The sequence below is a fragment of the Phyllobates terribilis genome, unplaced genomic scaffold (assembly GCF_046119375.1).
Source record: "Phyllobates terribilis strain yellow unplaced genomic scaffold, ASM4611937v1 Scaffold_2__4_contigs__length_985480577, whole genome shotgun sequence".
Classification (NCBI taxonomy): Eukaryota; Metazoa; Chordata; class Amphibia; order Anura; family Dendrobatidae; genus Phyllobates; species Phyllobates terribilis.
Window position 1 is genome coordinate 642565493 of NW_027362762.1, and position 144179 is coordinate 642709671.

Below are 144179 nucleotides of genomic sequence, written 5' to 3' on the forward strand. Positions count from 1 at the left end.
CCGGTCAGTCTGTCTATGGACCAGCTTGCCCGCTCACCTGGGAGCGCTTCTCCGTTACCTGCCTGCTTGCCAGCCCGGAGGCTCCGCTGTCACGTGCTGTGACCATCAGCTACTTCAGACTCTTGTCCGCTCACCTGGGAGCGCTTCTCCGTTACCTGCCTGCTTGCCAGCCCGGAGGCTCCGTTGTCACGTGCTGTGACCATCAGCTACTTCAGAGACTCTTGCCCGCTCACCTGGCAGCGCTTCTCCGTTACCTGCCTGCTTGCCAGCCCGGAGGTTCCGCCGTCACGTGCCGTGACCACCTGTTATTCCAGAGACTCTCGCTTGCTCACCTGGGAGCACACATCTACCATCTGCCTGCTAGCCTACCCGGAGGCTCTGCCATCACAGGTCGTACCTACCCTTTACCCAGAGACTGCCCTGATCACTTGCCGTATCTCCCTGTCCGTTCATCCAGAGACTGCCACCCGCTCCCTTACAAGGGCTGCCCCCTTGTATAGTAGCTCAGAGGTTCCGCCTCCCAGACCCGTTACAGTTTGCTCGGGCCATGGAACCCGGTGGTACCCAAGCTCCCTCGCTCTCGGACCTCTGTCTTGAACTGTCCCGTCAGAGGTCCCAACAGGAGGCCATCCTGGGTCACCTGCGGAATGTTAATACTCGCCTGAACACTCTGTCTGCTCCACCAACAACCTCCGCCAGTGCCATATCTTGCAATCCGGCAGCTCCGCTGCCCACTAATACCATGGTATCCTACCCCGGACCCCGGCTTTCTGCACCTCCTCGCTTCGGAGGCGACTCCGTCCAGGCTCGGGGCTTCTTAAATCAGTGCACCCTGCATTTTGAACTTTTGTCCTACCAGTTTAACTCCGACCGGGCCAAAATTGCCTTCATCATGTCCCATCTCACCGGGGAGGCCCTGGCCTGGCTAAATCCTCTATGGGAGAGAGGAGACCCCCTGGTGTCCAACTTGCCTGCTTTTCTCACGGCTTTCCGGAAAGTCTTCGACGAACCCGGACGGAAGACCTCATCTGCATCATCGTTGCTACGCCTCCGTCAGGGGAGTCTCACCGTGGGCCAATATGCCATACGGTTCCGTACCCTTGCCTCGGAGCTGACCTGGGATAACGACGCTCTGGTTTCCGTCTTCTGGGAGGGTCTGTCCGGCCGTATTAAAGATGAACTTGCCGGTCGGGACACTCCTACCACTCTCGATGACTTAATAACTCTTGCCACCCGGATTGACCTACGGTTCCAGGAGCGTGCCAGAGAGGTCACCCGTGAGAGGAGGTTACCACGTCTAGCTCCTACTTTTCAGAAACCCGTCACTCCTTCTGTCTCTAACCAGGTACACCCTCCTGAGCCTATGCAGGTCGACCAGACCAAGATGGTCAAGACCCGTCAGGACTTACGCCGTGCCGAGGGGACCTGCTTCTACTGTGGCAGTAAGGAGCACCAGATCCGTGCCTGCCCGGAAAGGTCGGGAAACGCCTGTGTCTAGGTTCGCTCAGAGAGGTCCACCTAGACAAGAATAAATCCTCTCCATCCCTGCTGTTGTCAGTTTCAATCGTCTACGGGGAGAACCGTTATTTCGAACTAGCCCAACTGGACTCTGGAGCAGCCGGGAATCTTATTTCACAGTCCCTGGCAGAGAAATACCGCATCCCCACCAAACCACTGGCTGTACCCTTGTCTGTGGCTGCCGTGGATGGGGGGCTCTTACCACGCCCCATCCAACTCATCACCGAATCCATTACTCTGCAGGTGGGAATGCTGCATTCTGAGAGTATCTCCTTTCATGTTCTGCCTGGACTCTCTCACGCCCTCTTGCTAGGTCTGCCTTGGCTCCAGAGACATGCACCCGTGCTTGACTGGCAAACCGGAGAAGTCCTTCGCTGGGGACAAGACTGTCATAAGACCTGCCTGGTTCCCGTCCATCCCGTCCGTCCCTGTCCTACCCCAGCTAGTCTACCTGGACTTCCAATTCCTTATTGGTCTTATGCTGATGTCTTTAATAAAAAGGAGGCAGAGACATTACCCCCTCATAGACCATACGACTGTCCCATCGACCTGTTACCCGGTACTACTCCTCCCCGTGGGCGTATTTATCCTTTATCCGCTGCTGAGACCCGGTCGATGTCCGAATATATTGAGGAGAATCTGGCCAGGGGATTCATCCGGAAATCTACCTCCCCGGCGGGAGCAGGCTTCTTTTTCGTTAAAAAGAAGGACGGCTCTCTCCGTCCCTGTATAGACTATAGAGGCCTAAACCAGATCACGGTGAAGAATAAGTACCCCCTTCCGCTCATTCCAGAATTATTTGATCGTCTGAGGGGGGCTAGAATCTTCACCAAACTAGACCTCCGTGGGGCGTACAACCTGGTTCGTATCCGTCAAGGGGATGAATGGAAGACGGCATTCAACACCCGGGACGGCCACTATGAATACCTGGTAATGCCCTTTGGTCTCTGTAACGCTCCTGCCGTTTTTCAAGAGTTGGTCAATGACATCTTCCGGGACCTTCTCTACTTCTGCGTAGTGGTGTACCTGGACGACATCTTGGTCTTCTCTCCGGATCTCCAGACTCACCGGAGGGACGTTCGTCAGGTCCTGCTCAGGCTCAGGCAGAATCACCTCTTCGCTAAATACGAGAAGTGCCTCTTTGAGCAGACCTCGCTTCCGTTTTTGGGCTACATTATTTCTCAGACCGGCCTACGAATGGATCCAGAGAAACTGTCTGCCATCGAGAAATGGCCTCGACCGGAGGGGCTGAAGGCCATTCAGCGGTTCCTGGGCTTCGCCAACTACTACCGCCTCTTCATACCACACTTCTCTTCCCGGACTGCCCCAATTTCCGCGCTCACCCGTAAGGGTACTAATCCCAAAGAGTGGCCGCCCGAAGCAGAAGAAGCCTTTCTTTCCTTAAAACAGGCCTTCTCTTCCGCCCCGGTGCTGCATCGCCCGGACGGCAACAAGCAGTTCTTCCTGGAAGTGGACGCCTCCTCCTCTGGAGCTGGAGCGGTACTTACTCAAAAATCTTCTTCCGGGAGGATGGTAACTTGCGGCTTCTTCTCTAAACTCTTCTCCTCCTCAGAGCGCAATTATTCCATAGGAGATCGAGAGTTATTGGCCATCAAACTGGCATTGGAGGAGTGGCGTTACCTGCTTGAGGGGGCTCTTCACCCGGTAATAATTTACACTGACCACAAGAACTTGGCTTATCTCCAGCATGCCCAGAGACTTAACCCGCGCCAAGCCCGGTGGTCCTTGTTTTTTGCTCGTTTTGATTTTGTCCTTCATTTTCGCCCGGCTGACAAAAACGTCAAGGCGGACGCCTTGTCTCGATCCTTTCTGGTATCTGATCTCGAGGAAGATCCGAAACACATCATCGATCCCGCCAGAGTAATGCAGGTGGCTCCCGTGAGTCTAAATCGTCTTCCTCCCGGAAAGACGTTCGTATCAGTACCTGATCGGGAGAAGATCCTTCACTGGGGTCACTCGTCCAAACTGGCTGGCCACGCTGGTCAGAAGAAGACCCTCCAGCTTATTTCCCGGCACTACTGGTGGCCTACCCTGCACAAGGATGTAATAGACTTTGTTTCTGCCTGTGTGTCCTGCGCCCGCAACAAGGTTCCGAGACATCTGCCAGCCGGTCGCCTCCTTCCGCTCCCAGTACCTGCTGCCCCCTGGCAGCATATTGCAATGGACTTCATAACCGACCTCCCACTCTCTGCCGGTTGTACGGTCATTTGGGTGGTCGCTGACCGCTTCTCCAAGATGGCTCATTTCGTTCCCCTGCCAGGCCTCCCGTCTGCACCCGAGCTAGCTAGAGACTTTATTCGTCACATCTTCCGTTTTCATGGCCTGCCCCTCCACATCGTGTCGGATCGTGGGGTACAGTTCACCTCACGCTTCTGGAGAGCCACTTGTAAACTACTAGACGTCTCCCTGGACTTCTCTTCCGCTTACCACCCACAGTCCAATGGTCAAGTGGAGCGGATCAATCAGAACCTGACCAGTTACCTCCGGCACTTCGTTAATGCCCACCATTCTGACTGGGTGGATCTCCTACCATGGGCCGAGTTCTCTTACAATAATCACGAGAGCGAATCCTCCTCCAAATCCCCGTTTTTTGTAGTCTTTGGTCAGCATCCTCGGATTCCTTTTCCTGTCTCCACCTCGGTGGACAACCCGGCTGCGGAATCTCTCGTTAGCAAATTTTCCTCCATTTGGGAGAGTACCCGATCCGCACTCCTTCAGTCTTCCGAGCGTATGAAAAGACACGCTGACAAAAAACGTCTGGACCCTCCTCAATTCCGTCCTGGGGATAAAGTCTGGCTCTCGTCCAAATATGTCCGGCTCAAGATCCCTTCCTATAAGTTAGGGCCTCGGTTCATCGGCCCACTGGAGGTCATCAGTCAGATCAACCCGGTGGCCTATAAATTGAAACTCCCGGCCAACTTACGGATCCCTAACTCCTTCCATGTATCTCTCCTCAAACCTGTGGTACTTAACTCTTTTTCCAAGTCTACAGGTACGCCTCCTGCTCCGGTTTCTGCTGTGGACGAGTTTGAGGTAGAGAACATTCTTGCCACCAAAAGGGTAAGAGGAAAGACCTTTTTTCTGGTAGATTGGAAGGGGTTTGGTCCTGAGGAGAGAACGTGGGAGCCCCGGGAGAACATCCATGCCCCTCTCATCCTAGCTAAATTTCTGTCTGGCCTAAAAAAGGGGGGGCCTAAAGGGGGGGGTACTGTAGCGCTGGCGTCCCTGCCCTCTGCTAGGCAGGGACGCTGCTCCCCTCACCGCTCTGCTCCGTGCCCGGCGTCCTCTCCCCGCTCTGCTGTCAGCGCGCGCTCCTTCCCGGCGTCCTCCTCCCGCTCTGCTCTCAGCGCGCGCTCCTTCCCGGCCCCTGTGCTTAGGGCGCGCGCGCGCGCGCTCCCCTCCTCTTAAAGGGGCCGCGCGCGCCGTCCTAAGGAGTCCCCGGCCAATGGCCGGAGGACTTCATCATATATAAGGCACCTCCTCCAAAATGGAGGTGCCCGAGCAATGTTGTTTGCACCTGTGTCTCACCTGTGCTTCAGCCCTCAGGTCCCGTTGCCAGTTTCCTGTCAGTTACCTGCCAGTTTCCTGCCAGTTACCTGCCTGATTCCTGCCTGAATACTTGTTACCTGTCTGCCAGTCTGAGGTCCGACGGTCTGCCTTACTACTCCTGTCAGTCTGTCTAAAGGACCAGCCTGCCCGCTCACCTGGGAGCGCACATCAGCTACCTGCCTACTTTCCTGAGGTCCGACGGTCTGCCTTACAACTCCGGTCAGTCTGTCTATGGACCAGCTTGCCCGCTCACCTGGGAGCGCTTCTCCGTTACCTGCCTGCTTGCCAGCCCGGAGGCTCCGCTGTCACGTGCTGTGACCATCAGCTACTTCAGACTCTTGTCTGCTCACCTGGGAGCGCTTCTCCGTTACCTGCCTGCTTGCCAGCCCGGAGGCTCCGTTGTCACGTGCTGTGACCATCAGCTACTTCAGAGACTCTTGCCCGCTCACCTGGGAGCGCTTCTCCGTTACCTGCCTGCTTGCCAGCCCGGAGGTTCCGCCGTCACGTGCTGTGACCACCTGTTATTCCAGAGACTCTCGCTTGCTCACCTGGGAGCACACATCTACCATCTGCCTGCTAGCCTACCCGGAGGCTCTGCCATCACAGGTCATACCTACCCTTTACCCAGAGACTGCCCTGATCACTTGCCGTATCTCCCTGTCCGTTCATCCAGAGACTGCCACCCGCTCCCTTACAAGGGCTGCCTCCTTGTATAGTAGCTCAGAGGTTCCGCCTCCCAGACCCGTTACAACTATATACAGAGCTCCTGTGTGTAATGTTACTGATGATCCCTGTATTACCTGTACACTGTACACAGAGCTCCTGTGTATTATGTTACTGATGATCCCTGTATTACCTGTACACTGTATACAGAGCTCCTGTGTGTAATGTCACTGATGATCCCTGTATTACCTGTACACTGTATACAGAGCTCCTGTGTATAATGTTACTGATGATCCCTGTATTATCTGTACACTGTACACAGAGCTCCTGTGTGTAATGTAACTGGTGATCCCTGTATTACCTGTACACTGTACACAGAGCTCCTGTGTGTAATGTTACTGGTGATCCCTGTATTACCTGTACACTGTATACAGAGCTCCTGTGTATAATGTTACTGGTGATCCCTGTATTACCTGTACACTGTATACAGAGCTCCTGTGTGTAATGTTACTGATGATCCCTGTATTACCTGTACACTGTATACAGAGCTCCTGTGTGTAATGTTACTGATGATCCCTGTATTACCTGTACACTATATACAGAGCTCCTGTGTATAATGTTACTGATGATCCCTGTATTACCTGTACACTGTGCTCCTGTGTGTAATGTCACTGGTGAGCATTATATTACCTGTACACTGACACTATATACAGAGCTCCTGTGTATAATGTCATTGATGATCCCTGTATTACCTGTACACTGTATACAGAGCTCCTGTGTATAATGTTACTGATGATCCCTGTATTACCTGTACACTGTATACAGAGCTCCTGTGTATAATGTTACTGATGATCCCTGTATTATCTGTACACTGAATACAGAGCTCCTGTCTGTAATGTTACTGATGATCCCTGTATTACCTGTACACTGTATACAGAGCTCCCGTGTGTAATGTTACTGATGATCCCTGTATTATCTGTACGCTGAATACAGAGCTCCTGTGTGTAATGTTATTGATGATCCCTGTATTACCTGTACACTGCATACAGAGCTCCTGTGTGTAATGTTACTGATGATCCCTGTATTACCTGTACACTGTATACAGAGCTCCTGTGTGTAATGTTACTGATGATCCCTGTATTACCTGTACACTGTATACAGAGCTCCCGTGTGTAATGTTACTGATGATCCCTGTATTATCTGTACACTGAATACAGAGCTCCTGTGTGTAATGTTATTGATGATCCCTGTATTATCTGTACACTGAATACAGAGCTCCTGTGTGCAATGTTACTGATGATCCCTGTATTACCTGTACACTGTATACAGAGCTCCCGTGTGTAATGTTACTGATGATCCCTGTATTACCTGTACACTGCATACAGAGCTCCTGTGTGTAATGTTACTGATGATCCCTGTATTACCTGTACACTGTATACAGAGCTCCCGTGTGTAATGTTACTGATGATCCCTGTATTATCTGTACACTAAATACAGAGCTCCTGTGTGTAATGTTATTGATGATCCCTGTATTATCTGTACACTGAATACAGAGCTCCTGTGTGTAATGTCACTGGTGATCCCTGTATTACCTGTTCACTGTATACAGAGCTCCTGTGTATAATGTTACTGGTGATCCCTGTATTACCTGTACTGTTATGATAGGCTACAAGCACTAAGGAAAGACAGGAGATCTCTCCCTACAATAGAACTAAGCTAGATCCCTACGATGTAACGGGGAACCTGATCCTGCGATCAAACCCGCTAAAGTCCTCAGCTAGTCTGAACGAAGACCTATAGATGTGAGGGAGGGATCCCTACTAGAACTAGGGACTGGGAGATGGATGGACACCTCCTAGCAGAAATTTTAGCAGTAAAAAGACAAACACACAACATAGAACATAAAGGTCAAAAGACCTAGCTAAACTGACTGAGAAAGGTTACAAAGCACCTGGCTAGCTTAAGAGTAGAAATTACAATGAAGTCCAGCATGGCCAGAAGGGCGGAGCAGGATTAAATAGGCAAAAAGGTCATGTGACCAGCAAAATAGAAAAAACCTAACAGGAGAGTTCTAACAGTACCCCCTCTTCTATGAGGATCCTCCGGATCCCCTAGGCCCAGGCTTATCAGGAAACCTCTTGTGAAACGCTCTGACAAGTCTGGAAGCAGAAACATCATCCGCCCTCACCCATGAGTTATCCTCGGGTCCGAAACCCTTCCAAGCGACGAGAAACTGCAAACTCCCTCTATACCGTATAGAATTTAGGATGCGGGAAATTTCATATTCCCCGTCCACCACCACCAGAGGAACAGTGGCAGTGGCGTCTCTATCTGATACATCAGCTTTTTTCAATAGAGAAACATGAAACACTGGATTAATCTTCCAGGAGGTAGGAACCTCCAACCTAACAGTAGATTGGTTAACTACCTGAAGCACCTTAAAGGGCCCTACAAACTTGGGACCCAATTTTTTAGAAGGAATCCTCAACCGCAGATTCTTAGAGGACAACCAAACCATGTCACCAACCGTAAACAAAACCTCTTGACGTTTCCTGTCAAAGTACCTCTTAGATTTTTTGTTAGCCTCCTGAAGATTACCAAACACATCCGTCCAAACTCTCTCCAAATCACCGGAAAAACTCACCTCCTCAGGCACAGCCGATACCAATTTGGAGAATGACCCAAAAGACGGATGTCTCCCAGAACAACAAAAAAAAGGCGAACACCCAGCAGAAGAGGATGTATGGTTGTTAAGAGCAAATTCAGCAAGCGGCAGAAACTCAGACCACCCCTCTTGATTGTCTGCCACAAAACAACGCAAGAACTGCTCAACATCCTGATTCTTCCTTTCTGTCTGGCCATTAGACTCAGGATGATATCCAGATGAAAACGACAAATGAACTCCCAACCTGTCACAAAAGGCACGCCAAAAACGAGCCACGAACTGAGGTCCCCTATCAGAAACAATGTCAGTAGGAACACCATGGAGTCTGACAATTTCCTTGACAAAGGCCTTAGCGAGTGTCTTAGCGCAGGGCAGTTTGATGAAGGGAACCAAGTGACACATCTTGCTAAAACGGTCCACGACCACCCAGATGACCGTGAAACCCTCAGTGCGGTGCAGGTCAGTAATAAAATCCATAGCCAGATGTGTCCAAGGTGCACTAGGAACCTCCAGAGGGCAAAGCAACCCCGCAGCAGGAGTATGAGAAGACTTAGATCTAGCACACACAGTACATTGACGCACCCACTTAATGACTTCCTTCTGCCATCCAGGCCACCAAAAACTGCGACCCACAAGTCTCTTGGTCTCAGAAATTCCTGGATGACCTGACAACCGAGACTCATGACACTCAACAAACAAATCTCTCCTAAAGGTCCTAGGCACAAACAACCTCCCATGGGGAGTGTTAGATGGGGCATTCTCCTGTGCTTTAAGAATCTCATCTTCCAAAACGGAGCCCAATGCAGCAATCACAACACCTTCTTGTAAAATGCTCTCCTCCTCCTCAGCACCGACCATGGGAGAAAAGCTGCAAGACAACGCATCAGCCTTAACATTCTTGGTGCCCGGGATGTAAGTAACGGAAAAATTAAACCGCGAAAAAAAAAGTGCCCACCTAGCCTGACGGGCATTCAAGCGCTTGGCAGCATCAAGATAGATCAGATTTTTATGATCAGTGAAAACCTGAATGGGAAATTCAGCACCTTCCAAGAGATGACGCCAGTGTTCAAATGCGAGTTTAATAGCCAGCAATTCCCGATTACCAATATCGTAATTAAGTTCAGTCTCAGAAAAATTTTTTGAAAAAAAGACACAGGGATGTACTCCATCCTTGTTTTCCTGAGACAACACCGCACCGACCCCCACCGAAGAAGCATCAACCTCAACCAAAAACGGCTTAGTCACATCAGGCTGCATAAGGATGGGGGCAGAGCTGAACCTCTCCTTTAGAAACACAAACGCTTCAATGGCCTCAGTAGTCCACTGAACCGTATTAGCACCTTTCCTGGTGAGATCGGTCAGTGGTTTAACAATAATAGAAACATTTTTAATGAATTTTCTGTAATAATTGGCGAAACCCCAAAACCTCTGTATCGATTTCAAACCAATAGGCCTAGGCCATTCCTGCACAGCTTGAACCTTCACCGGGTCCATCTCAAAGCCCTCGCTGGAGATAATGTAGCCCAAAAAACTAATTCTCTGTACAGTGAACTCAGATTTCTCTAGCTTAGCAAAAAGCGAATTGTCAATTAATAACTGTAATACCTCACGTACGCTCCGCCACTGAGACTCCAGATCCGGCGAATAAATCAAAATGTCATCCAAATACACAACCACATTTTTGTCGATCAAAGGTCTAAGGATGTCATTAATAAGATTCTGAAAAAATGCTGGTGCATTGGTAAGACCAAAAGGCATAACCAGATTCTCAAAATGACCCACAGGAGTGTTAAAAGCAGTCTTCCATTCATCACCCTCCTTCATGCACAACAAATTGTATGCCCCCCGGAGATCAATTTTAGAGAACCACTTGGCCCCCACTAACTGGTTAAGCAAATCAGTAATCAATGGCAGTGGGTAGGGATTACGTACAGTAATTTTATTAATCTCGCGAAAGTCCAGACAAGGACGTAAACCGCCGTCCTTTTTTTCAACAAAAAAAAATCCAACAGCCACAGGTGACTTAGAGGGTCTGATATGACCGGCAGCCAAGCTCGTCTGTATGTATTCCTCCAAAGCCTTTCTCTCAGGAATAGTAAGATTAAATAAACGACTTTTAGGAAGAGTCGCTCCAGGGACAAATTCAATGGTACAATCATAGTCTCTATGGGGAGGCAAAATTTGCGACTCCTCCTCAGAAAAAACTTTCCAAAAATCCTGAATAGGTACAGGTAATTCCCCTTTATCCACAGCAGCAATGCGCCCGTTACAACACTTGTCATAACACTTAGGGCTCCAGGACTTAATTTCATTAGTAGACCAATCCAGTACAGGATTGTGCAATTTTAACCAGGGTAACCCCAAAATTACTGGAGAAGGCAAATTATTTAATACTACCAAATCCAAATTTTCTTGGTGAATACCATTAATAGTGAGGGGAAATTCAAAAACCTTGTGAGTAACACATTTCAAGGGAGAGCCATTGACAGAAACCACGGCAATAGGGGATGACAAAGGTTTGGGTTTTAATTTAAGTTTTTCCAAGAATCCCCCATCAATCACATTCAGAGTAGAACCACAATCCACAAATACCCGAAATTCAATTAATTCTTCCTGAGCTGCAGTAGTAGCAGAAAGAAATACCCCCATAGTGTTTAAACAGGCTATGCGGGCGTAACTGACCTTTTTTTTTTTTCTTTGTTCATACGAAGCACACAGTTCTTAATGAAATGGTCAGATTTTCCGCAATAAAAGCACAAACCTTCAGAAAACCTGCGGTCTTTTTCCTGAGAGCGGGGTGACATCGCCCCAATCTCCATCGGCTCTCCAATGTCAGTACAGACCCTCTCAAGACTAGGAGCTGACATGGCAAAGGATTTACTCTCATTAACCCTTGCACGCAGTCTCCTGTCCACCCGTATAGCTAATTGCATTGCCTCCTGCAAGTTTCCAGGTGTAGGATAAGCAATAAGCAGATCCTTAACCCTTTCACCTAGCCCAGCAAGAAACAAACTTTTCAGAGCTGAATCGTTCCACCCCACCTGAGCAGACCACCGACGGAAGTGAGTACAATAATTTTCCACATTACCTGATCCCTGCCTCAAAAGTCTTAATTCCGTCTCAGCTGATGAGACATGATCAGGATCATCATACAACAACCCCAAAGCAGAAAAAAAACTATCCACTGATCTAAAGCACGGATCACTAGGTTGGAGAGAAAAGGCCCATCCCTGAGGTTCTTTGCGCAAAAGTGACATTATGAACCCTATGCGCTGTGATTCATCACCAGAGGATCTGGGTCTCAAACGAAAATACAATAAACAAGCATTTTTAAAGGAAAAAAAATCTTGTTGTTCACCAAAAAATAAATCAGGCAATCGTACCTTTGGCTCCACAAAATGCACTCCAGAACAGCTACTCACGTGTTGGTGGAGCTCGGCCACCTCCAGAGAGAGTCCCTGCAGGCGTTGAGCTAAATCCTGAACCGACACCATGATGGAAACTGGAGGTCTTTCCTAAGAGATTTTTTTTTAGGCTGGACTTACTGTTATGATAGGCTACAAGCACTAAGGAAAGACAGGAGATGTGTCCCTACAATAGAACTAAGCTAGATCCCTACGATGTAACGGGGAACCTGATCCTGCGATCAGACCCGCTAAAGTCCTCAGCTAGTCTGAACGAAGACCTATAGATATGAGGGAGGGATCCCTACAAGAACTAGGGACTGGGAGAAAGATGGACACCTCCTAGCAGAAATTGTAGCAGTAAAAAGACAAACACACAACATAGACAATAAAGGTCAAAAGACCTAGCTAAACTGACTGAGAAAGGTTACAAAGCACCTGGCTAGCTTAAGAGTAGAAATTACAATGAAGTCCAGCATGGCCAGAAGGGCGGAGCAGGATTAAATAGGCAAAAAAGTCATGTGACCAGCAAAATAGAAAAAAACTAACAGGAGAGTTCTAACATGTACACTGTATACAGAGCTCCTGTGTATAATGTTAGTGGTGATCCCTGTATTACCTGTACACTGTACACAGAGCTCCTGTGTATAATGTTACTGATGATCCCTGGATAACCTGTACACTGTATACAGAGCTCCTGTGTGTAATGTCACTGGTGATCCCTGTATTACCTGTTCACTGTATAGAGAGCTCCTGTGTATAATGTTACTGGTGATCCCTATATTACCTGTACACTGTATACAGAGCTCCTGTGTATAATGTTACTGATGATCCCTGGATAACCTGTACACTGTATACAGAGCTCCTGTGTGTAATGTCACTGGTGATCACTGTATTGCCTGTACACTTAAGTTACAGTGCCTTGAAAAAGTATTCCTACCCCATGAACTTTTCCACAATTTTTCATGTTAGACCCACAAACCTAAATGTATTTTATTGGGATTTTATGTGATATACCAACACAACGTAGCAAGTATTTGTAAAGTGTAAAGGAAATAATACATGGTAATCTAAATATTTTAAAAATATGAATCTGAAAATTGTGATGTGCATTTGTATTCAGCCCTCCTGAGTCACCTTTCGCTGCAATTACTGCTATACGTCTTTTGGGTATGTCTCTACCAGCTTTGCACATCTACAGGCTGAAATTTTGCGCATTTGTATTCAGCCCCTTGTAGTCTGATACCTCTAAATAGAATCCCAAGTGACTAATTGCCTCCAGAAGTCACATAATTAGTAAGTTGAGTCTAGCTGTGTGTAATTTATTAACAGTATAACTACAGCTGTATACCCTGTAGTAAATAAATAAGTAAATAGTAATAGTACATATAAGTAACAGAGTACTTAGTTAACACTATTTTGATAAAAAAAAGAGTAAAAGTCATCCTATCGCGACAATGTATAATCAATCGGTACAGTCCTATCTCTAGTATTAAAACCCCACCTTGTGTCAGCCGACCTCAATATAGATGGGGGGCGGAATCAAACCCAGGCCTGACTTTTCAGACACCTGCCCATGGGAAACCATATAGATTAAATGCCTATCTCAAAAAGGGGGAACCACGCCCTTATTTGAACAAAGTACAAGTAATTACATCAAAACCAAAGAAATGAGCCAGAGCATAAGTTGGTATACGTGCAATGTGTAGGAGCGCATTCACACTGTGGCCATTTAACAGACAAAACCCAAGAAAAAAACAAAATGGGCATGTACCCTGTAGTAAGTAAATAAGTAAATAGTAATAGTTCGTGTAAGTACTTAGTTAACACTATTTTGATCATAAAAACGTAAAAGCCATCCCACCGCAACAAGGTGTTACCCAAACGGGACGGTCCTATCTATAGTATTAAAACCTCACCTTGTGTCAGCCAACCTCAATATAGATAGGGGCAGAGCAGAACCCAGGTCCGACTGTTCAGATACCTGCCCATGGGAAGTGATATAGATAAAATGTCTAGCTCAAAAAGGGAGAGCCATCCCTCTGTTTGTATACAATACAAGAAACTACAGCAAAACCAAAGAAATTAGCTGGAACATAAGTTGGTACACGTGTAATGTGTAGGAGCACATTCACACTGTGGCCATTTGGACAAAACACAAGAAAAAAAAAACAAACAGCAAAAAACGAAATGAGCATATACTGTGTAGTAAGTAAATGGTACATGAAAGTCCCAATCGGGACTACCCTGTCTCTAAAATCTCACCTTGTGTCAGCTGACCTCAATATAGAGGGAGCAGAGCAGGACCCAGGCCTGACTGTTCAGACCCCTGCCCATGGAAAGCAATATAGATGAAATGCCTACCTCAAAAAGGGGGAACCACGCCCCTGTTCATTCAAAGTATGAAACTACAGCAAAGAAGCACTTTAGACTGATAGGAGGAGTGATCAGTCAGAAAAGGGGACAGTGGTTTTTGTAACAGACATATTATCGTCACGCGCAGTGTAGGAAAGACAAAGTGCAACACGAAGGGATGAGGGGAAGGGAGCCCAGACACTTAGGACCGAGGGGGTGGAGACCTCCTAGGCTGATCTGATATCACCCTGTCCTTTTCTACCATCACTATACACTATATTGGTTGCTCACCAATCGCAGAGCAGGAACCTAAAACTCTGTCTCTCCCTAGAGCTAGGGTCTGGCTAGGGAAGGGGGGATGAGCGCTAGTCAGGCCCCACTAACACTAAAGACAGCAAGGGGAGACAGACACGGGGGAAGTAGCTTAGCTTAAGTTGACTTCAGAGAGATAGCACACACGTCCTCTTAGCACCAGAGAGGAAGTAAGAACTGCACTTGCTCCAAGCCTTCACAAGGGGTCATGTGAATATCACCGGAGCCTCACTATTGCAAAGTGAAGGTATTTATACACCCAGGCCAGGGTGTTAATTAGCAAGAGGAAAGTAGCCGCTGGGTCCTAGAGTGAGACAGATCTAAGAAGTTGTCTGTAATGCCAAACGAAGAGATCTCCTCCAACCAACTGCAGGGTGACTGCCTGTCACATCTGACACACCCGTGACAATTATTGGGCTGCAAAGGGCCCATATACCGTTCTTGCACAGGGGCCCTCTTCTGCCTGTTCCCGCCCATCTGCATTCTTTTTGCCATCACTAAGCTGGGAATCTGCTCTATTACCAAGGGTCACTGTATCCTATATACATCTATTTGCCTAAAGCAAAAGGTTTGTTGAAGTTGAAGGTGGTGGTGGTACCAACAGCAGCAGTGACTAACCCAGCGTTTTTTTGGAAGGTATGTCGAAGATAGAGACAGTAATTCCTCTTTCTGAATTAAGTTTGCGTTCAATTGCAAGTCAAAGTTCACGTCTGTGAAGTTACATTTGTACTGCAGGCATACTGCTGTTAGTTATTGAGAAGTCCTTAGAGACAGTACCTTTTCAAAAAGGACTGTATTGGCTACTCTGTGGCCTAGGACCGCTCTCCTGTTGTGCAGAATATTGTGCAACATGCATTCTTGCAGATTTAGGTGGTTTGATTTCTTACCAGCCACGATGATCCACGAAGGCACAAAGCAGCATTTATCTATTGATGATTAAAGGGACTTTCTGGGATCTATAAAATTCTGACTAATGGCAGTAAATGTTATTAGGATAAATTAATTTCCTATTTGCTGCAGCATCTTTCATCCAGTGCTTTCCACTTATTGCCTTTTAACTTTCTGTAGAGTTTACATGCTGTCTAACCAAATGACCGCTGCAGCCAGTCACTACCTTCTGCAGTCTCATGTTGACCACTTTACCATCACCTCTTTGGTTCTTGACCACTTCAGAGACCGATGGGAAGTGACGGCACTAGAAAGACAGGAAATGTATCAGTTAACCCCTTGTTATTCCGCTATCTTATGCCTTTGGCCAACTTTTTGCCCGTCCCCCTTTTGGTTTATTCATATTGATAAATATTTAGGTTCAGGCAAAACAAGTGATTTTTTTATACAGTGGTGGCCAAAAGTATTGGCACCCCTGCAATTCTGTCAGATAATACTCAGTTTCTTCCTGAAAATGATTGCAATCACAAATTCTTTGGTATTATTATCTTCATTTAATTTGCTTGCAAGGAAAAAACACAAAAGAGAATGAAGCAAAAATCAAATCATTGATCATTTCACACAAAACACCAAAAATGGGCCAGACAAAAGTATTGGCACCCTCAGCCTAATACTTGGTTGCACACCCTTTAGCCAAAATAACTGCGAACAACCGCTTCCGGTAACCATCAATGAGTTTCTTACAATGTTCTGCTGGAATTGTAGACCATTCTTCTTTGGCAAAATGCTCCAGGTCCCTGATATATGAAAGGTGCCTTCTCCAAACTGCCATTTTGAGATCTCTCCACAGGTGTTCTATGGGATTCAGGTCTGGACTCATTGCTGGCCACCTTAGAAGTCTCCAGTGCTTTCTCTCAAACCATTTTATAGTGCTTTTGGAAGTGTGTTTTGGGTCATTGTCCTGCTGGAAGACCCATGACCTCTGAGGGAGACCCAGCTTTCTCACACTGGGCCCTACATTATGCTGCAAAATTTGTTGGTAGTCTTCAGACTTCATAATTCCATGCACACGGTCAAGCAGTCCAGTGCCAGAGGCAGCAAAGCAACCCCAAAACATCAGGGAACCTCCGCCATGTTTGACTGTAGGGACCGTATTCTTTTCTTTGAATGCCTCTTTTTTTTTCCTGTACACTCTATGTTGATGCTTTTTCCCAAAAAGCTCTACTTTTGTCTCATCTGACCAGAGAACATTCTTCCAAAACGTTTTAGGCTTTCTCAGGTAAGTTTTGGCAAACTCCAGCCTGGCTTTTTTATGTCTCGGGGTAAGAAGTGGGGTCTTCCTGGGTATCCTACCATACAGTCCCTTTTCATTCAGACGCCGACGGATAGTACGGGTTGACACTGTTGTACCCTTGGACTGCAGGGCAGCTTGAACTTGTTTGGATGTTAGTCAAGGTTCTTTATCCACCATCCGCACAATCTTGTGTTGAAATCTCTCGTCAATTTTTCTTTTCCGTCCACATCTAGGGAGGTTAGCCACAGTGCCATGGGCTTTAAACTTCTTGATGACACTGCGCACGGAAGACACAGGATCATTCAGGTCTTTGAAGATGGACTTGTAGCCTTGAGATTGCTCATGCTTCCTCACAATTTGGTTTCTCAAGTCCTCAGACAGTTCTTTGGTCTTCTTTCTTTTCTCCATGCTCAATGTGGTACACACAAGGACACAGGACAGAGGTTGAGTCAACTTTAATCCATGTTAACTGACTGCAAGTGTGATTTAGTTATTGCCAACACCTGTTAGGTGCCACAGGTAAGTTACAGGTGCTGTTAATTACACGAATTAGAGAAGCATCACATGATTTTTCAAAGGGTGCCAATACTTTTGTCCACCCCCTTTTTTAGGTTTGGTGTGGAATTATATCCAATTTGGCTTTAGGACAATTCATTTTGTGTTTTTTCATTGAAGACAAATTAAATGAAGACTGGGCAACATAATGTAGGGCCCAGTGTGAGAAAGCTGGGTCTCCCTCAGAGGTCATGGGTCTTCCAGCAGGACAATGACCCAAAACACACTTCCAAAAGCACTATAAAATGGTTTGAGAGAAAGCACTGGAGACTTCTAAGGTGGCCAGCAATGAGTCCAGACCTGAATCCCATAGAACACCTGTGGAGATATCTCAAAATGGCAGTTTGGAGCAGGCTCCCTTCAAATATCAGGGACCTGGAGCAGTTTGCCAAAGAAGAATGGTCTACAATTCCAGCAGAGCATTGTAAGAAACTCATTGATGGTTACCGGAAGCGGTTGTTCGCAGTTATTTTGGCTAAAGGTTGTGCAACCAAGTATTAGGCTGAGGGTGCCAATACTTTTGTCTGGCCCATTTTTGGAGTTTTGTGTGAAATGATCAATGATTTGATTTTTGCTTCATTCTTTTTTGTGTTTTTTCCTTGCAAGCAAATTAAATGAAGATAATAAGACCAAAGAATTTGTGATTGCAATCATTTTCAGGAAGAAACTGAGTATTATCTGACAGAATTGCAGGGGTGCCAATACTTTTGGCCACCACTGTACCTGCGTACCATACATTTTCATTGTGTGAAGACGCCATGTAGAGACTAACATTTACAAAATTTGGTTAGCCTTTGGCTTATGCCATATGTGCCAGAGCAGAAGTCATTATGACCTTGTGACAACACCTGTCTTCCTCACAGTATAGTGATAGGGCTATATATACACTTATATATGCACACATACTCCTCCCATCGCATACCAAGTTATACAAGAAGGATACGAAAGAGTTGTCAAACATTCTGACATGAACACATTACGCACAGCTCTTTACAAACACGGTGACGAGTAATTTCTCTGACCTAAACAACCCTGAAGCCACAGAACTTCATTTACACGTAGCTTTTAATTGCTTGAGTGCTCTTATTGTCCTTCAAGCGGCTGGTTGTGACTCTTCCTCTGGATCAGTGTGGTGAGTGTGTGCACAATTCACCCACATTGTTACCATACTAAATCAAAACTTCATGCACAGTTCTTCATGTTAATATAGTTGCATGCGGTACATTATGTCGTTGTTCTAACTTCTGCATCTATTTAGTATGTATCTGTCTCCATAATGTGCGATCAGTAACTTTACTGTTGAGAAAAGCTGCTGTAATGGTCTTGTCACATAGCTTGGACCCTCCTATGGCACCTTGTCTTACAAAACACTGCAGCAGATACGTATCCATATAGGTGCTGCACTTATAGGCTGGGCAGAAAATAGGCTTTTACAGGTTTTTCTAGATTTGTATTAATTGCTAAGGAACTATTTAGGGTATTGCTTAAGACTGGATTCATATGCAATCGTGTTGCTAATAGTCAGTATGAAAATACAAATTCCTTGACGCACTTTGTTTCACTGTTTTTTTCTCCAGAACTCAACATCTAATAGGGTCATTATTTTGCAGAGGTTTTTTTTGCCCCACACATGATATGGAATTTATCAAGACTTTTTCAACAGTTTTTTGTTTGCAAAATGTTTCAATACTTTTGTCTATTGCAATTTTACTCTGCTCTTTTAAAAAATAGACATGATTAACTATGCAAGAGCTATTTAAGACTTGTAACTTTTGTAAAAAGATGCCCCAAAAAATGGCAAACTGGGGGGATGGCATAAAAAATTGAGGAACAGATACATTCTCCCCACAGACGTCACATTTAAGAAAAACTGAACCAAAAATGTCAGTTACCTGTGTGAGTTGTGTTTTTGTGTTTGGGGGATCATTTTTATGTATTATTCCACAAAAGAAATTGTGTGCAGGAGAATGTGTAGTAAGTAAAGTTTACAGGACAAATTTCAATGTTTCTGCTTTCTGTCTGTGAAAGGAAATATTCTTTTATACTTTAAGGTAAAACATGTAAAACAAATGTGACAAAAGGTACGACCCATAAGAGTGAACTGACGCATAGTGTAAAATTGTACCACAATATCAGCCTTTTTAGCTGCAGATAGACCTATGTGGATTTTGTGGCATTTTGGCTTCTTTTAGACATCCATGATTTTTCTCACATGTAAAAACATAGATCATTGTTTGTCACAGAGAAAAATTTAAATCCATAAGACATCTCAACGGAGGGGCATGTCCCCCTCACATTAAACATATGGGGAAGAGGGACTAATTAAAACAGGGGAAATAAGAGCTAACACTTCAATCTCCATTGAAGTAGCGGCCCCTGCAGGGACCAGGTAATTACAGCAGGGAAATTTACTAATAAGGGGACACCAAGGCTAAGATTAGTTTACACAGAGGAGGAAAGCTGCCTTCCCAGGCATAAACTTTCTCTGATCAAAGCATCATTCATAGACCTTTCGTCTCCGGTGTCCAGATATGAATATTGGGGTTCGCATCAATCCAATATTTCTGGAAGATATATTTTCAGCGTCGTAGCGAAGAACGCATTCATTCACTTAAACATAAGGCCGGCAGAAGTTCTGCAACTTAATAACGGGTCCATTGGATGGTGCTATTTATGTAATGTTTCATCTCTATAAAAAGATAAAATCCCAATCGGAAACATAATGATAATATTTACCGCCTGGGACCTCCAGCGACGAAGATATCCTGTAAGTTGGGGGATCTCATAAAATTCTAACAGACCTAGCGCATCCCACAATCAGCTCCCACATGAGCTCATCAAGGGGAGGTATGTGGACATAACCATTGAGCTAATAAAAAGCAGTATTTGGGTTTGGGTCATTTGTCAGTCCTTGGAAGTTACAGTTTGCTGTCCATTTTTCTAAGGAGTACCTCCTTCCGCTAAGGTCTGAGTCATTTCCGTGATATCAGGTTTAGTAATTCTCTTTTGCTATTCCTTTTTATTTTATGCACTTGAATATATCATATTGTTTTGTTCCCATTTTGTAACATCTTTGTATTTTTTTTTTATAAACACTGCTTACCTTTCTGGATTAAATATATAAAATTGAATAGCTCTGTTCTTCTTGCTCTTGCTCTGTAAACCGTACCCCTGAAGCCATACACTATCTAAAATGGGTGTCCAATCTGTCTGTATAAATGATTGATGGTGGAAGGTAGTGTAATATCCACACAAAAAGCTATCTAAATTGCAGAGGGTGTAGATTGTGACTGGGTCATCGGCTGAGAGAGGCCTATCGGGGCCAGCGTTATTTTCAACTGAACATGTGCCCTTGAACACACCTCCACTTGTAAACCATTGGCCCCCTGCTCCAAATTTACTCTACAGCTGCAGGCCTATCAGGTACCCATAGTTGCAGAGCCCCCTGGCATAATGTCAACGTTGCAAGGGCTTGCAATCTGGCACCGGTCTGACTTCATTACACTGGCAGATAACGTAACGCTGGCATGCTTTGCAACTGTGAGCCTCTGATAGGCCCATGGCTGTGGAATAGAAGCGGGACGAGGAGTCAGCCAGGAGAAGAAGGAAGACTACTGAGTCGCTCGTTGTAGGAACGGGACAAGTGAGAAATTAGAGTTTTTTTCATCTAGTAGTGGAACACTGTGGGGGCACAATGGCGTACCATAGAGGGTGCAGTAGTACTATACATGGGCTAGAATTGGAGGATATTAAGTTATTGGGCCCAAAATTGGAGTACATTATTAACATAAGGGGATCAGAAATAGAGGATATCATTATTACATGAGGGCCAGAACTGGAGAACATTATTATTACATGGGGGCCAGAATTGGAGCACATTTATTAACTTATGGGGGCCAGAATTTGAGAACATTATAAACTTGTGTGTGCCAGAATTGAAGGACATTATTTCTATATGGGGACCAGAGTTGGAGGACATTATTACTAGATAGGGGCCAGAATTGGAGGATATTATTATAGGAGGGCTACATAAAGGTACATTATTAATGTATGGGGGACACATAGGGGGACATTATAACAATATGAGTTGCACATAGGGGGACTTTATTACTATATAGGGGTCATATAATGGGACATTATTAATATACAGGCCACAAAGTAAAATATTACTACATATCACTACTGTAATATCAGCACCACAAAGATTGACATTACACCTTTATGGAGGCGTAATAGGTGGATAATACTTGTATGGTAGCCATGGTGAGGGGAATTCTACTATATTTGGGCACAAAGGGGAAATAAGCATTAATACTCCAAGGTGGACACATAGGGAACATCACTACTGTATTTAATTTTTATGGATACTGTGGGACAAAACAGCACTCTTACTATAGAATTAGTGGAAAAGTGAAGAAGGTGATCTAGAGCAATCAGCCATATATATCTGTGTTAGATTTTGCAGAGACGAGTCCTGACTGGAAAAGTAGTGTGAGCCGGATAAAGAAGAAAAGCTAAAATGAATTAATTCAATTGGAAAAGTCACCGGTGAGTCTCTGAAGTTTCCTGTACTGTATATACAGGTATCTTCACTAAACATTAGTGTTAATATTGTGATTTTGTTTTATTAATAATCAGTATAATGGTATTATTTGGTCACTATGTGGTGGTAATATGTGGTGTGGTCATGGTGTTTTGGTATTTATTCCTTGTATGTGACATTATTGGTAATATTGGCTTTGATATAGTGGGTTTTCTCACTAACACATTGGTAGTTATATTCAGACCCTATGTGATAATAATATATGGCCATGGTGTAGGAGTATTTTGTTCTTATATGTGGCATTATTGGTTTTGGCATAGTGGACTTTGTTCAGTAACAGTATGGGGATAATATATGTTATTTGTAACTGTATGACTGTATTATTTAGATTTATTGCTTAGAAAATTATCGTATTGCCATGTTTTTCTGTCGTATTTCTAAATGGTATTTGAATTATTATTATTTTTTTATTGGGGGGCTAACATAGACTATCAACGCTACTGGGACCCACACAGCTGAGCAACAGCAACATGCTAATGGGGGAATAGGATGTGGGTTGAGGGGGCAGGTTAAAATTTTGCCGTGGGGCCCATAGGACTCCAGTTACGCAACTGGTTGAAAGATTTGCCCTCCCAGAGAAAAACAAATGGCAACAAATTCACAATCCATCAGCTTCTCAAAGGACGTTTTGGTGATACAAATGAATGCATACCCCTGCCATTCTTATGGAAGATCTAGAAAATAATTATAATAGCAAATTGAATGCCATTCAGTATCTTTTAATAATCAAATGAAACCTCATTGGAATAAATGAAATATATTGTACAGATTTTACCTACATTTATCTTTTAAGTATATACATAGTTAAGTAGAGCACAATCATTCAAAGTTGTATCTTTAAAACATACGTAGTCAACTATTAGTGCCCTAGGATTGTATCTACATGAATGTGTTATGTGCCAGACATACAGTGGCACAATTAAAAATTAGAAAAAGGATAATGGGCCGATGCAAACGTTTCGGAACGCTTGGAGATTTATGTGCTCAGAAAACTTTGGCCAAGGTTTCAGACCTTAATTAGCCTGTTAGAGTTATGGCTTATTCACGATCATTGTTAGGAAAGGCCAGGTGATGCAAATTTCCCAACTTTATAAAAAAAAACAGCCTCCTCTAACTTTGTGCCAAAAAATAGCAGACATGGGTTTTTCTAAGCAGCTGTGAAAATGATAATGGTGGAGGCCCACAAAGCAGGAGAAGGATATAAGAAGTTTTCAAGTTTCCCTTTCGTCAGTTTGAAATGTAATTAAGTAATGGCAGTTAACAGGAACAGTGAAAGTCAAGATAAGGTCTGGAAGACCAAGCAAAATGTCAGTGAGAGCTGCTCGTAGGATTGCTACAGGTGCAAATCAGAACCCCCGCTTGACTGCAAAAGACCTTCAAAAATATTTAGGAGACTCTGGAGTGCTAGAGTGGAGTGGATCGGTACAATGGTCTACTTTTCAGAAACACCTGCACAAATATGGCCTTCATGGAAGAGTCATCAGAAGAAAAGCTCTCCTGCATCTTCACCATAAAATTCAGCATCAAAAGTATGCAAAAGAACATCTAAACAAGCCTGATGCATTTTGGAAACAAGTCCTGTGGACCGATGAAGTTAAATTAGAACTATTTGGCCACAATGATCAAAAGGTATGAGTGGAGAAAAAGGGCACAGAATTTCAGGAAAAGAACATCTCGCCAACCATTAAGCATGGAGGTGGATGAATCATTCTTTGGGGTTGTGTTGCAGCCAATGGCACAGGGAACATTTCGTGGGTAGAGGAAGAATGGATTCAATGAAATTTCAACAAATTCTTGATGCAAACATAACACCATCTGTAAAAAAGCTGAAGTTGAAAAGGGGATGGCTTCTACAAATGGATAATGATCCTAAACACACATCAAAATCCACAATAAACTACCTTAAAAGGTACAAGCTGAAGGTTTAATAATGGCCCTTATAGTCTTCTGATCTGAACATCATTGAAAATCTGTGGCTAGATCTCAAAATAGCAGTGCATGCAAGACGACCCAGGAATCTCACAGAACTGGAAGAATTTTTCAAGGAAGGATGAATATCCCTCAAACAAGAATTGAAATATTCTTGGCTGGTGACAAAAAGCTTTTACAAGCTGTGATACTTTCAAAAGGGGATGCTACTAGGTATTAACCATGCATGGTGCCCAAACTTTTTTGCCTAAAATACAAAGGAAATGTTTCATCTTTAACTTTAGGCCTTTTAGAGATCATTTCTTCTTCAACTTGTTTAACTGATCACAATAACAGTCATTTTGACCAGAGGTGCCCAAACTTTTACATGCCAATGTTTGTAGAAATCTTTTATATTAGCATTTACTGGTGTTAATGATGTGTGTTGTTTGACAGAAGGGAAGGTAAGTGTTAATAGATGGGACTAGCCCAGAGTGGGAGGGACTAATCTGAAGGGACAAGAGACAGTTCCTGTCAGAATGTCAAAAAGGGCTGAGAGTGCGTGGAAAGAAAACTGAAGGTCTAGTATGAGCAGTGCTGCATGACATGGGTGTCCCTATCCGAGAGAGGAGACAGAGGATAGTGATATCCTAGCGTAGAGTAAGGGGGAAGTGACTAAAAGAACAGAGTGACCAATCGGAGACAAGTCCTGGGTCAGGACACCTATCAGTACGGCCCAGAGTTTATAATTCACAGAAGTAATGGGCGTAGATTGGACTGAGTATGTAAGACGAAGAGAGTGCCCCGGGCGGGAGTTCCAGAGCGTCAGGGATACAGAAGATAAGTATTGGCCATACTGGCAATATAGTTCCCTAGAGGAGAAAGAAGACACAGAACCGCGGATTGAGAATAGGACTCTTGCTAACTGGACTGTATTACTGAGCTTGGTGGTTGTGAAAGGAAAGTTGAAGATAGAGGGTAAGCGAGTAAAGAGGAAGCAATTGGACCTGTGTATGGAAAATGCTCCATATTGTAAAGGAAACGTTCATCAAGTTATGTATCCACTAGCTCCTGTATATAATCCCCCCTAATTATTGTTGAGTAAAAAGTTTATTTTTGATTGGTGGTCTCATTGAACTGTCAAACATCTGGTCCTGGCCAACCAACGTCATTGGTTACATGCAGCCTTCAAGGGTGTGGCCCCCTATTCACAGCACAAGTCCATATACCCAGCCAGGGTCTCCACCTTCATGTAACGTTCTGGGGAGCAAGAGACGAGTACTTCGCCCAAAACACCACCCCATGTTACACTTGTGTGGCGCCCCTGAGGGTTCGACCGCCACAGGAATGCTGCACTTCTTTAATGGAGTGTGGAGTTCCTCCTGTGAGGTAAGGCCGGTGTGATGGTAGTGACCTAACCTTTTGCATCCAACACCACATTTCCACCAGAGGGAGCTAGTATGCACTAGGTGAGGCTCCCCTGGTTACAGGGATACTGGGGAACACAAAGTAGTAGGAACCAGTTAGTGGGTGTGGGTGGAGGAACAGTTAGTTAGTTACACTTCTAATTTCATATTTAATAGAATGCCATCTTTGATCTTGGTCGTCTTCTGGTGGTTCCTGTCTGCCTAGTGCAGAGTCCAGTCCTTCAGACCTGTGTGGTCTCTGGCAGTCTTTCTGTCAAGTGGTCGTACTGTGCTGTCAAAATACTGTGTGTAAAGTGACTTCCCTCCGGGAGCGCAGATCCTGTGTGGGCCTGCACCGGCATGGGACACAGCCCTCGTACCCCGATCTATGGGACGAGAGGAAGGTTTCAGACAAGGAATGTCTGAACCCGGCCAAGGACCAGGATCAAGAAGGCCCGGGAGCTTTAGAGTGTGGCTCCCTAGCAAATGGGTCCCGGGGAGGATGCAGACGGAGCAGAGCACCTGTCCTCGCCTACCTGATCTATTCAGAGGGATTCCGGCTGCAAGAGGGGTACCGGCCACCGACACCCGATCTCGTACTCTATGTCCAGGACGGGAAAGCCCGGTTAGGCCCTGAGGATCCCGCCGGGCTTCGGATGGAGAGGAATTGCCACCCGAGCCCTACACCTGAGAGGAGCTCAGAGGGAGACCCGGCCTATCTACACACGCACAGACGGGAAAGGGTAAAGTCTGTAGTGCAGGAACACTCTGGTGTAGGGACGCTACCTCACATTGGACTTCCTTGGAGGTAGGTGGACCCCCGTCCCTGGTGGCCGCAGGACTCCGCGAGGAGCAGGGAGAAGCCTTGCGCTGCTTGAGAGAACTGTGAGTAAAGCCTTGGAAGTTCATCCCTATGGCCTCCGGACTGTTCACTACGCGCCATACCACGCAACGCGGTGCCTGTACTCCCCGCACTACTAACCTCCCCCTCTATCCTGCCTTGCCTGCCCTGAGGCCGCGCTCCACCTGTGGGGAGCAGCGAGAACTTTAGCCGCCATGACACCGGGCCTCAGCGGACTGTAGTGGCGCTGGTGGCTCATCACAAGACACCACAGGTGGCGTAGTCGACAATTACCACTCAACCCGGAAAGCCCTAACATCATTTTTAATGTGACGGCCCTGGGCACGGAACGGGTCCAGGCCACAGCAGCATCCCCTCAACATCTGACCCGGCTCCGAGTATCCCCCAGGGCAGGGCTGAGAGCGTCACACTTGCATTCTAAGTTTTCAACTCCATAGTGTTGTCATCAAGATGATTTAGGGCTTGTTAAAAAAAAAAACAACAACATTATTTAGTATTAAATGTTTAATGTTTTGATATTTTTTTTAACTTTTTACTAAGCTTTAGTTTCTTTCTATTCATAAATCAAATTCCTGAGTTAGTTGGTTTTTTATCTTTAGAAATCAGCTAACCAACATGTTGCCTCATGGCCTGTGAATATCTTGAGGGGGATTCCTAAACACAACTCAAGTTCTACCGGTTTTACTATTTGTCTGCAGTGATAAGTAGCTATACCATTTCTTCTTCTTACCAAACTATATGCCTTTTAGATATGCTGCGGATAATTCTCTTGAGACGAAATCATTTTCTCTAGCGGTGTTAGCAGACAGATCTTTACAGCACTTGAAACTGATTCATGCAATTAGTCAGTGTATAGCAGCACATGAAATACTATTAAAGGGAATCTGCCAGACGGTTTTGATAAGTAATCCGAGAGTAGCATGATATAGGGGCAGAGAACCTGATTCCAGCGATGTATCACTTAGTTTACTGGATGCAGCAGGTGTGATAGAATTACAGTTTTCTCTCCTACAGATGTAGCAGTGCTCAGAATGTTGAGCCCTGTGCAATCCCACCCATACCACTAATTGGCAGTTTTCTGTGTACAATGTACAGAATTCTGCTAATCTGTGCTGGGGACGTGGTTGGACAGGTAGGCAAGAGACACCTAGTCCTGTAGTGATAATCTCCGGCTTATAAAACAGATTTTATTGAAACAGCAAAACAAAGACCAGTAAGTGACACATTACTGGAACTAGTGTCTCTGTCCCTACATCATATTGCTGTCAGATTACATAGCAAAAACCTGGTGCCAGATTCCCTTTAACCCTTTTACCCCCGAAGGTGGTTTGCACGTTAATGACCAGGCCAATTTTTACAATTCTGACCACTGTCACTTAATGAAGTAATTACTCTGGAACGCTTCAACGGATCCCCCTGATTCTGAGACTGTTTTTTTTGTGACATATTGTACTTCATGATAGTGGTAAAATTTCTTCGATATGACTTGCGTTTATTTGTGAAAAAATGGAAATTTGGCGAAAATTTTGAAAATTTTGCAATTTTCAAACTTTGAATTTCCATGCCCTTAAATCAGAGAGATATGTCACACAAAATAGTTAATAAATAACATTTCCCACATGTCTACTTTACATCAGCACAATTTTGGAACCAAAAATTTTTTGTTAGGGAGCTATAAGGGTTAAAATTTGACCAGCGATTTCCCATTTTTACAACAAAATTTACAAAACCATTTTTTTAGGGACCACATCACATTTGAAGTGACTTTGAGGGACATTTATGATAGAAAATACCCAAAAGTGACAGCATTCTAAAAACTGCACCCCTAAAGGTGCTCAAAACCACATTCAAGAAGTTTATTAACCCCTCAGGTGCTTCACAGCAATTTAGCAATTTTTGGAATGTGGAAGAAAAAAATTAACAATTATTTTTTTTCACAAAAATGTTAATTTAGACACTAATTTTTTTATTTTCGCAAGGGTATCATTAAAATATTAACCCCAAAATTTGTTCTGCAATTCCTCCTGAGCACGCTGATACCCTATATGTAGGGGAAAAACACTGTTTGGGCGCACGGCAGGGTTCGGAAGGGAAGGAGCGCCATTTGACTTTTTGAATGAAAAATTTGCTTGAATAATTAGCGGACTCCATGTTGCGTTTGGGGAGCCCCTGATGTGCCTAAACAGTGGAAACCCCCCACAAGTGACCCCATTTTGGAAACTAGATCCCCCCAGGGAACTTACCTAGATGTGTGGTGAGCACCCTGAACCCCCTGGTGCTTCACAGAAGTTTTTAACATTGAGCTGTAAAAATAAAAATTTCAAATTTTTCCAACAAAAATGTTTTTCAGCCCCCAATTTTGCATTTTCATAAGGGTAGCAAGACAAATTTGCACCAGAAAATATAATGATGCAGAATATTATGCCAATTTTCTGATATTTATTAAGAGAAAAGTTAACAACAATTCAAATAACTAAAACATGTTTAATCCCTTTACAACCCAAGGTGGTTTGCACGTTAATGACCAGGCCAATTTTTACAATTCTGACCACTGTCACTTTATGAGGTAATTACTCTGGAACGCTTCAACGGATCCCCCTGATTCTGAGATTGTTTTTTCGTGACATATTGTACTTCATGATTGTGGTAAAATTTCTTTGATATCACTTGCGTTTATTTGTGAAAAAAACGGAAATTTGGCGAAAATTTAGAAAATGTAGCAATTTTCAAAATTTGAATTTTTATGCCCTTAAATCAGAGAGATATGTCACACAAAATAGTTAATAAATAACATTTCCCACATGTTTACTTTACATCAGCATAATTTTGGAACCAACATTTTTTTTTTTTTATGGAGCTATAAGGGTTAAAAGTTGACCAGTTATTTCTCATTTTTCCAACAAAATTTACAAAACCATTTTTCTAGGGACCACATCACATTTCAAGTCACTTTGAGAGGTCTTTATTAGTGTTGAGCGAGCACTAAAATGCTCGGGTGCTCGAAGCTCGGGCCGAGCTCGCCGTGATACTCGGGTGCTCGACCCAAGCAACGAGCCCAATGTTAGTCTATGGGAGACTCGAGCATTTTTGCGGTGGCACCCCCGGCAGTCTTTTAAAAGCCTAACAAGTGCCCAAAACGATAGTGACAGTGCTCAAATGACATGGGGACAGCATGGGGATCGCCCCAGGAAGCATTTCTGACCCCCAGGTCACTGCTGTCAACAACGTGGTCAGAGGTATTAAGCCACTTTTACAGGCTCACAATAAAACGTTCAAAAACAAAACTGAAACTTTTTTCCTGTGAACTATGTTAAGGAACATCCTTTCCAGGGAAAAGACTTGTGTATAAGTTAAAATAAATGACCAAAAACAAAAATACTCCTCCACACCTTCGGCTATGTTCACAAGTAGCATTTTTTATGCGTTTTTGCACTTTTGTATTGCTTTCAACTATGACAAATGCATTCACCGGGAAATGTCATTTTAACATTTTACAACCTTATCTGGCCATGTGCTGTGTGACACATGCATAAAGTGCTGAAAAGACATGGAAACAGCATGGGGAAGACCCCTGGAAGCATTTCTGACTCCCAGGTCACTGTCTAAAAGTGTGCCCATCATAAGTGATCCTTGCCACATCAGAAGATGCAGACTTGCAACTATCCCCATGCAAGTTCTAGTCCCAGGGCAGTGTTCAATTGTACCTCCCCCATTCCTTGCAATGCAAGCTCAAGTATGCAGCCTGCCACCCACCCACCCCCAGGCTGCAATACCATACTGCTTGCTTGCTTGAACTTGAAATTGGGCCTTTTAGGCATGTGGAGTCGGAATCTGGCCACCACGTCATGGCTGTGTTGGTGGCCTGGAATCCATACTCAGTCCCCAGCTGCCCGGCGGCCGGGTGTCCATACTCGGTCCCCAGCCGCCCCGCGGCCGGGTGTCCACACACGGTCCCCAGCCGCCTGGGGGCAGCCGGGTGTCCATAAACGGTCCCCAGCCGCCCCTATTTCTCCATGGAACATCCCCCCACACACTTTTCTTAGCCCGGCCTGCTTTAGGCAGCATTGGACGAGCCCACCAGAGAACCAGACTCCTCCGGTGGGCCCTGACTTCTCCATCGGTGGAGTTGAGAGTGCCAAGGTGAGGAGCATGATGATGATGACAGAAGTTAGCATCTGCTATGTTTTCTTTTAATGCAAGTGTAAGTGTGCAGCCTGCCACCCACCCACCCCCAGACTGCAATTCCATACTGCTAGCTTGCACTTGAAATGGGGCCTTTTAGTTTGGAGGAGGCCGAAGCTGGCCACTACCTCATGGCTGCTTCGGCAGCGAGGTATCCATACTCAGTCCCCAGCCGCCCCTATTTGTCCTGGTGTGCCTTATACATAAGATTAAGCGCGTATACCAAAACATTACCTGTGCCCTCCCTAGTGCATTTAGTGGGAAGGAGAGCCTATTCCGCTGTAGTGTGTGCATGCCAAACCCCTGTTCATGGTACATTCGAAGATGCCTCCCACCTTGCACCTGTCGTTGCAGACTTGCAACTATCCCCATTCAAGTCCTTGTCCCAGGGCAGTGTTCAATTGTACCTCTCCCATTCCTTGCAATGCAAGCGCAAGTATGCAGCCTGCCACCCACCCACCCCCAGGCTGCAATACCATACTGCTTGCTTGCTTGCACTTTAAATTGGGCCTTTTAGGCATGTGGAGGCGGAATCTGGCCACCACGCCATGGCTGTGTCGGCGGCCTGGTATCCATACTCAGTCCCCAGCCGCCTGGTGGCCGGGTGTCCCCGCTTGCTCCCCAGCCTCCAGGGGGTGGCCGGGTGTCCATACTCGGTCCCCAGCCACCACTATTTGTCCCGGTAACCTTTCCCACACTTTTCTTAGCCTGGCCTGCTTTAGGGCAGCATTGGCCGAGCCCACCGGACTATCAGACTCCTCCGGTGGGCCCTGGCTTCTCCATCAGGGGAGTTGAGAGTGCCAAGGTGAGGAGCATGATTAGGATGATAGAAGTTAGCATCTGCTTTGTTTTGTTGTAATGCAAGCGCATGTATGTAGTAGCGGCTAGGCCTGAGGTGGTCAGCGTTTTGGCGCATATCCTACCTCCTCCGAGGATTGCTGGATGTTTTCCTGCTACTATCCAAGTTCTATGACTCCCGTTAAAACAAAGCTTCAGGTGATAAATGATGGATGAGGTAGTGGCAAAGGAGAAAAAGCAGGAGGAACAGGGACTATTCACATCAATATCAGGCCAGTCAACCAGATATGTCTTGTAGGATATGTTTCTGTAACAAAAGGAGCGGTTCGGCTACACAGTTATAGGGCATACAGTGAGTGCAATGCCTAACAAAAATTTCGAGGCACTCCAATGCCCCTTGGAAATGACATGGAGGTCAGAGGGCGTTAACTAAACCTTTTTTTCCATTTATAGCAACTGGGTCTCCTGTGCACTGTTGGCCTAAGCAGTGAATGGAAGGCTTTCCAAAAATTATGAGGAACTGCAATGCCCCTTACAAGAGCCATGTGTGGCACCCCAGGGGTCTGGTCACCACAGTAATAGAGATATTATGTCGGAGAGCAAGTGGGAGGTTTCCTGGTCAGGATCCCTTAAACATGCAACATCCTCCTGCCCCAGTCCTGGGAGGGGAGAATTCTGCCCTTATAAACTGGATCTGGGGCGGGGTTGAGTGAGTCAGAGAACAGAGAACAGTCAGAGTCAGAGTGAGAGCAAGGGAAAGTAACAGCAAGGAGCTCTGTAGGAGCTAGGAGCTAAAGACCAGGGGCTGGAAGCTGAGCAGAGCTCGCCCTGGCAGAAGACAATAGGAACCGGACACAGGAGTCCGAGGCTGTGAGGACTTATATATCCAGCAGCAGAAACTAGCCGGCAGGGGATTTCAGGTCCTCTGGCCATAGAAGCCCGGAGGCTCAGTCACAAGCAAGGGACCAGCACCGCCGTCGTGGAGCGGAGGCTAACAGAAGGCCCCAAGTCACCAGCCATACGGGTGAGCACTACACGGTACACTCAGGGACGTGGGCTACTTCTACCCGCTTACAGCAAGGTAGCCAGGAAGAGTGCAGACAGACGGGGAGGCCTACAACTCCACCTGGCCAGGGGAACTCCTGCTTGCTCACAGACTGACCAGGCCTCTTATGTTAGCCAGTACTCACGGGAGGGTCTACCTTATAATCATCAGTAAAGACCCTGAACTGCACTGCAAAGACTCTGAGTCGTTTCTGCTGCGCTCGTGCACCATCACCCCCATCATCCACACTCACTGCCGTGAGGCTATACTCCTCCCGTGGGGAGTTATCCCATTCTCTGCTGCGCACACAACACCAGCCTCAGCGGTCTGCCTCGCAGCGGTGGTACTCCCTGACCGCAATCCACGGGTGACGCAGTCGGACAATTAACCTCAAAACCTAAGAAAGACTGCCACTGGTTTGACCAGCCTGAGCCACGGGACCGGGTCACCGCCACGGAGACTACAGACCCCAGAGACCCGGCACCGGGTATCCCACACACGTGTACACACGGCCCAGGGGGCGCGTCACATGCAGTACAGCATATTACAAACATAAGTCCCATTATTTGGGAGTGGGTGTCCCTTAGTATTTGCTTATGCCTTGCAAGCAAAAGCTGCCAAAAATTAGGACGGAGCAACTTGCAATGCCCCTTACAAGAGCCATGCAGTACAGCATATTACAAACATAAGTCCCATTATTGGAGAGTGGGTGTCCCATAGTATTTGCTTATGCCTTGCAAGCAAAAGCTGCCAAAAATTAGGACGGAGCAACTTGCAATGCCTCTTACAAGAGCCATGCAGTACAGCATATTACAAACATAAGTCCCATTATTGGGGAGTGGGTGTCCCATAGTATTTGCTTATGCCTTGCAAGCAAAAGCTGCCAAAAATAAGGACGGAGGAACTTGCAATGCTGGCACCCTGGTGGTATAGTGGTGGTGGAGGCTGAGGATAAGGAGAAGAAGATAAAACAGCCGAAACGAGGAAGCATATACCCATGTGTGGGTGTGAAGCGGTGCATGTGAATACACCTCCCGAAATAACACAGTGGATTTGACTTTATGTTACTCTGCTGTCATTTGGTGGTGATGAGAAGTCTGGCCCAATCCAGCCCTTGTTCATTTTGATAAGGGTCAGCGTGTCAGCATTGTCAGTTGACAGGCGAGTGTGATTATCAGTTATAATTCCCCCAGCGGCACTAAAAACACGCTCCGATAACACGCTAGCGGCAGGGCAGACCAGGACCTCCAAGGCGTACAGAGCGAGTTCATTCCAAGTGTCCAGCTTGGATACCCAATAATTAAAAGGCACAGAGGAATCACGGAGGACGCTGGTACGGTCGGCAAGGTACTCCCTCACCATCTTTTGAAACTTTCCACTCCTTGTGAGAGTACCCCGCGCCTCAGGGCCTGTAAGTTGGGCGGGTGTCAGAAAACTGTCCCAGAACATTGACAGTGTTCCCCTGCCTCTGCTGGATTGGAGTTGCATCTCTCTCGCCTGTACGCCTTGGTTGGGCAACGAACTGTGACCTCTGCCGCTAGCGTGTTCAGATGGGAATTTTTTTAAGAGTTCTGCAGCAAGGGCCTTCTGGTACTGCCCCATTTTTGTAGACCTCTCCACCTCAGGAATAAGAGAGTGAAAGTTCTCCTTGTAGCGGGGGTCTATAAGTGTCACCAACCAGTAATGACTGTCACCCAACATTTTGACAACGCGAGGGTCACGGTTAAGGCAGCGTAACATAAAGTCAGCCATGCGTGCCAGACTGGTAACGGGCAAGATTTCCGTGTCCTCACCAAGATGACGACTGACCATGCTCTCCTCCTCCTCCTCCTCTTCCTCCCCCCCCCCTGTCCTCAGGCCACCCACGCTGAACCGACGGTATGACACTTGTACAGGTACTACCGTCTACAACGCATGATAGCAGCTCCTGTTCTTCCTCCTCCTCCTCCTCCTCCTCTCCCTCATTGTCCCCCAATGCACGTTGGGATGAGATGCGGCTGGGCTGTGTGTAATCGCCCGCTACGGCTTCTTGATCCATCTCATCATACTCTGGCTGCAATTCCTCCTCTTTAATTCTCTGCAGAGAGCGTTGCAAAAGACAGACAAGTGGGATGCTGACACTAATGATGGCGTCATCGCCACTCACCATCTTGGTGGCCTCCTCAAAGTTTGTCAGGATGGTACATATGTCAGACATCCAGGTCCACTCCTGAGGTCTTATGTGTGGAATCTGACCTGAATATCGACGGCCTTGTTGCAGCTGGTACTCCACAACTGCTCTCTTCTGCTCACAAATAATTGCAACATGTGGGGGGTAGAGTTCCAACGTGTGGGGACATCACACACCAGTCTTTGTGCCGGAAGCTGCAAACGCTGCTGCAACACAGCAAGGGCGGCGGAAGCTGTAGCCGACTTGCGAAAATGAGCTGACAGGCGGCATACTTTCACGAGCAGATCTAGCAACTCGGGGTACGATTTAAGAAACCACTGAACCACGAGGTTAAGCACATGAACCAGGCATGGTACGTGTGTGATCTCATCTCGCCGCAGAGCCGCCACCAGGTTACGGCCATTGTCTAACACGACCATGCCGGGATGTAGGTTCAGCGGTCTCAGCCACAGATCTGCCTGCTCTTTCACAGCTGTCCACAACTCACAAGCAGTGTGAGGTTTATCACCTAAGCTTATGAGTTTCAGCACAGCCTGTTGCCGCTTGGCGGAGGCAGTACTGCAATGCTTCCAGCTTGTAACTGATGTGGTGATATCGGAGATGGAGGCTGAACATGAGGAGGAGGAGGAGGATGCGCAGGAGCTGTACACTGTGGGGGCAACTCTGACTGACATAGGGCCCGCAATCCTCGGTGTGGGGAGGATGTGTTCCGTCCCAAGGTCCGACTGGGTCCCGGCTTCCACTATGTTTACCCAGTGTGCCGTCAGAGAGATGTACCGTCCCTGGCCACAAGCACTTGTCCACGTGTCCGTTGTCAGGTTGACTCTCCCAGTAACTGCGTTGTTGAGGGCACGGCAGATGCTTTGGGACACGTGCTTGTGTAGTGCGGGGATGGCACACCGGGCAAAATAGTGTCGGCTATGGACCAAGTACCGAGGGACGGCCACCGCCATAAGATTGCGGAAGGATTCCGTCTCCACCAGCCTAAAAGGCAGCATTTCCAACGCAAGCAGTCGTGAAATGTGCGAATTTAGGACTGTGGCCTGTGGGGCGTTAGCTGCGAATTTCCGCTTTCGTTCAAAGGTCTGGGATATGGACAATTGAACGCTGCGGTGGGACGTGGACGTTGATGCTGTTTCTTGAGAAACTGCCATAACAAGTGAAGACTGAGAGGAGGGGGCATCTTTACATGCAGTATGGACAGGGGATTGCCTTGCACACACAACAGGGGGTTCTATTGCACGCACAACAGTGGAAGAAGCAGTGGTGACACCCGCTGACACTGGTCGTGGACCCTGGGTTTCGCCCCACAAAGTCGGGTGCTTTGCTGCCATGTGCCTGATCATGCTGGTGGTGGTCAGGCTGGTAGTTTTGTCACCCCTGCTGATGCTGGCATGGCAGGTGTAACATATGGCCTTTTTGGGGTTATCAGCAGAGTCTTTAAAAAAATTCCAGACTCTGGAAGACCTACCGCTTGTACTGGCAACGTCCCTCGTGTTGGTGTTACGGGGAACGGTTGTCTGCCTTCTGTCTGCGACCACCACACTGCTTCTTCCTGCCTGTTGGGGTACTCTGCCTCCCTCTCCCTGTGTGCTGATGGCCTCACTCTGCATGTCCTCCTTCCACGTTGGGTCAGTTACTAGATCATCCACCACCTCCTCCTCTTCCACTTGCGCACCACGATCCTCCTCCTCACTTCATGGCAATTGTGTCTCGTCATCGTCCACCTCTTGTGACAGATTGCCAACGTCGACTTCCTGTGGCCGTGGCTGTTCAAATATTTGGGCATCGCAACATGGGATCTCCTCTTCCACCACTTCAAGCGTATCAGGCGAGGGGCCCAAATATGGAAATGGACCAGTGAACAGCTCTTCAGAGTGTCCAAGTGTGGGATCACTTGCTGTCTGACGACACTCGGCATGGTGGGAGGAAGGAGCATCAGGGTGAGGAGGAGTATGCGGTCGAGACTCATGGCTACTAAGAGTTGACGGTGTGGAAGACTGACCGGAGGTGGTGGTGCCCAGGTAACTGGAAGTATTATCTGCTATCCAATTAATAACTTGTTCACACTGATCAGTTCTCAATACTGGTGTTGTTCTGTGCTTCCCTAGTAATTCGGTCAAGAAGTGGGAGCGAGAAGATGTGGCTGTTGGTTGTGGCACATTTTCACCTTGGTCACGGCCCCGACCTCTGCACGAACCATCACCTGAACGTCCACTTCCACGTCCCTTGCCACGCGCCTTGCCCATTGTAAATGAAGTAAAATAGCTTACACTTGCACTATCAATGGAAAAAGGGTAATAAAGAGTAGATTAGAACCGTGGAAGAGGAAAACCACAGTTATTGTTTACTGGGGTATACCACACTTTTTTAAATAGAGATATTTGCGGCTGAACAGTGAGCGACACACTCAAACTGCTTTTTTTTAGATACCAAAGGCCCAAAACTGGATAGTACAGCGATTTGACCCGTGGAACTGCGAAACCACACTGGGATGTCAGGCCTACACAAGACTATTTTCAACAGATATATTTTTGTGTCACAACAGTCAGGAGACACTACTGTTTTTCTTTACGGAAAAAACTACCAAAAGCTGAATAATAGAGATTTTTTACCATGGGATGGCAAAACCACAGTTATTGTTTACTGGGGTATACCACACTTTTTTAAATAGAGATATTTGCGGCTGAACAGTAAGCGACACACTCAAACTGCTTTTTTTTTTAGATACCAAAGGCCCAAAACTGGATAGTACAGCGATTTGACCCGTGGAACTGCGAAACCACACTGGGATGTCGGGCCTACACAAGACTATTTTCAACAGATATATTTTGTCACAACAGTCAGGAGACACTACTGTTTTTCTTTACGGAAAAAACTACCAAAAGCTGAATAATAGAGATTTTTTACCGTGGGATGGTAAAACCACAGTTATTGTTTACTGGGGTATACCACACTTTTTTAAATAGAGATATTTGCGGCTGAACAGTGAGCGACACACTCAAACTGCTTTTTTTTTAGATACCAAAGGCCCAAAACTGGATAGTACAGTGATTTGACCCGTGGAACTGCGAAACCACACTGGGATGTCGGGCCTACACAAGAATATTTTCAACAGATATATTTTTGTGTCACAACAGTCAGGAGACACTACTGTTTTTCTTTACGGAAAAAACTACCAAAAGCTGAATAATAGAGATTTTTTACCGTGGGATGGCAAAACCACAGTTATTGTTTACTGGGGTATACCACACTTTTTTAAATAGAGATATTTGCGGCTGAACAGTGAGCGACACACTCAAACTGCTTTTTTTTTAGATACCAAAGGCCCAAAACTGGATAGTACAGTGATTTGACCCGTGGAACTGCGAAACCACACTGGGATGTCGGGCCTACACAAGAATATTTTCAACAGATATATTTTTGTGTCACAACAGTCAGGAGACACTACTGTTTTTCTTTACGGAAAAAACTACCAAAAGCTGAATAATAGAGATTTTTTACCGTGGGATTGCAAAACCACAGTTATTGTTTACTGGGGTATACCACACTTTTTTAAATAGAGATATTTGCGGCTGAACAGTGAGCGACACACTCAAACTGTTTTTTTTTTTAGATACAAATGGCCCAAAATGGATAATACAGAGGTTTGAACCGTGGAAGTGCAAAACAACACTTCTGTTTCTCTAGCCTACACCAGACTATTTTCAACAGTTATATTTGTGTCTGAAAAATCAGAGACACGCTTTTTTTTGGGGGGGGGGACACACCAAAAGGTTAATAAGACGGGTATTTGTACAGTGTGAAGGAGGAAAAAAAAGGAGGATTTAGATGAAAAAAAAAGGATTTTTCCTGGCCCCCGATACCTGGTGCTAAGTCCAGCAATTTCAGCAACAGGAGCACACAGGACTTTAATGCAGCGTTTGCTGGTATAACCACTGTGTCTCCTATACAGCCTGCCTGCCTGGTATCTGGGATGGATATTAGTCCTGAAAAGGACTGTTTGTTTGTTCTGGCAGCCTTTACAGACCCTACACTAACTATTTTGCAGTTTATATCTCTCCCTAAATCAGCAGCGCTGTCCCTACACTGTCTAATCCGGAGCGACTGTGTCCAAGATGGCAGTGCCCGGTTTTAAATACTCGAGGTGACGCTGTGCGGCCAGCCAATCACTGTAATGCCCACAACCAACATGGCTGCAGCATTACAGTGACTGGCTGGCAATCCCTGCATGTTCATTGGCTCTGTAAAGAGCGCCAAACATGCAGGGCGGAGACCCGAGCTCCCGCCCGAGTAACCCGGAAATGCTCGGTGCTCGCCGAACATCCCGAGTAGCGTGATGCTCGGGCGAGTACCGAGCAGTGTCGAGCATGTTCGCTCAACACTAGTCTTTAAGACAGAAAATACCCAAAAGTGACACCATTCTAAAAACTGCACCCCTCAAGGTGCTCAAAACCACATTCAAGAACTTTATTAACCCTTCAGGTGCTTCACAGGAATCTTTGGAATGTGGAAGAAAAAAATGAACATTTAACTTTTTTCACAAAAATGTTACTTTAGACCCAATTTTTTTTATTTTCACAGGGGTAACGGGAAAAAATGGACCCCAAAATTTGTTGTGCAATTTCCCCTGGGCACGCAGATACCCCATATGGGGCTCTCCAAACGCGACATGGTGTCCGCTAACAAATTGAATGGAAAATCGGCTCAAATTGTTAGCGGACACCATGCTGCGTTTGGAGAGCCCCTGTGTGCCTAAACATTGGAGCTCCCCCACAAGTGACCCCATTTTGGAAACTAGACCCCCCAAGGCACCTATCTAGATGCATAGTGAGCACTTGGAACCCCCAGGTGCTTCACAAATTGATTTGTAAAAATCACCCGGTACTATGTGTAAAAATGCACATAGTACCGGGTGTCAGCTGTGACAATCAGCTGACACCCGGCGGCGATCGCGCCCGCACAGCCTGTGTGCGCGCGCAATCGCCATGACGTACTAATACGGGTCAGGCTCTTAAGTCCCAGGGCACAGACGCGTATTAATACGTCATGGGCTGTAAAGGGGTTAAACACTATTGCGAATTATACACAGTTACAGAAATTGCACTGCAAACTTTGGTCCTCATTCAGTGACAACTCTTTTTTGCTTGTCTCTTGTACTCCTGCATCGGATCATCTGTTATAATTTTCCAACAGTAATCTGCAAGCATTGATGGATTCCATTTTCCTTGATATCTTTTGTACATAGCAACAATATCTTGGTGAAATCTCTCACCATGCTCGTTGTTTAGTGCTCTGCAGTCTTGTGGAAGAAAAGTCTAGATGCAAATGTAAGAAATGAATCTTTAAGGACATGTTGCAGCCAAGATCCTTATATGTTTTGAGGAGATTTCCTATCAACTCTTAATAATTAGCTGGTCCTGAGTTTCCCAAAATATTAGTTACCACTAATGTGAATGCTACCCATGCAGCCTTTTCCTTACCCTACAACAAATAGAGAAACTCCTTATCTTGAAGAAGCTTACAAATCTGAGGTACAATGAACACTCTGTCTTTTATATTTGCTTCACTCAACCTTTGAAATTTATCGAAGAGATACAATGAGATCAAGGAGACAAAATTTTGCACTTTATGCATTGCCTTTACAAAGTTCTTCATTTGACCCAACTTGATATGCAATGGCGGTAACAAAATCTTATGTGGGTCAACAAGGGCTGGATGCAGGACAGTTTTACTCCCTGGCTGAAATGAATGTCGGAAAGGCCAGTCTTTAATTTTAGTGATATCCTCTTGCACGACTATCTCACACGAAAAGCATCAGTAGTTTCTGTATCAACCCTGGTGATCAAGTAAGAGGGCAACCATCTTTAAAGGAATTTTCCCACAAACAAAAGTACATTTTAGTCAATAGATCTTTGAATAATAATAACTTCCACAATTGGATGTGTTTGAATAAAATGTTCCTGTGCTGAGATAATCTTATAAATGTGCCCCTGCTGTGTACTGCGTAATGGCTGTGTCTGACCATGTATGGAATATGGTCTGATCATCTCTCAGCTCCTGGGCAGAGGGGGGAGAGAAAGAAACTATACAGACATTACAGCAAGGGATCGCAAATGATTCTTTCTTTGAAGTAAAACATTGTTTAAAAACAGATAGGGAAATGTTTTGCCTCACAAAAAGAATCAGCTGTGATCCCTTGCTGTAATGTCTGTATACTCTTCTGCTTCCTCCCCTGCCCAGGAGATGTGCTATGATCAGACCATGTTCCTGTATGGTCAGACACAGCCATTACACAGTACACAGCAGAGGCACATTTATAAGATTATTATTCCAAGATCTGTTGATTAAAGTTAACTTTTGTTCATGGGAAAACCCCTTTAATTCACAAATATAGCGATGAAGAGCCTCTATTCCTCTGAATTATGACTTATCTTCAGAACTTCCATTAAACTGTTGATGTTGCTGCATGCCACAAGATCACCCTCCATGAAGAAGTATTGGACAAGATCTTTATCACAATTGCAGAACAAAGAAATCAGAAAAGCGCTGCTAGGAGATTCCACTGCTGTAGCCTGGAACCTAAGAGCTCAGCCTTACTCTTGGGCAGATCCAAATCCCTCACAAGATCGTTCAGTTCATTTTGTGTTATAAGGTGTGTCTCAGTTGAGGTTGCTGACAGAAAGTCTGGGTTGTGATAGGAAGATGGGAAGATGCTTCATGACACCAAGCACCCTCTTCTTCCTCACTTGACTTGACCGAAAATGTTTGAGGTGCTTTTGGAACCGTCAGTTCTTCTGTATGTCGCACTGGGTTTTTTGCAGATGGAATGTTTGGATACTGTAAGGTCCACTTCTTCCTTGAAATTCCTTTCCTAATGGGGGGCACCATGCAGAAATAGCAATTAATAGTGTGGTCAGTTGGCTCTCACTAGATCATTGGGACTGCAAAAGGCATAGATTGCCTCTTCCCATGCAGCCACTGGGTAAGATGTGATGCACATCTATTGCCGCATAGGTGTGGAGCACAACTCAAATCCTGATCTCTTAATCTGCAGCCAAAATACAGGTTGTAGGTTTCCTTCCATGGTAGTCAAGTTTCACCTTTGTGACGCAAAAGTGACTACTCCGCATATGTAGCAAAAAGTATCCGCTTTGTTAATGCAAGAACGAGGCATATCTGAAAAAAACATATAGAAACATGTCAATATGCTAAGAGACTAAGCTAAGAAATCCTAAAACTGTATTCCTTACACAGAGAGCATTTATAAAAGTAGGTGATGCAACTGTAATTAGTATTACGTCATTGGAGCTGAGTTGGCGTTTTTTGTTTGGTCACCCTAAGATGATAGACTACTGAAGGCTCAATAGACTAAATAGATGATGTAATAGACTAGCTACTATACAATACAATAATGATGATGAAATAATAAAGATGCAAGTTTTCTATAATTTTTCTGCATAAAAGGTGTCATAATTAATTACAACCGCATCACTCCACTGAAACTGCCCTGACTAAAGTCATCAACGACCTACTAACCGCCAAATCCAAGCGACACTACTTGGTCCTCCTCCTCCTAGACCTGTCATCTGCTTTTGACACAGTGGACCATTCCCTCTTACTACAGAATCTCTCATCTCTTGGCATCACGGACTTGGCCCAGTCTTGGATCTCTTCATACCTAACAGACCAGACATTCAGCGACTCCCACTCACACACCACCTCCTCATCTCACCCCCTATCTATCAGTGTTCCCCAAGGTTCAGTTCTAGGGCCCCTACTCTTCTCCATCTACACCTTCGGCCTGGGACAGCTAAAAGAGTCTCACGGCTTTCAGTGCCACCTCTATGCTTATGACACACAGATCTACCTCTCTGGACCCGATATCAACTCCTTACTAACCAGAATCCCACAATGTCTATCCGTTATTTCATCTTTCTTCTCTGCTAGATTTCTAAAACTTAACATTGAAAAAACTGAATTCATCATCTTTCCCCCATCTCACTCATCTGACCTATCCATCACAATTAATGGCTGCCCGCTCTTCCCAGTCCCACAAGCTTGCTGCCTCGGGGTAACTCTGGACTCTGATCTCTCCTTCAAACCACATATCCGAAATCTCTGCACATTCCTCAGTAAAGACTCTGCAAAAACACTAGTGCATGCCATCATCGTCTCCCGCCTCGACTACTGCAACCTCCTGCTCTGTGGCCTCCCTTCTAACACTCTCGCACCCCTCCAATCTATCCTAAACTCTGCGGCCCGACTAATCCACCTGTCCCCCCGCTATTCCCCGGCCTCTCCCTTCTGTCATTCCCTTCACTGGCTCCCCATTACCCAGAGACTCAAGTTCAAGAACCTGGCATTCAAAGCCATCCACAACCTGTCTCCCCCATAAATCTGTGACCTAGTCTCCCGGTACTTACCTGCATGCAACCTCCGATCCTCACAAGATCTCCTTCTCTACTTCCCTCTTATCTCCTCTTCCCGCAAGATTTCTCCCATGCATCCCCCCTACTCTGGGACTCTCTACCCCAACACGTCAGACTGTGGCCTAAAATGTAAACCTTCAAGAGAAACCTGAAGACCCACCTATTCCGACAAGCGTACAACCTGCAGTAACCCTCGCTCCACCATACCGCTGGACGACCAGCTCTACCCTAACCTACTGTATCCTCAGCCATCCCTTGTAGATTGTGAGCCCTCGCGGGCAGGGTCCTCTCTCCTCCTGTACTAGTCGCTGACTCATTTTGTTAAGATTATTGTGTTTTTGCTATGTATACCCCTTTTTCACATGTAAAAAGCCATGGAATAAATGGCGCTATAATAATTAATAATAAAATAATAATAATCTGGATCTTGAAAATTAGAGCCAATCTGCAAGTTTAAGCATCATATTCACTTTCAGCACCACAAAATTAGTTATGGTCAACTGTGTTCATCTCTGAATCAATGTGGCTGTAGAACAGTGTGATTTAAAAAGTTTTTATATTTTCCACTTTTAAACAGAAGGGGAATGAAAACATAATTCAATGCGAACTTCCATTAAGATTTCTGTAATTATAGGCAGGATCTGATGTAATCTACAGTGTAGGATTACAGTGCAATGACATTTGTTGGTGACTGCAATGTGATACTAATCCGTGGCCAGTGTTGAAAGAAAATTTTCAACAAATATTGAAGATTTTGAAGAAAAAAAAGCTTTGAAAATTTGGTTTGTGGCACCATTTTTCATTTAATTTTTAGATCAATAGAGATGTGTTAGGTGACGTTCACACGTTCAGTATTAGGTCAGTATTTCTCATCAGTACTTGTAAGCCAAAACCAGGAGTGGGTGATAAATACAGAAGTGGTGACGGGTTTCCATTATACTTTTCCTCTGATTGTTCCTGGTTTTGGCTTACTTTTTTTTTTTTTTTCTTCTCTACCCCCATTCCCCCCCATTCTCCTACACTTCCATTTACTCCCTCATCCTACCCCCGTTTTATAAAAAAATTATCAATAAAAATTATTGGAAAACAAATACTGAGGTAAAATACTGACCAAATACTGATCAAATAGTTTGAACGTAGCAGTAGGGTTTGTTTTTTGCAATAGGATTTAAAATTTTTATTGGTACCATTTTAGGGTACATACAATATTTTGATTGCTTTTTATTGCATTTTTTAGGGTGGTGAGGTCAGAAAAAGCACAAATCTGTCGTTTTGATTAGTTTTCTGTTTATGGCATTTACTCTAGGGGTTAATTAATTTTATATTTTGATAGACTGCACTTCTACTGATGTATCAACACCAACTTGGTTTCTTTTTTAAAAAAAAGTTTCAGGCTGAGTTCACACGATGCGTTTTTCATGCGTTTCCGCGGCGTTTTTGCAGTTGCGGAAACGCATGAAAAACGCATGGTAGAAGGGCAGCAATGTTCCCCAATGGAAATCCGCATGTGCTGTGCCCATGATGCGGATTTTTCCGCAGCGTAAACGCTGCGGTCAAAAATCCGCAGCATGTCAATTAATTTTGCGGAAACGCTGCTCTTTTGCCACCATTGACTTGCATTAGACCGCATGGAATCCGCATCACTGTATATGTTGATGCGCTTTTCATGCGGTCTAATGTGCGGATGGTACCCGGGTGTGGATGAGAGGACTCTCATCCAGACCCAGGTACCAAAAGAATAAAATAAAAAATATATATATTCTCACCTTCTGACGGCCCGCGCTGCGTCCTGCCGGCTTCCCGCGCACTTCGGGGTTGAATGAAGGACCTTCGCTGACGTCAGAGTCATGTGACGGGTCATGTGACGCTGACGTCGGAAGGTCCTACAGTCTTCACTGCCGGCAGCCGGGACCGATGAAGCAAGACACCGGGGGCCATCAGAGGGTAAAGTATATATTTATTTTTTATTTTTTGACATCACACACTATATAAATCCATGCCGGTTGCATGGATTTATATAGTGTGAAATTGACAAGCACTTTCCAAGTGATGCTAAAATCGCTTGGGAAGCGCTTGTCAACCCGCATGCGGAAATGAAAGTGAAGACCGCTTCATTTCCGCATGTCCCTGGCAGGAAAACGCATGTACAATCCGCATGCGTTTTTTCCTGCCAGAGAGATGCAGAAACGCTCAGGAAAAAATCCTGAGCATTTCTGCATCGTGTGCACATACCCTCAGGCTGAATTCTGACATCCATGTATAAGGCCCCGTGCACACGCTGAGTATTTGGTGAGATTTTTACCTCAGTACTTGTAAGCCAAATCAGTGTCGTCATTTCATCAGTGATTTTCACGTGTGGAAAAAAAAATTACAGCGCTTCTGTTATTTATTACAATATTAATCATGGACAGCGCATGGATTGCACATGAATGGTATCCGTGGGGTTCTTGATCTCCACGGACTAATAGGCTTGTATGGGTAGTTATGATCCATGATGCAGATACGAAATGGACATGTCTGACATGTGAACAGCTCCATAGGTTATAATGGGTACGTGTTCTATCCACGAATAACACAAATAGAACATGATCGTGAAAAATGGACGTCTGAATGAGGCCTTCCAAAATTTGTCATAAATATAGGGTATGCATCAGAAAATATTTCTGCAGCATTACAAAAATGGATTTGTGAAAAGGCCGACAGACTCTAATGGGTATGTGTAATATCCACGCAAACAATAACACACCGACAGAAATCGAGAGTGTAGGACAGGTGCCTGAGAACATGTACAGTAGGAAGTTACTGGAGATAGCTTGACAATACATGGTGCAGTTTATCTCTAGCTCACAGCAGTCATTCAACAGCAGTGTGAGCGGCCTCTTCTTACCCCAGTACCCCTGGTATCTCCAGTATTAGGTCAGAAAGACAGGGTGGACAGCAGTGTGAGCAGCCTCTTCTTACCTCAGTACCCGTTATCTCTGGTATTAGATCAGAAATACAGGGTGAGCAGCAGTGTGAGCAGCGTTTTCTTATCTCAGTACCCCTGGTATCTCCGGTATTAGATCAGAAAGAAAGGGTGGGCAGCAGTGAGAGCAGCCTCTTATTACCTTAGTACCCCTGGTGTTTCCAGTATTAGGTCAGGAAGACCGGGTGGACAGCAGTGTGAGCAGCCTCTTCTTACCTCATCATGTTTGGTTTCTCCAGTATTACATCAACTTGGAGCACATCTTCCTAAACACGAAGGGCACAAGTTCACAAGCCCCTGTCCTATTCGTGTTCTAGAACAGAATTTGGGAAGTAAGAAGATGGCGGACATTTTAATAGTGATTAGTTAAAAACAAACAAAAACTGAAGGCGACTGTCTAATCTATTCATGACATTTGCTTTTTTTTTCTATTTCCCAGGAAACTCATTTAAAGAGATCCTGTCACCAGTGTTTTCTTTTATTTTATTCCAGGTGCTCTCCCGAGATTCTTTTTTAAATCTCCTACACGATTCCATAGATAAGGGCCTTTTAATTTAGTTATTTTTATGGTATTTATGCAGAACAGCCTAAATACACACCCCCTTCATAAAGTCAATAACATTAGCACTAAATAAAAAGTACCCATATCTCTGAAACCGTATGGCGGATTTAAACAAAAACAAAAAACCTCTGGCCTAATAGGAATAAAATAAGAGCACAAATTGGCTACTTTTGACCTGGTGAGAACACTTGCAAACTCTGACAAATTAAGTGGTATATGTGTATAAAAGGTGGCTGGGAGAAATATTTGCCAGCCAACATCTATTGAGGGTGTGTGGATATCCGCTTACATAATGTGTGCTCAGTAACTTTGCTACGGATAGAGGCTGCCGTAAAGGTCTTATCACATGGCTTAGACACTCCTATGGCAACTTATCTAACAAAACACGGCAGCAGATACACTTACAATACATCTTCATATTGATGCGACAGAATTTAGAGTAGACAGAAAATACAGTGGCTTGCGAAAGTATCCGCCCCCTTGGCATTTTTTGTGTTTTGCTACCTCACAACCTGGAATTTCACTGTTTTTTGTGGGTCTGCATCAGTTCATGTAAAGATCATGCCTACAACTGTGAACATTTTGTTTTCTTTTTATTGTGAAGCAAACAACAAATAGGACAAAATAAATGAAAACTTCAGTGTTCATAACTATTCACCCCCACCCCTAAAGTCAGGACTTTGTAGAGCCTCCTTTTACTTCATTTACAACTGCAGGTCGCTTTGGATAAGTTTCTATGAGGTTTCCACATCTTGCCCATTCCTTAAGGCAAAAATACTCCAGCTCCTTGAAGTTAGATGGTTTCTTCTGGTGAACATCAATCTTCAAGTCTGACCACAGATTCTCAATTGGATTAAGGTCTGGGCTTTGACTATGCCCCTCCAAAACATTTACACATTTCCCCTTAAACCACTCAAATTTTGCTTTAGAAGTATGCTTTGAGTCATTGTTTGTCGGAAGGTGAACCAAAGTCCCAGTCTCAAATCACTGACAGATTGAAACAGGTTTTGCTCAATAATATCCCTGTACTTCGCACCATTTATCTTCCCCTCAACTTAAACCATTTTCCCTGTCCCTGCTGCCGAAAACCATCCCCACAGCATGATTCTGCCACCACGTTTCACTGTGGGGATGGTGTTCTTGGCGTGATGAGCTGTGTTGGTTTGGTGCCAGATATAGTGTTTATCTTGGTGGTCAAAAAGTTCAATTATGTACTCATCTGGCCACAGCACCTTCCTCCATACATTTGGGGAGTCTCCCACGTTTTTTGGCAAACTCAAAACGAGCCTTACAATTTTTGTAAATAAAGGCTTTTTTCTGCGCACTCAAGTGGTGCCTCTTGCTTAATGGTGGTGCAGCCTCTGTGTCCTTTCAGAAAAAGTGACAGACCATGTGACACTTAGATTGCACACAGGTGGACTTCCTGTCACTAAGCACGTGACTTAAGAAGGTAATTGCTAGCACCAGAAATTTTTAGGCGCTTCATAGCAAAAGGGGTGAATACATATGCACATGCCAATTTTTAGTCATTTGATCCCATAAATTTAATCTATGCCTATATTTTTCTCACTTCACAAACTTAGACTATTTAGTGCTGATGCATCACACACAAATCTGATTACAAAAATATTTAAACACAGGTTGTAATGTAACAAAATAGGTAAAAAGCCAAGAGAGTGAATATTTTCGCAAGCCACTGTAGATACTCACCTCTATTTTATATGTTCATTTATATCTAAGGAATAAGGAAATTTATATAGGATAGTTTTACATATTTAGATTAGTTTTTGTGGTGTATTTTACTGACTTTTTTTGACTTTCAGATGCTGTTTCTTCTATTAATATGAAAATATTAATTTCTCAACACAATACAATTTATGTTTAACAAAACTGCACAGAAGTAAGGGAAGTGAGGTAAATAAAACTTTCAATATCTTTTCTGTCTGAATGGAAATATTCTTTTATACTTGAAGGTAAAACACTGTCCTGAAAGACGTGATGCTACAGCAGGTACATGGCTCCTGAGCGTAAATCTACACATAGTGGAAAAAATTCCCTAAAATCTACATACTGTAATAACTATAGACTGGCCTTTGCAGATGTTGTGGCATATTTATTGTGGATTTATGCCGTTTTCAATGCAAAGTTTACAATAACATTAACATCCAAGAAGAAGTCTAAGGCCATGGCCCCACTATCAGTATTTGGTCAGTGTTTTTTTCTCAGGAGTGGGAGCCAAAACCAGGAGTGGGTGATAAATGCAGATTTGGTGACTTCTTTCCATTATACTTTTTCTCTGATTGTTCCTCACCTGGTTTTGGCTCCCACTCCTGAGAAAAATACCGACCGAAAACTGACCAAATACTGAGGTGGGGCCATCCAAAATCTGCAAAAAGTAAAGAACATGTAGCCAAAAATTCCACAGTGGAAAAAATTATGCACAAAGAATTTACAGATGACTTTTCCTTAATTTTAAAAGTAGGTTATTTCCTACCACTGTACTGCACGTACTTAGGCAACGACTGAGATGACAAAGCTCACATTATACTAAAGTTCTTTGTCATCTTGGTCCCTATCAAAACAGAGTGCAGAAGACAATTACTACCTACATCCATTATGGTGCTCTGTATAGCAGCGCCGGAAGGGAACTCTTTGCAATATTCTAAGAATCAGTGCTTACCAGCACCACTCTCAGGGTGGTTTGTATGTTCTCCCCGTGTTTGCGTAGGTTTCCACTGAGTACTCCAGTTTCCTCCCACACTCCAAAGATTTACAGACATGACATTTAGATTGAGTCCCATTGGGGACAGTAATGGTAATGTCGGAGGAATATTATATAAGTAAAAAACCGGGCAGTGTGTCAAAATTTTGCACCCTATTGAATTTGGCGGCTGCAGTAACGCCGGTCCCCTTTCCCAAGCTATGCCACTGGATAGTTGATAAATGTATTTAGTGAGACAAATAAAAGAACTTGTTTTAACAAACTATTTTGGGAAAATTGTTTAATTGGTTTCCAAACCTGGGGAAATTACACACTTAAAAGAAATGCAATTAAGTCACTTTCCTTTTTTGTCTTATGGTTTTAGGTGCCAAAGTCTTCAAAATGGTGTTTTTTTTACTCTGTTCAACTGTTTTTAGAAGTTTTTTTGACGCAAAAGTTGCACATTTTACAAAATGGTGTCGAATTTGCAGAAAAATACTTGCGCACTCAAAAATACACTGGGGAGGTAGGGAGGGATCGGAGCAACATTGAACCAAATTTTTCAACTTTTTAAAAAGTCACAATTGATTAGTCACATGAATTTTATTGATCTGAAATGAATAAGACTCCGCCTACTAAGTGGAGAAACAAACAAAACAAAAAAAACAGGCGAGCACACATAAAATAGTTAAAAAAAAGACGCAAACAGAATAATGAAAAATAGAATAATGAATTGGGTGCAAACAACAAAAGTGCAAAACACATAAAACCAGACAAAAAACAGGTGAAAATGTAATAATGAACCAGGCCCTCAACCTCAAGGCATATAATAGGTCTTCTCATAAATGCAGTATTAACGCATCTTTCCAGTAAGAGGATGATGTGGAAGATTAGTGATAAAATGAAAGTGGAAAAGGTCATATTCCTGATTGCATACTCCACTTTAAGAGGATTTAGCGATTGCTAATGATCATGTTGGTGTAATGTAGCACAGACCCAATTGTTTTGGCCTTTCAGTAGAATAGCTGGCGTTTGACATCACCATATGTGTTGTAACTTGGTGCTGAAGTAACTTCTTATCCATAATCTGCCGGTCAGCTCACGAATAAATGAAATCTAGTGAGGAAATGAAACCAGGTACTGGCATGGGCGCAGCATTAGAGCCATCTACCCTAACGATATCTTTCTGTGCCAGATACGTAGATATGCCAACATGGCTGTCAGTAAAATTCGAGCTTATAGTCTTATGTTACAATGAGATCTGTGAATATACTCCGAGAAGAGATCCGGCCACAGTACTGTGTTTTTTCTCTCATCTCCCAGCTTGTTTAACCTACATTTTTTCCTGTCCTCTTGCTCCCCTCTGGCCGTATTAAACAACCATTGGTCTGATCTCTTCTGACAGCTGTTCTTATTGGGAGGGGTTCTGGTGATGTTCTTATAATGAAGGGAGGGGTCTTAAATATCAGATAAACTGGAGAGCAGCCTCTCGTCATTTGTAGCCATACAGCAAACGGCACCGCTCTGCGTGATCCAGGTGAAATGGAAACCTGCTTTTGTAGGTATGAAGGCTAAGTTCATGCTGGTTCTGGAGTGATGTGCGGAAATGGATTTTAAAAACAAATATCGGATTAAACTGGGTTTAGTGTCACACAATAGCAGGATGGACCAAAGGAAGACAAGGCGAGATGACACCGAGCTAGAAATGGCAGTCATTCCAAGAAATATAAGCTAAGGACCTTCTCAACCATTTCATTGTTTTTGTAGGTGCCCAATACTCTTAAGAGCTAAAACCCTTCCTTTGGTAGCAGGAAATGAATAGGATGAACATTACACTTTTTTACTGTGTGTTTAAAATATGTACTATTATTCCACAGATTGATTTATCACAAACCCGATTGAGTTGGAAATACAGATTATCAGATTCTAAAGGCAAAATGTTAATCCGCCTTGGACGTCTCACCCCTGGATACTTCCGACTGCTGCAGGTAACCTTATATACGCTTAAACTGTGTGCTTTATTATCCGCAGCGACATCGTACAAAGCTTTTTGATTGTTCACCAAGATTCAGTGTATTGACAGCAGAAATGAACAAGTAACGTGCCCTCATCTAGTTAAGCCTAGTTTATTCCATTTCAGATGCAGGTTTCTGGAGAATTGGCAGCGGAGCCCAAAGACAGACTAGTAAATCACTTGGCTTTACTCTTTGCCCTAATGGGCCTCGGACTGTCCTATTACAGTGCCCGTCAGATGATGCAGGAGTCAAACCTTCCACCTTCACAATGAGGACACTCGGTAGAAAGGCTGGAAGGCTCTTCAATATAAATGACGTGTACATAGATGATCACTGTAAAGTCATCTTCATTTCCGTAATGATCTAAAAAAAATGTTAACTGGCAAGTGAATGGGGAGAAAATAATGTATTTTGAAGACTGCGAACGTTCAAGAAATTGCAGCAGTCCTCTAGAAGGCTATTCATTCGAAGGTGTTGTGTATTTATAAGTAAAAGGCTGAAGTTCTGGAAAGGAATCTGACAAGATCTCATCTGTGTTATATAGAATCTGCCTTTATAATTGGTGATCTTGCTTTTATGCTTTTTAACCAATATACCATGTTATCAGTTTGTTGGCAGGCTTGAGCCCTTTATTAGAATGTCTTTACATTATATATTCAGTGTGGTTGGGGAATCTCACGTAGACATGTGTCCGTCTTCACCAGGATTCAGTGACTTGTCTATTCTTCATTTACCAATTGTAGTAGTCAGGCTGTAATTATGGCGCACATATGTAGTCTGCAAAAGTCACAACTTTACAATCTTTTACGCATAATGAACATATTGTTCGTATTCCGTCAATAAATCTGAGACAGACAAAGCTTCTTGCATTTTTTTCATTTGTGATTTTTTATTTTGGTCAAATACTTTTATTTAGATGCTGAATCCTAAGTGTTTTATTTCCATAGAGCCTGGGCTAATTCTCTTAAGAGATACAAACCCTACTTCTACGAAACTAACCCCTGGCTGCGTTCTGTGTTCACAGCAATGCAGAGGTTAAATGCCAGAGCGCCAATTGTGCATCCGTGCGAGATAAGTGAGCAGACGTGATTGGAAGTGACAAGCGGACGTGTTTATGGATGCCTGAGTAAGCCACACATTCATTCCCACCCTTAAAAAGAGGTCATCATATTATGCAACACATGAATTAATATGATTCATAGCAGTGCCTTTCAGATAATTCACACGTACAACAGCAGCTGAAAGGCAAAAGTCATGTAAACAAGGCCAAAAAAACCCAAAACACACAAGAATTTGAAAATATAGTTTTTATCGTCATATCACTTGTAGCTGAAGAACAGATGTTGGGGACAATTTCCAGGTTGACAGTAAGTCATTACAGCCCCGCGATCATCTAGAACAGAATACTTGTTCAGGCGATTAGGCCACAGCATCCTCTGCACCACAGTTGCTGTTAGAGAGGTCGATCACAGGACTGGACGTAAATGTCACCAGCTGCAGCCGGAATAAAGTCTGTTGGTAACACGTGCTATTCCATTGGCATCTCCTGTGTCTGGACCTCAATGTGCTTGGGCGGTTTGTAGGAGCCCATCCCTGCTGCTCTTTCTGCCTCTTCCTGGGTGTACGGCTCCTCTTTCAGCTGCTTCAGTCTGTAACAGACAGATCACATCCACTGTGTCACTGTCGCTTCCGAACCCAGTATGGTATTCCCACCACACTTCACTCAACCTCCCAAATCAGAACGCACTCATCCGGACAAGCTTACACAAGTCACCATTCGCCTCTCATGTATAAATGGTAACATCTTTACCTGCGCTTGTGAACTTTGGTTTTAAAATGCTCCTTCAACGTCTTCAGATCCACAAAGTATCTCCTTAAAAATAAGAAAAACTTCAAGTGAGGACACACAACAGGCTTGGATGAATAGATTACAAAGCTGTACAATTTTACATGTCTGTTACATGGGTGTACTGTTTGGACATGCCCAATCAGCCCCCGCCCCTCCTCCCACCACCATCTGTTCTCCTATTACCCACATAGAGCGCGGCTGTCTACTGATTGGAGACGCAGCTATGCAGTGCACACATTACATGCTTGCTCATTTCCTACCTCTGGTGACAATAGAGGTGTGAATGCTCGGGACGTGTGCAGAGCAGAGCTGCATTTGCTATGTGTAGCCGGCAGAGCTGTGCGCGCGTGTAAGGCTGGAATTGTGTAAGTTACATAAGGTAACTATGCGGCACATAAAACCGTTTTTAATCAAAGCACTCTGGAAAGTAAACGACACATCGCTGCGCAGTTGAGAGGAAGCAAAAACAGATGGCCTTCAACCCTTTCACGACGCAGCAAATTTCCATTTCTACAATTTCGTTTTTTCCTCCAAGAGCCATAACTTTTTTATTTTTCTGTCCACAGATATATGGGGGCTTGGATTTTGTGGGACGAGTTGTACTTTTGAATGACACCATTCATTTTAGCACATAGTGTACTGGAAAAAGGGAAAATATTTCCAAGTGGGGAGAAATTGTGAAAAAAACCCTCAATTCTGACATGTTTTTTTTCCTGGAACGGTTTGTACGATGAACATTGTGTGGTAAAAATGACCTCGCAATATGATTCTCTTCATCAGTACGATTACAGCGATACCAAACACGTCCAGTTTTTGTATTTTAGTGGTGGAAAAAAAATTAGATGTTTAGCAAAATAAAAAGAAAAATTGGGGGTTTTGTCGCCATTTTCTGAGACCCGTAATATTTTTCGGTCAATGGAGCTGTGTGACCCCAATGTAAAACTTGCCACTCAAAATTGAAAATTCCAGAATATTTTTATTCAAGGTAGTACAATCCAGATTAATTAATTTTGAATGCATCAAGGGATAACACCACCATCATCAGAAATGCTGTGATTTTCTATAATTTAATTTGGAGTTCTGTAATGGCTTATTTTTTGCAGGGAGGTACATAGTTTTTATTTTTGATTGCTTGTTACTAAAAACAAAACAAAAAAAACAACTTAATTTTGGCGTTCTTGAATTATTTTTGTTTACCAGGGTTTCAAAGTAGCTCAGTATTGATAAGCACAGAGGTCTTCAGCAGACCCCTGACTGTAATAGCAGCCCATAGGTGACCTGCGATCAAGTCACGGGTGCACAAATGGGCGTTTTGAATGATGCGCCCCCCCATGCTGGCGTCTGTTAAATAAGAGGTTGACAGCAGCATTTAATAGGTTAGCAATTATGGGCGGAGCGCCACTCAACCCACGATTTTAAGAGGCAGGTCCTGGCTGTAATACACAGCCATCACCGCCGAGAGTTGGCTACTCTTGCAATTCATGTTAACACGCCCACAGTGGTGAGTGAGTGGGATGACTAGTCTAGGGAAACAAATGCGCCATCGACTAGTCAAAAAGTTAACTTGCTTATTAAAAATGGACTTCAGAAAAAGTATTTCTGAACCTCTGTTAATCTGTCAAACAGTATGAAGGGACTGTTAGGCAGGAAATTTATACAGGAATATACATATGCTGGTGGTATAAGTGGCATGGGGGACCTGTCAGGTTCCCTTTAAAATAGTCAAATGATCAATTTAGCAATGTATATAGAAGATCAACTTCCACAAATGAAATAATATATGTAAATAGAGATGATGAGAACATGTGGTCAGGTATTGCTATATTTCTCCAAGATTCCTCCTGTATCCATAGTAGGCTAAAGGAAGTATCCCATTCAGAGACTATATATATTATACACACGTATATACACAAACACAAACTGCTCAGTAAATTATGTTTGGGGCTGAAGTTAAAAAAAAAAAGGTTCAGACTGGTAAACCTGTCTCCTTAACCCCATAATGCTCAATGACGGGCACAGCACGTCATGAGCCGGTGTAAGTTCCTGCTACTTGCCATGCTATGCCCGTCATGACTTCTGTCTCTGCATATAAACAGTAGACAGCTGTTCAGTGACAGTTGAGCGGCACGGGAAGAGGTGATGGGACCCATGCCATCGGTCCCTGCACCCAGATCGCTGTGATCGGCCGGTCAGTCAATCTGATCGACCGATCACAGCATGATCATCCAGGAGATGCTGAAATATCAGCATCTCCTGCCCGATCAGAGCAGGAGCTCAGCGCTGCCAGTGGCTGAGCTCCTGCACTAGCAACCAGGAGCGGTGCCAGCACCGCCCCTGGTTGTTAACCCTCTAAATGCAGTCATAAGAGGGAAATCGCAACATTCAGGAGGCAGGCAGAGGGACGGGAGCCCAAAATAAAATTCATGAATTGCTGGTTTTGTTCATTCCGCCTCCACAAAAATCGTGATAGAAAGCGATCACAACCGGTCATGTGCCCGAAAACGGTACCAACAAAAACATCAGCTCACCCCGCAAAAACAAGCCCTCACATGACTCTGTTGGCAGAAATATGGTGATGCAAAAACTTGTTTTTGCAATAAAAAGCGTCTTTTAGTGTGTGACAGCAGCCAAACATAAAAACCCGATATAAATCTGGTATCGCTGTAATCACACCGACCCGAGGAATAAAGTCATCTAATGAATTATGCCGCATAAGGAACGGTGTAAAAAATAAAGCCAATTCTTCAAATGCTGATTTTTTTCATTCTGCCTCCCAAAGACTGAAGTATGGCTCGGCTCGCATTTATCCTGCGCTCTACGCTGAGCACTTACACAGGAGTTTGTGTAAATCTCTGAAATATGTGATTCAGATGAAAACCCCCGGCGGAAGATTCCCTGTAATGAGGTAGATGGAGGCACCGTGGACGCTGTCTGGCCTGAGATCCGGCGGTGTTCATCTTTTTAGGTGTGCATAAAGGCATCGTCGGCCAAAGTTTTGTGCACTTCTGAAAAGAAGGACACTGGTGAACAGAGGCCAGAGTAATGCCTCATTATAGTGAATGGATCCCTCTGGGTTTTCTCTCAATCGCGTCATGCAGCGATTTAGATGGAAACCCCGATGTAAGTGCTCAGCGTAGAGCGCTAGATAAATGTGATGCAAAACGTTATGTAAAATGTTTGCAATAAAAAGCTTCAACTCAATCCACAAAAAAAAACACAAGTTCCCACTCAGGTCCATCATCTGTTAACAGAAATATAGGGGGTTACACGTTACTGGTAGGACAAAGCCTTTGGAAAAGCAAAATGGCCCTTGCCCTCAAAAGAAATTCAGCGCATTCTGTACTCCCAAATCCAAATGCCCCAGTCCCTTCGTCACATTTAATGTCCACAAGTTTGCCAGGGGTATATTTTCCAAAATTGGGACACTTGAAGGGGGATTATGCTCTTCTAGCATGTAGGGGCTCTGTATATGAAGTCCGCAAACTATTCTAGGAATATAGCGCTTAACCTATCCAGAGTCTCGCTGTGTGGCTAAGCACTACTGTACAGGACAAATTTTAGTGCCATGTTTACCCATTTACCCTTCTGAAAATGTAAAAATCTGGGGCCAAAACAAAATCTGTGTGGTAAAAATGTAATTATTTTTTCTTCACTGCACAATGGTATAAAATTCTGTAACCCACCCATGTCAATATGATCATTGAACCCTAGATGAATTCTTTGAGAGGTTTAGTTTGTAAAATTATGTCACTTACGAGGGGAGTCTCCTGTTCTGACACCGAAGGGTAGGTCCCTCTCTCTTGGGTATAAAGTGCTGTGTGCAGGAACCCAAGAGAGAGGGACCGCCTCTTGGGTTCCTGCACACAGCACTTTATACCCAGTGCCCTACCCTTCGGTAAGGTCCTTTCTTCATCTCTTGACTGGGGGTAATAAGTGGATGGTTTTCTGTCCCACTCATGATGTTACAATGCACTTTCCCTGGTTTCCTTACTTATATTGTTGTAAGTTCCTTACCTTAGGAGCCCCCACTCTACACTTATACACATGTCATGGACGTGTGGGGGAGGTCACAAGTGTTTTAGTGCTGTTTTTCCCCTGATCCCCTCTTTCCTCTATCTTTTAAATGCTATGTATTTTGGAATATATATATATATACACTTGATGATTATTGTGTATTAAATAAAGATTTTGCTTTTGATAAAATCACTCCATTTTTTCTCCTGGATTCTGAGCTGTTTTTGGAGTGGAGCTCATGCTGACCGTATGTGTGTACATATGGTTTAACAGCTATGTTGGCTCTTGTGCATTTAAATAAGGCTATTGTATGTTTTCTAATTATAAACTTCTGTGAAGCACCTGGGAATTCAAGGTGCTCACCACACATCTAGATATATTCCTTGAGGGGTTCAAAAAGTCAACTGATGCTCCTTTTCCGGGCCCTGCCATGAGCCAAAACAGTGGTTTTCCGCCACACATGGGGCATCGGTGTACTCAGGAGAAATTGCACAACAATTTTTTGGGGTCCATTTTCTCCTGATACCCTTGTGAAAAAAAAAAAAAATTGGGTCTTAGGTAAAAGTGTGAAAAAAAGTAAAATATTAATTTTTTCCTTCCACATTGCTTCAGCTCCTGAGAAGCACCTGAAGGGTTAATAAACTTCTTGAATGTGGTTTTGAGCATCTTGAGGAGTTCAGTTTTTAGAATGGTGTCACTTTCAGGTATTTTCTGTCATACAGACCCCTCAAAGTCACTTCAAATGTGATGTGATCCCTTAAAAAAAAAAGGTTTTGTAAATTTTGTTGGAAAAATGAGAAATCGCTGGTCAACTTTTAACTCATAACTTACTAACAAAAAAAAAATCATGTTTCAAAAATTGTTCTGATGTAAAGTAGACATGTGGGAAATGTTTTTTTTAATTAACTATTGTGTGTGACATAACTGATTTTAGGGCATAAGAATTTAAACTTTGAAAATTGTGAAATTTTTTTTTTTTTTTTTCCAAATTTCCGATTTTTTCACAAATAAACGCAAGTCAAATAGAAGAAATATTACCACTACCGTGAAGTACAATATGTCCCCAAAAAAACAATCTCAGAATCAGCTGGAAGGCTCCAATGGATCCAGAGTTATTACCTCAAAAAGTGACACTGGTCAGAATTCAAAAAATTGACCTGGTCATTAACCTACAAAGTGGCTCGGTCCTTAAGGGATTAAATACCACTTTATAAAAATTAGCCAAAAGAGATCAGACATGGATGTCGAACAAGTTTACCATGTACAAGTAATGACCATTTTGAATATGACGCGTGATGGATGTTGTGGAGCATGTTATGGACATTTCTATCAGGACGGTCCTCGCTACCAGCAGGTAGGAATCTCGTTTTTGTCTAGGCAAGAGACGTCATCATAGTTAACTAGGGATGGCTCTCAACTAGAGCCCTCAACACTATGGAAGACATTACAGATAGTGCCGGCAGGAATAATTTTTGCTGCAGCGCAATCCATGAAGAGCAACAATAAATAAAATTTAGCACCTATTTCTGAATGCCTGAAAGACCAATTATGGTTATTCTTAAAGGGAATCTGTCGGCAGGATTTCACACCCCAAACAATTTATATATGTATGTCGCCCTTTCAAAGACAAGTCCACTAATATCTTCACATGGCCAGTTGTTTCCTCTCTCACTGAGAACTCTTTGTTTAAATTAATATGCAAATGAGGCAGAAGAGCTACTATAGATCTGAGGAGCCCGTCACTCCGGCTCTATTGTAGACAAAAAGTGGAATATTTTTCAGCTTACCCCTGTTGAGAGACTTCAATTGTAGTCCAGTATTGGAGCATGGAGTCCTGTTCCTGCCAAATGTGGATTGAACTTGCACAGAAAAAAAAGTTGATCCAGCTCCAGTTTAAAATGTAGAAAAAAATATTTATTTGATCATTTAAAAAATATATAACGTGTTAATACATCCTATAAAAATGGAGTTGAACAGGAGTTTAAGACCGAGTTTAGAACACAGTGTTCAAAACGCATTTGGTTTTCTTTACCTATGGTTTTTCCTCCTGTCAAACTCCATTTTTATTGGATGTACTAACATGTTATTTATTTTTTTTTTTTAAATGATCAAATAAAATTTTTTTCTACATTTTAAACTGGATCAACTTTTTTTCCTGTGCAACTCCAGCTCTATTTCCAACCCAGTACCACCTCCTCCTGCTTGACAGACAGCCTCTATACTAAGTAACTTCAGAGCTGTTAGTTGGTTGTGTTGGGCAGGAAATAGAGCTGGAGTGACAGAGGTTTCAGGTCTTCCATAGTTCTTCAGCCTCATTTGCATCTCAATTCAAATACTGCTCTCTCAGTAACAGAGGAACGAACTGGCCATGTAAAGTTATTGGTCGACTTTTCTGTGAAAGAGATACGTGCAGATATAAATCAATAGTAAGGGGGGGGGGGTGAAAGCATTTTCTCTTAAAGAGTCCTTTTAAAGGCAAAATTAGAGAATCATGACAATAGTAGTCTGTTGCAAGAAGGCTTTTAAGCTGCACTGGTCACCAGATGTATCTCTGCTATGTACACTACTATATACAGTACTTTTGTAGAACAATAGAAATCTAACGTTATAAATTACTTCTACACTATTGCGCCCCCGAATGCATATGAAGAAATTATTTCCTTTCAGACCAACACACAAAACTAAACGTTGTGGTATGTTTCTGACTCTGCTTCGTTATGCTTCTCACTGCTGGGTCCAGTTACTTGTGGTCATGTGATAACCAAGTTCGAGATATCCTACATGTCATACCAATATGTATATTCTGTATTCGCCAACTCGCTGTGCAAAACACCTACACATCATACATAGCACGATACGGAATACTATTACTCACGCGCAGTGTATGCAGTAATGTTGTGCGTTGCCGGGAAGACTGTAGTCTATTTCCTGATTTAGTAAACGGTGAGCATTTTCAAGTAGGAGATCTTCATGAATCTGGTCTATGTCTTTAACTCTCCTTTTGGTTTTCCAGAGTTTTGAAATATTTTTCTTTTTGTCACTTTTGTGATTTCCAATCTGCTTTGAGCGAGTCATCGTGGTCTAAAAGAAAAGGTCAAAACAAAATTTTGATGAAAAAGTAATAGGCTAGCATCAAAATTAAGAGAATCTGTCAATATGTATTTGCTGATCTGATATTGTTACAGGCCTCAGCGTACATTCACTAAATTAGAAAAAGGGACAGCCTCACTTAAAGGGGTATTCCCATCTCCAAGATCCTATGCCCAATATGTAGTAAGTGTAATAATAATAATAATAATTTAGCAAATATCTTCAATTAGAAATGCAATATAGTATTTTTGATTCGCTATGTCTCTTTTCTCATGTGCAGGCATTGCAGGACCTTAGATATCCATGGTTACGTCCACTGATATAGTGACAGTTATCTAGCTGCCAGTGGTCGTATACCTAACTAACTGTCACTATATCAGTGGACGTAACCATGGATATCTAAGGTCCTGCAATGCCTGCACATGAGGAAAGAGACGTAGCGAATCAGAAAAACTATACTACATTTCTAATTGGAGGTATTTGCTAATATTCTTATTACACCTACTACATAATGGGATGGGATCTTGGAGATGGGAATACCCATTTAACATTAGAAATACAGTGGTGTGAAAAAGTGTTTGACCCCTTTGTGCTTTCTTATTCTTTTGCATGTTTATCACACAAATGTTTCAGATCACAAAACAAATGTAAATATTAGACAAAGATAACACAAAAAAACATGAAATACAGTTTTTAAATGAAGGTCTTTATTATTAAGGGAAAAAGAAATCTAAACCTACAGGATCCTGTGTGAAAAAGGGATTGCCCCTTAAGCCTAATAACTGGTTGGGCACACTTAGGCTATGTGCCCACTATGCGTTTTTCAAGCGTTTTTGCTCCGGAATCTCCGCAGCGAAAAAAGCTTAAAAAACGCTTGGTAATACGTGCCCCATAGTCCCCAATGATAATCCGCATGTGCTGTGCACATGCTGCGGAAATTTCCGCTGCGGATTATCATTGCGGAAAAATACGCAGCATGTCCATTAATTTTGCGGACACGCAGCGTAATCACCGCCATTGACTTGCATTGAAACGCATAATATCCGTGTCAGTACATTTGTACACACGGATATTATGCGTTTCTATTTGCGGATGGTACCCGGGTTTGGAGAAGATGAGACTCTCCTCCATACCCAGGTACCATAGTACTTGTTAAAAAAGAATTTAAAATAAAAAATAAAGCTTATACTCACCTTCCGATGTCCTCCCGATGTTTTCTCCCCTCCGTCTGGTCTGCTCTATGGGTCGCAGTGTTGTGAAGGACCTGCCATGACGTAATTGAGTCATGTGATCTGACACATGACTGAATGACGTCACTGCAGGTCCTTCACACCACCGCGAGCCGTGCAAGAGACCGGACGCGGCGGAGAAAACACCGGGAGGACATCGGAAGGTGAGTATAAGCTTTATTTTTTACCATTCGTATTCTTTTTTTTTTTTAACTAACTTGGTCACACTACTATAAATTCATGCCGGTTGCATGGTTTTATATAGTGTGAACAAGTTGTCAAGCACTTTTCCAAGTGATGCTAAAATCGCTTGATAACCCGCATGCAGAAATGCATGCAAAAACGCTTGACAAACGCTTCTACCTGGTGGGAAAAACGCATGTACAATCCGCATGCGTTTTTCCTGCCAGGAAGAAGCGGAAAAAATATGCAGCATTTCTGCATCGTGGGCACTTAGCCTTAGCAGCAATAACTGCAATCAAGCGTTTGCGATAACTGGCTATGAGTCTTTTACAACACACTGAAGGAATTTTGACCCACTAATCTTTGCAAAATTGTTGTAAATCAGCCACATTGGAGGGTTTCCCAGCATGAACCGCCTTTTTAAGGTTATGCTACAGCATCTCAGATTAAGGTCAAGACTTTGACTAGGCAACTTCAAAGTCTTAATTTTTGTTTTTCAAGAGGTGGACTTGCTGGTGGGTTTTGGATCATTGTCCTGCTGCATAACCCAAGGGTGCTTCAGCTTTTGGTCAAAACGGATGGCTGGACATTCTCCTTCAGGATTTTTTTAGTAGACAACAGAATTTGTGATTCCATTTACCACAGCAAATCAGCCCCAGACCATCACACTACCACCATTATATTTTACTGTTTGTATGATGTTACTTTTCTAAAATGCTGTGTTGCTTCTACGCTAGATGTAATGGGACATGTACCTTCCAGAAAGTTCAACTTGTGTCTTGTCAGTCCAGAGTATTCTCCCAAAAGTCTTGATAATCATCAAGATGTTTTATGGCAAAACGGAGACTAGGCTTTATGGTCTTTTTGCTCAGCAGTGGTTTTCATCTTGGAACTCTGCCATGCATGCCATTTTGCCCAGTCTCTCTCTTATGGTGGAGTCATGAACACTGACCTTAACTGCGGCAAGTGAGGCCGGCAGTTCTTTGGATGTTGTTGTGGGGTCTTTAGTGACCTCTTGGATGAGTCATCGCTGCGCTCGTGGTAATTTTGGTTGGCAGGCCACTCCTGGAAAAGTTCACCACTGTTCCATGTTTTCGCCATTTGTGGACAATGGCTCTCACTGTGGTTCACTTGAAACCCAAAGCTTTAGAAATGGCTTTATAAACTTTCATAGAATCCTAAATCTCAATTACTTTGTTTCTCATTTGTTTCTGAATTTCTTTGGATCGCAGCATAATGTCTAGCTTTTGAGGATCTCTTGATCTACTTCACTTTGTCAGGCAGGTCCTATTGTATTGATTTCTTGATTGAGAACAGGTGTGGCAGTAATCAAGCCTGTGTGTGGCAAGGGAAATTTAACTCAGCTTCCCAAAGATGTGATAAACCACAGGTAATTTATGTTTTAAGGGGGATGGAGCAATCACTTTTTCACACAGGGCTCTGTAGGTTTGATTTTCTTTTTCCTTTAATAATAAAAACTTTCATTTAACAACTGCATTTTGTGTTTACTTGTGTTATCTTTGTCTAATATTTTGTCTAATAATATTTAAATTTGTTTTGTGATCTGAAACATTTAAGTGTGACAAACATGCAAAAGATAAAGGAATCAGGAAGGGGGCAAACACTTTTTCACACCACTGCAGCTACAAGGACTCAAAAAAAGGCCTGGACTGTCACCCTTGTGCTGGAAGGAATGCGCGAAAAAAGGAGACATCAAGCATATCTTTTGGGAATGCACCTCGATTAAAGAAGCATGGAAAAAAAAGTGGAACAACTGATACAACAGATTACACACAATAATCTAACACTCCACAATTACCAATTCTAGCAATAGGGATAAATGATATACAAAAAGAAAATATCTATATAGTCTCACATATAATAATGGTAACAAATCATTTAATTGCATCCCATTGGAAAAGGCAAGATCCCACACAAATAGAAGACATCATAGGAATAATAGCTACACATAATGTGTATGAATTAAATCACGCCATAAGACATAATAGATTTCCCAAATATTAAAAAAAAATTGGGCCCCCTGGAATAAAGAATTCTCAACGCCATTCATCTAGTCCCCTCTAATCACAAGAAGGAAAGAGAAGGATGAAAGGGGGGGGAGAAAAGTCAGTATGAGAAATCTACAGGTGGCTGAAGGGGATCCCTCCTTCGCAATAGGAGAATTAACAATTGCAAAACAAAAGAAAAGAGGGAAGAAGGGAAGAAAAAGGAAAAGAAGTGAGAAGGATAAAAAAAAAAAAGGAAATGTAGGCTTGGAATACAATACAAGCGTTTGCTTTAATAAATGTAGAATTTTTAGAAACGTTATTAGAAGTTAATATATTGTGTATTATTGGTGGACAAAGTTGGTATAAATGTATTTTCTTTAGTTAATAGGTATTTTAATTTTTTACCTGTTTAAACAGATCATTTTTTTTGGGAGAAAATGGACTACACGGCATTTACTCAGGTTTTTATTCTAGATTTGGATATACCCATTTACACTTCTAATCCTCCTTAGTAAAATTTGCTGTTGTCCTTCTTGCCCTTCCCCTGCCTATTTCTCCCATTACAATAAATAATGTCTTAAGTATAGTAAAATATTGAGAAGATATACTTAAAAGATAGAAGTGATAAGCCACATGCACAGTTTGCTATAGTTAAAAAATAAAAAAAATTGTCCATGTTTTTTTTCTTTTTTTTGAAAAATAAATAAAAATCTATAGAAAGAAACTGTGAAAAAAAGGCCTGGACTGTATAAGAGTAGTCTTACACACTCTGGGCCTTTTTTGAGCCTGTTTCCAATGTAGGTGAGGCTGTCCTCATTCTCATTCAGTGGATGTACACTGAGGCCTGTAAAATAATATCAATATTTGCTATCTACATCTATAATATAACGCTACAAGCGTCCCTCTGTCTGAAGCCTTTATAGACTGCGCAAGCGCGACACGCCTGAGCAGTCTGGCTCCAGACAGAAGAAAGAATGAAGCCGTTACAGGTAAGAGGAGTGTATGGCGCCGGAGATCACGGTATGCATAGACACTGAACACATATCGCGATCTCCGGCGCCATACTTACCTGACCGGAGGAGCTTTGCCATGGCGCCTCTCTTCTCGCCGGAGATCGGGGCAGGAGTGAGGCGTCGGAAACGGCGCATGCGCATAGCGCTATCCGACGCTATTCTACTGAAGACACATTTGCAGTGTGTCTTCAGCAAAATGGCGCCGGACACTGCGGTATGGGCATGCGCGTACTCCGGCGCCACTCTCCTCCCCCGGCCTCCAGCAGAACGTGACACAGAGCTGGAGCACAGGGAAGAAAGGCGAGTATAAGTGTTTATTTTTTGTATGTATGCAGTGTGATAGGGATGAGCGGTGCCATACATACCAGGATTGGGGGGGTGAGGGGGTGCCATGCATACCAGGATTGGGGGGTGAGGGGAGCACAAATACCAGCATGGGAGACCATATACCAATAAAAATGCTCGCCACCCGGGCGTAGAACAGGTTCAATAGCTAGAGATAGATCTATCTATCCATCTATACACACACACACACACACACACAGTTGTGCTCAAAAGTTTACATACCCCGTCAGAATTTTTCCTTTCTTGGCCTTGTTTCAGAGAATATGAATAATAACAAAAAAAAACCTTTTCCTCCACTCTTGGTTATTGGTTGGGTGAAACCATTTAATGTCAAACTAATATGTTTTCTCTTTTTAAATCTTAATGACAACCAAAAACAAGCAAATGACCCTGGTCAAAAGTTCATATACCCTGGTGATTTTGGCCTGATGCACAGAATTTGACACAAATGGGTTTGAATAGCTACTAACGGTAACATCCTCACATGTGACCTTGTTTGCTTGTTCTCAGTGTATGTGCATAAAAGCTGAGTGAGTTTCTGAGATCCAGACAAACTGTTGCATCTTTCATCCAGCTACTGACATTTCTGGATTGTGAGAATTGTCAACGGATCTACGGGAAAAGGTGGTTGAACTGTATAACACAGGAAAGGGATACAAAAAGATATCCAAGGAATTGATAATGCCAGTCAGCAGCATTCAAACTGTGATTAACAAATGGAAAATCAGGGGCTCTGTAAAAACCAAACCACGATCAGGTAGACCAATAAATATTTCAGCCACAACTGCCAGGAAAATTGTTTGAGATGCAAAGAAAAACCCACAAATAACATCAGCTGAAATTCAGGACTCTCTGAAAACTAGCGGTGTGGCTTTTTCAAGATGCACAATAAGGAGGCACTTGAAGAAAAATGGGCTGCATGGTCGAGTCGCCAGAAGAAAGCCATTACTGCACAAATGCCACAAAGTATCTCTCTTACAATACGCCAAACAGCACAGAGACAAGCCTCAAAACTTCTGGAACAAGGTAATTTGGAGTGATGAGACCAAAATTGAACTTTTTGGCCACAACCATAAACATTACAGTTGGAGAGAGGTCAACAAGCCCTATGATGAAAGGAACACCATTCCTACTGTAAAGCACTGAGGTGGATTGCTGATGTTTTGGGGATGTGTGAGCTGCAAAGGCACAGGAAACTTGGTGAAAGATGAATGCCGCACGTTATCAGCAAATACTGGAGGCAAATTTGGACTCATCAGCCCGGAAGCTCCACATGGGAAGTACTTGGACGTTCCAACATGACAAAGATCCAAAACACAAGGCCAAGTCGACCTGTCATTGGCTACAGCAGAAGAAAGTGAAGGTTCTGGAGTGGCCATCTCAGTCTCCTGACCTTAATATCATTGAGCCACTCTTTACAGGAACTGGAGGCCTTTAGCCAAGAAGAATGGGCAGCTTCACCATCTGAGAAAAGAACCTCATCCACAACTACCACAAAAGACTTCAAGCTGTCACTGATGTTAGAGGGGGCAATACACAGTATTAAGAACTGGGGTATGTGAACTTTTGATCAGGGTCATTTGGATGTATTTGGTTGTCATTAAGATCTAAAAAGAGAAAACACAGGAGTTTGACAATAAATGGCTACACCCAACCAATAACCATGAGTGGAGAAAAAGGTTTTTTTGTCATCATTCATATTCTCTGAAACAAGGCCAAGAAATATATATATATATATATATATATATATATACACACACACACACACACACACACATATATATGCGATTATATATAAATCACAATACTTATTTACTGTCACTAACAGCTGCTATATGTATTTTAGATTATTATATGTCCCATTCTTTGAGCTACCTTGCTGTATTATGTTCATATTTCATGTTTGCTTAATAATAGTCTTTTTAACTAATATTGGGATTATCTTTGTCTCACTCTTATAACCTGGATTTGATGACCCAGGATTTTGGTTCATATCATGGTATCCGATTAGGCAGCAAAAACCAGGTGACAGACTCCCTTTAAAGGGAATCTGTCGATAGGATCAACCATCCTTAAACATCTAAATGTATACATGCGGATGTTATGCGGTTCAATGCAGGTCAATGGCGGCGATTTTGCCGTGATTACGCACAATTAATGGTTGTGCTGCGGATTTTTCCGCAATGATAATCTGCAGCGGAAATTTCCGCAGCATGTGCACAGCACATGTGCATTATCATTGGGAAACATGGCAGACAACTGAACAAGCATTTTTAATGCGTTTTCGCGGCGGAAAGGCATTAAATCCGCATCGTGGGCACACAGCCTTAAGGTACCATCGACAAAAATAAATAAATGCATATTTACTTTCAAACCAACATTTTATCACCTGTTTTCTACGTTCTACCCAAAATCCACAAAAGATTACAAACCACCAGAGGATGCCCAAAAGTGGTCGCCATTGACCATCTTATCTCCTCTCTCCATTTTCCTTGAAAAAATTCTTACATTACTGTGACAATACAGCTTATAATCTTAGTCAGACAGACGATTAGATTTGTTAAGCCAAGAGAAATACACTATTGTGTTTCTGTTGACTTGTGAATATATGTGTATTTCTATGGCTCAAGAAGGACATACGATTATTTATATAACCCTGAATGTTGTCTCCTCTTGGGTCTGTGAAACAATGTTTGTTACTATGCTAGTTGCATATTATACTAAGTCAGCTGAATGTTAATTTAAAGAGCCCCTTCTAGACCAGCTATGTAAATTGATTAGCTCAAACAATGAGACCTGAGTGAGCCCTGCACCTTTTCCTCTGACTAATGACATTTGACCTGTGGACGTGTACTTAAAAAGGACATATGGTTCTGTAGCAAAGAGATTGGAAACAGAAGATAAAAAGATACTTGACAAGGAGAATAAAAGATCAGAGACTCTGTCACACCATCAGCTTGGTAGCATGCTTTACCTAAAAGAGACACAGATTTGGATTCTACATGATTCCGGCCGAAGGGTACGAGGCCCTGACTGTAAAAATATGGATCTGCTCCATTGACCATCAGAGAGCTAATGGGGAGACCAGGTTGGGACGATGAAGTCACCTGGCCCCATGGATAGGTTGTTTGTGGGTTGCCAGGTGGGACCCTCCGGTCGCCTGGAACACATGGAGACATTCGGAGAAGTCAGATTGGGACCAGCCGGTCATCTGGCCCCATGGAAACTCTCGGAGAGGCCAGGGTTGGACCCTCTGGTCTCCTGACCTTGTACCTCGATGGCCTGCTAGCTTCCTAAGCTTGCCGCTACCTTCTCTCTGTGGGGGTTCGCCAGAAGCGGGGGGCCACTGGTTGATATAGTTGGCCCTGGAAGTCCCAAAGTCGCAGCTGTTATATCCCAGGCGGGCCAGCGGAAGGGTGAGGACTGTGTAATGTTGTAACACCTTGGGTATTTGCTGGGACTGTTCTATGTGTTTGCTGTCCGCTTGGTGGTGTAATAAAGTATCGCTGTTTTACCCTCACCCTATGTTGTCTGAGTAGTATTACGCCCATGAAGACACAATCTTCACAATCACTAACCAAACAAGCTAAATCATTCCTTCTATATACTAAACATTTCTTGGACAACATTCAACATCTGAAAATAGCCCCTACTAACAGCATGTTAGTTACCCTGGATGTTACAAGCCTATATACTGTACATGTAGCCAACATAGTGAAGGCTATCTGGCAGTTCACAATCTCTTGCAGACAACAGAATATTCTGACGATACCATTAACTTCTCGCATTTGATTTTAAATGAAAAAAGTTTCTCTCTTTGGAGACACCTACTACACGCACATGTGGCACAGCTATAGGCTCTAATGTAGCGCCGCATTACGATAACAGCTATATGAAACATTTTAAAGAAGAACATGTTTACACTAACCAACTGTTCAAAAAACATGCCATCCCTAGGCACAGATTTATAGATGATATCTTCTGCATTTTAGATAGTCCAGTTGATTCTCTGTTATCTGTTACATTCTTCTTGAATCAAATCAAAGCCAGTTTATAATTTATTCTCAATTACAATTTCCAGAATCTTAGTTTCCTTGACACCCTGGTCATCAAGAATGAACAGGGTATCCTTAGTACCAACCTCTATTCCAAACCCATCGACAGGAATAGTCTGCTACATTATTCCAGCTGTCAGCCTAAAATGATAAAGACTTCCTCCCTTGTTCACAACTCAAGAGGGTCAATAGAACTGTCTCAGACTAAACCCTTACACACACTAGATTGAGGGGGATGAGAAACAAATTCCAGACAAGGGACTATCCATCAAGGATATTGGATAAATGCAAAAGTAATCTCAACACCTACAGACCATCACCTAACAATCAAACCAAAAAACCCTTTGTACATACATACCACCCCATCCAATCAACATGCCATACAGAAAACACAGGCCTTTACTCAGTAGAGCATGCCCCAGATCCCACAGTTCAAACTTCAACCTCTGATGTGCCATAAAAGACCACAAAACCTTTCTGACCATCTTGTCAGGGTCGACATTGGTAGTCTAACATGCGAACCTACCCAACAATTCCTACAGTCAGAAAATGGGTACTTTTCCTGCTACACTGCTTGAGTTGCTCCCATGTGATCAAATTTGAATATTTTATACACCCCCATACAGGTAAGGCATATGGAATTAAATGACTGAACAGGCGAGTCGAATTTTGTAGTTTATCTGATCAAATGCCTATTATACATAGGTGAGAACGCAAAGCAGATCAGGGATAGAATTTGATAGTCATAAATCTACCATATGCTTATTAAAGATAAGCTCTGGAGGCAGATTCTCATGCAGATCAGTGTCCCGCCCATAGCCCTGAACAGCTCATTTACATATAAGAAAAACATGGAAATCTCTGGAATAAGAATCACACATCTCATTGGATCAAAGATCTCAAGGTGTCATTTTATGCAACTTTCTACAACCTGCATGCCCATATAGCCGTCTTATAAGGGTTGATCCTACTGACAGATTCCCTTTACCAATTTATCAATTAAATGGCTTGCCTTGAATTTCTGCTGCACATTTTTTTTTCTAATCTGACTCTGATATTTTAGCCTCCCTTATCTTGTAAATATATCCCAGCTGCAGGGCTGGGGAGCTGCAGTCACTATCTTCTCTGTAGCCATAGACCAGGATTCAAAGAGACAGAAACCGCATGTATCCGAAACTACGCCTGCACATAATGCTTAACTTTTAAAAAAAATAAAATTGTGTGCCCGGTGGCTACCATATGAGGGCGGCGTGGTTTTGGTCACCACAGAATGAAAGTCTGAATTGTGCACTTCTTGCACCTTAGAAAATGATTGCCCAGTGACATTTACACTTCCCAGAACATATAGTCAATGTCAGCCTATGCACACTGCACATATCTTATTTTGAAGTAAAAAAACAATACAGGAACAAATACAACATTTAAAATGAAGAACAAGTAAAGGTAAATAAACCGGTATTTCAATAGGCAGCATAAGTCCCCAATAGGCAGCATAGGTCCCCAATAGGCAGGTAAATGTCCCCAATAGGCAGGTAAATGTCCCCAATAGGCAGGTAAATGTCCCCAATAGGCAGCATAGGTCCTCAATGGGCAGGTAAATGTCTCCAATAGGCAGCATAGGTCCCCAATGGGCAGGTAAATGTCCCCAATAGGCAGGTAAATGTCCCCAATAGGCAGGTAAATGTCCCCAATAGGCAGGTAAATGTCCCCAATAGGCAGCATAGGTCCTCAATGGGCAGGTAAATGTCCCCAATAGGCAGCATAGGTCCCCAATGGGCAGGTAAATGTCCCCAATAGGCAGGTAAATGTCCCCAATAGGCAGCATAGGTCCTCAATGGGGAGGTAAATGTCCCCAATAGGCAGCATAGGTCCTCAATGGGCAGGTAAACGTCCCCAATAGGCAGGCTGTTTCCCCCATATAATGCCCCATGCAGGATGTCCCCCCTTATAATGCCCCATGCAGGATGTCCCCCCTTATAATGCCCCATGCAGGATGTCCCTTTCTCCTACCATATAATGCCCCATGCAAGATATCACTCCCCTGTCTTTATAATGCCCCATGCAGGATGTCACCCCCCCAATATAATGCACCATGCAGGATATCACCCCCCTCTCTTTATAATGCCCCATGCCTCCATACATTTAAAAAAAAATATTATATATATATATATATATATATATATATATATATATAACCGTCTTATCCCGTCTGTCTAAGAAATCAGCGACGCGGGATTTCACAAAAAGATGGCGGCCGTTAGCGGCTCATCTGCCGCACGGAGGTCAGCGGCGATGCAGCCGGGAGATGACGGGCGCCAGCCGGTCATCTCCCGGCTGCTAGCAGCAGAAGGACCCCGACCGGCGGTACCGCTGCCCTTCATGCGGCTACAGTCGGGAGATCAGAGCCTAGGGCCGCTGATCTACCGACGGCAAGCAGGAAGGGAGGACCGGGAAGAGGCGCCGCCGGTCGGGATGCTTCTGCTGCGAGCAGCCGCTCATCTCCCGGCTGCTCGCAGCGGAAGTACCCGCACAGGCAGCGCCGCTCCCTGGTTCTCACTAATAAGATTCGCTGATTGGTCGCGACCGCGACCAATCAGTGATTTTGGCACCAAATTTAAACTCCGCTCTGCTGATCGGATGCGACCGCCGACCGTGACCAATCAGCATTATTGGCGCCAAATTTAAACACCGCTCTGCTGATTGTGCCCGGTCGGCCGCATACATATTCTAGAATACCCGATGCGTTAGAATCGGGCCACCATCTAGAGTGTAATATTATATATATATATATATATATATATATATATATATATATATATATATATATATATATATATATATATATATATATATACATACATACACACACCAAAAGTTTGGACACACCTTCTCATTTAAAGATTTTTCTGTATTTTCATGACTATGAAAATTGTACATTGACACTGAAGGCATCAAAACTATGAATTAACACATGTGGAATTATATACTTAACAAAAAAGTGTGAAGCAACTGAAAATATGTCTTATATTCTAGGTTCTTCAAAGTAGCCACCTTTTGCTTTGATGACTGCTTTGCACACTCTGGAAAGACGTCACCGCACCCTCTGACCTGAGACGTCACAGGGAGCGCACAGCAGGAAGACAGCGGATCTACAAAGGCACGGGGAGAGGCAAGTATCCGGCTGCCGGGGCCCTGAGCAAGCAGGAGGGAGAGGGCGCTGACACCGCTCTCCTACACCCACAGCCCAGCGGGCCGGATAAAAATCCTCCGCGGGCCGTAGTTTGAGGGCCCCTGCTGTACACCATACTAATTTAATTAAATGTCCTAATCCAAACTGCCATCTCAGGTGACCAAGACAAGGTGGTAAAATCACAAAAATAAATGAGTTTTACATACTGCTCTACTTGCTTTTTTTCACTAAAAAAGCAGAAAAACCTGATAGCTATGTGCACACTAGGCGTTTTTCTTCTACTACCCATTACTTTCAATGGGTGAAAAACGCAGAAAAAAAAAAACCGCTGAAAGTAGTGACAAAATACGGATGATAAAAAAAACAATGTGTGTGCATGAGATTTCTGAAATCTCAAAGACTTTGCTGGTACTATAAAATGCAGCTGAAAATCTGCACAAAAAAAAAAGCATTAAAAAATGCTGAAAAAATGCCTAGTGTGAACATGGCCTAAAGGTGACTTTGGGATTTCCAGTAGATTGATAATAAATAATGTCTCAGGCTATACTACCAGATTGTGAATGCTTCAACCCCAGAGTCTCCCATAAAAATCACCCGTTTCAAAAGTTGCCATCAGCTGCTCATTTTCCCTGTAGCAATCACTATAGATACAATGTATTTCATGGACTGAAGCAGGTGTGTCAAGTGGGGGGGGGGGGGTCTCAGTCCGACATTCCTAAAAGGGTACATGTAAATGGGTTGACAGAATAACAGATAACACTTTGTTAAAAGGGGTTATCAACACTTGTCTAAAAATAACAATATCAGCACACCCACTAGCGTTGCTGCAAATCAATTAACACGACACAATAGAAATCTGTAGCCTTTGGACGGGGGGTCCTGAGATCAGCCTCCTACCTAATGGCATCCACAGCTGTTTTGATTACCAGCATGAAAATGCGATATGACACGTGATATTGCATCAAGCCGGCTACTCTAAAGAAAAGCCACAGATGCAGTGAGGTAAGAATTGGTTTTCAGGGCTCCTGTCCAGTGGCCACATATGGTTATGGTGGCTAGAATGGGTCATGGGAATGTATTCACACCAACTGTAAGGGTATGTGCACACAATCAGGAGCCGCTGTGGGTTTGAAGATGCGTGTTAAGCAGCATCAAACTCGCAGCGTCCAGATGTTACAGCATAGTGGATGGATTTCTAGAAATGTCCACTATGCCTCTGTGCTACTGCTGATCACCTGCGGAAACTGACATGCGGCGTGTCTTTCAGATCCACAGCACACAAATTTCTCTTGCAGGTCCATATGTGGACTTTCCCCATAGACCTAGCCTCAATGAGGAAAGTCCGCAGGTGGAAAAAAAAACAAAACCTCCCTGCACAGCAGCTCTCTCTCGCCGCCCCCTCTCCACACCCTCCACACACAGTCGCCCCCTCTCCACACACAGCCGCCCCCCCTCCACACCCTCCACACACAGCCGCCCCCCCTCCACACCCTCCACACACAGCCGCCCCCTCTCCACACCCTCCACACACAGCCGCCCCCCCTCCACACACGGCCGCCCCCCCTCCACACCCTCCACACACAGCCGCCCCCTCTCCACACCCTCCACACACAGCCGCCCCCTCTCCACACCCTCCACACACAGCCGCCCCCTCTCCACACACAGCCGCCCCCTCTCCACACACAGCCGCCCCCTCTCCACACCCTCCACACACAGCCGCCCCCCCTCCACACCCTCCACACACAGCCGCCCCCCCTCCACACCCTCCACACACAGCCGCCCCCTCTCCACACCCTCCACACACAGCCGCCCCCTCTCCACACCCTCCACACACAGCCGCCCCCTCTCCACACCCTCCACACACAGCCGCCCCCTCTCCACACCCTCCACACACAGCCGCCCCCTCTCCACACACAGCCGCCCCCCCTCCACACACAGCCGCCCCCTCTCCACACCCTCCACACACAGCCGCCCCCTCTCCACACCCTCCACACACAGCCGCCCCCTCTCCACACCCTCCACACACAGCCGCCCCCCCTCCACACACAGCCGCCCCCTCTCCACACACAGCCGCCCCCTCTCCACACACAGCCGCCCCCTCTCCACACACAGCCGCCCCCTCTCCACACACAGCCGCCCCCTCTCCACACCCTCCACACACAGCCGCCCCCTCTCCACACCCTCCACACACAGCCGCCCCCTCTCCACACCCTCCACACACAGCCGCCCCTCTCCACAACCTCCACACACAGCCGCCCCCTCTCCACACCCTCCACACACAGCCGCCCCCTCTCCACACCCTCCACACACAGCCGCCCCCTCTCCACACCCTCCACACACAGCCGCCCCCTCTCCACACCCTCCACACACAGCCGCCCCCTCTCCACACACGGCCGCCCCCTCTCCACACACGGCCGCCCCCTCTCCACACACGGCCGCCCCCCTCTCCACACCCTCCACACACAGCCGCCCCCTCTCCACACCCTCCACACACAGCCGCCCCCTCTCCACACCCTCCACACACAGCCGCCCCCTCTCCACACCCTCCACACACAGCCGCCCCCTCTCCACACACAGCCGCCCCCTCTCCACACCCTCCACACACAGCCGCCCCCTCTCCACACCCTCCACACACAGCCGCCCCCTCTCCACACACAGCCGCCCCCTCTCCACACCCTCCACACACAGCCGCCCCCTCTCTACACCCTCCACACACAGCCGCCCTCGCTGCCCCCTCTCTACACCCTCCACACACAGCCGCCCCCTCTCCACACCCTCCACACACAGCCGCCCTCGCTGCCCCCTCTCCACACCCTCCACACACAGCCGCCCCCTCTCCACACCCTCCACACACAGCCGCCCCCTCTCCACACCCTCCACACACAGCCGCCCCCTCTCCACACCCTCCACACACAGCCGCCCCCTCTCCACACCCTCCACACACAGCCGCCCCCTCTCCACACCCTCCACACACAGCCGCCCCCTCTCCACACCCTCCACACACAGCCGCCCCCTCTCCACACACGGCCGCCCCCTCTCCACACACGGCCGCCCCCCCTCCACACACAGCCGCCCCCTCTCCACACCCTCCACACACAGCCGCCCCCTCTCCACACCCTCCACACACAGCCGCCCCCTCTCCACACCCTCCACACACAGCCGCCCCCTCTCCACACCCTCCACACACAGCCGCCCCCTCTCCACACCCTCCACACACAGCCGCCCCCTCTCCACACCCTCCACACACAGCCGCCCCCTCTCCACACCCTCCACACACAGCCGCCCCCTCTCCACACCCTCCACACACAGCCGCCCCCTCTCCACACCCTCCACACACAGCCGCCCCCTCTCCACACCCTCCACACACAGCCGCCCCCTCTCCACACACAGCCGCCCCCTCTCCACACCCTCCACACACAGCCGCCCCCTCTCCACACCCTCCACACACAGCCGCCCCCTCTCCACACCCTCCACACACAGCCGCCCCCTCTCTACACCCTCCACACACAGCCGCCCTCGCTGCCCCCTCTCTACACCCTCCACACACAGCCGCCCTCGCTGCCCCCTCTCTACACCCTCCATACAGAGAAGCCCTCGCTGCCCCCTCTCTACACCCTCCACACACAGCCACCCTCGTTGCCCCCTCTCTACACCCTCCACACACAGCCGCACTCGCTGCCCCCTCTCTACACCCTCCACACACAGCCGCTCTCGCTGCCCCCTCGCTACACCCTCCACACACAGCCGCTCTCGCTGCCCCCTCGCTACACCCTCCACACACAGCCGCTCTCGCTGCCCCCTCTCTACACCCTCCACACACAGCCGCTCTCGCTGCCCCCTCTCTACACCCTCCACACACAGCCGCTCTCGCTGCCGCCTCTCTACACCCTGCACACACAGCCGCTCTCGCTGCCCCTCGCTACACCCTCCACACACAGCCGCTCTCGCTGCCCCCTCTCTCTACACCCGCCACACACAGCCGCCCTCGCTGCAGCCTCTCTACACCCTCCACACACAGCCGCTCTCGCTGCCCCCTCTCTACACCCTCCACACACAGCCGCTCTCGCCGCCTCCTCTCTACACCCTCCACACACAGCCGCTCTCGCCGCCCCCTCTCTACACCCTCCACACACAGCCGCTCTCGCCGCCCCCTCTCTACACCCTCCACACACAGCCGCTCTCGCCGCCCCCTCTCTACACCCTCCACACACAGCCGCTCTCGCCGCCCCCTCTCTACACCCTCCACACACAGCCGCTCTCGCCGCCCCCTCGCTACACCCTCCACACACAGCCGCTCTCGCTGCCCCCTCTCTACACCCTCCACACACAGCTGCCCCCTCTCTACACCCTCCACACACAGCCGCTCTCGCCGCCCCCTCTCTACACCCTCCACACACAGCCGCTCTCGCCGCCCCCTCTCTACACCCTCCACACACAGCCGCTCTTGCTGCCCCCTCTCTCTACACCCTCCACACACAGCCGCTCTCGCCACCCCCTCTCTACACCCTCCACACACAGCCGCTCTTGCTGCCCCCTCTCTCTACACCCTCCCTGCACAGCTGCTACCTAGTGGACATTTGTCATTTTGATTCTATCAATGATACATTATGGGATTACAAGTTGAGCAATTGTGGGTTGTTGCTCTATCACCATACCATTCGGGCACTCACAATGCCTAACACTGGGTGGCTCACGATGTACTAAGCCAATGTCTGGGTAAAGATGGCCCAGGGTCAAACCAAGAACAGCTGGCACTGATGTCGCGGAATTGTCGCTCTCTCGCTGAGACAGACACCCGTACAGGACTCACCCAACGTACACTCCGGTTCTGCTGCGCTACCATGCCGCACAGAAAAGGGCTTCACCACAAGAGGACGAACTACAAATTGTCTCCCTGACGGCCAAAAATCACATAGCTCAACGGCCATTTTACCGTAGTCTGTGTCTGATACGACATTGTTTCACTACAATAAAATGGCTTCTTCAATAGAGGACTGAATCCGCTCACCTCAGAGAGTGACTCATGCCGGCGTCATACAGAGCAGGAAAGAGGAGCCGCCAAGCGGAACATTGCTGCAGGGCTGAGCTCATTCTCTACAGCGACCTCGCAAGGCTGCTGTGTGGAATTACAGCTGAGAGCCATTCCATCTGTTTGCTGTATAAGCTGCTGCGTGTGGAGAGTGCAGTGGCCTTGTAGACACGTAACTGAGCAGCTGCCAACACAGGAGCTGGGGACCGCCAGAAAGCTGTCTCACAGCAACAAGCCGGCCCACGGCAACAAGCCGGCTCACGGCGACAAGCGGCTCATGGCGACAAGCTCTTGGTAGTTAATGACTGGGCTTCTGAACAGAGGCTGTGTCCACTTGTCAGATGTACACTGCTCAAAAAAATAAAGGGAACACTTAAACAACACAATGTAACTCCAAGTCAATAACACTTCTGTGAAATCTACCTATCCAGTTATGAAGCAACACTGATTGTGAATCAATTTCTCCTGCTGTTGTGCAAATGGAACAGACACCTGGTAGAAATGATAGGCAATTAGCAAGATACCCCCTATAAAGAAGTGGTTCTGCAGGTGGTGACCACAGACCATTTCTCTGTTCTCATCCTTTTTGACTGTTGTTTTGGTCACTTTTTCATTTTGCCATTGCTCTCACCCCTAGAGGTACAGTAGCATGAGGCGGTGTCTACAGTACAACCCACAGAAGTTGCTCAGGTAGTGCAGCTCATCCAGTATGGCACATCAGTGCGAGCTGTGGCAAGAAGCGTAGCTGTGTCTGTCAGCACAGTGTCCAAAGCATGGAGCAGATACCAGGAGATGTGGATGGAGCCATAGGAGGGCAACAACCCAGCAGCAAGACCGTTACCTCCTCCTTTGTGCAAGCAGGAACAGGAGGAGCACTGCCAGAGCCCTGCAAAATGACCTCCAGCAGGCCACAAATGTGCATGTGTCTGTACAAACGGTTAGAAACCGACACCATGAGGGTGGTATGAGGGCCCGATGTCCACAGATGGGGGTTGTGCTTGTAAAGGACATATTGATACTCATGCTAGAGCAACTCCATTTTGTCTGCTTGATTAAAATCATGTTATCACTCCTTGCATAACATACATTCTTTCTTTCTCTTCCCATGCAACTTTCTCACACTAACTTTTTATATCAAGAACATTTTGCCAGACACTCTGCTCCTGTTATCTAACTAGTCTAGGCCAGGATTGACCTTGTAAATTTCCAGCGTGCTTCGAACTAACGATAATATGACCATATATGTGTTTCCGTAATAATTGTACTAACATTGGTTCAAGCCTGTAGTACGGCAGTAGATGATTGGACATTAATAAACTCAAAACAATATAAAATGCTAAGCAAAATAAACGGGATCAGAGATTCTTTGAATCCTCCCAATACAGAGCACGCATTGCCTCCGTTTGGTTTTCTGTGGATTGCGCAATCAACATAATAATTTGACACTCACTTGGTCAACCGTGAAGGCTTATTGCCACCAGGATTGGCAAAGTTGCCACTGGCACCCTGTGCTCTTCACAGATGAAAGCAGGTTCACACTGAACACATGTGACAGACGTGACAGAGTCTGGAGATGCCGTGGAGAGCGATCTGCCTGCAACATCCTTCAGCATGACCGGTTTGGCAGTGGGTCAGTAATGGTGTGGGGTGGCATTTCTTTGGAGGGCCGCACAGCCCTCCATGTGCTCGCCAGAGGTAGCCTGACTGCCATTAGGTACCGAGATGAGATCCTCAGACCCCTTGTGAGACCATATGCTGGTGCGGTTGGCCCTGGGTTCCTCCTAATGCAGGACAAAGCTAGACATCATGTGGCTGGAGTGTGTCAGCAGTTCCTGCAAGATGAAGGCATTGAAATTATGGACTGGCCCGCCCGTTCCCCAGACCTGAATCCGATTGAGCACATCCGGGACATCATGTCTCGCTACATCCACCAACATCACGTTGCACCACAGACTGTCCAGGAGTTGGCGGATGCTTTAGTCCAGGTCTGGGAGGAGATCCCACAGGAGACCACTCGCAACCTCATCAGGAGCATACCCAGGCGTTGTAGGGAGTTCATACAGGCACGTGGAGGCCACACACAATACTGAGCCTCATTTTGATTTAAGGACATTACATCAAAGTTGAATCAGTCTGTAATGTGTTTTTCCACTTTAATTTTGGGGGTGACTCCAAATCCAGGCCTCCATTGGTTAATAAATTTGATTTCCAATGATGATTTTTGTGTGATTTTGTTGTCAGCACATTAAACATTGTACAGAACAAAGTATTCAATGAGAATATTTCATTCATTCAGATCTAGGATGTCTTATTTGAGTGTTCCCTTTATTTTTTTGAGCAGTGTATATTCTTTTACGGACCAGGCATAAAGTGCCCTGTATTTACGGACTGTCCTGGAATTTCTGGTCGGTTGGCGACCCTACTCTTGACTAGTGATTACCGTGCCAGCAATGTACTTGCCAGGGCTGGTGAAGGTACGCTGGCAGACAGGTGGCATATTCTGTGATCCTGCCAGTGGACACGACGGACCAGAGGACACCTTGGGTTGTAGTAGACAAGACATGGGTGAAACTAGGCTGTAGGAAATATGTCATCTACGTTGCCAACGGCTGTCATTATGCTAAGTTCACACAAGCATATAAAAAAATAAATTTTTACCTACAAAAAACATGAGTATCATGTATTGTCATGCATATGTCTGTTTTATACATTCGTATGGCATCTATTATAAGACCTCAACAATTAATAACAGTTTCAAGATCAAATACAGTTTCCTATGTTAATAATGGCGACGTATCCATAAAAGTCGATGCTATTCAGTTCCTCCTTGTGGGATCCGATTTTCTGGTGCACCTATGGACTTGAATGGGCAAGTTGAATCCTAAATATGAAAGAGAATAGTGAATGCTGCATTTTTTTTTTCACACAGACTTTTGATGTGTTTGAAAAACTCAACAGTCCATTGGAATAATATTACTCTGAATAATGTCCGTGTGATGTCAAAGCAAGTCAAAGCAAGCGAAGTCAAAGCAAGTTTTGAGCAGGGAAAGTCCACTCAATAAAGAATAAGGTTAGGACAATATATAACCAACAAATAAAGTAGCACTCTGTAGAACTATAGTATGCAAACATGAAATACAGCGGGGAAAATAAGTATTTGATACACTGCCAGTTTTGCACATTTTCCCACCTACAAAGAATGGAGAGGTCTGTAATTTTTATCGTAGGTACACTTCAACTGTGAGAGACAGAATCTAAAAATAAAAAACAGAAAATCACATTCACATTGTATAATTTTAAAATAATTAAATTGCATTTTATTGCACAAAATAAGTACTTGATCACCTACCAACCAGCAAGAATTCTTGCTCTCACAGACCTGTTAGTTTTTCTTTAAGAAGCCCTCTTACTCTGCACTCATTACCTGTATTAATTGCACCTGTTTGAACTCGTTACCTGTATAAAAGACGTCCGCACACTCCATCAATCACAGTGCAACCTCTCCACCATGGGCAAGACCTAAGATCTAAGGTCACCAGGGACAAAACTGTAGACCTGCACAAGGCTGGTATGGGCTAGAAGACAATAGACAAGCAGCTTGGTGAGAAGGCAGCAACTATTGGCACAATTATTAGAAAATGGAAGAAACACAAGATGACTGTCAGTCTTCCTCGGTCTGGGGCTCCATGCAGGATCTTGCCTTGTGGCGTAAGGATGATTCGGAGAAAGGTCAGGAATCAGCCCAGAACTACATGGGAGGACCGGGTCAATGACCTAAAGAGAGCTGGGACCACAGTCTCAAACATTACCGCTAGTAACACACTATGCCGTCTTGGATTAAAATCCTTCAGGACACTCAAGGTCCCCCTGCTCACCCCAGCATATATCCAGGCCCGTTTGAAGTTTGCCAATGACTATCTGTATGATCCATAGGAGGCATGGGAGAAGGTTATGTGATCAGATGAGACCAAAATAGAACTTTTTGGTATCAGCTCCATTTGCCATGTTTGGAGGAAGAAGAAAGATGACAACCTCAAGAACACCGTCCCAACCGTGAAGCATGGTGGAAGAAATATACTTTGGGGGTGCTTTCCTGCAAAGGGGACAGGACAACTGAATCTTATTGAAGTGAGGATAGATGGAGTCATGTATCGCAAGATTTTGGCCAAAAACCTCCTTCCCTCAGGAAAAGCATTAAAGATGGGTTGTGGCTGGGTCTTCCAGCATGACAATGACCCGAAACACACAGCCAGGGCAACTAAGGAGTGGCTCCGTAAGAAGCATTTCAAGGTCCTGGAGTGGCATAGCTAGTCTCCAGACCTGAACCCAATAGAAAATATTTGGAGGGAGCTGAAACTCAATGTTGCACAGTGACAGCCCCGAAACCTGAAAGATCTGGAGAAGATCTGTATGGAGGAGTGGGTCAAAATCCCTGCTGCAGTGTATTTATACATGGTCAAGAAGTACAGGAAACGTCTGAACCTCTGTAATTGCAAACAAAGGTTTCTCTACCAAATATTAAGTTCTGTTTTTCTATTGTATCAAATACTTATTTCATGCAAGAAAATGCAAATTAATTATGTAAAAATGTTTTTCTGTTTTTTATTTTTAGATTCTGTATCTCACAGTTTTAGTGTACCTACGATAAAAATTACAGACCTCTCTATTCTTTGTAGGTGGGAAATCTTGCTAAATTGGCAGTGGATCAAATACTTATTTTCCCCACTATATTGTTATGTTCACGCCGCTAGGTTTAGATAGGGGCAAGACAGGTCTCATGAATTCTTGGAATCCCGGGGGAACTGTTACTCAGGGCGACCATACATTGCAGCTTTCCCAGGCATAAGATGTATTCACGTGCTGGAACAGACACACTTAACAGAGTCCTCATGAACAGGTGATCAGTAGAATTTAATGTAGGAGCATGGCCAGTACAAATCAAGTCCTTTACAGCAACAGGCTTTCCCTTATTCAACATCAAACAGTTTCTTCACAAAGGCATAGTAGTACACAGCAATCTTTAGAGCACTGTGAGATGGAGAAGGGGGGAGGGTTTACTGAGAGAGATGATCCCTGTGACACAATTCCTTCCAGTCCTTATCTTCCTGCCCGATGATACACTTTCTCAACTAGGGGTTTCTGACCTTTGCCCAGCTTCACTCCTTACTGGATTTGTGTTCCACTATGGTTCACTTGCCTGAACTTCTTTGTGATACAGATCACGCACACCACTCATCCCTTCGGCTGCTGCCAGAATAGTAAACAACTTCCCCACATCCCCCTGGGGCTCTGCTAACCACTCCTTGTCTCCTGTGATTGTGTTAACTCTTCTAGTTGCTGGATGCTTTTGAAGCAACAGCACTATTTCTGCATGTCACAGTATATGAAATTTGAACTGCATTACTGCTTTAGAAAATAGGAATAACTGAGAATACTTAACGCATAAATTGGCCAATTCATGTGTACTCGGCAGCCACAGTAAGCCTACTCTCATTGATGGGAACCTATCTAGTGTGAATCCTTTCTTAGCCTGAAGCCTACATGTATATGGGAAGGTAGGATCCTGACTGAGCACTTTCAAAACGAGCTGTCTAGTAGTGGACAACCCTTCTAATCTGCATCTTTCTTTATTTCTCACCCCTTCCTTCTCCATTATTCCTTAGAGCCTGATCCCTCCTGTCAGCACTATCCCCACATCCCATGTTCTTGCCAGATCATTGGAGCGCTCAAGCCAGCTTTAGTGTCCCTGTGCTTCTCCAATGCTGCTGCAGTATTGGGGAACGCACAATTTGGATCATTGGCACATCTTCCTGAAGATGACAAGTGAGAACAACCCATTAATATGGAGCACATGAACTCAGTAATTTATATCTAACATTTAGATATATATTGTTACATCTAAGTAAATGTGGTTTGCTTAAAGGGGTTATCCAATATATTAAAAATCCCGCACAGAGGCAACAAGATATGTAAAACAGTGAAATTATATATATTCAGCCTTTTATTCCCAGCTTTTCCAGTGCCATGTCACTGATGCTTATGTTTACATTGGCAGCAATTGTCACAGTAGGATGCAGCTCAAGACCACTGAGGCCGGTGATTGGCTGCAGACGTCATGGGACATACAGCCTATGACAACTGTAGCCAATGCAAACAGAAGCATCATGGAAGCATTGTCAGAACTGCCAGGAGTTAAAGGTTGTGTGTCTACTATTTCATTCATTTATGTGTATTGCTGCTTGTGTAAAGCTTTTTCAGTATCTGGGAAATCCCTTTAAAGGGAATCTGTCACCAGGTTTTTGCTATCCCATCTGAGAGCAGCATGATGTAGAGGTTTATTATTAGAAATCATTATTTAACGGCCTTCTGCTCGATCTCGAGCCATGGCCACTTGTTGGATGAATGATCTATAGAAAGATTGATCTTGTGCAAGCCTATATAGGTCCACCAGGGTCTTCTCCATGATTATCTTTCTAGTATCAAGCCATCGGGTTGCTGGTCTTCCTCTTCGCCTTATGCATTGTATTCTTCTGACCATGATGTCCTTCTCCGGTGATTTCTCTCTTTGTATGATGTGTCTAAAGTAGGCAAATCGTAGCTTGGTGATCCTTGCTTCGAGTGATATGCTTGGCTTGATTTGTTCCAAAATTGATTGTGCATCTTGCCATGAATGGTATTGATAACATCCTGATATAGCACCATATTTCGAAGACATTGATTCTTAGAAATCTTGTTTATTTATCTCTCAGGATTTGCATCCGCATGTTGCTTCAGAAAAGATCAAACTATGTATTATATGCATGTCTTTGTCTCCAGTGAAATGCTCCTCAATTTGAAGACTTTGTCCAGTAACTTCATTGTTGATTTGCCCATAGTTATTCTCCTATTCACTTTCGGTGACATCACTGCTTCTTGAGTTATCTTTGATCCGAGTAGGTTGAAGTCCTTTACAACTTCTAGTTCGTTGCGGTCCATCTCAAATGTGTCAAAACTGGCAGTAGTCAATACCTTTGTCTACTTTGTATTGAGTAGCAGTTAGTGATGAGCGAGCATGCTTGTTACTCGAGATTTACGAGCATGCTCGGGTGTTTTCCGAGTATCTTCAGCGTGCTCGGGTGTTATGTTATGTGTGCCTGTTTATTAGGCATTCCTCACATGTATTAAAGCTGTCAAACAGTCGCAAATCATGTGCACAAAATGTCTAAAACATAACGGCCGAGCACGCTGAAGATACTCGTTGAGCACCCGAGCATGCTCGTCGAATGGGTTAACAGAACCTACTTGCTCATCACTAGTAGCAGTCCCATGGTCGAGCTTTCAATCTTGATACTCCGTAATAAGTCCTTCAAAACTTATGCTACTGCAATGCCCTGCACATGGGGTAAGTGATGTAGCGAATCAGAAGAACTACACTACATTTATAATTGTAGCTATTTACTTACATTATTATTATTATTACACCTACAATGTATTGGGATAGGATCTTGGAGATAGGAATACCCCTTTAAGGTTTCATTGCAGATGGCAACAGAATAAGTAATATTCATCTCCATAGTGACACACAATGGAGCCACAAGGCTCTTATTGTACTGGGGTAAGCTGATCAGCCTCACCCTTTCTGAAGAACCTTATGAAAAAGTAATTCTCTATAGGATACCTAGAACTAGAGCAATCTTGTGCTATACCTTGAAGACTTTACATAAGAAAAAAATAAAATTGTTTGCTTATTATTGTGGAGCTCCTGCTCGGACACAGACATTCTAACAGAAAAAAAATGGAAACTTTCTTTTTATTCATCTATTACAAACCTCTCTATATTTAAAGGTGTTTTCCAGGATTTATTTGTGTACTTTTTTCACTCCCTGGCTTGCCCACTATAAAAATGACAAAATGGGTATTACTCATTCAGCATAGCTCCAAGCAGCTTCTCCTCTGCTGCCCCCAATCTTTATTAACAATTTGTACAATCTGTAAAGGTTAATGTACGAGAAAAACAATCATTTTCATCAGAGTTTTATCAGATTTTCATCAGAGTTTAGTTAGTTTTTTTCACTGATGAGAAAAAAAAGTTGCTCTACCTTCTCCTAACAATCTGCCAGGGAAAATTGGACAGCACATGTATGAGATCCAAATGCTGTCAGATCTTTTCACAGACACACAGACTTTCATTGCCAAGTTTGATCCAAAACTTGCATCAATATCGGTCATGTCTCCGTGATTTTTCATGGACCACTTTGGTCCACAAAAAATGACTGACATGTAAACAGCCCCATAGACTATCGCAGGTATGAGTGCTAACTATGAAAAACACAGACAGCAGTCGTATGTAAAAAACTGACACTTGAATGAACTCATAAGGGTAATTTGGTCAAGTAAGAAGGATCTGAAAAACATATCTAACAGTGTTATGCATCTGGGTTCGAACCCTTGAGCCTGTGCTATGTGGTCAGCTTCTCTATCCGCCGAACCTCAGCAAATACACCTTTTCACCGGGTGTTTAGTTTCTGTTATTCTTGCTTCAGTCTTTTTAGGGTAACAGGTATTTTAATTTACTTATTTGTCTGCCCTATCACCTTTCAGGTGCGGCTTTATATACTTTCCCCTTGCTGGTATTTCCAGCTGGTAATATGCAAATTGTCTCTTCAGAGAGGAAGAGTACTAGAACTCTAGTGCCACCTATAGGAAGTAGCAGTTCTAAAAGTCAATATTAACCCTTTAACGAGCCTTATCACATGACTTATTATAAAAGCCAGAACCAAAAACTCAATTTGCAGATACTGTGTTTCGGGGTACTGTCCTTTGTCAGTGCAAAGTGTGAGTTCTGGTTTGGCTGGGTGAGAGGCATCAGACCGGTATCTAAGGGGTAACTTTTCTCCTTGCGGAGAGTGACATGTTAAGCATGTCAAGGTGAGGAGACTTTTTAAGCCCCAATGCTGTTCTGGGAAATATGCAAATTGTCTCTTCAGAGAGAAAAAGAACTAAAAGACACAGTTTGCATATTCCCTGGAGGAGCATTGCGGCTTAAAAAGTCTCCTCACCTTGACATGCTTATCATGTCACTCTCCCTGCATCTATCTTCTGTTTCTTTTTAGGAAGTAAGCAGAATATTTTCTAACATAACATATTTAATCGTTTATTTTGTATTTCGTGGTTTGCTTTACTCACTCTGGGATCTCTTTCTATTTCAGCACACTTTCCCTTCTGTAGCTAATTTGTACTCTGCTCTGCCCTCCGGTTCTTTAGTAGGAACGTGAAGCGCTCGACGTCTTTTCTGGGTGCATAGGTCCGAATTGCCATTGTCTAGTCTGTAGTTAGGGCTATCTCAGCTCACGCAGGAACCACTAGGGACTGTGGGGTCAGGATCTCTAGTCTGTACACAAACTGGCAAGGTCAGTTGCAGTTTTTAGTGTGTTATCTATTTTCCTGAGTGAGTTGCTACACTATCATAAAAAGTAGAGATTGTAATTCTTGACACTGGTTTTGCATGTAATATAAAAAGAAATAAGGCTGTATAGCTTTGTTTCCCTTTGCTCATTAAACTGGTCAGTTGCTACTCCGCAGACACAACCTCTAGGGCCTTTGCGGCGAAGGCAGATTCTTTTATAGGTTTTAAAGGGTGAAAACCAGGGAGTTAACCCCTTTACCCCTCAGGGTGGTTTGCACGTTAATGACCAGGCCAATTTTTACAATTCTGACCACTGTCACTTTATGAAGTAATTACTCTGGAACGCTTCAACGGATCCCCCTGATTCTGAGACTGTTTTTTTGTGACATATTGTACTTCATGATAGTGGTAAAATTTCTTCAATATCGCTTGCGTTTATTTGTGAAAAAATCTGAAATTTGGCGAAAATTTTGAAAATTTGGCAATTTTCAAAATTTAAATTTTTATGCCCTTAAATAAGAGCGATATGTCACACAAAATAGTTAATAAATAACATTTCCCATATGTCTACTTTCCATCAGCACAATTTTGGAACCAACATTTTTTTTTATTAGGGAGCTATAAGGGTTAAAAGTTGACCAGCGATTTCTCATTTTTACAACAAAATTTACAAAACCACATTCAAGAAGTATATTAACCCTTCAGGTGCTTCACAAGAATTTTTGGAAAGTGAAAGAAAAAAATGAACATTTAACTTTTTTCACAAAAATGTTACTTTAGACCCCAATGTTTTTATTTTTGCAAGGGTAACAGGAAAAATTGGACCCCAAAATTTGTTGTGCAATTTCTTCTGAGCACGCCGATACCCAATATGTGGGGGAAACGACTGTTTGAGCATATGGTTGGATTCGGAAGGGAAGGACTTTTTGAATGTAAAATTTGCTTGAATAATTAGCGGACGCCATGTTGCGTTTGGAGAGCCCCTGATGTACCTAAATAGTGGAAACCCCCCACAAGTGACACCATTTTGGAAACTAGACCCCTCAGGGAACTTATCTAGATGTGTGGTGAATACCCTGAACCCCCAGGTGCTTCACAGAAGTTTATAACATGGAGCCGTGAAAATAAAAAAATTAAACTTTTTCCACAAAAATTATGTTTTAGCACCATTTTTTTATTTTCACAATGGTAAGAAGAGGAAATGGACCCCAAAAACTTTTCTGAAATTTCTCCTGAGTACGCCGATACCCCATATGTGAGGAAAATACACTGTTTTGGCGCACGGCAGGGTTCACAAGGGAAGGAGCACTATGTGACTTTTTGAATGCAAAATTGGCTGGAATTGAGAGCAGATGTCATGTCGCGTTTTGAGAGCCCCTGATGCGCCTAAACAGTGGAAACCCCCCACAAGTGACCCCATTTTGGAAACTAGACCGCTCAAGGATTTTATCAAGGGGTATAGTGAACATTTTGAACCCAGAGGTACGACACAGAAATTGATAACATTAGGTCATCATATTGAATAAGTTGTCATTAGTCTTGAACGCAAGTGCTCGCTACTTCAGTTTGCATCGGGTACTCAGGTATGCACCATGTATCGCGGGTGCTCGAGTGACATGCTCGAGTCCCCGCCCGCATGTTTCACTGTTGTTAGACACCCAAGAAAAAACATGCGGGGATCGCTCGTGCATGTCAGGCAATCCCCGCAAGGTTTTTTTGGTCGCAAAGCATATGGGGCGGAGACTCGAGCATGTTGTGGCGCCCCTGAGGGTTCGGTCGCCACAAGGGGGGATACTGCAGTCTGTCAGCAGGTGTAGTGTCTCCTCACCCAGGTAAGGAAGGTGCACTGGTCAGGACCCTGAATCTACATTCAACACTACACACTCCTGACCTATGGGAGGCAAGTATGCACCATAGTGCTGCCTCAGCAGGATCACAAGTGAGGGGAACCAAAAGTTAGGGGAACCATGTAGTGGGTGAAGGGTAGAACACAGTTTTAGTTTGCACACATAGTTTCATATATAATAGCCAGCCATCTTAAGAACAAGGTTCTTTGATTGTGGTCTTTGCAGCTGACAGTGGCCTTGTGTAGGAGCCTGCAGTGTGCTGAAGATGCACGGTCCTCGTGCTCTGACCTTGACATGAGGAGCGGGTATGAGTTAACAGTGTCTCTATCCCGGTCAAGTTCCCTTGCTTAAGAAGGTCGGGAGCTATAGTGACAGTGTAGCACCCTGAGGATTCGGCTGCTACAGGGGTATTGCACCTCAACCCAGAGGTGTGATATTCCACTCCCGGGTAAGGATGGAGTGTGGAACTGAGCTAGTAGGCTGCATGCACTACACACATCCCATTTCCGGGGAACAGACCGATGGTACTCCCACTAGAGAAATGTGCAGGTACGACAGTGTCTGTTCCTGGCTGGAGTGGGAGGGGGGTGGAACATCCCAGTAGTGTAGGGGCAGATAGGGGGAGCAGCCTGGGTAAAGTTAGGAGCTCATTGGGTGCTGGTCACCTGAGCTCACACATAGAGGGAGTATATAAGGTGGGCACCATCTTAGATCAGGGTCAGTCAGTCAGTCAGTTGTCAGTCTGTGAGACGTCAGTCTGTCAGAGTGTAACCTGAGAAGCAGAGCAGAGGAGAAGAGAGAGAGACCCAGAGGCGCAGAGGGGACCCCAAGAGCTCATAAGAGAGCTAATAGGGTGAAGGGTCGGCAACAGGGTACCGGATCCCAAGCTGGCAGAGGCTACAGCACACCTTAGCCAGGAACCGGAGGTCGTGGGCAGGATCTGCCACGATCACCCACTAAATCCACCCGGAAGGCAGACCAAGAATAGGGTCAGGGAGCCCAGAGGAGGCTTGACCAACAAGAGGCCCGAGGGAGCCGGACTTAGGTGGATCCCTGGTGGGAACGGCCAGAAGAAGGGAGAGACAGAAAGGAGCTCAGGACCACACTCCGGAGTTGCCTGGGAGTTGACCGAGTCCAGGACCTGGTGGACGCAGCACGGCTTGGGTGGTCACTGCTGTACACAGTGACCCGAGCAACACCAGTAAGTAAAACCCTGGAACTGCATTTTATGCCTCTGAGTCTCCTTGCTGCACCTTCACAACCACCATCCTCCACGGCTGACCCCCTGAGGCTATACCCCTCCCGTTGGGGGTTATACTACCTAAGCTGCACTCACATCATCAGCCTCAGTGGACTCTGCTGCAGCGGCGGCCGTATTGACCGCAAATCAACGGGTGGCGTAGTCGACACAAAAGAACATCTAGTAACATCATAAGGACTGCCACACACTGAGCTTGACACCCTGGGCACGGACCGGGTCACCGCCACTCGGAGACTACAACCCCCATCTGATCCGGCTCCGGGTATCCCTAACAGCACTGGCCCAGGGGGCGCGTCAACTTTGGCGTAGTCGGCAGGATAACGTGCCCGCAACAACCGGGTACTGCGTGCCTGAAGAAAAGTTCACCGTTACCTCAAAAAGAAGTCTCCTGCCGGTTCCGGAGGGTCCCCGCCAACGGACCCCATCACAGGTCGTTTCCCGCCGGTTGTCCGCCATTTGCAGCTTCTTCCCGCCATCCATGGAGTTTCCCGCCACTGGGAGACGATTCCCGCCATTTCCAAGGATTTCCCGCCTTGGGGGAGCGGACGCCATTATGGGCGTGCCAGAGGGTGGCAAAAGGCCACCTCCCATCGTGGGCCAGGTCGAAGAATGGCGCCAAAAGCGGAAACCGCGCCCACCAACAGAGACTGTGATGCTGGAAGTGTCCATCAGCGTAAGAGAACTGCCCCTGGAACTGAAGTTGCCCCGGGACCACCCTCGATGTGGGCGGAGACAGAACAAGAGAACAAAGATGGGTGTCGCCTGGAGCAGTCTGGAGAGAGCGCACCCGGAGACAAGACGTCTGGAAGAGAGTCCAGAGAAAGCCTACCCGGAGATGGAGGGAGAGTCAGGCAGCACCGACCCAGTGGTCAGGAGCCTGTTGCAGGTCGCCACTCCAGAAGGCCTGCTGGAGATCCTAGCACAGCTCCCCCGAGACCGGGAGTGTGCACAGACCGCGCTGGAGGGCCTCGCACGGAGGATGGCCCGGGTGCAGCGGGAGACGTTGGCGGAGTGGAGCCGAGAGATGGCCCAGCAGACCGAAACCCGTCAGCGGAGCACGCCACCCGAGACGAGGAGACAGACCGCCTCTGAGGATGGCGCAGGAGGAATGAAGGCAGGAGACGGCGCCGAGAAGGGAGCTGAACGGACGGAGGCAGGTAAAGGGGACGTCTCTACCCCGAGCCGAGAAACCGCGTGCCTGCCCCAGCTCCCCGTCGCAGAGCCCGAAATTCCCCCTGCCGTGCCCGTCGCTGCATCGTCACCGCCGCCGACTAGGCCTCAACCGGAAACCGCGGCCGCGACCCCTGTGACGTCACACGCCTCGACCTCGAGCGTGGCCAAGCAGGAAATACCACCGGCCTGGTCGCAAGGCCTAGTACCCCCGGGCGCCGCCATTCCAACAGCGCCCCCTACCTCCGCGGAGCCACCGGCCTGGCCGCAGAGCCGAGTAACCACGGGCGCCGCCGTTCTTACGGTGCCCTTTTACTTTAGCGTGCCCCAAGCCTGGTCGCAAGGCCTGGTCAACCCGGGCGCCGCTACCACCACAGCGCCCATAACACCTAAAGTACCGCACCTGGGTGAGGATCTATTCGCCCAGCATACATGCCCGGATGGGCAGCCCTTCATATGGCCACCGGAGTTTCACCATCCCCGACTCCGGAAAGAGAGACCCCTAGATGAACCCCTGATTCCGGTTCCGAAGCCCGCAAGGAGGACCTCGCCCCCGCTGGAGGAGGCACAGTTCGAGTGGGACCCCACTGGAGAAGACCTCATGGGGTTCACTCAGGAGACTCGGGCGGCCGCAGCAGAGCGTGCAGAGTGCTGCCGCCAGCAGCTCGAGGTCTTCGAGAGGGAGCGGAGAGAGAGGCGGGTCCGGGAACAGCAAGCGCAGATAAGGAGCGTGGAGCAGAAGAGCCGGACCAGGAGGAATCCCCGTGCAGCACATGGTCCCCCTTCCACCGGGACTGTGATAAAATTCAACATGCAGCACGGATGGGGCTTCATTAGAGACCATCAGACCCCCGGCGACGTCTTTGTAACTCGCAGAGACGTAGAAAGCCATCTGCCGGAGGGACACAGAGGTCGTGACCTGTATGTAGGGGACGAGGTCACCTTCACCCGGCACAAGTGTGCCAAAGGACCCTACGCCCTCCATGTGCATCGCCTGACGGAGGAGGAGCTGCGGTGTGAGGAGGAGCAAGAGGACCCGGACGGGTCTGAAACTGAAACCAACCAACAAGAAAGAGCAGGAGGACGCCGTCGTTGAAGTACGGTAGAGAGAGACTGTACATAGTTACCCGTCAGGGTATAAGAACTGTTCTAGTTAAAATATAGTCCCCGTTGGGACCAGCCAATTGAACTGATGCCCGCGTGTCCCTAGTTCCTAATACCTGGCCGAGGACTGAGAGTGGCCATATCCCCTTGTATATAGTTGCGCTTCCTAAAGCGCCCCCTACCGGTTTTATAGGGAACTGTTTTATTCCAAGAGAGACTGTCGCACTTTACCCGGTCACAAGTTGCACCGTGACCGGAGGAACCAGAAACAAGAATGTTATTTATATGAAAAGTTTATTGCTGATATATCTATATGATGTTTTCTATGTTTATGTTTATGAAAAAAAAAAAAAAATTGTATGTTTTGGATGTTTATATTTTACAGCCCGAGGACGTGCTGTGATTTACCAGGGGGGAATGTAGCACCCTGAGGATTCGGCTGCTACAGGGGTATTGCACCTCAACCCAGAGGTGTGATATTCCACTCCCGGGTAAGGATGGAGTGTGGAACTGAGCTAGTAGGCTGCATGCACTACACACATCCCATTTCCGGGGAACAGACCGATGGTACTCCCACTAGAGAAATGTGCAGGTACGACAGTGTCTGTTCCTGGCTGGAGTGGGAGGGGGGTGGAACATCCCAGTAGTGTAGGGGCAGATAGGGGGAGCAGCCTGGGTAAAGTTAGGAGCTCATTGGGTGCTGGTCACCTGAGCTCACACATAGAGGGAGTATATAAGGTGGGCACCATCTTAGATCAGGGTCAGTCAGTCAGTCAGTTGTCAGTCTGTGAGACGTCAGTCTGTCAGAGTGTAACCTGAGAAGCAGAGCAGAGGAGAAGAGAGAGAGACCCAGAGGCGCAGAGGGGACCCCAAGAGCCCATAAGAGAGCTAATAGGGTGAAGGGTCGGCAACAGGGTACCGGATCCCAAGCTGGCAGAGGCTACAGCACACCTTAGCCAGGAACCGGAGGTCGTGGGCAGGATCTGCCACAATCACCCACTAAATCCACCCGGAAGGCAGACCAAGAATAGGGTCAGGGAGCCCAGAGGAGGCTTGACCAACAAGAGGCCCGAGGGAGCCGGACTTAGGTGGATCCCTGGTGGGAACGGCCAGAAGAAGGGAGAGACAGAAAGGAGCTCAGGACCACACTCCGGAGTTGCCTGGGAGTTGACCGAGTCCAGGACCTGGTGGACGCAGCACGGCTTGGGTGGTCACTGCTGTACACAGTGACCCGAGCAACACCAGTAAGTAAAACCCTGGAACTGCATTTTATGCCTCTGAGTCTCCTTGCTGCACCTTCACAACCACCATCCTCCATGGCTGACCCCCTGAGGCTATACCCCTCCCGTTGGGGGTTATACTACCTAGCTGCACTCACATCATCAGCCTCAGTGGACTCTGCTGCAGCGGCGGCCGTATTGACCGCAAATCAACGGGTGGCGTAGTCGACACAAAAGAACATCTAGTAACATCATAAGGACTGCCACACACTGAGCTTGACACCCTGGGCACGGACCGGGTCACCGCCACTCGGAGACTACAACCCCCATCTGATCCGGCTCCGGGTATCCCTAACAGCACTGGCCCAGGGGGCGCGTCAACAGCTCCACAAGCAAAAGGATCCCAGGGAGCACGGACGGAGCGGCGTACGCCACCTGTACTCTCCATTCTGGCCCTGCCAGAGGGACTCCTGCTGCAAGAGGGGTACCGGCCCCCGACATCTGACTTTGCTACTTCACATCTCTGTCAGAGAAGCCCGGTAGGCTGCAGTGGATCCCGTCGGGTGACAGGTGGTATGGAATTGCCGTCTTACCCTACATCTGTGCATAGTCCAGAGGGAGACCCAGCCTTTGCATACACATGGACAGGAGAGATTCAAAGGGGACTGTTAGGAACACTCGGAGGGTCCTGATCGAGGTACTTGAATACCTTGGGTGCGCTGAGCCCTCATCCCTGGTGGCCGCAGTGATCCGTGAGGAGCTGGGAGAAGCCTTGCCGCTGCTTAAAACAACTGTGAGTAAAAGACCTGGAAGACTATCCCTATGGCCTCTGGTTCCTTCATTTCTGCACTGCACAACACAGCACCTGAGTGACCCAGGACTACTCTCCCCATCCTCCTGTCACATCTGCCCTGAGGCCCTTCTCCGCCTGTGGGGAGTTATAACATCGCCTGCTACCACTACATCCAGCCTCAGAGGACTGCTAGCAGCGCTGGTGGCGCATCACCAGACACCACAGGTGGCGTAGTCGATAAATACCACTCAACCCTGAAAGCCCATTACTTTTTAATGTGACGGCCCTGGGCACGGAACGGGTCCAGGCCACGACTGCCTCCCCAACATCTGACCCGGCTCCGAGTACCCCATTTCCCAGGGAAGGCTGTGAGCGTCACAATGTCACTCGAGCACCCGCTATACTTGGTGCATACCCAAGCAGTCGATGCAAACTCAAGTAGATAGCACTTGCGCTCAACACTAGTCACCATTTTGTCACTTTTTTTTTCTTTACTTTTGAAAAAATCCCAACCCCAACACAACCCTAACCGTAGCACAACCCTAACCCCAACCCTAATCCTAGCACAACCCTAGCACAACCCTAACCCTAGCACAACCCTAACTCAACCCTAACCCTAGCACAACCCTAACCCTAACACAACCGTAACTCTAGCACAACCCTAACCCTAGCACAACCCTAACCCTAGAGTGTATTTTTTACTCCTTTCCTCGTGCCGTATAAGTGATTAAATGACTTTATTTTTCGGGTCGGTGCGATTACAGCGATACCAGATTTATACCAGGTTTTTATAATTGACAGCTGTCACACACTAAAAGACGCTTTTTTTTGCAACGATTCGTGTTTGCATCGCCATATTGTGAGAGCTATAATTTTTCCATATTTCGTGCAACAGAGTCATGTGACAGTGTGACAGCTTGTTTTTTTAGGGACGAGTTGGTGTTTTTAATGGTAACATTTTCAGGCACGTGACATTTTTTGATTGCTTTCTATACCGATTTTTGGGAGGCAGAATAAACAAAAACCAATAATTCAGGAATAGTTTTTTTTTTTTTTTTTATGCAGTTCTGGTAAAATTGATAAGGCAGTTTTATTCTTTGGGTCAGTACATTTACAGCGGTACCACATTTATATAGTTTTTTTATGTTTTGGCGCTTTTACACAATAAAAACTTTTATAGAAAAAAGAATATTTTTTGCATCGCTTTATTCTGAGAGCTATAACTTTTTTATTTTTCAGCTTATGGATCTGTATGGCAGCTTCTTTTTTGTGGGACAAGATGACGTTTTCAGAGGTACTATTTCGTCTTTTTGATCGTGTTTTATTCCATTTTTTGTTTGGTGGTATGATGATAAAGCATCGTTTTTTTTTGTTTTTTTTTACCATCTTCATTAAAGGGGTTAACTAGTGAGACAGTTTTATAGGTCAAGTTGTTCCGGACGAGGTGATACCAAATATGTGTACTTTTATTGTTTTTTGTTTTTTTTCATAATACTATTTATTGATGGGTACAATATATTTTTATTTTTGGGGATTATTTTTTTCATTTTTATTTTTACAATTTTTAAAAAAAAATTTTTTTCACTTTATGATTCTTTTTTAACTTTTACACGTTGTCCCACTGTGGGACTTTCACTTTTTAGATTCTGATCTCCTGTATAGCGCAGGAATGCAACAGCATCCCTGTACTATACAGGCTGTCAGCGCTGGAGAAGGAGAAGATACTGTGATCGTGCACTGCACATGATCAAAGTATCTTCCTGGTGTCAGGTGACCCGGATGTCGTCATGACCACATCTGGTTCACATGACAACCACAGGACTCGGCCACAGACACCGCAGGACGCCAGAGAAGAGTTGAGTACCGGCGTTTACTTCCTCTTGCCACCGGAATGCTGTGATCGACTTTGATCGCAGCATTTCAGGGGTTAATGTGCTGGGAGCGGTGCGGGACCGCTCCCAGCACATAGCACCTGGTGTCATTTGTGACAATCAGCTGACACCCGGTGGCGATTCCGCCCGCACAGCCTGTGTGCGGGCGGAATCAACAATGCGTACTAATACATATCAGGTCCATAAGGCCCATGGCGCAGATTCATATTAGTAGTACTAGTGATGAGCGAGTAAGTTCTGTTAACCCTTTCGCCGAGTATGCTCGGGCCGAGCTCCGAGTATTTACAGCTGCTCGGTGATATGGTTGAATTGCTCCCGTGTGCATGATTTGCAACTGTTTGACAGTTTTATTACATGTGAGGAATGTCTATTTCTTACACATTCCTCACATGTATTAAAGTTGTCAAACAGTCGCAAATCATGCACACGGGAGCGATTCAACCTTATCACCGAGCAGCTATAAATACTCGGAGCTCGGCCCGAGCATACTTGCCGAAAGGGTTAACAGAACATACTCGCTCATCACTAATTAGTACGTATCATGTTGGAAAGGGGTTAAAAGATCTTTGAGAAAAGGAGCAGAAATCTGTTTGAATGTTAACAGTATCTACTTCACTATTTCCTCATATTTCCTCATGTGTGGTACAAACACGTGGTTACTGAGCATGATGGTTCCACATTTATGAGTGCACTGTGTTTTTGCTCTATGTATGTATTTCCTGGATAACTATAGGAAGAAGTTCAGCTTTAGGGAGATGTGACAAATTATTTATTTGCTGATACTATTTCCACACACAGAGTGAGCTCCTATTCATGTGTATCAGTTACACATGAAACCAGAACTCCTACAAGAAGGCAGTGAGGGAGGGTGTTGCATGTAGAGATACCACAGAGATAACCAGAAAACAAGGTCCAGATCTAGTAGCATAAGGAGTTCAATGCATCATTACAAAGGAAAAACATGACAAGTGATGTCCATTACGGGTACCACCCTGACCAATAATAAAACTGGACCCAAGCGAAAATGATGGGGGAAAAAAAGAAGGGGACTTCCTTGGTGTTATATGTTATTATAAAGTATTGTTACATAAAGCGGGCTCACTCGGTGAGGTGGATCCTATAAGCTCAAGGTCCTGGTGGGCACAGGTAGCAGAGTTACTGGAAGTTGCAGGCAGACCGGAGACCACAGATCGGTAGCAGAGGTACTGGAAGCCGCAGGTAGATGGGAGAGGCCCTGGGGACTACAGACAGGTAGCTGAATTACTGGAAGCCGCAGGTGGACTTATAGCAGAGGCAAACTAAAAGTCTTAATGATGTCCCTGAAGCTACAAGCGGATAGGAGATGTCCTGAAAGCTGCAGGCAGACATATAGCAAAGGTAAGCAAAAGGTCTTAATGAGGTCCTGCGAACCACAAGCGGACAGAAGATGTCCTGGAACCCGCAGGCGGACACGTAGCAAAGACAAACTAAAACACATGAGCACGCCAAGCCACTTGCAAAGCCCGACGTGGATCACAAGAAAGTCTATTGGACTGAGGTGAGTGATGTATAGTACAAATCTGGGACAGGTGCATAACAGTACCCTCCTCAAAGGGCCCCTCCCCAAAAAAGTCTATAACCCACGGCAACGATGTTGCTGCTACTCCTTTGGAACCATGGTCTTAGTATTCTCTTACATAAGTCACTAAGTGAGATGGATCCTCTAAGCGCAAGGTCCGGGTGCGCCTTGGGCAGCATGCGGGTGTTGCACACTGTAATCAGGTAGCAGAGCTACTGTAAGCTGCAGGCAGCCCGGAGACGTTCAGGAGACCACGGACAGATAGCGGAGTTACTGGAAGCCACAGGCGGACACATAGCAGAGGCCAACTAAAAGTCTTAATGAGATCCTGGAAGTCGCAAGCGGACAGGAGACATCCTGGAAGCCTCTGACGGACCCGTCGCAAAGGCAAATTAAAAGTCTTAAAGGGGTTTTCCCACTAGCAAAGTTAATTTTAATCAACATTTTAATCAATAAATCTTTGAATAATAATAAGTTCCAGAATTGGATGTGTTAAAAAAATGTTTTTCCTATGCTGAGATAATCTTATAAATGTGCCCCTGCTATGTACTGTGTAATGACTGTCTGACCAGGCAGGAAAATGGTTTGATCATACCACATCTCCTGGGGAGGAAGCAAAAGAGAATATACAGGCATTACAGCACTGGATCACAGAGGATTCATTCTTTGAGGTAAAACATTGCTTAAAAACAGGCAGTAAAAAGTTTTACCTCACAAAAACAATCAGCTGTGACCCCCATGTTGTAATGACAGTATATTGTTTTGCTTCATTCCCTGCCTGGAAGATGTGTGTACGTTCAGGTCAGACACAGCCATTACTCAGTACATAGAAGGGCATATATAGAACATGATTATCTTAGCATGGGAACATTTTTTTTACCACATCCTATTGTGGAACTTATTATTATTCTAAGATCTATTAATTGAGTACTTTGCTTGTGGGAAAACTCCTTTAAAGACGTCCTGGAAGCCACAAGTGGACAGGAGACGTCCTGGAAGCTGCTTGTCGACACATAGCAAAGACAAACTAAAAGTGTTAATGAGGTCCTGGAAGCTGCAAGCAGTCAGGAGACATCCTGGAAGCCGCAGGCAGACACGTAGCAAAGGCAAGCTAGAAGTTTTAATAAAGTCCTGGAAACCACAAGCAGACACGTAGCAAGGGTTACTGGAAGCCGCAGGCAGACAGCTGAAGTCCTGGAGAATACTGACAGGTAGCAGGGTTACTGAAAGGTGCAGACAACCATTTAAGTTCTGGAGACCACTGACAGGTAGCAGGGTTACTGGAAGATGCTGACAAACAGGTGAAGTCCTGGAGACCACTGACAAGTAGCAGGGTTACTTGAAGCCACATAAAAACAGGTGAAGTCCTGGAGACAACTGACAGGTAGCAGGGTTACTGGAATCCACGGACAAACAGGTGAAGTCCTGGAGTCCACTGACAGGAGATAGCAAAATTACTGAAAACCGCAGATAAACCGGTGAAGTCCTGGAGACCACTGTTGCTGGAAGCCACAGACAAATTGGTGAAGTCCTGGAGACCAGTGACAGGTAGCAAGATTACTGGAATTTGAAGTTTTGGGTCCACTGACAGGTTGCAGGGTTATAGAAAGCTGCAGACAAACAGGTGAAGTCCTGGTGGACCGTTGACCAGTAGCAGAGTTAGTAGAAAATGCAGAAAAGTACCTCAGGGACTGGAAATTACAGGCAGCCAGGAGACATCCTGAAGCCTGTAAAAAGGAAATGTGGACAGACCAAGTAAAAGAGTTATTAGGAAGTCTTAATACAATACCACGGCACAGGTGTGTGTCTTGGGAGGCCTTATATAGGCCTTGGAAGTTCAACATATGTGAGCACGCTGGACCACTTACAAAGCCCAACGTAGAGCACAAGAAAGTCTAATGGACCGAGGTGAGGGAAGCAAATACAGATACGGGACAGCTGCGTAACAAATATGTTGCAATTAGAACAATTACAAGTCATAGGTAAAACTGTACCAATAACTTGTAGTCACTAAACTAAAATCTGAGGCGTCTGAGCCTCAATTACATTTCTAGCATCAGAAACTCCTGTAGAAGTATTTATAGGGGAAATAAAAAAATGGCAACTTCACTTGGTGATGTTTGTAGAACCCAAAATGACGCAAGAATAGAAAAAATTCTACCAGCTATAGTTATTATTGCACAATACCTGTATAAAATACTTACCGATTGTTGTCTTCTTCTGTTTGCTGCTCCATTTTGATCCTCTTCTACACCACATGACCATTTTTTTTGACTAACTCAGTCCAAAGATAGAGTCATATGCACCATCGGTAGACTTGTGCTCGGCTGGGCCTCCCACCAGGTCCAAAAGCAATACCAAAGTTCAGGAAAGCCGAGGCACCAAAACAGTAGGTTCTTGATAAAAACTTGTTGTTGTTTATTCCATGTCAGCTAAAAACATCAAGAACCTGCTGTTTTGGTTCCTTGGCTTTCCTGAAATTTTGCATATTTTTGACTAGCCAGATCACACAGCATCTTCTGTGTGGAAGTCACTTTCTCAATGCATTTCTACGACTCATATCAGGTCTCTCATAGACTTACTCATAATAGCATGGGTAAGAGGGTAGCTAATAAAAATAATGCAGGAGTCCTACTATTAAAAAGGTGAGCATTGCCAGAAGTATTGCAGTGTATTGTGCTAGAAATTGAATGAGCACAGGCTGAAGTTGTATGTAACGCGCCCCCTGGGACATATTCCTTTTTGAGGGGAATACCCGGCACCGGATCAGATGGGGGGTTGTAGTCTCCGAGCGGCTGTGACCCGGCCCCGTGCCCAGGGCGTCAAGCTCAGTGTTATGTGGCAGTCCTACAGATGTTATTAAGAGTTCTTTTGTGTCGACTACGCCACCCGTTGTGATGCGGTCACTGTGGCCGCCGCTGCAGCAGGGTCCGCTGAGGCTGATGGTGCAGGTGCAGCTTGTGATGATAACCCCCAACGGGAGGGGTATAGCCTCAGGGGGAACAGGTGCAGAGGATGGGGGTTGTGGTGGTGCAGTGCAGACGGCAGTGAAGACAGAGTCGGGTTATGCAGTTAAGGGTGTTTACTTACTGCAGATGTTGTACTGGTCACTCCAGCTCCGAGTGACCACCCGAGCCGTGCTGCGTCCACCAGGTCCTGGATCCAGCCAACCCCCAAACAAGTCCGGAGCGTGGCCCTGAGCTCTCCTTCTGTCCCGTTCTCTGGCCGTCCCCACCAGTGATCCACCTAGGTCCAGCTCCCTCGGGCCTTCTGTTGGGACACCCTTGGCCTTGGGTTCCCTGACCCTTCATGTGGTGTGCCTTCGGGGTGGATGTAGTGGGTGACCGTGGCAAACGCTGCCCACGGTCTCCGGTCTCTGGCTGGGGAATGTTTTTACCCCCACCAGCTTGGGTTCCGGTACCCTGATGCCGACTCTTCACCCGGGGTTTTAATTTGGGATCTTAGAGTCCTGTTCTTCTGTGCCTCTGGGTCTCTCTCTCTCCTCTCTCACTCTGGGTCTTTCCTTCTCCTCTGCTCCTGACTTGTTCTCTGCATCTGACCCTGTTCTTAGTTGGTGCCCACCTTATATACACCCTCTATGTGTGAGCTCAGGTGACCAGCACCCAATGAGCTCCTAACTTTACCCAGGCTGCTCCCCCTATCTGCCCCTACACTACTTGGGATGTACCACCCCCCTCCCACTCCAGCCAGGAACAGACTCGGTCGTACCTGCACATTTCTAAGTGGGAGTACCGTCGGTCTGCTCCTCGGAAATGGGATGTGTGTAGTGCATGCAGCCTACCGAGCTCAGTTCCACACTCCATCCTTACCCGGGAGTGGAATATCACACCTCTGGGTTGAGGTGCAATACCCCTGTAGCAGCCGAATCCTCAGGGTGCTACATATGTAGCAATAAAAAGTATAAGCCCATGGCCCCACTATCAGTATTTGGTCAGTAATCGGTCAGTATATTTCATCAGGAGTAGGAGACAAAACCAGGTGAGGAACAATCAGAGAAAAGGTATAATAGAAACAAGTCACCAATTCTGCATTTATCACCCACTCCTGGTTTTTGCTCCCACTCCTGAGAAAAAACACTGACCAAATACTGAACAAATACTGATAGTGGGGCTGTGGCCTCAAACTAGCCCTCACATAGCTCCATTGATAGATGAACAAAAAAGATTGGGGTCTGAGAATATGGCAACATGTGCAAATTATTTTTAGTTCTATTTTTAAAATATAGTAAAGCATAAAAAAGGAATATACACTTAGCATTGCCGTAATTGTACTTACGGGCAATACATAGTTGCCATGTGATTTTTGCAACATAGTAAATGCCATAAAAAAAAAACACAAAAAATGTTGTTGTTTTTTTCCATTCCACTCCATAACGATTTCTTTTCTAATCATCAGTGCATGATAAGGTAAAATAAATGTTGGTAATAAAAAATACAGTTTGTGCAAAACAACGCCCTTCCTTATACAGCTATGTTGATGGGAAAAAAAAATGAAATGAAAAATGGCTGCAGTGGGAAGGGGTTAACAGGAAATTAATTTGGTATGGGGGTTTTACATTTGTACATGACCATAGCATTTTTCAATACATTTAAACTTAAAAGGGAACTTGACAGCCGTTCCATGCTGCCCGAAACACAAACAGCATGAAATCTACATGGGCTTATTAATTAGAGAAATCTGTTTTTAAGCAGAAAAACACCACCTTTGTGAAAAGAACATTACTGTTAATTAGTGAAAGACTTGCTTTGCTATTCCAAGATTATTGTTATTAGTTCTACTATTGATTTGCCTTGTTACTAACACTAATTCTTTAAAGTCATTGCTGTATATAAACTGAGTTATATCAATCTCTGACTGTTTCCGCTTTGTGATCTCTGTGCATTGCATCCCGACACCTGTATTACACCTGAACAAGTGATGGAGCCTACTGAGTGTTGCCTCTGGCTCCTTTCCATCCAGCTTGCCTTAATTGACAGGTCTCTGCCTGTTTGCGTGAGCAGGGAGAATCCTGTCAGTCAAGCTGAGCTGGGTGTGGCAAAGCCAAGGTGAGACACCCAACAGACTCATCTCCTGATCCCCAGACGTCTCTTCTCTCGCCAAGTTCGTTTTTCAAGCTGTGTGTTCTCTGAGACATGGTAGTGTGTCATTGTAAACCATAGCTTTTTGTAATGACAGAGTCAGTCTGTATTTCATGCTACCCAATGTCTAGGACATCATGGAATGTCTGACATATACCTTTTAAAGGCTGAAGAACATGAATAAATTAACTTAATTAATCCCATAATATCTTAGTGAGTAGTGCAAAGTAGTATTTACAGGCAAATATATAAAATACTTGAACACATACAGTTGAAACCAGAAGTTTACATACACTATATAAAAAGACACATATGCATGTTTTTCTCAATATCTGACATGAAATCAGATTAAACCTTTCCTGTTTTAGGTCAATTAGGATTACCATCATTTTTAATATTTGCCAAATGCCAGAATAATGAGAGAGAGAGAGAATGTTTTAAGGCATTTTTATTACTTACTGCAAAGTCAAAAGTTTACATACACTAAGATTACCATGCCTTTAAACAATTCTGGACTGTTCATATGACGATTTCATGTGTTTGGAAGCTTCTTTTTTTTTGGCAACATCTGAGTTAATTAGAGACACACCTGTGGATGTATTTTAATGCACACATGAAACACACTGCTTCTTTGTGTAGCATCATGGGAAAGTCTAATGAAATCAGCCAAGGTTTCAGGAAGAGAATTGTGGACTTGCATAAGTCTGGTCTGGCTCATCCTTGGGTACAATTTCAAGATACCTGAAGGTGCCTCGTTCATCTGTACAAACAATGATATGCAAGTACAAACAAGATGGGAATGTCCAGCCATCATACCGCTCAGGAAGGAGACGGGTTCTGTGTCCCAGAGAAGAACGTGCTTTGGTCTGACATGTGCATATCAACCCAAGGACAAAAGCAAAAGACCTTGTGAAGATGATGGCGGAAGCTGGTAAGATTGTGTCAATAACCACAGTGAAACGAATACTATATCAACAAGGGCTGAAAGGCCACTCTGCCAGGGAGAAGCCATTACTCCAAAGGAAACATAAAAAAGCCAGATTAATGTTTGCAAATGCACACAGGAACAAAGACCTTAATTTTTGGAGACATGTCCTGTGGTTTGATAAAACTAAAATTGAACTTTTTGGGCATAATGACCATCATTACGTTTGGAGGAAAAAGGGGGAAGCTTGGAAGCCTAGAAACACCATCCCAACTGTGAAACACGGGGGGTGGCAGCATCATGTTGTGGGGTTGTTTTTTTTCTGCAGAAGGGACTGATGTACTTCACAAAATAGATGGCATCATGAGAAAAGAAGATTATGTGGCAATACTGAAGCAACATCTCAAGACAGGAAGTTAAGGCTTGGGCAGAAATGGGTCTTCCAAATGGACCATGACTGGAAGCATACTGCCAAAATGGTAACAAAGTGGCTTAAGGATAACAATGTCAATGTTTTGGAGTTGCCATCACAAATCCCTGATCACAATCCTATTGAAAATTTATGGGCAAAGCTGAAAAGGCAGGTGCGAGCAAGATGACCTACAGACCTGGATCAGTTACACCAGTTTTATCAGGCGGAATGAGCCCAAATTCCAACCAACTATTGTGAGAAGTTTGTGGAAGGATATCCCAAATGTTTGACCCAAGTCATTCAGTTTAAAGGCAATGGTACCAAATACTAATGAAATGTATGTAAACTTTTGACTTTGCAGTAAGTAATAAAAATACCTTAAAACATTCTCTCTCTCTCTCATTATTCTGGCGTTTGGCAAATATTAAAAATTTAATGTAATCCTAATTGACCTAAAAGGGGAAAGGTTTATTCTGATTTCATGTCAGATAGTGAGAAAAACATGCATATGTATCTTTTTATATAGTGTATGTAAACTTCTGATTTCAACTGTATTAGATACATGTGAGGCTCCTAGACATAAAATGTCAGAGCTAATCGTTTTCTTTTTGTCTGTTACTGCATTAGTTTAGCCTTTCACATGTCACCTATTAAATTTCCCCCGTATGGAGAACTTCCTGCAACTTTAATGAGGTCACAAAACTCCAGTGCGTCTGAGCCAATGAAGCCAAAGAGTGGTGCACCTGAGATGTTTTGCATATTGTGAGATGCCACGCATACCCAAATTAAATTTGCAGACCGTTAGAAACTCAGCTGACCTAGCAAGAGACACTACATGTTGGAAGACTTGATGTATAACTGAAGACTACTTGTCATCTAGTGTGCAAACCTGGATGAAAGTCAAACCTGGACCTGCTCCACATATTGCCAACAATCTTTCCTGGGAAGCAGAGTTGACTGATCACAGAAAGGTTGTATGCACAAGACTACGTTACCAGATATTTCAAATAGTCATTCTCTTCTACATCTTCCACAGTATTTTCTACCATGAGCCAAAGCTTTTGGAAAGTTTATAAGGCAAAAGTTCTGCAGACGTTCAATGCAGACAACGATGAAGAAACACTGGAAGAGGTAAGCACTGAAGGGATCAAAACAAGATATCTAAGGAAAATGAAGAAATAGCTGATGTGTTAGTGCTTAAACAAAATGACATAATGCAGCACAAGTTTTATTTTTTTGGGTTCCAATGATAGTTGATTACCTACAGCTAAACTGGTGAGTCCGGAATCTGACACAATAATGGGCCACCAAATGTCTAGTGGAAGGCAACCATATTTGGAGCTAATCATTTGCCACTTTTACTATGGATTAATTCACAAATGACCTACTTGACCCTATTGATGATATGATCTGTTTGTGTGCAATGATAATAGAAATGACGGTATAGTTGAATATCTGCCACTGCAACCAAAAATGCATGCGTACATGTGTACTTTTCTTATACTGTATATAGTATAGTAGATGGATCATAGACCCTCAGAATGATTTCCTCTGGTGGGCCCTAGAAACCCCAGTCAAATGAGGGATTTAAGGCACTGCAGTGTGGTTTTCAATATTTCCAATGTAGCCCTGCCTCTCTACCAATCTGCCATATGCTAGACACCATAGTTTATGTAACTATGTAAACTGGTAATTACTATTTTAGGAGTGACTTTTAAAAATATTCAGATATGAATAAATTAGTTGATATTGTGATTCTAAAATATGAGCACACGAGAGTAAAAGCAATGGGAATAATGTATTTCAGAGCGACAGCACAGAGACTATTGAGCCTGAAAACCCAGAAAATGGAGATGAAGGGTTAAACATGTCACACTTTGCAAAAAAGGTAAGTGGAATAAGATTTCTGTATATAGAGAAGTCTTTGTGCTCATCAGAGTCTTTCCATATGTACATGTGAAGATTGGGGAGCCCACCACGTAACTCATAAATACTTCAATTTTGGTTCTAATTAAATGTTTGCACAGCCATATATTCACATTACCCTGTCACGCTTAAAGGCGTTATCCAGGACCAAATTATATTTTTACTATGAGCCAAAAAACCAACAGGCAGGTAGTTGCTAACTAGTCCGGGCCGGCTCAAAGCAGTTACTGACTACTGCTGTCGGCGATTCAGCTGCTCCAAATCAATAGAGCAACTTTTGCTCTTCTGGGCTGTCTGTTCACGGGTCGGGACTGCTGATGTCATGCTGATTGACAGCCTGCTCCCCGCAGTTAGGCAGTGGGGAGCTGGCTGTCAATCAGCTTGACATCGGCAGTCACGCCCCATGAACAGAGCAGAGTGGAAAAGAAGCCGCTGCTCTGTCATGTCAGGGAAGCCACAGAATCGCCTGCAGGAGCAGTCAGTGACCGCTATGCACTATCAGAGATCTGCTCTGGGCAGAACAGGCAGGTAGTTAGCAACTATCTGTATTTTAGTTCATAGGCTCACAGTAAAAAATAAAGATAGTACTGGATAACCCCTTTAAGAGTAACTAAAGGTTTGCCTGGATATTTATAATTTTTTGTACCTTTATTTCTCTTTAGATAATTACGGTTCCAGGCTCTGAGACCCCCACCCATCACACAAAAGAACCCTGAGAAGTGTACAGCTCAGGAGACAGGAGTGCACAGGTCCCGCCTGAGCAGGCGCGCAGAACAGAGTACGGTTTCAATAGAATACATAGACTTTTCTATAGAACCTGCTCTTTTTACATGCTCCTGTCTCCTGAGCTGCACACTTCTAAGGGGTCTTTTGAGCTAATGCTGGGGTTATCAAAACATGGAACGCTAATGATCTGAGTGGAATTAAAGGGTCAGAAAATATATAATTTTCTTTCAAACGTTTAACCTGTGTTAGGAGAATGACTATTCTCAACATAACCATTCATTGCGTATTAAAAAGTATAAAAAAAGATAAATGTAATATATCTGAACAATAACACATTGACTCTGCAGTCAATTGTTACATTACATTGACCGATGTGCCATTTCCTTTTTGGAAGCTTAGCAATAAAGCCTTACATTTCCTTTCTTTGTCAGAAGAAGCAGGTGTTTCTTATAGTTGTCTGCCAGTCTTTGACGTTGACATTGAAGATATCTGAGGATTTTTGCATGCACAGCCCTCATGGAATCTTGGTGGCTTTTTGATTTATGCTTTGACTTGAACTTATTCTCATCTATTCCTTGTGGATTCACTAGTATGGTTAGAGGCTTAGAGCAAATGTCCTGTTGCAAGGTCTATTCTCAGTTTTCTGATGGATGGCGTCACATTATATGTTTAACAATCCCTGGTACAATGAAAAATTCATAGTGCTTTCTATTATTGCGATAGGCCCAGGGCCAAAAGCCGCCCCAAGTCATATACTTTACAGCTGGTTTCAGGTTTACTCTACCATTAGCTTCTATGTCTAGAGCAAGGGTTTGTGCACACAAGCTTGATACCGGCTTGAAAAAGCGCTAAAAAAAGCCAAAAAAAAAAATGAATGTATGCACAGTAATGTCAAAATGACTTGCTGAGCATATGTTCTGTCTTTTGTAACTTTTTTTATCCTCTTCAGGTTTTGAAGTGTAATGACTGAAAGTGACCGCTTCTTTCTTCTAGCGGCTTCTGCTTGGAAGTCTCCACTATGATATGTAATAATAATAAGTTAAAAAACTCTATTTGCAATACAATAGATGTCCATAGAGATGTCAGAGAAGACACATCAGGGAAAACACCAGTCCTGCTTAGTCTTCAACTTCAAAAATGATGCGAATATGACTTTGTCTAAAAGACATTGTGTGCGAATAGTTTAAAGCCCCCGTCTCACATAGCGAGATCGCTAGCGAGATCACTGCTGTGTCACGGTTTTGGTGACGCAACAGCGACCTCACCAGCGATGTCGCTATGTGTGACACTTTGCAGCGATCAGGCCCCTGCTGTGAGGTCACTGATCGCTGCAATGTGTCCTGGACCATTTTTTGGTCGTTGCCCTCCCGCTGGTCAGCACACATCGCTGTGTGTGACCAGCGGGAGCAGCGATCAGGCTGGTAACCATGATAAACATTGGGTTACTAGGGGCACATGCGCACCTAGTAACCCGTTGTTTATCATGGTTACGAGCCTGCTAAAGTGAGCAGTAACCTCCCGCTCACTGTAGCAGAGTGGTAACCATGATAAACAACGGGTTACTAGGTGTGCGTGTGCCCCTAGTAACCCGATGTTTACCATGGTTACCAGCCTGCTCCTGCTTCAGCAGCAGGCTGGCAACCAGGAGCAGGACATCGTGGAAAGATTCTTTCCACGATGTCGCTGCTCCCCTGATTGTTGGTGAGCCTGCCTGTTTGACAGCTCACCTGCGACCACATAGCGACGCAGCAACGATCCCTGACAGGTCATATCGTTGTCGGGATCGTTGCAGCGTCGCTAAGTGTGACGGGGCCTTTAGATTGCCTTTTGGCTTACCTGCTCTAATTTGTGGAACCTTGTTGGGAAGGCCCTGGCAGTTTTTCCACTTGTACATGATCTCCAACAGTAGAATGATTCATACCCAATTGTTTGGTGATCTTTGGAAATCCTTTTCAAGGCTCACATACAGCTATAACTTCATTGGCCTGGTGCATGGTGTCAAGGTATTTCCATACATTTCAACAGCAGAGCAAACCAAACGAGGAGTATGTTTTATATTTGTTTTATTTTGTGTGTTGCTCCATCATATTGTTTGCCACAATTGTGATAATTGTGTCAAAATAACAGTAAAAAAATGTGGAAAACATCTAATTTAAATACTCAAATGGGGAATTCATCAAGACTGGTGTTTAATATGCATCCTGATCAAAAGTTTGCTTGGGTAAGATACGCCAAATTCATTATAGAGTAACCTTTTTTTTTTTTTGCATAATCGATTTCCAAATGAAATATTAAGAGATTATCCAAAAGTTGAAATGCCATGCTGTGGTGCAGGTCTATTGGGTGGTTTTCATCTTCTGCACCCAGTGATTGCATTTTAGGGTGTGAATGCACATGCGCATCGGTGATCTCGCTATTTAAATGCCGCTGTCAGTGATTGAAAGTGTCAGTTAAATGGTTTAACAGCAGTGATCGAAGCAAGCAGTTACAGGAAGATGTCAACTGTGTAGCACAGCCACCATCTCCCAGGTATGTTGTGGGCTCAGGTATTGAACCCGCTCCATACTGCGGAACCTGACGTGTGATTACTATTACATCACACGTCGGGAAGGGGTTAAAAAGACCTTTTATTTCTAATTACAAAATTAAAAGGAGTCACTGAGTATTAACATCTCTTATATTGTTAAAACAGTGCACTTCTTCCTGAGTAGTCCAGGTTTCCGGATTCTCTGTAAGATGTATATTTTGTGGAGGATTCCTAAGATCAGATGGCATTGTTTTTTAGAGAGCATCTTATAAAGAAACTGTGGTGTAGAACCACTTTCACAAAGAAGACACACCACTAGCCCAAAGTTGGTTCTCTATTTACGGTAGTCATTTGAACCTCAAATGACTAAATAAAGTAGCTGCTAACTCCCCAGCCCCATACTGATAACCAGAAGAGTGCACATAGGTCTCCAGTTTGGATGTAGTTGTGTTTGCACATCTTTATATGACTGCCTTAGATCGCGGGAGTCTCAGCGGCTGGAGGCTCACCAGTATAGTCATTTAAAAAGCAGGACAGCTTTTTGCTCAAGCAATAGTGGTTTTGTTTTGACCTTCCATTTTCTAGTTTTATTAAAAGTATTAAAACACACAATGGTGAAGGATATGGCCTGAACAGAATCTTCACCAACATGTTTCTACTGAGCTCCTCCAGTACTAGTTTTACAATCCCTATTCATCCTGCATTATACTTCTCCAACTGGGGTGTAAATGCCCTCTAAGTGACCTCCTTCCCTGTAGTTAAACAGGTTGTCCACTACTATACATAATGCCCCCATCGATTTAAACTGTGGAAACAGCAAGTGTTTTTGTAAACACCTTCTGTGGTCATTCTTGCCTGTGAGCGGCGCTATTGCTAACCGTTCACTAGGCATCACATGACCCCGGCTGCAGGCGGCTCCGGCATCTGCTGATGTCACGTCAAGTTCCGGCTGCAGCTGGGCGTGACCCAGTGACGCGCACCGCAGTGATTGACGGGCTGTGGGCGGGGTTTCACCACACGTCACAACCCAGCATCCCCTGTGCGCTTTTCCAATTAAAGAAGAGGAGAGGGAAAGCGCGCGGGGGATGCTGGGTTGTGACGTGTGGTAAAACCCCACCCACAGCCCGTCAATCACTGGGGTGCGCGTCACTGGGTCACGCCCAGCTGCAGCCGGAACTTGACGTGACATCAGCGGATGCGGAGCCGCCTGCAGCCGGGGGCCTGTGAGCAGTCAGCAATAGTGCAGGCAAGAATGACCACAGAAGGTATTTACACAAACACTTGTTTCCACAGTTTAAATTGGGGCATTGTTAATAGTAGTGGACAACCTGTTTAAGGTATTATTGGACCCTCTCCCCCCTCCCACATCATTTGTGCCTATTTCTTTCTTGTACGGTGTCTTTCTAGATATAAGAACTGAAGCAGCCCAAACACAAGCTAGGGGCAATAAGGAGGTAAATGTTGGGGCCATGTCCAATGAGCAGTGTGAGTTGGCTTTTGAGATTCCCAAGCTTGTTCCCTCAGTTATTTTGAAAGGGCCACCCAATTATATAGCTTGCATCAAACATACAGTCCAGTACATCTACCCTACACTGGTTACATCTCCAGAACCTAAATGTGTGTGTCATGAGGGCATGGTGACCTTTCTTTCTATTATAGGACTGCTGAGCGAGGTATACTGGGTCCAGGTAGTCAAATTCCTGCATGTTTATTACAGAAGACTCCAAGTCCTGCTTTACTTATTTATCTGACTTACATATCACCATCATATTCCACAACACTTTACAGATATCATCATCACCCCCACATTGGGGTTCACAATATAAATTTCCTATCAGTACTTCCTTGGAGAAAACTAGGGTATCTGGAGGAACCCCACACAAACACGGGGAGAACATACAAACTCCTTGCAGATGTTACCCTTTGTGGGATTTGACCCCAGCATTGCAACTCCACAGTGCTAAGCACTAAGCCGCCATGAATGGACATACAGTATTTTACAAAAGACATTGTTGCTCAGAAATGTGTGGCTAGATAATGTCCCAGTCTCTATGCAGTTTTTGATTGGAAATCAGCAATGGATCTTTATCTCTCTATTTTAGAAAAAGGCTCGCAAGTTTTCTAAAATCTGAGTTAGGTGGACTAGTTTCCATTATAACCTTAGCCTCCCATAAAGCCCCTCATAAACCTTACATGGCTGTCGTTCAACACGATGGTTTGACTGATCATTTGGCTGGCAGCTATCTCGCCCGACTCTCCAATACACAGGAGCATTCATGGCAGACGTGTGTTCTCTATCAGAAGGCCGCTGACAGACATCTCTTGTTCCGGCTAATGATAGGGAGAACAAAATGATCAACAATTCAAAATCGGACATGCAGGATACTTATCCTCCCTGCCATCATTTGTCAGGGGCCACCATACACATTAGACTGTTGGCGTAACCCACTGTTTGGCTATGGGTAATCTCATATGTATGGGTGCTTTAGGTTTGCCTCCCATGTGCTAGTACTTAATCAGATTCATATGCATGCATGTTCTCCTAACTAACCCCAGGTAGAAACAAGACACACAGCAGGAATGGTTGAATAGTTTTCACCCTATTGTTAGAGGCGAATTTTACAGATGATATATAGGGTTTGGAAATCCACCCCAGGCAAGGAAAGTCTTTCTCTGCGTAGTATCGAAATTACTATCCGCTTATGAAAGGTCTCATATATGTGCAGAATATGGCATTTCATGCACAGTTAGGTCCAGAAATAGTTGGACAATGACCCAAGTTTTGGAATTTTAGCTGTTTATCAAAAGATATTCAATATACAGTTATATAATCAGTATGAACTTAAAGTGCAGACTCTCAGCTTTAATTTGAGGGTATTCACATCCTAATTGGAGTAAAGGTTTAGGAATTACAGCTCTTTATTACGTAGCTTTTTGCTAATTTCATGTGTAATTTATTAATTGCTGAATGTACAATCGATAAACAGGAATCGTGCAAAATATCTTCGTAGAACAATGTTTCTACCTGGGAAAAGTTGAGTTCTTATCGTACTAGACACATCTTTTTCCCTATACATAATTACTTACATAGCTACCATATAACATGACAACCATCATTCCCGTGGAATGGAATTATGATACTTTTATTTTTAAAGGGAACCTGTCAGCTGTTTTTTGCTATTTAATCTGAGATAAGCATAATGTAGAGACAGAGACCCTGATTCCAGTGATATGTCACTTACTAGGGTGCTTGTTATTGTTCAATATAATTTGTGGAGATTATCACTATATTACTAGGTATTTTGTAGTCCTCCTGCTCTGTATAACCCTACCCCCACCACTGATTATCAGCTTTCTGCCAAAGTACAGTGTACATAGAAAGCTGACCATACGGGGTGTCTTCCCCTCATGCTTCAAACATGCCTCAATCACACCCATCCTCAAAAAGCCCTCCCTTGACCCATCCTCTCTGACTAGCTATCGCCCCATATCACTTCTCCCCTATGCCTCAAAACTACTGGAACAACACGTCCATTCTGAACTGTCCTCCCACCTCTTCTCCTGCTCCTTCTTCGACCGCCTACAATCTGGTTTCCGACCGCACCATTCTACTGAAACTGCACTGACTAAAGTCACCAACGACCTTCTAACCGCCAAATGTAAGCGACACTACTCTGTCCTCCTTCTCCTGGACCTGTCATCTGCCTTCGACACAGTGGACCATTCCCTCTTACTACAAACTCTCATCTCTCGGCATCACAGACTTAGCCCTATCCTGGATCTCCTCATACCTAACAGACCGGACATTCAGTGTCTCCCACTCACACACCACCTCCTCATCTCGCCCCCTATCTGTCGGTGTCCCCCAAGGTTCAGTCCTAGGACCTCTGCTCTTCTCCATCTACACCTTAGGCCTGGGACAGCTCATAGAGTCTCACGGCTTTGATTATCACCTCTATGCTGATGACACACAGATCTACCTCTCTGGACCCGACATCTCCTCCCTGCTAACCAAAATCCCATAATGCCTGTCTGCTATTTCATCTTTCTTCTCTGCTAGATTTCTAAAACTTAATATGGACAAAACAGAATTCATCATCTTTCCGCCATCCCATTCACCCCCCCCCCCAACTGACCTATCTATCAATGTCGATAGCTGTCCACTCTCCCCAGTCCCTCAAACTCGCTGCCTTGGAGTAACCCGGGACTCTGATCTCTCCTTCAAACCACATATCCAAGCCCTTTCCACTTCCTGCCGACTCCAACTCAAAAATATCTCCCGGATCCGCACATTCCTCAACCATGAATCTGCAAAAACAGTAGTGCACGCCCTCATCATCTCCCGCCTCGACTACTGCAACCTCCTGCTCTGTGGCCTCCCTTCTACCACTCTTGCACCCCTCCAATCTATCCTAAACTCTGCTGCCCGACTAATCCACCTGTCCCACCGTTATTCCCCGGCCTCTTCTCTCTGTCAATCTCTTCAGTTCAAAACCCTAACCATGGCATACAAAGTCATGCACAACCTGTCTCCTCCATATATCTGTGACCTAGTCTCCCGTTACATACCCACACGCAACCTCCGATCCTCACAAGATCTCCTTCTCTACTCCTCTCTTATCTCCTCCTCCCACAATCGCATACAAGATTTCTCCCGTGCTTCCCCCCTACTCTGGAACTCTCTACCCCAACACATCAGACTCTTGTCGACCGTGGAAACCTTCAAAAGGAGCCTGAAGACCCACCTCTTCCGACAAGCCTACAACCTGCATTAACCACCGCTGCATGACCAGCTCTACTCTCACCTACTGTATCCTCACCCATCCCTCGTAGATTGTGAGCCCTCGCGGGCAGGGTCCTCGCTCCTCCTGTGCCAGTCGCTGTCACACTGTGTTCAAGATTATTGTATTTGTCTTTGCTATGTATACCCCTTTTCACATGTAAAGCGCCATGGAATAAATGGCGCTATAATAATAAATAATAATAAATAATAATAATAATACGAAGTTATACGGAGAACTGGGAGATATACAGTAGAGAAAACTGTGATTTTATCAAAACTGCACCGAGCAGTGCAATAAGTGACACATTGCTGAGATCAGAGTACATGTCCCTACATCATGCTGCTCTCAGGGTATATAACAAAAATCTAGTGAAAAATAATCTTTAAAATTTTCATTTATTTGTTATAATTTTACAACTTAAGATTTTGCTTGAGAAAATTTCTTCTCTCTTCTAATAAATAATCTTCCATGTTTCAGTGGAGGTAATGAAATAAGAACCAAGCATAGAAATAAATAAAAATAATGACTCAGAAGAGTGGTAAGGGCATCCATGATCGTTATTGTCACCACAAGATAACTTTACACTACAACTGTGTGGTCAGTACTTGGCTGTCCGTCACTGTATAATAGCATAGAATTTACCTTTTTTTTCCTGAAAAGGATGCTGATCTGGAATTATGTGTAGATTAATGAATGGAAAACTAGAGGAGTTACCTATGGTAGCTAATCTGATACCAGCTCCTAATTTTTGAGGCCTTTGGAAAATAAAAGTTGTATCCTGATTACTTGCTTTAGGGGATTTGTTACAACAAATGGAATAATAGCTCTTAATTTGATAACTTCTTTGCAATTTCCTTTCCATGAGTGGTCATAAATCTCCCCAGTTCACTTCTGAAGCTTAACCCCTTAGTGACGGAGCCAATTATGTCCTTAAAGGGGTTTTCCCACGAACGAAAGTTCATTTTAATCAATAGATATTGGAATAATAAGTTCCACAACTGGATGTGTTTAAATAAAATGTTCCTGTGCTGAGATAATCCTATAAATGTGTCCTGCTGTGTACTGTGTAATGGCTGTGTCTGACCGTACAGGAACATGGTCTGATCATACCACATCTCCTGGGCAGGGGAGGAAGCAGAAGAGTATACAGACAGGACAGCATGGGGGTCACAGCTGATTCTTTCTGTGAGATAAAACATTTCCCTGCCTCTTTTTAAACCATGTTTTACCTGAAAGAATCAGCTGTGATCCCGTGCTGTAATGTCTGTATACCCTTTTGCTTTTTCCCAGCCCAGGAGCTGTGATATGATCAGACTGTGTTCCATACACTGTCAGACACGGCCATTACACAGGGGAACATTTATAAGATTATCTCAGCACAGGAACATTTTATTTAAACACATCCAGTTGTGGAAGTTATTATTATTCCAAGATCTATTGATTAAAATGAACTTTCATTCGTGGGAAAACCCCTTTAATGACCAGGCCAATTTTTACAATTCTGACCACTGTCAATTTATGAGGAAATTACTCTGGAACGCTTTAACAGATCCCACTGATTCTGAGACCGTTTTTTTCGTGACATATTGTACTTCATGACGGTGGTAAAATTTCTTCAATATGACTATCGTTTATTTGTGAAAAAACAGAAATTTGGCAAAAATTTTGCAATTCTCAAATTTTTAATTTTTATGCCCTTAAATCAGAGAGATATGTCACCCAAAATAATTAATAAATAACATTTCCCACATGTCTACTTTACATCAGCACAATTTTTGTAACAACATTTTTTTTTTGTTAGGAAGTTATAAGGGTTAAAAGTTGACCAGCGATTTTTCATTTTTCCAACAAAATTTACAAACCCATTTTTTTATGGACCACATTACATTTGAAGTGACTTTGAGGGGCCTTTATGACTGAAAATCCTCAAAAGTGACACCATTCTAAAAACTGAACCCCTCAAGGTGCTCAAAATCACATTAAAGAAGTTTATTAACCATTCACGTGCTTCACAGGAACTGAAGCAATGTGGAAGGAAAAAATGAACATTTAACTTTTTTCACACAAATTTTACTTCAGACCCCATTTTATTTTTATTTTTGCAAGGGTAACAAGAGAAAATGGACCACAAAATTTGTTGTTCAACTTCTCCTAAGTACGCCGATACCCCATATGTGGGGGAAACGTCTGTTTTGGTGCACGGCAGGGCTCGGAAGGGAAGAAGCGCCATTTGACTTTTTGAACACAAAATTGTCTGGAATCTAGTGCGGACACCATGTCGCGTTTTGAGAGCCCCTGATATGCCTAAACAGTGGAAACCCCCCACAAGTGACCCCATTTTGAAAAGTAGACCCCTCAAGGAACTTATCTAGATGTGTGATGAGCGCCTTGAACCCCCAGGTACTTCACAGAAGTTTATAATGTAGAGCCAAAAAAATAAAAAATCAAACTTTTTCCGCAAAAATGATCTTTTAGCCCCAATTTTTTTATTTTCACAAGGGTAAGAGGAGAAAATGGACCCCGAGAATTGTTGTGCAATTTCTCCTGAGTACACTAATACCCCACATATGGGAAAAAAACACTGTTTGGGCGCACGGTAGGGCTCGGAAGGGACGGAGCATTATTTGACTTTTTGAATGTAAAATTTGCTGGCCTAATTAGCGGACGCCATGTCATGTCGTGTTTGGATAGGCCCTGATGTTCTTAAACAGTGGAAACCCCCCACAAGTGACCCCATTTTGGAAAGTACACTCTCAAGGATTTTATCAAGGGGTATAGTGAACATTTTGAACCCAGAGGTACGACACAGAATTTGATAACATTAGGTCGTCATATTGAATATCTTGTCATTAGTGTTGAGCGCAAGCGCTGTCTACTTGAGTTTGCATTGGTTGCTTGGGTATGCACCAGGTATTGTGGGTGCTCGAGTGAAATGCTCAAGTCCCCGCCCCACATGTTTCGCGGATGTTAGACACCCAAAAAAACATGCGGGATTGCCCAAGCAGACAATCCCTGCATGTTTTTTTTGCTGTATGACAGCCGCAAAACATGTGGGGCAGGGACTCGAGCATGTCACTCGAGCATGTCACTCGAGCACCTGCGATACTCGGTGCATACCCGAGCACCAGATGCAAACTCAAGTAGCGAGCACTTGAGCTCAACACTAGTCGTCATATCGTCAGCATTTTTTTTCTTTACTTTTGAAAAAATCCCAACCCCAACACAACCCTAACTCCAACCCTAGCCCAAACCCTAACACAACCCTAACCCAAACCCTAACACAACCCTAACCCTAACACAACCCCAATCCTAACCCTAACCTTAACCCTACCCCTAATCCTAACCTTAATTCTAACACTAATCCTAACCTCAGCCCTACCCATATTTCTACCCCTAATCCTACTCTTAATCCTACCTCTAATTCTAACCCTAATCGTAACCCTAAGCCCTAACCCCAACCCTAACTGAAAGAATGGAAAAAACATTTTTATTATTTTATAATTTTTATCTATCTAAGGGGCTGACAAAGGGGGATTTGATTATTTTTTTGCTTTTGATTACTGTGATAGGGTTTATCACAGTGATCAAAAGGAACCATAGGGAAAATTCCCTATTGTTGCCAGGTACCGGCTGTCAGATCTCGACGGGTGCACTACGCATGCGCCCGCCATTTTTTTTCTTTACAGGAAGATGACGGAGGGCCGGGGGACGGATCAGGAGATCCGGGGGACGGTAGAGGTACCGGGAGGGCTTCATTTTTCTCTCCTCTGACATGTATATCAAGTGTGCGGGCACACTTTTTTTTTTTGTGATTGCTGACCCTTGGTGCCCCCTTGATTTTTTTACCCAGTTTCCTAGGACACAAATGAGAACAGGATCCCTTTTATTTTTATATCCTAGGAAAATTGATTTTGTCACATACAGTACCCTTCAAAAGTTTGTGGTCATTTAGAAATTTCATTATTTTTGAAAGAAAAGCACATTTTTTTCAATGAAGCTAACATTAAATGAATCAGAAATACACTCTATACATTGTTAATGTGGTAAATGACTATTCTAGCTGCAAACATCTTGTTTTTATTGCAATATCTACATAGGTGTATAGAGGCCCATTTTCAACAACCACCACTCAAGTGTTTTAATGGTACATTATGTTTGCTAACTGTATTAGAAGGCTAATGGATGTTTAGAAAACCCTTGCACAAGTATGTTAGCCCAGATGAAAACGGTTTGGCTGATTTGAGAAGCTATAAAATTGACCTTCCTTTGAGCTAGTTGAGAATCTGGAGCATTACATTTGTTTGTTCTATGAAACTCTCAAAATGGCCAGAAAAAGAGAACTTTCATGTGAAACTCGACAGTCTATTCTTGTTCTTAGAAATGAAGGCTATTCCATGCGAGAATTTGCCAAGAAACTGAAGATTTCCTACAATGGTGTGTACTACTCCCTTCAAAGGAGAGCACAAACAGGCTCTAACCAGAGTAGAAAGAGAAGTGGGAGGCCCCGCTGCGCAACTGAGCAACAAGGCAAGTACATTAGATCTCTAGTGTGAGAAATCGACACCTCACAGCTCAACTGGCAGCTTCATTAAATAGTACATGCAAAACGCCAGTGTCAACGTCTACAGTGAAGAGGCTACTCCGGGATGCTGGCCTTCAGGGCAAAGTGGCAGAGAAAAAGCCATATCTGAGACTGGCTAATAAAAGGAAAAGATTAATATGGGCAAAAGAACACAGACATTGGACAGAGGAAGATTGGAAAAAAGTTTTATGGACAGATGAATCAAAGTTTGAGGTGTTTGGATCACATTTGTGAGTCGCAGAACAACTGAAAAGATGCTGGAAGAGTGCCTGACGCCATCTGTCAAGCATGGTGGAGTTAATGTGATGGTCTGGGGTTGCTTTGGTGCTGGTAAAGTGGGAGACTTGTACAAGGTAAATGGGATTTTGAATAAGGAAGGCTATCACTCCATCTTGCAGCGCCATGCCATACCCTGTGGACAGCGCTTGATTGGAGCCTACAACAGGACAATGACCTAAAGCACACCTCCAAATTATGCATGAACTATTTAGGGAAGAAGCAGGCAGCTGGTATTCTATCTGTAATGGAGTGGCCAGCGCAGTCACCAGATCTCAACCCCATTGAGCTGTTGTGGGATAAGCTTGACCGTATGGTACGCAAAAAGTGCCCATCAAGCCAATCCAACCTGTGGGAGGGGCTTCAGGAAGCATGGGGGGGGGGATTTCTCAAGATTACCTCAGCAAATTAACAGCTAGAATGTCAAAGGTCTGCAATGCTGGAATTGCTGCAAAGGGAGCATTCTCTGACGAAAGCAAAGTTTGAAGGAGAAAATTATTCTTTCAAATAAAAATCATTATTTCTAACCTTGTCAATGTCTGGACTATATTTTCTATTTATTTTGCAACTCATTTGATAGCTAAAAGTATGAGTTTTCATGGAAAACACAAAATTGTCTGGGTGAGCCCAACCTTTTGAACAGTAGTGTATATTGCACTATATACTCTTCCGAATTTGTAGTGAGGAATCTGCTCCTCAAATCCACATTAATTCCACTACATCTGAACTCTCCCTTACAGGGGTATTCTTATCTCGTATCTATGTATATTACATAATGGACAGTATATGCACATGTTGCTTTTTATGGAGAGGTGGAATACATTTCTATACACACGTGTGAGTATTCTACCATCTCTGGGCTGAGAGCGGCGCCTGTCGTGGCTAAGTTGGTGGGATCCGAATCTACTTTGTACATTTCTACTATACAAGATGAGCACACCACATGATGCACGATGGAGCCGGCGCCTGATCTGTGTGTACGATAACCTACGGCTTATAGACAGCTGAGGAGGGTGATCTCTGTAGGTCTCATATCAGAGGTGTTGTTGAGAAATCATCTTTTATCACTTTATATAAATAACCTCTTCCAGGCTAAATGTGATGACAGATTCCCTTTAACGGGGATTGTACAAAATTACAAAAAATCTCTGCTTTCCTGCATAAAGTGTTCTCGGGTTATAGGTGGCGCTGCCTCTCGGCTCCACTAACCTGACCAGGCTGAGGTGCAGCACCACACACACATGAGGATAGGGGGCGCTGTTTATGGCAGAACACCACCATATTTATCCCAAATAACCCCGTTATTAACCAGTGTGGGCTCACACCAAGTGACAATGCTGCAAATAATTTAGCAGGAAATCTGAAATACCAATCTACACCGAATCATGTGGATATTGCAGCAGATTTGCCTCTGATTTTCTTGTATGTTATGAAAAGAAAAAAAAAGTCAATCATTTTGAAATCCGCAGAAAAGATACAATGCATTGTACATAATGCACCTCACCTGCTGCAGAACCTCATAATACACTTCAGCTGCTGCAGAACCTCATAATACACACCTCATGTGCTGCAGAGCTTCATATTAGACACTTCAGCTGCTGCAGAACCTCATATTAGACATCTCAGCTACTGTAGAACCTCATATTATATACCTCAGCTGCTGCAGAACCTCATATTATATACCTCAGCTGCTGCAGAACCTCATAAAACACCTCAGCTGCTGCAGAACCTCATAATACACCTCAGCTGCTGCAGAACCTCATAATACACACTTCAGCTGCTGCAAAACCTCATAATACACCTCAGCTACTGTAGAACATTATAATATACCACTGCTGCTGCAGAACCTCATAATACACACCTCAGCTGCTGCAAAACCTCATAATACACCTCAGCTGCTGCAGAACCTCATAATACACCTCAGCTGCTGCAGAACCTCGTAATACACCTCAGCTGCTGTAGAACATTATAATATACCACTGCTGCTGCAGAACCTCATAATACACCTCAGCTGCTGCAGAACCTCATAACATGATGAATCATGAAGGTGTATAATCTGCGCTCAGTGAGGGCTCGCTCACACTGGCGAGTAACATCAATGATTCTGTCATGTGACAGCATCGGATGCAATATCCAAATGACCCTCAGCTTAAACTGTGTTGCGAGCGTGAGCCAAGTGTCATTATACTAAGATCCGATTCTGGCGTGCGAGAATCAGATCACAGGTGCGGAGAAGATTGAGAACTTAATTTCTCCATCTCGTTCATTCTGTGAGTCAGCATATATCGGACTGCACTCAGATGGCATACAAGTGCAGTCCGATGCTTTGCACGCACCAATAGACTCGGCATGAGAAAATAGACGCTAGTCGGCACTGCCCCATAGTATCCAGTGGGGGGAAAAAGTATTTAGTCAGCCACCAATTGTGCAAGTTCTCCCACTTAAAAATATGAGAGAGGCCTGTAATTAACATCATAGGTAGACCTCAACTATGAGAGACAAAATGAGAAAACAAATCCTGAAAATCACATTGTCAGATTTGGAAAGAAATTTCAAATTTTGGTGGAAAATAAGTATTTGGTCAATTACAAAAGTTCATCTCAATACTTTGTTATATATCCTTTGTTGGCAATGACAGAGGTCAAACGTTTTCTGTAATTCTTCACAAGGTTAGCACACACTTTTGCTGGTATGTTGGCCCATACCTCCATGCAGATCTCCTCTAGAGCAGTGATGTTTTGGGGCTGTCGCTGGGCAACACGGACTTTCGACTCCCTCCAAAGGTTTTCTATAGGGTTTAGATCTGGAGACTGGCTAGGCCACTCCACCTTGAAATGCTTCTTACGAAGCCACTCTTTCGTTGTCCTGGCGGTGTGCTTGGGATCATTGTCATGCTGAAAGACACAGCCACGTTTCATCTTCAATGCCCTTGCTGATGGAAGGAGGTTTGCACTCAAAATCTCACGATACATGGCCCCATTCATTCTTTCATGTACACGGATCAGTCGTCCTGGTCCCTTGGCAGAGAAACAGATCCAAAGCATGATGTTGCCACCCCCATGCTTCACAGTAGGTATGGTGTTCTTTGGATGCAACTCAGCATTCTTTCTCCTCCAAAAACGACGAGTTGTGTTTCTACCAAACAGTTCTACTTTGGTTTCATCTGACCATATGACATTCTCCCAATACTCTTCTGGATCATCCAAATGCTCTCTAGCAAACTTCAGACTGACCCGTACATGAAATGGCTTAAGCAGGGGGACACGTCTGGCACTGCAGGATCTGAGTCCCTGGCGGCGTAGTGTGTTACTGATGGAAGCCTGTGTAACGTTGGTCCCAGCTCTCTGCAGGTCATTCACTATGTCCCCCCGTGTGGTTCTGGGATTTTTGCTCACCGTTGTTGAGATCATTTTGACCCCATGGGGTGAGATCTTGTGTGGAGCCCCAGATCGAGGGAGATTATCAGTGGTCTTGTATGTCTTCCATTTTCTAATTATTGCTCCCACAGTTGATTTCTTCACACCAACCTGCTTGCCTATTGTTGATTCAGTCTTCCCAGCCTGGTGCAGGGCTACAATTTTGTTTCTGGTGTCCTTCGACAGCTCTTTGGTCTTCACCATAGTGGAGTTTGGAGTGTGACTGTTTGAGGTTGCGAACAGGTGTTTTTTATACTGATAACAAGTTCAAACAAGTGGCAGTACTAAGGGTAATGAGTGGAGGACAGAGGAGACTCTCAACCCCTTACTGGCCCAGGGTGTATCAGTACGCCCCAGGCCATCAACCCCGGTTCAGTGAGGGCTCCGGCGCTGAGCCCGCACTGAACCGGGCACATGTCAGCTGATTATTACAGCTGACATGTGCCCGCAACAGCCGCGGGTGGAATCGCGATCCACCCGCGGCTGTTAACATGTTAAATTCCGCTGTCAATCTCTGACAGCGGCATTTAACATCGACGTGCCGGAAGCGCGGCATTAGCCCCGCCCATTGGTGACCCCGTCACGTGATCGAGTTTAAAAAACATGTTTTTAAAAATATTAAAACAATTAAAAAAATATAAAAGTTTAAATCACCCCCCTTTTGTCCCATTCAAAATAAAATAATAAAAAATAAACCCCACATACACATATTTGGTATCGCCGCGTTCAGAATTGCCCGATCTGTCAATATAAAAAAAGAATTAATCCGATTGGTAAATGGCGTAACGAGAAAAAATTCCAAATGCCAGAATTGCTTTTTTTTGGTCGCCACAACATTGCAATAAAATGCAATAACGGGCGATCAAAACATCGGATGTACCCCAAAATGGTATTAATAAAAACGTCAGCTCGGCGCGCAAAAAATAAGCCCTCACCCGGCCCCAGATCCTGAAAAATGGAGACGCTACGGGTCTCAGAAAATGGCGCCATTTTTTTTTTTTTTTTTATAGCAAACTTTGGATTTTTTTTTCACCACTTAAATAAAAAAGAACCTATACATGTTTGGTGTCTACGAACTTGTAATGACATGGAGAATAATAATGGAAGGTCAGTTTTAGCATCCAGTGAACGTGGAAATAAAAAAAAAAAAAGCAACTGTGGAATTGCATTTTTTTTGCAATTTCACCGCACTTGGAATTTTTGTCCCGTTTTCCAGTACATGATATGGTAAAACTAGTAATGGCGTTTAAAAATACTACTCGTCCCTCAAAAAATAAGCCCTCACATGGCCATATTGACCAAAAAATAAAAACGCTATGGCTCTGGGAAGAAGGGGAGCAAAAAACGAAAAAGCAAAAACGGAAAATCCTAAGGTCGCGAAGGGGTTAAAGAAAAAGTCACAGGTCTGTGAGAGCCAGAAATCTTGCTTGTTTGTAATTGACCAAATACTTATTTTCCACCAAAATTTGAAAAAAAATTCTTTCTAAATCAGACAATGTGATTTTCAGGATTTGTTTTCTCATTTTGTCTCTCATAGTTGAGGTCGACCTATGATGTCAATTACAGGCCTCTCTCATCTTAAGTGGGAGAACTTGCACAATTGGTGGCTGACTAAATACTTTTTTTCCCCACTGTAACATTGGAGCAAATGCTATCTGATGAAACATCGGATAGCACTCATGCGAGTTATACGGCCAGTGTTAGTGAGCCCTTAGGACGACGCTCTACTTGCCGATTCGAGCGGTCATGTGATCACTCACATGAGATTTGCAGACTTGTGGTTATGTGACGATTGACATCTCCTCCTGTTTCATTGTTCTAAGTTTCAATTGAGAGAAGCAGGAAGAGATGTCAATCGTCACATGACCCTAAGTCTGCAAATCGCACGTGAGCGATTACGTGATAACAGCTCAAATCAACAAGTAGAACGAAATCCTAAGGAAGCTTATTATCAGGACTCAGCATCTCACTGTGCAGAATTACAAACATGTAAATGACACCTATATATTACACACATATGCATTACACTCTACACATGCCCTGCACCTCCTCTACAACCAGGGGCCTTTCAGATGCCCACAGCTGTTGAGCACAATGGCGTAACTTCGTAGGCTCCGTCTGACGTCATTACACCTATCAGATGCCAGCAGCTGCAGAGCAAGTGCAGGACAGGGAGTTCGTGCCTCTCTGCTCTGAAGCGGTTTCCAATTGGGGGTACAGCCGAGGAAATAGCAATGACCCCCCTCACTCATGGGCCTGATAGATAGATGATAGATGGCTATATGGATGGATAGATAGATAGATAGATGGATAGATAGATAGATAGATAGATAGATAATAGATAGATGGATAGATAGATAGATAATAGATAGATGGATAGATAGATAGATAGATAGCTTATGCAGTAGGAGCAGTGAAGGCGCCCCTCCCCCTCTCTCTGCTGCTGTCGGCTGTGCAGACAGTAGTGATGGGCAGTCCGGCTCTTTTTGGTAATCTGGCTCTCCTGGCTCCGCTCCCCAGAAAGAGCCGGCTCTTTTGGATCCTAGATTGATCCCTATTTAAATATGTTTTCACCATAGTTAAGCTGATGCCAATGCGACAGAAACCCCGCCCACTTACAGCCGAAACTCCGCCTACTTGCTATTAACTAATTATTTTGATGAGTGGGCGGAGTTTGGTTTGGGTGAGCGGGGTTACGTCCACCGAACACCGGAATTTTACGCCCAGTGAGAGCCATTCAGAGAAGTTAGTGGCTCTCACTGGGGTGCCGGATCCCATCATTCATATCAGGGAGCCGGCTCTTTGTACTGAGTTGTTTGCCAAGGACCCATCACTAGCAGACAGGACACAGAGCAGAGCACAGATGGAGGGAACGACGCCCTCTGCATTGTTCGAGCTGCAGCCTGGGCAGAGCTGGAGCAGCAAATGAAAGTGAGTTGCAGCGCCCCCTCTAGTGTCTGACGGCTGGCGCCCTGTGCCACCGCACGGGTCGCACATAGGTGGAGCTGGCCATGATAATACGCTCACACTAACGTATAAAAAATCAGTCCCATTCTCATGCACAACAGTGGTACGATTTTTTCCTCACTTGTCATCCGTGTTCTGTCCATGTGCAATCGTTTTTTTTACCCAGCAATTATTAATCATTTACAGGAACATTTACAGCTTCCCATCTTACAGAATTGTAATGTATCTGTAAAAATTGGATGCCATACTGATGGTCTGGATGAGCCCACATACAGCCCCCAATATACTGTAAGAGCCCACACACAGTCCCCTATATACTGTAAGAGCCCACACACACACCCTAACACCCTATATACAGTATGAGCCGCCACATAGCCCCCCATATACAGTGTGAACACACACATAGCCTCTTTATATACAGTATGAGACACAACATAGCCTCTCTATGTACAATATGAACCCTCACATAGTGCCCTGAATACAGTATGACCCTCCACATAGCCTCCTATATGTAGTATGAGCCCCCACATATGCTCTCTATATACAGTCTGAGCCCCCACATAGCCTCTCTATATACAAATGAGCCCCCAGACATCCCATACACACATGAAAAAAAACAACACATACTCACCTCGCTCCCATTCCCCCAGCACTCTGCTGTCTCCAATGCACTGACTATCTGCACAGCAGACGCGATGAAGTGACGCCATCACATCTGCTGGCTCAGATGCACACGCTGATTGGTGGAAAAAGGAGCTGGCGGCTCCATCCTCCACTAATGTAATCACCACTGTCTGCATCCCGAGGATATGGATAGCAGTGGTGGACGGGCAGTGGCGCGGCCTGTGGGCCACTGTTTCAGTCCTTTGGCTGTCTTGGCCTGTGGGCAGCAGTTTGCCCGGCTCTGCAGTCAACACCGTTACTTCTGGGGCCAACACTGTCACTGTACATGGTATTTTCTAATTGACATCCTACAAATCCCATACTTTCCATATTTTTTGAGAAGCTATGAACTATTCAGTCTGATTAGTTCTATTGCAGTCTCAGTAATTCTATTACAATAATTCAGAAAATTGCAGTGTAGAAAATGTACTTGAGTGAAATGATCTGTTATTATAACATAATACATTGGCATATAGTTTGGCCCATAGTTTTGACATGTTATTAATGTGTGCCTGTAATATATGGATTATGTGATAACAGTTATGATATCTGATACCACGTTTTTCTAAATCAAACTGGAAAAACTGGAGAGACATAAAGCGCAAATAGGGTCTTATCTGATAATCAAGTGGTATAAAATATTATAGGTATGCTCACATGATAGGGTTGTGACAGTCACAACCCCTATAGAAGCATGTAAAGGCTGCAGGAGGACCACCAAGGAGATATGTTACAAAAAATGAGGAATGCGGTGGTTCAGAGTCCGCGCTGCCCAATGGTTCAAATATAGGATCACACACAAGGGTGAAGCATGAATGCGGTTTATTTTGTCAACGCATTTCAAGGTTTTCAAACCTCTTCATCAGGCCCGAAAAACAATGATAAGATACAACTCAAAAAGTGCAGGAATACATAGACAATGCTGATCTGAAATACAAATGTATAAGGATAAAAAAATTAAATATGTATAGAATTTTTCATAAATAAATGTTGTCATGTCTTTTTACACATGACATTTATTTCTGAAAAATGCTACATATATACTTAATTTTTTTATCCTTATACATTTGTTACAAGTATATACATACATTTCTTTTTTTATTTTTACAGTTATATATTTTGTTTTATTCTGCTTGCAATCTTTGTATCTGCTACAGTGATGTGGTATCATATGACCTCAAAGGTTCGTTGCTGCGCGCCTTTTTTTACATTAATTGTCTACTTTTTGAGTTGTATCTTATCATTGTGGTTGGTCCTGATGAAGAGGTTTGAAAACCTTGAAACGCGTTGACAAAATAAACCGCATTCGTGTGTGATCGTATATTTAAACCATTGGGCAGTGTGGATTCTGAACCACCGCAATCCTCATTGTTTACCACGACTTTCTAAGCTCTATTAACATTAGATGTCATGGCTGCTGTTTTCTAATGAAAGCAATAATGTGAACTCCATCGGACTCAATTGAGTTAGTTATATATTGGTTATCTTCATCTTAAATGGAATTCATCAGTATAAGCTGCTAGGAAATGTTAAAGGGCAGCAAAAGCTGAAAAGTATTAGGGCCCAGTCAGACGGCCGTACTACTCGCACGAGGATCGCATCGCAATCCATGGACTGGCCGTCGACTCTCTTGACCTGAGTGTGACAGCTGCATAGAAATACATGCTGTCATGCTCAGGTTAGGAAAGCCGACAGCCAGTCTGAGGATTGTGATGCAATCCTTGTGCGAGTAGTACGGCCGTCTGACTGGGCCCTAATTTGTATTGTATTAATTGAAATGCCTCATCTCATGCTTAGCAGCCAAGCAGGTTATACAAATCAGCTGACTAACAACTATCTCTGTATGCACACTTATTCAGGGAAGGCTGGGACCCTCTGATTAGGACCACCTCCTTGACTGCTAGGTCTAGAATGAGCAGGGATTTCAACCAATAAAATACAAGTTATATTAAATCTTTTCCCACAAACCTATATATTAATCTGTTCAGCTTTTCCTATTCTACAACATGCTTCCCATAGATCGCACACCCTTTTCAAGTGGACAGGTTTCCTTTAACCCTTTCACCCCTGGGCCATTTTTTTTTTTTTTTTCATTTTTTTCCTTCCCTCTTCCAAGAGCCATGGCTTTTGTATTCTTCTATCCACATAGCCGTATGAGTGCTTGTTTTTTTTGCAGGAAGAATTGTACTTTTGAATGACACCATTCATTTTGTCATGTTATGCACTGGAAAGCGGGAAAAAAATTCCAAGTGCGTTGAAATAGCAAAAAAGTGCAATTTCACATTTGTTTTTTTTTTTAATTTGCCATGTGAAAAACAATTCGGAAATTAAGAAAAAAAAACAGCTTTTCTTGTGTTGCCATTTTCTGAAATCCGTAACATTTTCATTTTTCGGGATGTGGGGCGTAGGGCTGTATGCAGACTTATTCTTTGTGCACTGAGCTGACGTTTTTACCTATATAATTTTGGGGTAGGTACGATGTTTTGATAGACTCTTATTTCATTTTACCACGATGTTGTGACAGCTAAAAAACCGCAATTCTGTCATTTTGATTTTTTTTCCTCATTACTCCATTTACCTATTGGATTAATTTATTTTCTATTTTAATAAATCAGACTTTACAAACGAAGCGATAACAAATATGTGTATGTTTTAATTTTGTAATAGTTTTATTTTTAATAAGGCAAAAAGGGGTAATTTGATCTTTTGTGTTTTGGTTTTTTTTTTTCATATTTTTAAAAACATTTTTTTTTACTTCTTACTGTATTTTTCTAGTCCCCTTAGGAGACTTGAAGCTACGATAATCTGAATGCTGGCTTTCACAGGAGGATTGTAATAACAGAAATGGGGATCTTCAGCAGCCCCCGGCTGTAATGGCAACCAATCGGCGCCCCACGATCACGTCACAATGGGAGTGTGGAATGATGCCACCCTGCCGACACATGTTAAATGCCACTGTCAGAGATTGACCTGCGGCTGTTAGAGGCACATGACTGTTGATCAGTTGTCATGTGCAGGGAAAGTTGCGAGCTCAGAATGCGAGCCCGCATTAACGGCACATGTCAGTAAGGGGTTAAGGCAGACTTCCGGCCTGTAGCTGGGTTTTATGTGAAATCAGCAAATAATACTGATAGAATGATACATTTATTAACCGTGAAATTGCAACACCAAGAAGAACAAGTCGTGGAATTATGGAAATCACAGGATCGATAGACATGTTGATGATATGCAAAAGATTAAAAAATGGAAACAAAATTTTCAAAACATTTTGAGTATCACACACAGAAATACACGCAATTACAAGCCTTGGCTTGCTATAAATGTTTTTATTAACTGGTGTCTGTGGAATGTTTTGCCACGCTGTATATACTTGGGCACACAAATTATCAAGATCGGCTACTAGCCGCTCTATTTGCAATTGCCAACCAATGACGTTCCAGATGTGCTCGATGGGAGAAAAGTCTGGAGACACTGGTGGCAATGGTCGAAAGCTTAAGCTACGCAGGCTGCTCACAGTAGCACAAATACCATGAGGCCTGGCATCGTCATGTAAAACAACGTCTCCTGGGTCACTTTGGAAAAATGACTGCCCCAATGTTTCCTCGACCAAATCAACGTAACTCTGAGCTGTTAGTGTACCTGGAATGAAAACTAGAGGGGTTTGGCTGCCATAAATTATGCCACCTTATACTATAATTCTAGGAATTCGCCCATGAAGGGCTTTTCATGGTGTTGCCCTCATGGTCACGAGACCAATATCCAGCTATTATTGAGTCCAAGACAAAAGTGGGATTCATAGCTGGAGAAGATGGACATCTATTCTAGCTTCCATTGCTGTCTTGCTGTGCACCATGATAGCTTTTGAGAGCGTTGGCATGACGTCAACTGAACATCTGTAGTGGGGCGTCTGACTCGTGGTCCAATATCATGGAAATGCATTTTGATGGTTTGTTTAGACACTGATTGATGCATTAGATGCAGTCCCATTTTATTTTCAGTACAGAATATATAAATCGTGGAAACAATGGTATGGCCATTTATCCAAAGTGTCACTGGAGACATTTTTGAACATGACAACGATATACCACATGTTTTTCATGTTACTGCCTGCATGGCCTAAACTTGCTACCATGTCCTAAAGCATTGTTGGACTTGTATCACATCAAGCGCATCTGGGACGTCATTGTTCTGAATTTGTAAAAAGGATCTACCTGCAGCAGATATGGATGATTTGCGTGCTCAAGTGCATTCAATGTGGCAGAACATCATTAATAATTTCATTGATAGCATGACAAGGTGTGTAACTATGTGTAGTTTTTCTTGTGATGCTCATACTGGATACTGAATAAATCAAGAAGTTTGGCAATTTATTTTTGCATTTTTTAATTTTTTTCATATTGATCCTGTGATTTCCATATTTCCCTGACTATTCCTTCTTGGTGTTGCTATTTTCATGTTGAGGAATGTAGTATGTTGTACAAGCAATCAAACAGTCACGGGTTAAAGTTTCCTACAAGGCCTAAAAAAGTGTAAAAATGAATAAACATATATTTCCAAAAAATAAAGTTCAAATCCCCCTTTCCTTTTCCAAATCCAAAAATTATCAAATAGGCATATTTGGTATTGTTGCATTTGTAAAAGTGAAATCTTTTAAAATGTTAAATTATTCAACACATATAATAAATGCTGTTAAGAATAAAAAATTAAACCCCAGAATTGCAGGTTTTTTTCAGTCGCCTCAGTTCCCCAAAAAAGGAGTAAAAAACAATAAAAAAGTCATATGCACCCCAAAATAGTTTTTAAAAAGCACCATTGATTGAAAGATATAAAAGTTATGGATCTTAGAGAATAGTGACACTAACCAAGGTTTTGAAAACTTATAGAATTTTAGCTGAGCACCAACAGAAAAAAAAAAAAAACAGTGCCATATTTGCTTGTTATTAATCATTATTATTCCATTTTTCTGTACATTACATTGCAAAGTGAATTGTCCTAGTCAAAACTACACTCATCCTGCCAAAATATGTGGCTCAGATATTGGTGTAGGATGACAGAAGTGGGCTGACTTCTTTGTTGCTTACAGGCTCCAGGTTAAGGATAGACTGCACCTCAATGAGGAGGGTGCAGCTGTGCTGAGGGAAAGAATGGCTGGAAAGTTGGAGGAGTGTTTAAAATATGCACTGGGGGAGGGCAATTACTGTACAGAAGAGGAAAATAGTGTAGTTAGTGACCTGCGCCTAAATTGTGAAAGTGGAGGGTGGCAATGGAAGAAAATTATGATATTGTGGATAATGGAGACATGGTTGGACAACAGCTATGACTGAGCCTAAGTCTATAGTTTGTTCAAGAATGACCATACAAATAAGCAAGGGGGAGGGGTTTGCTTATATGTAAAAAAAGTCCCTAATACCCATCCAGCGTGATAATATGTGTGAGGAACATGTAAAGTAAATGGAACATGTAAAGTAAAATGGAAGCAGCAAAAAATATCCTCATAAAGCAAATAGACGAGGGAGCAAATCAGGGCAAAGTAATCATTATGGGGGACTTCAACTACCCTGATATAAATTGGGGAGTAAAAATCTGCAGGTCCAGGATGGGAAACAGGATTTTTACAATAATAAAAGACAATTACTTTTTGAGACTGTTGCAGGACCCAACAAGAGGTGGTGTGGGGGACGGACGGACTGACCAGGCAGTGTATCAAAGATACGGGTTGGGAGTCACTTGGGTTATAGTAATCTCAGAATAATAATCTTTAACTTATCCTTTAACAAAGATTGAGACAGAGGAACTCATTGTCAAAGATAGTAAGAATAATGCAAAAATATTCTTAAACTTGTAGCAATGCCAGGTAGGCTATGGTTAAATCCTACCTTTGAAGGCTTTACTTAGTGTACCTGGCTGGCTCTGCATGTAAACAGACTAGGCTCTCATGCAAGTCAGTCAGCTCAGGGAAGCTGAACAGACTGGATGTGTCTTGGTTCTGAAGAGAGAGACAATTCAGAATTTCTCTCTGAAGAATCAGCATAGGCCGTGTGCAGATAGCCAAACGTATCAGTGGTTTCTATGGACAATAGCTGTGTTGTTTGAGTGAGCTGAGGCTAGCTCAGCCGTATATGAGTAGCCAGGGTTTGTTCTGTTTAGTTTGCACCTGGAGAAGGCTAGGTATTTATGTTTATGAGTTTGTTTTTGGTGCGGTGCAACCTGTGGAAAGCAATAAAAACTGCACGTGTTTTGACCAAAGCTGTATTACCTGTGTGAATGCTACTTAAGGCTTTATGGCTAATGCCTACCAGAGAGAGTGAATCTCTACAAACTATATAAACAGGAAGATGATAATATTGGCTCCCACAAAAAATAATCTAGGTGAAATGGTACAAGAGAATGAGGGAAAGGCCAATCTACTAAACACCTTCTTCTCTACTTTATTTACACAAGAAAATCCCATTACAGGCCACATGTAAATTCTCTATTAAATGTCACCTGCTTAATCCAGCAGGCGCCGCCTCAAAACACTAAATTAGACAAATCAACAGGCCTGGATGGCATACACCCCCAAGTACCGCAGGAATTAAGTATTGTGATAGACAGCCCATTATTTCTAATATTTAAGGATTCCATAATAACAGGGTCTGTACCATAGGACTGGTGAATAGCAAATGCGGTGCAATATTCAAAAAGGAAACAAAAACTGAGCCTGGAAATTATAGATAGGCTTGTAAGTTTAACCTCTACTGCAGGAAAAATCTTTAAGTGTTTTCCGAGAGATACTATCCTGGAGTATCTCAATAAGAATAACTTCATGCCCAACATCAACATGGGTCTGTCAGACCAGACTAATCTGATTGTTTCTGTGAGAAGGTATGTTCCAGAAAGGGCCAGGGCAAGGCCATAGATCTTGTGTATCTGGACTTTTCAAAGACATTTGATACAGTGTAGAAAAAAACATTGGTACATAAAATGAGTACAATGGAATTAGGAGAACATTTGTGTAATGTGATTAACAACTGGGTCAATGATAGGAAACAATTAATGGATCACATTCTGATTAGGTCACAATTAACAGTGAGGTAACACAGGGTCAGTATTGTGCCCTCTCCTTTTTAATATCTTGAATGATGTAATGATGTAATGGTTGAGTCAATGATGGATGCCTTACTTGAAAGATATAACATTATAGTTATGGTACTAGATTTTGTGATGGGACGTTGATTCAGGAAATAAGTCTGATTACCGGATTTGAAGTCAGAAAATAATTTTTCCCCTAATATGGGTACGTTAGCATCTGCCTCATGGGTTTTTTGTCTTTTTATGGATCAACATGTTAGGGTATAAGTTGTACTCAGTGAAATTTGGGTCTTCTTTCAATCATGAAACTATGAACTCATTTGGCTTTTTTGATGGAAGACAATTGTTATAGCGCTAGAAGAGGAGGTAAAAACAAAAGTGGCAAAACAAAAATTGGCCAAGTCTGGAAAGGGTTAAAAATAAATGGGCTATATTCCTCTATTCAGTGACTTAAACACTAGGCACCGCTCAGAGATTTCTATATGTAGGATCTAGCTGGCACACAATTGTAAGAAACGTATCTTTGCTTTCAATGACATTTGTTTAGACTGTAGAGTCATAGATTTCCTGTGATTGTAATCTGCAAGCACAGCTTAATAGACATTGCTGCTCCATATTTTAGGTAATCAGTGTATACCTAAATTCACACATATTGTTGTAAACTTCTAACAAACCCTAATACACATTAGATATATGTTCGCCTCAAGCAAACGCTCCCGAGTTCTCTATGACAGAGCCATTCGCAGACTCTTCTGGGGCCACATTATCTTCTAGGAGAACAAAAAGATCTGCTATTGAAATTCTCTACCCTGACATTATCTGCTAGGAGGGAATTGGGAGGGCCCCATACACATTAGACTATCATGGAAGGCACCATATACATTAGACTGTCAGCCTATCCAACTAATAACGGTGGGTTTGGCCGACTTTAGTCTAATGTGTATGGGGCATTAACGTGTCTGAATAGCAGAGTAGAATATGACTTTTAAGGTGTTATCCAATGACTGCATTTAGAGCTGAAATGTGATCTTTCTCACTGGAATAACCATTTACATAGTACACATTTATAGCTCAGCACGTGGCTGAGTTAATTCTTATTCTATTTTAATTTCAGTTTCCATTTAAAATGTATTGACATTTTTTTTGTTATCCGTGAAAAACTATACAGTTTGTACATACAGTGAAGATTATAACAGAACAATAAGGATGGAGAGACAATTAGTTATTTTAAAGGGAATCTGTCACTACATTTGACCTATGTAAACTATTAATATGGGCATACAGGTTATAGACAGCTGAGGAGGGTGATCTCTGTATGTCTCATATCAGATGTGTTGTGGAAAAATCATCTTTTATCACTTTATATAAATGACCTCTTCCAGGCTATGGGGCGGATGGTGCCTGGAAGATAATTTCTCAGCAACAACACATCTGATATGAGACATACAGGGATCACCCTCCTCAGCTGTCTATAACCTGTATGCCCATATTAATAGTTTACATAGGTCAAATGTAGTGACAGATTCCCTTTAACATTTAATCAACAATGTTGGTGTTAATGTTTAATACATTTCCAACACTGTGACATCTATATATTGATGAATATTTCACTACTGTACATATTGTTTCCAGGTTCAAGGAACATTTGGTTGGAAAACTGTAACTTCGTTGTTCACTAAAGAAGAAGAACCTGGAACAGATGGGAGAGTTGAACAAGAACCGGAGATGGCAACTGAACAGTAAATATCAACTTGTGTGTAGCTGATCATGGTAAATCATTGTTGGTAATAGTTGGGATGACTAACAAGGTTTACTACTTTTCTGCAGGACCCCATCTTCATGCACTTCAGACAACCATCCACAGAAAAGTTCCTCGGCACTTTGGAATGTATTCACTAGCAGGTGGCAACAGAGTACTGTTCAACACCCTGAAGCAAGAGGAGTACTGGCAGAGCCTCCAGAAGAACGCAATGAAGCTCAGCATGTAGAGGAGACACCATTTAAGTGGAGTTTCCTCACTAAAAAAATAGAAGAGTTAAGAAGCAAGAATGAGTAAGAACTAGAACCTAAAGAAACATATAGAAAGGCTTCCTTGAGGAACTCCGTATCTTAGCATTCTGTACCCAAGCTGAACAGATTTTGCTCTAACAGAACTGTGTGGTTGGAATTGCAGCTGTCTCCATTTTTTGTAGCTTCTAAAATAAAGGCAACTATTTTTTCTTGTTATCCCATTAAAGGCAAGCACAGATTTTTTTTTTTTTTTACAAAGGCCTCAGAGTGGTTAAAAAAACATAAAAAGATGATACCCATCCTCAGAGATTCTCTGTTGCTTCAGCTCTAGTATTCTCTGGTCTCTACTTTTTCATTCTGTCTTGACACCCAAGAAATCCCAGGATAAGTATCAGAATGGAGGTAGCAGGGGATTGGTGAGAGTGAGTATTGTTTTTTTATTTCTTAAACCACTCTGAGCCCTTTATAAAAAAAAATCCTGCTGGCAAACACTTTCACATTTTTTAACCATAAGTTATTTCTACAATCCACATAATCAAAAAGAAACCTTTATAAAAAAATTTGCTTTTATTAATATCCCTTAAAAGAAAAAAAAACACTAAATCACTAAACACAAAAAGCCAAAAGGTGTGGGAGTCCACTAGATAATATAGACCATCATATGCCAGAGGGAACACCTCGTGTTTGATCAAGAAAGTTTTCTAAGGGAGATAGAAATATCTTGTCCTTCGTTTCCCTTCCCACCAGTGGAGGTTGGCACCCTAGGGGACAGGAACTTGGCGCCCCCGCTCCACGTCGGCTGTCCCTTACTGACCCTTACTTGGAACTCCCTCACCAAAAGCCAACACCATCACCCAAATAAAGTGCTTAAGTGCTTTAAAACATATGGCTGTATATGTTATAGACTGAATATGGCATTAGATATTGAACGTTCAGTCGTCTTATTAATCAAGATAGTGACTGATGTCATATAGTTGGGATAAATCTCTCTAAATGTTTATCTACAAAGAGGTTCAGATTGGATAGATAATAAGAACCCTCACTCTATGTGTAAATCTCTGAGAGCAATTATATAGATATAGTCAATAATAATCTGGAGTAAACTATTGCAGCAAATTTCAGTGATATCAATAGCTGTACACTGAAGTTATATTTCTATAACATAAATATGTCTAGGATTCTTACAACAATATAGCCTGCATCACTCCATATACAGTTCACAAGGAGAGATTCTAAAAAAATCAGTAATATATGACCAATCTATGATATCCGTCACAAATCAATGACAGATGTATTGCCCAAGACTGAGATTTCTAGAGTATATATCCATCTATACACACATGTAGTGTTACTAAAGAAACTCTGTAGTCACCAATAAATCACAGATAATAAACCAAAATGCAGTTCAATACACAGCCACTGACAAATAAACATTTCCCAGCCATAAAAAAGCAGAGCTCCCATCCAGCTCATGTCTTACATACTGCGCACTTCATAATGGATTGTTGTATGTGTGACCTGGGTTTCCTACCACTCTTAAACAATTCCCGCCATCTACTACATACCGGAGGTTCTCCAGGTGTGGCATCTAATCGAACATCACGGTCCATGCTGGCCCCCCTGCGCAGGAAAAGCAAAACCGGAAGTAACCTCTCTGTCTCAGCAGTGGATTGCAAGTATGTCCCACCAGCTACCCACAAGGTGGTGGAGCTACTTAAGTTTGTACTCAATCACAACTATTTTCTCTTCAACGGTCCTTTCTACCATCAGCCCCTGCGCTCCCACCTATACCAACCTGCTCCTGCGCTGCTGGGAGGACAGAATGGGGATGTCACATGGTGCCCCCGGATACTGCTCTGGGGGCGGTACATTGATGACATCCTTGCCCTGTGGTAAGGGGATAGAGCCTCTGTTGAAAAATTTGTGGCACATCTGAATGTAAATAATTTTGGTCTTAGATTTACTTGTGAGATCGGCAGGGACAAGATTGCTTTCCTGGACATCATGATTACGAGGGATGCGGAGGGCTATCTAAAAACCTCTATTTTCCATAAATTGACTGCATCTAATAGTCTCCTTAGGTGGGAGAGTTATTATCCCCCATGCCTTAAGAAAGGGATTCTTAAGGGACAATTCCAAAGATTGAGAAGAAATTGTTCTTCCCTTGGAGAATTTGAAATGCAGGCAAACAATTTAAAGAAAAGATTTCGGAATAGAGGATACCCATCACAAATAGTCAATGCAGGTTGTAGGCATGCACTGGGATGCAATCGTACGGAACTGCTAACTCCTAAAACCAGGAATACATCTGAAGATATCATACGATTGATTGAAACTTTCGATGATCAAAACAATAAAATAATGAACATCTTACATAACTGCTGGGATATTTTACGAGCAGATCCAGATCTATCGGATTAAATTTCTCCAACCTCGTCCGTTACATTGAGGAGAGGCAGGTCCGTATGAGATTACGTGGTACATAGTCACTTCAGTACCCCAAAACTCAGAGGAATCTGGCTGGATTGGAGGGAAGTGAGTACCTTCAGATGCGGAACTTGCAATTTTTGCAAGTATATCAACACATCAAAAATCTTTTCCAGCGCTGTCACTGGTACAGTTTATACCAACAGGGATGTTGCAAATTGTAAAACTGCAGGTGTTGTTTATGTCTGTACATGCACTTGTTCCAAAAATTATGTGAGGACGACAAAAAGACCACTTAGGGTAAGAATAGGCGAGCATATTGGCGACATCAACCATAAAAGGCACACTCCCTTAGCTCAACATATGATGGAGGTACATAAGGGGGATCTGGGGTCGTTCTCGTTTGGAGGTATCGAAACCATCCCACAGTCAAAAAGACTGCGTGACTGGGATAGAAAAATTCTCCAGAGGGAAGCACCCTGGATTTTCCTAGCTGAGTCTGAGTCCAGGGGGTATGAACAAGCAACTTAGCTTCGCTAGGTATATTTAAGAGTGTTAATTCATTTTCTCCTAATAGAAAACTATGCCTGAGTATATTGGTCTCTAAGAGGCCATACTGCCATTTCTGACCCCTGATTGTGAGGGTCATATCTATTTTACTCACAGCATCATTACAACGTTTACTTTGTGATTTCTTATGGTTTTAATCCTCACCCTCTTTCCTTTCCCCTGTAACCATCATTCATTTACTATTATCCTCGTATACTGTCTTGAATATAAGAAACCCTGAGTGCGCTTACTTGTTTTAAGTTCATCAAATGTTTCATTTGATGTTATTTTTATGTATGCAGCTTTTAGACTTATTGGTGGAATGCATATTGCTTTCCATCTCATTTATAGCACACTTCCAGGTATCAGGCATTGAGTGGAGCGCATCTGAGTTCCACCATAGCAGTACGTCACTTCCGGTGGCGCTGATATCGGGTGGAGCGCATTTGCGCTCCACCATCGCGAGACGTCACTTCCGGTGACGTGGATAGTTGGTGGGACGCACTTGCGTTCCACTGCTGAGGGAGAGAGGTTACTGCTGGTTTTGCTTCTCCTGCGCAGGGGGGCCAGCGTGGACCTGATGTTCTATTACACGCCACAACTGGAGAACTTCCAGTATGTAGATGGCGGGAATCGTTTAAAAGAGTGGGAGGAAACCCAGGTCACACATACAACAATCCATTATGAAGTGTGTAGTATGAGAGACATGAGCTGGATGGGAGCTCTGATTTTTTACCCAGTTAAATCCCCTGATGAACCCCTTGTGTGATTTACAAGAGGAGAAACGTGTTGGGTGGGGTTTTCAACTAAATAGATAAGTGGATGACTGGTCTACTGTAAATATTGTATTGTTCTGTTTGGCTGGCCTGTTATATGGGCTATGTCTTTAGGGCAATTGATTATCTAGCATTGTTCCTGTGAAAAATCTATTTTTATGTGTCTGACTACAGGTACATAGCCATATGGCTGGGAAATGTTTATTTGTCAGTGGCTGTGTATTGAACTGCATTTGGGTTTATTATCTGTGATTTATTGGTGACTACAGACTTTCTTTAGTAACACTACATGTTTGTATATATGGATATATACTCTAGAAATCTCGGTCCTGGGCAATACATCTGTCATTGATTTGTGACGGATATCATAGATTGGTCATATATTACTGATTTTTTTAGAATCTCTCCTTGTGAACTGTATATGGAGTGATGCAGGCTATATTGTTGTAAGAATCCTAGACATATTTATGTTATAGAAATATAACTTCAGTGTACAGCTATTGATATCACTGAAATTTGCTGCAATAGTTTACTCCAGATTATTATTGACTATATCTATATAATTGCTCTCAGAGATTTACACATAGAGTGAGGGTTCTTATTATCTATCCAATCTGAACCTCTTTGTAGATAAACATTTAGAGAGATTTATCCCAACTATATGACATCAGTCACTATCTTGATTAATAAGACGACTGAACGTTCAATATCTAATGCCATATTCAGCCTATAACATATACAGCCATATGTTTTAAAGCACTTAAGCACTTTATTTGGGTGATGGTGTTGGCTTTTGGTGAGGGAGTCCTAAATAAGGGTCAGTAATGGACAGCCGACGTCGAGCGGGGGCGCCAAATTCCTGTCCCCTACTGATTTTGTCTTTTTTTTTGCTTTTAGGGGATATTAATAAAAGCTAATTTTTGTAAGGGTTTCTTTTTTGGTTATGTCTGTTATAGACCCTTTGTTCTATCTAATCTGTTTTTTTTGTATTTCTACAATCTATAACACACACTGTATATAAAATGGACTTAAAAAAGATGAATCTTCCCAGATCTTATTTTTCATCTTCAGATTCAATTAATTTTATTGATTTTTTATAAAGCAAAACACTTAGCGATTATCATGGCCACAAAAGAAACCAACACATGAGGTTTTGTTGGTGTGTACTATTGGCGAAAATAATACATCTAATAAATTAAAAAATAAAACAGGGTAATACGGCTGTGTCATTCAACGCACCATCCACATTAGGTAGATAAACAGGATCAGAAGGAAGTGCCACCTAAAAAGGTATTTGGTGTTCATCAGATATGGGTCAATAAATTATTGGTAGAGGTTTAGAGGCAGAGGTTGAGAGCACAGGGGTCAGTCCAGTAAGGTAGAATAAAGTGTACCATGGGAGCCACAAGACATAAAAGGGATCTCTGACGTCAGGGTGGGTAACCTGTTTTTACAGTAGCTGTAGAAACGGAAGTCATTTTCCGTCTCGATGTAATTTGTTTTAGATGTTATGGCTATAAATTGTATAGGTTTATGTGTTTAAAAGTTTATTTTTATCCATCATCAATGTGGCCTTCAAGCCAACAAAGTAAACTTCAAATTGAAAAATGTTCTAAAAATAAATAGCCAGATTAACCAAAATAGATGTTTTGACATATTCTAAGAACATAGACAATTCTATAATAAAATTATTTGATTTATTAGCATATTTAGATTTTCTTAATGCTTTAATACTGCCAGCAGCCACGATAAATTACACAATAAGAAGTAGGTGGCAAGGAGATGTGATGTGAAGTAAAATCAAAAAGTTGTCCATAAATTTTAATTAGGCAGTGAGGAAAATGCTTTGTTCACATCCGCGTTTTTCAACTAGGGTTTCTTAGAACAATGGGGTAAAATAAACTCTATACAGAAGGCAAGCCTATCTTAGCCTGTTGAAAAATGCTTTCCAAAGCAGTAAACATTCTGTGAGCAAAGTTATAACAAGGGACCATAATTATATCAGCCACCTACAACAAATTTATTTGAGGCAGAAAATGGCATTAGGGGTAGTAATAAGGCTGGGAATCACTGGAATAAAGGTATGAAATTAACATTCATCTTTACAACTATTTATAAGATTTTAAAGCATAATTTATGATGTAAAAAGTTACTGTTGTTTCTTTTTTAGCCCTGGAAATGTTAGTGAGTCATTGGTGGCTTGTAGTAGCTTCCAGTTGGGTCATGAACCATGTCAAACTGTAGATTCCCTTGTCAGCTGCTTATTTCCTTGCCCTTCAATGTTACGTGCTTGATGACAGCTGTATATCCACTTTATCACACGGGCATTTCGCTCAATAACAGATACAGGAGCTTTATCTTCTTTCTCTTCTTCTGCAACTCCAAGAGCACAGCTCACTCTATCCATGGATTCCAGGCTGCCCATTGGTGTATTTTCTCCCTTTTTGTAGCTGTTAAGCAAGTTCAACAAACTACCTTCTAGCCCACAGCTCTCAAAAAATTGTTGAGCTTCCAAATCAGTAAAAGTCAGCTGCTCTACTAATTGGATCTCTTTACCATTAGAGGATGGGGAGCTAGGAGTTGGACAAACAAAGGTTTTACCTCTTCCTCTTTGCAACTGAGGTGATAGTGGTTCCTCTTGATTGCTGCTTTGGGCTGGATTTTGTGAGAACCGAGAGCTTCTTCTTAAGAGTGGTGTCCCCTGGAGAAGCCGAATGACCAGTCCTGCCTCCTCATTATTGTTTTCTTTGCTAGATGATGCCACATCACGCTTTTGTCTATAAATAATAAGGGAGTCTGGTCGGTTCATTCTTTTACCACTCAATCGCCTTAAACAGTGAGATTTGTCTGTTGGAGACCCAAGAACATTCTGTGGGTTATTTCCATGATTGGATGTTAAAGAACTTTGGGTTAAAGGATATTTGCCACATGGACTACTTATGTGTTCTTTTTGAGGCTCAAAATTAAGATTTACTTGCTTTTTCAGCATAATTGGAGAGAGGCTACTGCAAGGAGATAGGATAGTTTTTGGTTTACACCTTTGTTCTGGTGAGGAAGGCTTTGATATAGTAGAAATTGGAAACACATCATTACACTTGTTAAAATCCGAGTAATTTTGTTTTGGGGATTCTTGTGCAGTTGAGCTAAGGAGATTGTTAAATGTGTCTTCACTTTGCAATTGTAAACTACAAGGTAATAATTTTGATTTCCTTGACAGCACAGGGGTGAAGTTGGTGTTGATGGCAGGGTTTTGTCTGCGATGTATTACTTGTGGAGATTTCACATACTTGGCTTTATCTGCCTCAAGACGGTCAGATGCAGTCACCCTCACATTGGATCCACTGAGGGGCGCAAGATGCACCACTGGTGTCATGGTAACATTTGATCAGTCATGGATTGCCATAGAATAATGCCAGAACTTAAGAGAAAACAGCAGCTGTAAAATATAGAAGATATACATTGATACCAAAGGTGAATTGTGGTCATACAAAAATATAAATATTTTAGAAGAAATTTTACAGTCATGGCACAGTGTTGGCACCCTTGAAATTGTTCCATAAAAGAAAATATTTCTCCAAGAAAATTATTGAAATTACACATGTTTTGTTATACACATGTTTTCTCCTTTGTGTGTATTGGAACAAAAAAACAAAACAGAAAAAAGGCAAATTGGACAGAATTTCGCACAAAACCTTAAAATTGTTGGCGTTTTTCCAAAATAGTAGGTAAACAACTTTGTTTCAAGCACATGATACTCGTTCAAACTCACCTGTGGCAAGTAACAGGTGTGGTAAATATGAAATCACACCTGAAACTACATAAAAGGGGGAGAAGTTGACTCAATCTTTGCATTGAGTGCCTATGTGCCACACTAAGCATGGAGAACAGAAAAAGGAGAAGAGAACTGACTGAGGACTTGAGAACCAAAATTGTTGAAAAAGATAACCAATCGCAAGGCTACAAGTCCATCTCCAAAGATCTTGATATTCCTTTGTACACGGTGCTCAACATAATCAATAAATTTACAACCCATGGCACTGTAGCTAATCTCCCTAAACATGGACGGCAGAGAAAAATTAATGAAAGCTTGCAATGCAGAATTGTCTGGATGGTGGATAAGCAGCCCTAATCAAGTTCCAAAGAAATTCAAGCAGTCTTGCAGGCTCAGGGTGCATCAGTGTCAGCTCAAACTATCCAACGACATTTGAATGAAATGAAACGCTATGGCAAGACAGCCAGGAGGACACCACTGCTGACACAAAGACATAAAAAAGTTAGATTTCAGTTTGCCAAAATCCTTCTGGGAAAGCGTCTTGTAGACAGAGGAGACCAAGATAGAGCTTTTTGGTAAACCACATCATTCTACAATATACTGAAAACAGAATGAAGCCTACAAAGAAAAGAACACAGTACCTACAGTCATATATGGTGGAGGTTCAAAGAAGTTTTGGGGTTGTCTTGCTACCTCTTGCACTGGGTGCTTTGACTGTGTGTAAGGCATCATGAAATCTGAAGATTAACAAAGGATTTTGGGTCGCCATGTAGTGCCCAGTGTCAGAGAGTTGGGTTTGTGTCCTAGGTCATGGATTTTCCAGCAAGTACAATGACCCCAAACATACTTCAAGAAACACCAAGAAATGGATGGAAACAAAGCACTTGAGAGTTCTGAAGTAGCCAGCAATGGGTCCGGATCTAAATCCCATTGAACACCTGTGGAGAGATCTTAAAATTGCTGTTGAGAGAAGGCACCCTTCAGACCTTCGAATATGAGAGACCTGGAGCAGTTTGCAAACGAAGAGTGGTCCAAAGTTCCAGTTCAGAGGTGTAAGAAGCTTGTTGATGGTTATAGGAAGTGATTGATTGCAGCTATTTATTCCAAAGGCTGTGCAACTAAATATTAAGTTGATGGTGGCAACACTTTTGTCCGGCCCATTTTTTGGGTTTTCTGTGAAATGATGTCCAATTTGCCTTTTTCTGTTTTTTTGTGTTGTTCCAATACACACAAAGGAAATAAATATGTGTAAAACAAAACCTGTAATTACAATAATTTTCTGTGAGAAATACTTCATTTTCTGGAACAATTTCAAGGATGCCAACACTTTCAGTCATGACTGTATGAAGAGAAAATCATTGAAAACACAAGGAATAATAGAACAAAAGGGAAATAATAACATTGGTAAAAAATTTGAAAAATATAACTAATAAAACACAGATATCATTAGACAAAAGTGCATAAAATTATTCACTGAAAGGAATCTTTCTTACAAAACATATAAACATGTAAAAGAAAAAAAGAAATATATAGTAAACAAATAAATTAAAAACAAATAGAATGAATGCACATATGTAATTATATGCCCACATATATATTTCTATATACACCGTTTGATAAGGATGCAGTTTACATGTTATATACATGCGTGTATGTATATATATAAATATATATACATAAATATATATATATATATATATATAAAAGATAATCTAAAACCTTCAGCTTTAATTCACATCCTAATTGGAAGAAGGGTTTAGGAATTACAGCTCTTTAATATGCAGCTGCCTCTTTTTCAAGGGACCAAATTTAATTGGACAATTATCTCAAAAGCTCTTTAATGGGCTGCATAGACAGTTCCCTAGTTAATCTGTCATAAATTAAGCCGGTAAAAGGTCTGGAGTTGATTCCAGGGGTGGCATTTGCATTTGGTAGCTGTTGCTGTGAATCCACAACATGCGGTCAAAGGAACTTTCAATGGAAAATAAGCAGACCAACATTAGGCTAAAAAAAAATTAGAAATCCATCAGAAAGATAGCAGAAATATTCGAAGAGGCTAAATCAACAGTTTGGTACATTCTGCAAAAAAAGCACACTGGTGAGCTTGAAAACTCAATAAGCCATGGACATCCGCAGAAGACAACAGTGGTGAATGAATGCAG

The 144179-nt window shown here is 43.8% G+C and overlaps 4 protein-coding genes across 8 annotated transcripts in view; 2 read left to right on the forward strand and 2 right to left on the reverse strand.

Annotated features, from left to right (window-relative positions):
- The first annotated feature begins 18138 nt into the window (after positions 1–18138).
- On the forward strand, positions 18139–51732 carry ZNF593OS (ZNF593 opposite strand). 4 transcript variants are annotated; one of them, XM_073666645.1, is made up of 4 exons: positions 18139–18356; positions 21681–21772; positions 50736–50846; positions 50999–51732. In XM_073666645.1, the coding sequence occupies exons 3-4, from the start codon at positions 50796–50798 to the stop codon at positions 51143–51145; spliced, it is 198 nt and encodes a 65-aa protein (XP_073522746.1). In that variant the 5' UTR covers positions 18139–18356; positions 21681–21772; positions 50736–50795; the 3' UTR covers positions 51146–51732. The 4 variants fall into 4 exon arrangements, with proteins under 4 accessions (XP_073522746.1, XP_073522736.1, XP_073522743.1 ...); XM_073666635.1 differs by lacking the exon at positions 21681–21772 and adding an exon at positions 47981–48071; XM_073666642.1 differs by lacking the exon at positions 21681–21772.
- A 433-nt stretch (positions 51733–52165) lies between these two features.
- On the reverse strand, positions 52166–76819 carry ZNF593 (zinc finger protein 593). Its single transcript, XM_073666629.1, has 4 exons — positions 76661–76819; positions 59612–59817; positions 52684–52746; positions 52166–52522 (listed from the first exon to the last, which is right to left on the reverse strand). The coding sequence occupies exons 1-4, from the start codon at positions 76691–76693 to the stop codon at positions 52402–52404; spliced, it is 423 nt and encodes a 140-aa protein (XP_073522730.1). The 5' UTR covers positions 76694–76819; the 3' UTR covers positions 52166–52401.
- Positions 76820–104592: 27773 nt separating this feature from the next.
- Positions 104593–134539, forward strand: CUNH1orf232 (chromosome unknown C1orf232 homolog). Its single transcript, XM_073670671.1, has 4 exons — positions 104593–104676; positions 105353–105433; positions 134116–134222; positions 134311–134539. The coding sequence occupies exons 1-4, from the start codon at positions 104593–104595 to the stop codon at positions 134537–134539; spliced, it is 501 nt and encodes a 166-aa protein (XP_073526772.1).
- Positions 134540–139299: 4760 nt separating this feature from the next.
- FAM110D (family with sequence similarity 110 member D) overlaps positions 139300–144179 on the reverse strand; it is a 9375-nt gene continuing 4495 nt past the window's right edge. For both annotated transcript variants that reach the window (XM_073666656.1, XM_073666651.1), the window contains exon 2: positions 139300–141681. In XM_073666656.1, the coding sequence (XP_073522757.1) occupies positions 140479–141618 (1140 nt within the window). In that variant the 5' untranslated portion in view covers positions 141619–141681 and the 3' untranslated portion in view covers positions 139300–140478. The remainder of the gene's footprint in view (positions 141682–144179) is intronic.

Excerpts from the sequence above, each read along its gene's own strand:
- ZNF593OS (XM_073666645.1), top strand. The coding sequence starts at position 50,796 with ATGTTAATCCGCCTTGGACGTCTCACCCCTGGATACTTCCGACTGCTG. Across the intron at positions 50,847-50,998 it reads GATACTTCCGACTGCTGCAG|ATGCAGGTTTCTGGAGAATT; the intron begins GTAACCTTATAT and ends ATTCCATTTCAG.
- ZNF593 (XM_073666629.1), bottom strand. The coding sequence starts at position 76,693 with ATGGTAGCGCAGCAGAACCGGAGTGTACGTTGG. Across the intron at positions 59,818-76,660 it reads AGAACCGGAGTGTACGTTGG|ACCACGATGACTCGCTCAAA; the intron begins GTGAGTCCTGTA and ends CTTTTCTTTTAG. Across the intron at positions 52,523-52,683 it reads ACCAAAGTTCACAAGCGCAG|ACTGAAGCAGCTGAAAGAGG; the intron begins GTAAAGATGTTA and ends TGTCTGTTACAG.
- CUNH1orf232 (XM_073670671.1), top strand. The coding sequence starts at position 104,593 with ATGAGCCAAAGCTTTTGGAAAGTTTATAAGGCAAAAGTTCTGCAGACG. Across the intron at positions 104,677-105,352 it reads ATGAAGAAACACTGGAAGAG|AGCGACAGCACAGAGACTAT; the intron begins GTAAGCACTGAA and ends AATGTATTTCAG. Across the intron at positions 134,223-134,310 it reads CCGGAGATGGCAACTGAACA|GACCCCATCTTCATGCACTT; the intron begins GTAAATATCAAC and ends ACTTTTCTGCAG.